Below are 144,179 nucleotides of genomic sequence, written 5' to 3'. Positions count from 1 at the left end.
AAGATGTGCAAGTTAGGTGAATTGGTCATGCTAAATTGCCCGTAGTGTTAGGTAAAGGGGTAAATGTAGGGGAATGGGTGGGTTGCGCTTCGGCGGGTCGGTGTGGACTTGTTGGGTTGAAGGGCCTGTTTCCACACTGTAAGTAATCTAATCTAAACATCCAACTGTGACACTGAGACAAGCTGCGATTCTCATCGCTCACAACACTCTCCACTTTCGTCAAATGTTTTCATATGCAGATTTCGTCAAAGATATTCAACTCAACAAATACCCTTCCTTCCAGGCCTCTCTGTACTCAGTGCACATTCCTCAGAAACCACCTCTGATGTGAGGGAAGATACAATCGTGGGGGAGCCTTGGAGTCACGGTGCATAGGTAATGAGGCAAGTTTCAGAAAATAGCATGAAAAGTCTCACGAGAGAAACCCTCTCTGAAAACTACCAAAACTGACACTTGTTCCAAAAAGGACAGGGCTCTTAACTACAGCACTGTAAGAGTTCCAAGATTGTGGGATCTATGCAAAAAGCTTTTATTTTTCTGAAATCATGTAGTTGTGTATGTTCTGTGGTAATCACCTTTATGTATTGCTCCCACCAAACCAGCTATCACCCAATTTGACAGATGGATGCTTGCAGTTATTAATGGTTTCACCATCTACATGATCCTTCATAGGAGCAATATCATTAAATGGCTTTTTTCCTAAAGTCTATACCTAGTTCTTTCATTTTGCTTTTGTTAAGTTTAAGGGAATTGGTATCATAACTATGTTACAATCTTCTCTACAGAGTTCCTCCAGATGACATTGTTATTACCAATCACACCACTCTGTTGTCCTGCTCTGACTGTCAGTCATTGGGATAGAGGACAAAAAGTATGGATGACCACACACAAACACCAATAATTAACATCTACATCAACTCAGAGTAGATGTACTATTGGTCCTGATGGACTCAGGACTGCTGTGCTCTTCCAGCACCACTAATCCAGAATCAGGTCTGAACAGCCTTATCCACTGATTGAGGAGGTTGATAGACAAACTGTTGCTGAACCACGTGTGGAACAAAGGGTCTAAAAGACATATTGACACAATCCACCAAAAAACATTCTTAACACCGCTGACCTTCATAAATCCTCTACCGATTCTGCAAGCTCAGTCGTCTCTCTTCTCAGTGACCCGGCTCCTCGTGTCATTGCTGTAAACCAGGTCTTTTTGCAGCTTTTTAGTTTTAGGTGCTCAATGATAATTTGACTCACTGATTCACTGTGTTAACCAGTGACATTTTATAATGTAAAAGAAGGGAAATGGGCTGCGATTTCAAATCATCTCAAAAGCCACTCAAAAGTTTGTCTTTAATGTTATTATTTACTTATGTGTAGTGTTTTCACAAGCAATCAATATACCTCAGAAATTCCTGAGGTCTGAGCACTGTCACAGTTTGTCTTACATCACCCAGCCAATATGTGTGGCACTAGTCCTAGCACCTGGAATCATTGGAATGTATGGGCAAACACTTTTGAGTAGAGTTACCAACTCTGGTTAAAGAAAAGAAAGTCTTTCATTTGTTTTCCAACCTGAGGACATCATAAAAAAATAAACATAAACTTCATAAAACTAAAGGATTTTCTTTTGTGCGGAACTCATTATTATAGGAAACTCAGCCATCAGTCTGTATAAGGCAACGGTGCACAAATTACGACATAGAGGCCCAACACTGAGGAAAGAAGCCATTTGATCCATTGAATTCGAAGAGATTCCCAGACCCACAGCATATCCTATTCCTGTAATTCTGCATTTCCCATGGCTAACTCACCTACCCAGTGCATCCCTGGACACAATGGGGAAATTTAACATGGCCAAACCACACTGTGGGAGGAAACCGGAGTACCCGGAGGAAACCCACACTGACTTATGGAGAATGTGCTAATTTCACACAGTTGCCTCAGGTTTGAATTAAACCCAGGTCCCTGGCGTTATGAGGCAGCAGTGCTAACCACTGAGCCACTGTGCTGCCCAAATGGCACCAAACAGATCATTGTGGGATAATAACTCCTTTTCACTTCTTTGTAATAGGGTCAAGAGAATGTTTATATTTGTGTTATTACTAGTGCCTCATGATATGTGCCAGCTCTACCAGCACATGGATCAGAGGAAATGGTGTTTGAGTTAGTTCACTACCACCAACCCTCTTAGAACATAGAACAATACAGCGCAGAACAGGCCCTTCGGCCCTCGATGTTGCGTGACCTGTGAACTATTCTCAGCTCGTCCCCCTACACTATCCCATCCTCATCCATGTGCTTATCCAAGGATTGTTTAAATCTCCCTAATGTGGCTGAGTTGACTACATTAGCAGGTAGGGCATTCCATGACCTTACCACTCTCTGTGTAAAATACCTGCCTCTGACATCTGTCTTAAATCTATCACCCCTCAATTTGCAGCTATGCCCCCTCGTACAAGCTGATGTCATCATCCTAGGAAAAAGACTTTCACTGTCTGCCTTATCTAATCCTCTGATCATCTTGTATGTCTCTATCAAATCCCCACTTAGACTTCTTCTTGCCAATGAGAACAGACCCAAGTCTCTCATCCTTTCCTCATAAGACCTTCCCTCCAGACCAGGCAACATCCTGGTAAATCTCCTCTGCACCTTTTCCAATGCTTCCACATCCTTCCCGAAATATGGTGGCCAGAACTGTACATAATATTCCAAGCCCGGCCGCACTAGTGTTTTGTATAGTTGCAATATGATATTGCGGCTCCGGAACTCAATCCCTCTACCAATGAAACCTAACACACCGTATGCCTTCTTAACAGCACTATCAACTTGGGTGGTAACTTACAGGGATCTATGTGCATGGACTTCCAGATCCCTCTGCACATCCACACTACCAAGAATCTTTCCATTGACCCTGTACACTACCTTCCTGTTATTCTTTCCAAGGTGCATCACCTCACATTTAGTTGCATTGAACTCCATTTGCCACCTCTCAGCCCAATTCTAAAGTTTATCCAACCTTATCAAAGGCTTTACTGAAGTCCATGTATACCACGCCAACTGCCCTACCCTCATCTACATGCTTGGTCACCTTCTCAAAAAACTCGATGAGGTTTGTGAGACACGACCTGCCCTTGATGAAACCATGTTGACTATCTGAAATTAAATTGTTGCTTGCTAGATGATTATAAATCTTATCTCTTATAATCCTTTCCAAAACCTTTCCTACAACAGAAGTAAGGCTCAATGGTCTATAATTACCTGGGTCTTCTCTACTGCCCTTCTTGAACAAGGGCACAACATTTGCAATCTTCCAGTCCACTGGTGCCAGACCTGTAGACAATGACGACTCAAATATCAAAGCCAAAGGCTCCACTATCTCCACCGTAGCTTCCCAGAGAATCCTTGGATTAATCCCATCCAGCCTAGCGGACTTGTCTACTTTCAATCCTTCAGAATTGATAACACCTGTTCGTCTTTTTAGTCAATACTAAGTCAATGCTGGACAAGACACCACTGTAGAGTTTACACAGAAGAGGCACAGTTCTTAGTTAACAAGATGGTTCATTGCATGAATGCAACAAGTACAACTTCAATACAAGTTAGACACGATAATGAGGACTCTGGGGAGCTTTAAAGGATGCATCTGCTCACTTCAAAGGGGAGTCCAGTTCTCACTGTCTCCACCCACAGACCTTGTTTAATACCAACAGAATGGTTGGAGCTCAATGTAGCAAAGAACATGAAATCCTTCAGAACCAATGAGCAGAATCCTTCTGGGTGCATAACAATGTGGATACTGGTGACAAAGTTGGGAGACTCACAAGATTTTAGTCAAAGTGTTGAACAGTGAGACGGGTTTCTCGCTAAGGAGTGCGGAGATGCCTATTTGCATACATTAACATCCTCATTATAATGTCACCTCAGCTCACTGATACACAGGTTCCCATTCTCCCACCTTCTTGAGAGAAACTAGATGATGACAATTCCCAACGTGAAAGTCAGAGCAGATACCTGCCGACTCCATCTCATTGTTATCTCATCCAGACATCCATCAGTCACAAACATCTCCGGGCACAGGGCCAGGGCACCAACAGCATGCAGTTCCCTTCCATCAGGGGAAAGTGAGGACTGCAGATGCTGGAGATCAGCATCGAGAATGTGGTGCTGGCAAAGCACAGTAGGTCAGGTATCATCCAAGGAGCAGGCGAATTGACACTTCATGCATAAGCCCTTCATCAGGAATGGATGCTGCCTGACCTGCTGTGCTTTTCCGACACCACACTCTCAACTAGTACCATTCCAGCAGGACCTCCAGGTTGACCATCAGCAAAGTGTGATGCCACTTACCCTCTGTCCAATGTGTCTGGGATAAAGAGAATGAGCTACGCAAGATAGCTGCAGACTGCCAGTATATACCGGGTACATTACTGGGCTTTAAAGATTGTGCCAGGAGGGCCCGGAGTGGCCAATAATTCTGACTGTGACGAGTGGGAGAGCACAGTGAGCAGGTGTATGATGCACAGGTAATAAGGTGAGCTTGGGAAGATAGCGTAAGAAAATTCACCAAGCCCGGTGAAAAGAAACTCTGCATAAAACTCGAGAAAAATGACAATTAGCCAGCTTCTATGAATATTCAACAATGCCCATTGTGAGAGTGAAGATTCCTTTCGTGCCTTATCTGAAAGACGGTTCCTCTCTGACAGTGCAATACTAGGGGACTACTGGAAAGCTCTGTCACATGGAGTCATAGAGATGTACAGCATGGAAACAGACCCTTCGGTCCAACCCGTCCATGCCGACCAGATATCCCAACCCAATCTAGTCCCACCTGCCGGCACCCGGCCCATATCCCTCCAAACCCTTCCTATTCTTATACCCATCCAAATGCCTCTTAAATGTTGTAATTGTACCAGCCTCCACCACATCTGCTGACAGCTCATTCCATACACATACCACCCTCTGCGTGAAAAAGTTGCCCCTTAGGTCTCTTTTATATCTTTCCCCTCTCACCCTAAACCTATGCCCTCTAGTTCTGGACTCCCCGACCCCAGGGAAAAGACTTTGACTATGCATCCTATCCATGTCCCTCATAATTTTGTAAACCTCTATAAGGTCGCCCTCCAACGCTCCAGAGAAAACAGCCCCAGCCTGTTCAGCCTCTCCCTGTAGCTCAGATCCTCCAACCCTGGCAACATTCTTGTAAATCTTTTCTGAACCTTTTCAAGTTTCACAACACCTTTCTGATAGGAAGGAGACCAGAATTGCATGCAATATTCCAACAGTGGCCTAAACAATGTTCTGTACAGCCGCAACACGACCTCCCAACTCCTGTACTCAGTACTCTGACCAATAAAGGAAAGCATACCAAACACCGCCTTCACTATCCTATCTACCTGCGACTCCACTTTTAAGGAGCTATGAACCTGTATTCCAAGGTCTCTTTGTTCAGCAACACTCCCTAGGACCTTACCATTAAATGTATAAGTCCTGCTAAGATTTGCTTTCCCAAAACTTGACTTCTTGCTGTTGGTTATATGATACTGCCTTCCCCCAACATAGGCATAGGCACTGGACTATTTTTTGCATAATTGAATGATTTGTGACTGTCAGTCCAATGCCCATTTTATCCCCTTGTTTCGCTATAACCAATATGAAAAAGTGTTCTAAGGATCTGTTTCCATGCTGTACATCTCTATGACTCTAAAATTGAATGAATAATCTATTTTTTTAAAAAAGGTAACGTAGAGTTTTGCCGGCTGCAGCTTTGCTCAGATGCTACCTGAGAAATTAGTCTCTAACACCCGAAACCTCCAGTTTCATCCTAGGATCGTGGCAATTCCAACTGGGAAGCATGTAATACGGTCCTTCTGGGATTGTACAAATGCCTGAAGAAGTTTAATGTAACCACATTAGGGAATTAGCAAAGTTTGACCCATTGAATGTAAACACTGAGGAAATCCCAATGGGCTACTCTCTCTGGATGCACTGAAGGGTCTGTTTCTGTCCTGTATGACTCTATGTAGGAGGCTGGACCTTTCAGTTTCCACTTATAACATGCAAGAGGAAAGGGATCCGACTATTCTCTTCGTACTGTCCCTCGGGAATTACAGATATGACTGAAAACGCAGAGATTTATTTCATTTGATCAGAAGTGACAATAGTTTTTTCCAGAGGAAAAAGAATTCACATTGATCACAAAACATGCATTTTTGCTTTGTGATAGATTGAGTCATTAAAAATACATTGCAATAGATATGGCTGCTTGCCAACAGGAAGCTTGTTACAAAAGGTATAGAACATCTCGAAAAAGATCGTGGATTAGATAAACTACAATACTTTGTAAGTAGGCCAATTAACTAAACAGCAAGCCATGCATAATCAAGTATGGTTTATTAACCTGCTAATCATTGTTCACTTAATGAAGACGATGTTGATGTCATCAAACTGAAAAGATGGTTGCAGCTCCATAACACCATATTATTTTGAAATTTTTCAAGTTGATTCACTTTGGTGTGCAAGCCAGTTTGGAATTTCTTGCAACAGATTAAACTTGTGCATAAAGCAAATCAGCAGTTTCCTAATGGATTAAGTCTCCCATGAATTAAGAGCCATATCCATTGAATGAATGAGATAATATGCTATGGAATTAAATATGGTTCACAATTCCAATAGAATTACACGAAAATATGGGATTTCCAACATATTATCTGGCATTCTCTGCCAGATTAGCCTCATGAATTCTGGCTAAAACTAACAGTCTGGTTTAGTTTCAAGTAGACGAATGACATTGATGCAGAAAGACAGCAAGAAATTAGGAGTAAAAATTTTCAATGACAGTTTCAATGACAAACAAAGACAGTGCAGAATTTATAGCAGATTTTCCTTTTCCAGTCAGTGGTACTGGAGTTATTAAAAAACAGAGAGCTGAAACCAGAAATCTGAGATGTTCTGAGCCACTCTTTGGAACAGGAGGAGGTCATTCAAGCCCTTGAGCCTGTTCCACCATTCAGTTGATGTGTATCTGTACTCTGTCTGTGGCCTTGGTTCCCTAACCCTTACAGCACTTACTTAAACAAAATCTATCAAAATTTTCAATAGCTGTTAAGGAGAGAGAGTTTCACATGTCCGTTTCTCTTTGTGTGAAAAGTTTATCTCAGTTAACACCTAGTTCTAATTTTAAGGGGTTTGCTCTCTTCTTCTGAACCCCAAAGCTAAAGGAAGTTGCTTTTTTCCTAGTTATCCAATCATCATAAACACCTCAATGAGAATATCCATTCACCTTCTATACTCAAGAGATTACAAACCTATACCATGCACATGCTGTGTTTGAAGTGAAAGTAAAATGGTGATTCTGATCTCTCTGCACCTTTTCTGTGGCTGTAACACTGTATTCTGCACTCTGTTCTGCTATCCTGATGCACTTTGTATTGTACGATCTGCCTGTGCAGCATGCAAAACAACACTATTCACAGTATCTCGGTACATGTGACAGCAATCAATCAATCAAGTAGCTTCTAAAAGAGGAGAGAACCCCCTGGTCCTCACCTTCCACCCCGCCAACCTCCGCATAAACTGCATCATCTACCGACATTTCTGCCACTGACAAACGGACCCTACCACCACGGATATATTTCCTTTCCCACCTCTATCCGCTTTTTGCAAAGACTGTTCCCTCTGTGACTACCTGGTCAGGTCTACGCCCCACAACAATCCACTGTCCCCTCCTGGCACCTTCCCGTGCCACCACAGGAATTGCAAAACCTGTGCCCACACCTCCCCCTTCACGTCCATCTAAGGCCCCATAGGAGCCTTCCACATCCAAATTTTCACCTGCACATCCACTAATGACATTTACTGTATCCGTTGCTCCCAATGCGGTCTCCTTTACACTGGGGAGACTGGATGTCTTCTCACAGTGCGGTTTAGGGAATATCTCCGGGGCACCCGCACCAATCAACCCCACTGCTCCGTGGCCGAACATTTCAACTCCCCCTCCCACTCTGCTGAGGACATGGAGGTCCTGGGCCTCCTCCACCGCCGCTCCCTCACCATCCGACGCCTGGAGGAAGAACGCCTCATCTTCCACCTCGGAACACTTCAACCCCAGGGCATCAATGTGGACTTTACCAGTTTCCTCATTTCCCCCCACCCCCCACGTTACCCCAGTTCCAACCTGCCAGCTCAGCACCATCGCCATGACCTGTCCTACCTGCCAATCTTCCTTCCCACCTATCCACTCCACCCTCCTCTCTGACCTATCACCTTCATCCCCACCTCCATCCACCTATTGCACTTTTAGCTACCTTCTCCCCAGCCCCACCCCCCTCCCATTTATCTCTCCACCCTGGAGGTTCCCAGCCTCATTCCTGATGAAGGACTCTTTCCTGAAATGTCGATTTTCCTGCTCCTCGGATGCTGCCCGACCTGCTGTGCTTTTCCAGCACCACTCTAATCTTGACTCTGATCTCCAGCATCTGCAGTCCTCACTTTCACCTAGCTTCTAAAAGCGCCTATTTATTGAGGGCACTTAATAATCTTGCCCAGTTCGGGCATACCTTTTAGCACTTTTGAACAATAGACCTATCTCTTAAGTTTGAATGAACAATTTTGCTGGTCCGGGCTTCCAGTAAATAGTGATAACTGCAGATGCTGGCGTTGAAAAAGACACGGCAACATATGAGGAGCAAGACTGTTGAAATTTTGAGCTTGACTCTTCATCAGGTACATCTGTCTACAAAGCTTGCAAGTGTTACAATGGAGAGTACTGCTAAGACTGAATGGCATGGAGTCAACACCTCAAATGGCTACTGTCTCTCGGAGAGCTGAGGCCCCCAACTGCTTTCGAGCATTTGACATCTATAGTGTGCCTTAACTGCTTGTATTTCTAGAATGTTGAGATCTGACCTTCATTGGCCAAGTGGAGACAATTTGGTGTAATACAAAGTGCAGAAGGTTTCCTTTGTTTGATGAGGGATTAAAAAGTTGCTTTTGTTACAGGGAAGGTCGCCTTGTGAGGTAAATTAACAGTTTGACATGGAATAATTCTTCTCTTCAGAGGAAAGGATAACAATAATCACTATCCTGGGCATAGTACATGTGGAATACACATTATAAAAAGATGTATTTGTGAAGACAGGTATATCAAATTTCATGAACCTACAATTGTCCAGGCTCCAATGATGGTGTTGATGAGGAAGGGATAGAATAGAATCACTAGTGAATGAGCAGGTCACTCAGCCCATCAAATTCACAACCACCCTACGATGAGCATCCCATCCATACCCTATCCCTGCATTTTCCATGGCTAATCCACTTAGCCTGCACATTCTTGGAAAGTATGGTCAACTTAGCATAGCCATTCCACCCTAACCGGCATATCCTTGGACTGTGGAAGGAGACCGAAGCACTCAGATGAAACCCACACAGACATGGGGAATGTGAAAACTCTATATGGTCGCCCGAGACTGGAATCAAATCCGGGTCCCTGGCACTGTGAGGCAGTAGTGCTAACCACTGAGCCACTGTGTCGGTGTTACATTGCCAATGGTGTGATTTCCAAGGATCAGACCAGCCCTCTTCTGCCCAGGACTTCCAAATCTCCAGGATTACTCTGGTGTCTCCACAAATAAGAACAGGATGTTTTGAGGCATAAGATGACTTTACCTCTGAGCCAGATTCAAATCCCACTTCTGGACTTGATGATCATGGAAGCTGGGTCCTAATAAGGATGATTATGAATCTCAAACACTTTTGGATAAGCCTGTAGCAGAGGCAGGAGAGGGTTCATAGGGCCACATGGTAGCTGCAGATCAATAATGCCTTCATGTTGCAAATGTCCATGTGTTGGGTCTTGCCTTGAACAACAATTATCCTTGGGCTGAGGGGTTACCACACACACTCATACATCAGCACCTAACGATCTGTCTCCAGGAGACTGCTACAAACAAATGCAGGAGAGAACAACGATACAAACATGAAACAAATTGTAGTGATTGTAACAAGGTCAGCCAGGTGAACCTCATAGAATACAAGTTCCCTGATTGGGGTGAGTAATCTGGTCCAATTAGGGAGCTCTGGCTGACAGACATAAACAGGAATGTCAGAGGTTCTGTTCACTCTGAGAGCTGGCTCTGAAAGAGTTGGAGCAGTCTCAAGTACATGTACATGTAAATAAAGGGTGACTTGGTGAGGGGCTTTGTGGGGGTACTTCAGAAATGGTTTATCGTTTTCACTTTCTTTGAACAGCTTAATTTATGGGAGTATTAGAGATGGGTAATGCTAGCTATGCAATGAATCGTTGAATCAGAAATGACTTTAAATTTGGTGTAGGCGACTGGGAGAATGATGAGGATGGGAGTTTCCGATGACCAATGGTGACAAAATCTCCAGAAATATCACCAGACGGAGTTGGAAACCCCATCTCATACTAGTACAAATTGTGCTGCACTCCCAACTTAAGATGGTGAGTAAACGTCCTGCTTAATTGAGGTACCCACCTCTCCTCAACGGAACATAACAGCCAATTCTGAAGGAATGCCCCGTCCTTAACACAAACCTATCTTTTGTTAAGTTGCTGAGCTATCACAGATTTTAAATGTCCATTCACATTTTTAGCAGTAGTCAGTTCCTTTCTTCAGCTTTTGTTTTCCAAACTGTATTGTTAGATGTTACTGTTGCATTTGGTGTTCACAGCGGTCAGGTAGGACTAGATCCAGTTTCGGGTTCAGTGCTGAAACCACCTACACAAAGCTTAGCCAAAGGAAATGAGGTCAGTCTGCAGGGAGCTGCCAAAATGTAGAAGAGGTGCAATCTAAAATGGAGCAGGTACACACAGAGTGGGAGGAAGGCGTACAAGCCAAAAACATTCTGAATTTTAAAAACAGATTATTAAAGGTTCCACACACATGACAGCAGAAGTCTTACATTAGCCAGCAATGGGATTGTAGAGACAATTGGCTTTCTAAATATAACATTGAACCCTTTGTCATCTCCTAACTACATCCACAACGGGAAAAGTCAAATGTGCTGACAGTGAGATTTCACGTGACATTATTGTACCACAAAGCAAGTCCATTGCATCGAGATATAGATCACCTCAATGGCCATTTGGACTTGGTTTAGTGACTTCAAATAATGAGTCTCCTTTTGAACCAAGGTGTAAAATAACTGACTAGTGAGAGAGAGAAAAAAAATAGGGAATTTAAATGTGGCAAAGGGTCTTCTAAGAATGCAGCGCTTAGCCAAAACCTTTTGAGATGCTCGGATGAGAAAGCAGAATTCGCCAAGAGTCTAGCTGAGTGCACATGCAGCCAACGGCCTTGTTAAATAACACCTCCAGCCAACAGCTCAAAAGAATAGAGTTGGCAGCAAGCTCCCTGGATACAGGGCCAGGCAAGAATGTACAGGCCATCTGCTAACATAAACGCGATGGCTCGGCCTGTCTCAGAAGTAGCTGCACTCTCTTACCAAGAGGATCTGTTGCTCTTTTCCAGTTGGGGTTGAGTGGGAGAGACTGAGGGGGAATCGGGGAACTTTAACCAAGCCAACTGCAATAACTCAGGAAGCCCTACTGGAGAGGAACATTGTTTATTGTTGAACTCCAGAATAGAGCCACTACTCATGGTGTCGACAGCCTGGTCCCAGACAGTCCCATTGACTCATCCTAAGGCCATTTCCAGTTACCAAGGGAACTTGGATGCAGTGGGTTCCACAGGAAGATTAACTAGTGAGTCCTTGTCGGCCTTAAAGGGGTTATTACCCAGAAACTAATGGAATCCACTGTCTCAATGGATTACATCACATTCATGAAGTCAGCCAGGAATGACAGTGAAAGAAAAACTGTGGATGTATCTACCACTCCCTACTGGAATGCAGTGGCTCAAAGATAACTCATCATTATCTTCCCGAGGGCAATTAGGGTTGGGCAATAAATGCTGGTTTGGATCAGTAATGCCCACATTCCACAAACCAGTCAATAAAATAAAAGTGACAGGATGCAAACCTTGTGGTCCTTTTATCCAGTGATCTGGGATGAAATTGCACCCTCTGTCATCCATCTTTGAAAGACCTAACGTTTGGGGAAAAGGATTTTCAGGTGGGTGGACTCTGTTCAGACTTCCTAGTGAGTCGTTATCAGCACTTCATATTTTCATGGTTTCACCCAATGGACATTATTAACAGGAAAATCAATGATTATCCATTGCACAGTTAACAGGCTGGATCTCAAACCCAGAACTGAGAGGTTGAATGGGAAGGGAAAAAGTGAGGACTGCAGATGCTGGAGATCAGAGCTGAAAATGTGTTGCTGGAAAAGCACAGCAGGTCAGGCAGCATCCAAGGAGCAGGAGAATCGACGTTTCCTGAAGAAGGGCTCATGCCAGAAACGTCGATTCTCCTGCTCCTTGGATGCTGCCTGACCTGCTGCGCTTTTCCAGCAACACGTTTTCAGGTTGAATGGGAACCCAAGTTACAATTGACCAACTCCATTCAGGCCAATGAAGAACAAAAGGTCAGGTGAATTGGCCATGCCTGTAGTGTTTGGTAAGGGGTAAATGTAGGGGTATGGGTGGGTTACGCTTCGGCGGGTCGGTGTGGACTTGTTGAACCGAAGGGCCTGTTTCCACACTGTAATGTAATGTAATCTAATCTAATCAAAAGCAGAACTCAGGCCCCTCTCCTCCCGTGAGAAAAAAAACTAGCAGAGGTTTGGTGCTGTACTGTCTGACCAATTTCCATTCTACGGAAGGCCCTTGGCTTTAAACGCTGACAAGTGAAACATGTCCCACTGCCCCTTTCGTGAAACACCATCACTAACAGTAGGCCTCGCGATGATACCTGCAATTCCTTCAGGCAAGGTCATGCCTCTCTTAAATGCACATTCATCCATTTGGCACTTTGTACACACAGCCAGCACTCCCTCCTTCTCCTCCTCACAGAGTGAGGAACAGCAGCAGGAGGTGGGGGATTGGAGTTGGCCCTCCCACCATCTCCAATCTGACAACTGCAGGAAGGAGAGCTGGGACTCTCACCACAACTGAGTAGCAGAGCTGGGGAGACAGTGGCCTTGCAGAGACACTTCTTCTGAAAGTATTCCACAGCACGTTACCACATAGACTGATATGTTCAAACCAGCGAAACATCTTCACAAAACAGAAACAGAAATTGATGGAAGAGCTCGGCAGGTCTGGCGGCACCAATGGAGAGAAATCAGAGTTAATGTTTCAGGTCAAGCGAAACACCTCCTCACACTGTTAAGACAGAGATGAGGAAGAATCTTTTCTCTCAGAGGTAGTGAATCTGTGGAATCCTTTACCACAGAGAGCTGTCCAGACTGTCCAGTATATACAAGGCTGAGACAGACAGATTTTATTTTTAAATGAGAGGATAAAGGGTTGTGGGGAAAAGACAGGAAAGTGGACTTGAGGATGATCAGATCAGTCATGATCGTGTTGAATGGTGAAACAGACCCGATGGGCTGAATGGTCTACTTCTGCATCTATGTCTGACCGTCTCGACAAGCATGAGGGTGAGGCATGATAACTGAGCTGGAAATGTCACTCATGACGTGATGGAAATTTTCCTCTTATCGGGTGGATGTATGAATAAAAAAGCACGACACAGCATTGGCACAATTCCCAATGCAGCACCTATTCTGATGTTTACTTCATTTAGAAAGAGTAAATGTGTAAACAGGGGGAGTTCAACCTGCTGGCAAGCGATAACTGACGTCTGCCTTTGCACTGTTGGTTCGAGAGATGCTCCAATTCTAAAATGGGATCATGGTTTAACGCTCATCAAAGCTTTGTTCAATCTCGAGACAATTAATGTATTCTTATCTGGTGGGTGGACAAAAATTTGAAAAATATTAAACAGCAGCTGCTGTGCAGAGCTCTAAACATTATTAAAGAGGTTCCTGTAAGAATCAGAGAGTAAATGGATTATTCTCAGGATGGCATGTTGTAACTAGTAGATACCACAAAGGTCAATACTACATCTATAGCTCTTCACAATCTGTAAAAGTCATGTGATTGTGGGAACAGAGCTCTCGTGGGCACGGTGGGCATTGTCCTTACCTTTGAGCTGGAGGCCTGGTTTCAATCCATCCTGCTCCAGAGCTACATATTAACATACCTAAGCAGGTAGGTTTGAAAACACTTGGATGTGGAGACTAAATGTAATGGTTACAAATTCTCCAGTTGCACCAAACTGGGTGAAACATAAGTCATCAAAGGAGTAAGGGGTCTTGAGGTGCAGCTGTTGTGTTCCTACCTCTGGACCAGGATGCCCAGGTTGAAGTCTCACCTGCTGCAGAGGTTGCCATAACAGGTCTATAAAGGAGGCTTCAAGAGGACTTGAGAACTTGATTAAAAATCACACAACACTAGGTTATAGTCCGAAAGATTTATTTGGAAGCACTAGCTTTCAGAGCGCTGCTTCTTCATCAGGTGGTTGTGGAGAATAAAATCGTAAGACACAGAATTTATAGCAAACGTTTATGTGATGTAACTGAAATTATATGTTGAAAAAGACCTGGATTGTTTGTTAACTCTCTCACCTTTTAGAATGAACATGTTGGTTTCAGTTCTTTCATATGTAAATCACAGTATATTGTAAAGTTACATTCTCAAGTGAACTTTAACAATTGGTGTCATGTCAGCTCAGATAATGCATTGAAGGTGTGAGGTGCCCTGTGTGAGGCTGTCTGTGTCCCAGTGGTCAGACTGATTCTCATCTAAAAAATGGATTTACTGAATCTTACATGGATTCATGCAGTTTTTGAGCAAAGTAAAATGTAATTCTGCAAGTACAAATTCACCCCACAAACGTTTAGGGGTCTGTGTGTGGGGGGTGGTGTGATGAGTGTCTATGAGAGAGTGTTTGTATGTGTGTGAGTGTAAAGGGGTAGAAGTCCGTGAGAGGGTGCATGTGTGGGAGTGTAAGTGTGAGTGTATGAGAGAGGGTCTGCAAGGGAGAGAGGGAGAGAGAGAGAGAGAGAGAGAGAGAGAAAGAAAAGAGAGAGAGAGAGAGAGAGATATTTGACCTTGGACCTTCGGGTGACCGTCCTCTAAGGCGGAATTTGGGACAGGCAACAATGAACTGTGGCCGAGCAGAGGCTGATAGCCAAGATTGGTTCCCATAGGGAGGGCCTCAACTGGGACCTTGGGTTTATATCACATTACAGGTGACCCCATTGCACTATACACCACACAATCACACACACACACACTCTCTCCTACAGACCCGTACACTCACACAGACTCTCTCATACACTCACGCACTCAGACATACACCCTCTCAAAGACTTATACCCCTTTACACTTACACACAAACACACACTCTCTCACGCCACTCACCACTGCTCCTACACTTCCCCACAGCCTCCCCCCACCTCCAATGCACCCACATGCATACATATACATATAAGTTTGTGGGGTGAATTTGTAACTTGTGGATTTACATTTTACTTTGCGCAAAAACTGCACAAATCCATGTAAGATTCTATATATCTGTTTTTTAGATGAGAATCAGTCTGACCATAGGGGCACAGACAGCCTCACACAGGGCACCTCACACCTTCAATGCATTATCTGGGCCGACATGGCACCTATTGTTAAAGTTCGCTTGAGAATGTAACTTTTAAAAAAAGTTTTACGATTTACATATGAAAGAACTGAAACCAACGTGCCCATTTTAAAAGGTGAGAGACTTAACAAACAATCCAGGTCCTTTTCAATATATAATTTCAGTTACATCACATTGTAAGCATTTGCTATAAATTCTGTGTCTTATGATCTTATTCTCCATATCCACCTGATGTAGGAGCAGTGCTCTGAAAGCTAGTGCTTCCAAATAAACCTGTTGGACTATAACCTGGTATTGTGTGATTTTTAACTCTGTTCACCCAAGTCCAACACTGGCATCTCCAAGTCTTGAGGACTTGAGATTCTGAGGAAGGGTCACCGGACCCGAAAGGTTAACTTTGATTTTTCTGCACAGGTGCTGCCAGACCTGCTGAGCTTTTCCAGCAACTCCTGTCTTTATTTTGAAGAGGACTTGGAGCAGTTGAGTGAATGGGCTAGATCATGGCAGATGGAACATAATGGGAATAGCTGTGAGGCTATTTGCTTTTGGACAGAGCTGTGTAATATTTCTTAAATGCTAAGTGGTTGGGAAGTGGTGGTGTCTTTGTTCACATTAAAACAAAGTGTTGCAAAGATAAAATAACAGAAGTGCTGGAGAATCTCAAAAGGTCTGGCAGCATCTGTTGTTCTAAAGAAAAGTCGTATCAAACTCGAAATGTTACTCTGTTTCTCTCTCCACAGATATTGCCAGAACTGCCGAGTTTCTATAGCATTCTCTGTCCTGGCTCATGAGCTGTTATTGTAAGCTAATGTTCAGATGCAACAAATAGTTAGGCAGACAAATGTTATATTGGCCTTCATGATAAGGGGATTTGAGGATAGCAGTAGAGATATCTTGCTCCAGTTTATAGACCATTAGTGAGGCCTCACCTGGAGGATTGTGCACAGTTTTGGTCTTATTATTCAAGGAAGGAACTACTTGCCAATAAAGACAGTACAACAGACATTTACCCGATGAATTTCTGGAATAGCCAGAATGTTCTTTGAAGAGACTGGGTCTGTGTTCTCGAGAGTTTTGAAGAATAAAGGGGTGACTTCATTGAAATTTACAAACTTCTTCCAGGATGCAAAAAGGTGAATGTAGATAAGAGATTCCCCTTAGCCCACTAGACTAAAACAATCACGGAATCACATCACTGTTTCGGTGCAGAAGCAGACCATTTGGCTCATCGTGTCTGCAATGATAGAGTCAATCTCCTGTCTTCACCTCATATCCCTGCAGACCAACATGGGCTCATAATCTTAGGAGAAGGGGCATGCCATTTAGGACTGGGAATGAGAAGGCTTTTCTTCAGTCAGTGGGAGGGCGAATCTTCGGAATTTGCTACCACAGAGTGCGAGAGAAGCTCAATCATTGAGTATGTTCGAGAGAGAGAGATCATTAGATTCCTTGAGACTATTGGCATCAAGAATATGAAGAAAGTGTGGGAAAGTTGTATTGTGTTAGTTGATCAGTCATGGTCTAACTGAATGGCAGACCAGGCTAAATAGGCTGAAGGGTCTAGTCCAGCTTTATGTTCCTGAGTTATTAACGGCCTCCTCAAAGAGCTTCTCCATCTTAGCCATTGTAAAGATGCATTCCTTTAGAACAGGTTTATGTTTTCATAAAATGACCCCTTTAGAAGCCCACTGAGGGTCACTTAAAAATGTTGACAGAGGAAGTTCCATTTCCATCTGCTCATGGGAAACTCACACACAGCTTCCAAAGTATTGAGGCAATACAAGATAGCCTACCAACAAGTTGAGAGAAAGTTTTCCCTAAATTGCTAGTTGTAAAATCTTCAAACATTGATTGTCATTAGCTGGAGTTAGAATGAGGAGATGCAGTGACAAACACCACAGAACACAGAGGCAACAGTAGCACAAATGCTTTACTTATCCTATAACACTGCTTAATATAGAAACACTCTAACACAATCTAAGGTGCACTTTCTCTTGATGGTATGTACGTTTACATGAATGTGAATTTATATGGCACCTTTCCCCATCTCAAGATGTCCCAAAACATCCGCAAAGCCGACAAAGTGCTTTTGTCACTGCTATAACCTCTAATTAAATGTGGCAATTGATGTGTGCACAGCAAGATCCCACAATAACATTGAGATCAATAACCATGCAATCTGCTTCAGGGACCTGGGTTGAGGGATAAGAGTTAACCAGAATACTAGCAGAAATGTGTTTCTCTTCCAAACATTGCCCAGGAATATTTATTTTACATTCTGAGAATGCAGGTGAGATCTAGGTTTACCATCACAATGCAAATATGGCACATCCAATGGAGCAACATTGCGGAGTTCCCCTTGATTACATATCCAAATCAACAATGGTCCAGTGATCTGCTCATATCTGGCTCAAAGGCAAGAGGAAAGCTTGATCCACTCGAAACTTATAACTGTAGAGGTCATAGATATATGTCTGTATATAAGGACTTTGTATACAAGGAGACTGTGCATATAGGAGGGGATATTCATGTACAAGGCAAGTGTTTCCACGCTAAATCTCTGCTCATATACAGGGCCATCTTTAAGTTTATTTAGAATTCATTGCTTGACAAGTCCAATGGGTTTCACTTCCATTAAATTGCAATTGTCGTGATCTTCTTCATCAGAAGTGAAAGGCTGAGTGTCTGCCAGGCTGTCAGTGATCTCACCCACTGGTTGGATAACTGATGGAGAGCTCCTGTCAATCACGACCAGCAATATTCAATTGCCGTCATCAGGTTTTAATACCTTCATAAACAATAATTATCTTCAAAGAAGACAAATACACAAAGTGGTCATCGGTATGACAGGTAGAGACAATTCAAGGGAGCCATGTGACGCACACTAAACTGGATGAATGAAACTACCATTTCATTCAAAGACAGTGAAACCAGACAACTAAGTCAGTGCCCAAACATTTGCAAGCTGCTTAATTGACATTTGCATGATAGATTCACCATACTAGATGACGAAAGGTTGCCTGCAGAATATTCAACTTGCTAAAACAATGAAGGCAGACTCGTGAATTCACTTTTGAGCAGCAATGGATTTTTAAGCAAGATCTGGAAGACAGCCTCTTTTTCTTGCCTGTTCCTCTTAACAGATCAAAAAACAGGGCCCTGGGAAAACAACCATTCCATGGGAATTAAGGATTGTACAATTTTCATTTTTAAGGAGCAACTAAAAGTTTTGAAGTTAGGTTTTACTCTTGCTACTCAAGGACTTCAAGAATTTTAAATTGCATTGGCTTTTATCTTCCTGTTTGTACTAAACACCCTGTACTTTTTCTTCTCAAACCTATTACCTGTGCTTGGGTGGGTGGTATTGATTTTTATATTCATTTCAGGATAATTGGTAATAAAATGACTCTTTCTTTCATTCAAGTAGTCACTGGAATTGGCTCGCTCATGTTGATCTAGTTTTTCTTTATTCTCTCATGCAATGTGGGCATTGCTGCCTGGGTCAGCGTTTATTGCCCATCCTTTGTTGCCCTTGAGAAGGTTTTGGTGAGTTTCCTACTTAAACGCTGCAGTCCATTTGGTGTGTGGACATCCATAATGCCACTCGAAAGGGAGATGCAGGATTTCATCGCAGAGTACTTAATTAACTAAGTGTTAATTAGAATGGGATAGCTATAGGCTAAAAAACATATACATTATGACTGAGTTATACATTGCCCTTGTCTCAAAAGACCACAGGCTGCTCTCTCTATAACGAGAGATGACTGGTGCTCACTTTGCCTTAAGGGTGATCATACCAGATGAGATTGAGAAATGGAACCTTCATGGTAATCTCAGCCAGTGTGGGAATTGAACCCACACTGTTGGCATCATCCTGCATCCCAAACCAGCTGCCCAGCTAACTGAGTGGGCCTTAAAAAGCGTGAGACCCAATTCCATCCCCTCACGCAGACATTACAAGTCACTTAAATGGCCACTGTTGGGCTTTCCCTGTGACTGAGATGGCTGGCAGCAGAGGATCCCTCACTGAGAGTAGCCAGCCACTCTTCATTGGCATGAGTGCCAGCGGGAGTGATGGTAACTGTTGGCACTGCACCCAAAGAGAGGCCCAGGATCATTGCTGAACCGCAGAGCAATGGTGGGGAGTGGGGCGGGTGGGCGGGGGGGGATGAGTAAGAGCAGGATGTGGATTGTGGGCAAGCTCAAGGTCATGGGACGGGGAGGTATCTGATGCAAAAGTAGGGGCGAGGGAGTTGCCTTTAGTGCCTGTATGCTCCCACATTCTTTCCCAATGTTGAGTGCTTACAATAAGCAGAGAGTGTGTGATTGTGAGGGATCTCCCCACCTCTGGAGACAACCTGATTTCCTGTGCACCCCCCTGACACCAAAGGAAATCCATACATAGATGTCTGAGGGACCACTCAATGGTGGTGGGCTCAGGGACAATGGGTGCTAATTGCCTTATTAATCAGTCTCACCAATATCCACACCAGGTCAGCAACCTCTGCGTCAGCCCCTTCCAGTTTAATCAAGGCCAGGGTGTTGCTGCCACTATAGTCCCTCCCACAACGGGCTGCATTAAATTCAGCCCAAAATTTCATGAGAACCTTGTTATTGATTTCATGCAACCACACCTTCAGATCCTTGGTATCTGCCTCACTGGGATCATTAATCTCTTTCCCAAACTCATTAGTTAGCCTCAGAAGTAGATCCCTCACAATCTCAGAGTCCTACAGCATAAAGGCCTTTCAGCCCAAACTGCTGCATGCCAATCAAAATGTCCTTCCACACTGACCCAATTTCCCTGCCCTTGGCCCATATCCTTTTAAACCTTTCCTATCCATGTATTTGTTTAAATGTCTTTTAAAAGTTGTTAATGTACCTGCCTCAACCACTTCCGCCGGCAGCTCATTCCGTAAGCGTACCAGCCTTTGTGCAAAAGGTTTGCCCTCGCACGTTCCCTTTTATTCTTTCCCCTCTCACCTTAAACCTGATGCCCTCGATTCCCCAACCCTGGGGAAAAAGACTGGGTGGATTCACCCTATCCATGTCTCTCATGATCTTATACACCTTTACAAGAACCTGCCCCCTCAGTCTCCTGCACTCGAAAGAAAAATCTTGTGACCCTTCCTGTTACAATCTCCGCTCCCATAACATCTCTCACAGGTTGCTGTTGGAAAGACCTTCATCTCAAAATGTATCAAGGTGTGTACGTTACTTTGCAAATTCAATGATTTGTTACCAAGGTCCAAGGCTGCAACTATTGATCACATAGCACTAACTCTTCAAACAGCAGTAAGACGAATGATCAATTACTCTGTTTATCTTATGTTGATCAAGAAATATTGGCAAGACTCTGGGAGAATTCCCTGCTTCTCTTTATATAGAGCTACATTATCTTTAACGTTGATGTAATGTACAGGAACAAGCAGCAAGTCCTCAGTTCCATATCAAAATGAAGAAAATTGGTTCTGCCTCAGTACTGAAGTATTAGATGAGACCACAACGTCCAATCATTCAGGGTAACAGAACAAAACCAGGACAAATGTTGTAACCTGGAGGTGTGTTGTGAATGGAGACACATATTGTGACCAGGGACATGTACTCTCAACGGGGATTTCTATTGTGAATAGAGATGTGTATTACGAATGGGATTGTGTGCAATTTAAACAGGGACATGTACTGCGGCTGGGATGAGTTATGTGAATGACGATGCGTATTCTGAAGACGCATGCGTATTTTGACTGGAAATATGCATTGTGAATGGACCGTGTTTTATAAATGGGTCATGTTTTTAAAAATTCATTCACGGGATGTGAGTACCGCTGGCTAGGCTGTCATTTATTGCTCATCCCTAATTGCCCAGAGACTAGCTAAGAGTCAACCACTTTCCTGTGGGTCCGGAATCGCATGTAGGCCAGACCAGGTAAGAATGACAGTTTCCTTTGCTAAAAGACATTAACGAACATGAATGGAGATATGTATAGTAATTGGGCTGTGCTTTGTGAATGGGGTCGTGCACTGTGAGTAGGGCCGTGCATTGTGAATGGAGCCATGCATTGTGAATGGGGAGGTGAATTGTGAATGGGCCATGCATTGTGAATGGGGAGGTGAATTGTGAATGGGGTCGTGCATTGTGCATTGTGAATGGGCTGTGCATTTTGAATGGGGCTGTGGCATTGTGAATGGGCCGTGGTATTTTGAGTGGGGGGTGCATTGTGAATGGGGCGGTGCGTTGTGAACAGGGAGGTGCGTTGTGAACGGGGAGGTGCGTAGTGAACAGGGAGGTGCGTAGTGAACAGGGAGGTGCGTAGTGAATGGGGAGGTGCGTTGTGAACGGGGAGGTGCGTAGTGAACAGGGAGGTGCGTAGTGAATGGGACGTGTGTTGTGAACGGGAGGTGTGTTGTGAACGGGGAGGTGCGTTGTGAACGGGAAGGTGCGTAGTGAACGGGGAGGTGCGTAGTGAACGGGGAGGTGCGTTGTGAATGGGGAGGTGCGTTGTGAACGGGGAGGTGCGTTGTGAACGGGGAGGTGCGTTGTGAATGGGACGTGTGTTGTGAACGGGGAGGTGCGTTGTGAACGGGGAGGTGCGTTGTGAATGGGACGTGTGTTGTGAACGGGGAGGTGTGTAGTGAACAGGGAGGTGCGTAGTGAATGGGACGTGTGTTGTGAACGGGGAGGTGTGTAGTGAACAGGGAGGTGCGTTGTGAACGGGGAGGTGCGTTGTGAACGGGGAGGTGTGTTGTGAACGGGGAGGTGCGTTGTGAATGGGGAGGTGTGTTGTGAATGGGGAGGTGTGTTGTGAACGGGGAGGTGCGTTGTGAACGGGGAGGTGCGTAGTGAACAGGGAGGTGCGTAGTGAATGGGGAGGTGCGTAGTGAACAGGGAGGTGCGTTGTGAACGGGGAGGTGCGTTGTGAACGGGGAGGTGCGTTGTGAATGGGGAGGTGTGTTGTGAACGGGGAGGTGCGTTGTGAACGGGGAGGTGCGTTGTGAACGGGGAGGTGCGTAGTGAATGGGGAGGTGCGTAGTGAACGGGGAGGTGCGTAGTGAACAGGGAGGTGCGTTGTGAACGGGGAGGTGCGTAGTGAATGGGACGTGTGTTGTGAACGGGAGGTGTGTTGTGAACGGGGAGGTGCGTTGTGAACGGGAAGGTGCGTAGTGAACGGGGAGGTGCGTAGTGAACGGGGAGGTGCGTTGTGAATGGGGAGGTGCGTTGTGAACGGGGAGGTGCGTTGTGAACGGGGAGGTGCGTAGTGAATGGGGAGGTGCGTTGTGAACGGGGAGGTGCGTAGTGAATGGGGAGGTGCGTTGTGAACGGGGAGGTGCGTTGTGAACGGGGAGGTGCGTAGTGAATGGGGAGGTGCGTTGTGAATGGGGAGGTGCGTTGTGAACGGGGAGGTGTGTTGTGAACGGGGAGGTGCGTTGTGAACGGGGAGGTGCGTTGTGAACGGGGAGGTGCGTAGTGAATGGGGAGGTGTGTAGTGAACAGGGAGGTGCGTTGTGAACGGGGAGGTGCGTAGTGAATGGGGAGGTGTGTAGTGAACGGGGAGGTGCGTTGTGAACGGGGAGGTGCGTTGTGAATGGGGAGGTGCGTTGTGAACGGGGAGGTGTGTAGTGAACAGGGAGGTGCGTAGTGAATGGGACGTGTGTTGTGAACGGGAGGTGTGTTGTGAACGGGGAGGTGCGTAGTGAACAGGGAGGTGCGTAGTGAATGGGACGTGTGTTGTGAACGGGAGGTGTGTTGTGAACGGGGAGGTGCGTTGTGAACGGGGAGGTGCGTAGTGAACAGGGAGGTGCGTAGTGAACAGGGAGGTGCGTAGTGAACGGGGAGGTGCGTAGTGAATGGGACGTGTGTTGTGAACGGGAGGTGTGTTGTGAACGGGGAGGTGCGTTGTGAACGGGAAGGTGCGTAGTGAACGGGGAGGTGCGTTGTGAATGGGGAGGTGCGTTGTGAACGGGGAGGTGCGTTGTGAACGGGGAGGTGCGTAGTGAACAGGGAGGTGCGTTGTGAACGGGGAGGTGCGTTGTGAACGGGGAGGTGCGTAGTGAACAGGGAGGTGCGTTGTGAACGGGGAGGTGCGTTGTGAATGGGGAGGTGCGTTGTGAACGGGGAGGTGTGTAGTGAACGGGGAGGTGCGTTGTGAATGGGGAGGTGTGTAGTGAACAGGGAGGTGCGTTGTGAACGGGGAGGTGCGTTGTGAATGGGGAGGTGCGTTGTGAACGGGGAGGTGTGTAGTGAACGGGGAGGTGTGTAGTGAATGGGGAGGTGTGTAGTGAATGGGGAGGTGTGTAGTGAACGGTGAGGTGTGTAGTGAACGGGGAGGTGTGTAGTGAATGGGGAGGTGTGTAGTGAATGGGGAGGTGTGTAGTGAACGGTGAGGTGTGTAGTGAATGGGGAGGTGTGTAGTGAACGGTGAGGTGTGTAGTGAATGGGGAGGTGTGTAGTGAATGGGGAGGTGTGTAGTGAACGGTGAGGTGTGTAGTGAATGGGGAGGTGTGTAGTGAACGGGGAGGTGTGTAGTGAATGGGGAGGTGCGTAGTGAATGGGGAGTTGTGTTGTCAGCAGGTTGACCATCAGCTGCCCCACGATGTGAGGATGACATCTACTCCAGGTGATAAGTTTCTGCTACAGGCCTTCATGTAACTGAACAGCCAATATGTAGATCTTTGGGCACACAGGGAAGGGAGTCCCAGGAGGCTAATGGAGCTCTGAGTCCAGGTTTCACTTCTAATTCTCTCCTTCTCTGCCACTGCCCTGTCTTATTGTTCAGACACTGGGACTCAATGGCACGATGCAACTTGATATACCGGTCACTATCATGTTGACCAGTTGGTGGCGAGTTCCTTCTCGTCATTAAAGTCAAGGCTGCCATGCTTCAGGTAGAGCCTCACACTGTCTTTCTTCATCCTCCCCAGAAACACTGACCATTTGAGATCTGAAGAAACAGAACTTGGCAGAGAGGTACTTTTTGTCCATCCAGACACAGATCCAGTCCATCAAAATTGATCTTATGGGCGTTTTGCCTGAATATTTGTGGATCTGACGTCAAGAAAGATACCAGTGTTTGCTCAATAGTTCTCCCATTGATTCTGGGTGAAGTGGCAGAGGTTTCACTGGTCGGATCTCTCCAGTGTTCTGAAGTGTCACTGAAACAATGGCCAGGTCTCACCGCAGGACAGAACAGTGGTGACCACAACTGCTATGTACATTAGGATCTGTATTAACTTGTGGAGGACTCACTGCTGCAGTTTGTAGAGGGCTGAGCTGGTGTAGCTGACCCTTGGATCTCCTACTCAGTGGTGGCCACTTGAGAGAGAAGGCTGCACAAGGTTTGGGAAATGCTCAAAATATTCCAGAGTCTCTATGTACGGGAGGTGGACTATTTGCCTGAGCAGGTCTGAGTTGATAAGTTTTGTTTTGGCAAGAGTGAAGGACAAGCTGGGGATCTTAGACAACTGAAGATACCAAGAATAGCTTATGGCTTAAATGGTGCAGAGTGGGCAATGACGTCTCAGTTGTTGTCACGTTGTGGGCCATGTTTATCTGTAGTGGTTGGTTTAATTTCAACATGGAAGGTAGTGAGGTTAAGAGGTTTCCACTTTGGATAGTATTTCATACTGACACCAGAGAATGTGACCTTTCAGGAAGTGAGCAATCAGTTGATCATACTATCTGCTGGAAAAAGCATGGACACCTACTCTGAACTGGACAAGGTATAACAATATTAAGATAATTGTGTATTCTGGAGCCCACAACAAGCATTTTAGGAAATCATGAGGTGAGAAGTCTTGTAGGCCTTCTACAATTCAGCTCTCTCTGAGATGACATTCAATCATTAGGGAAGGTAATTTGAATTTGCCTGGAATAGGAATCACTTCATTTGCATCATTATATTCTGGATTCGCTGTGGTTTCTTTTAATTATATTTTGTGCTGAGTAATACTTTTCAAAAGGATTTCACATGTAAATAACTTCCCGATGTCAATTAGGTGCCCGTGACTTAAAATGCTTCTTTCTTTCCAGGCGCTGTCTCTCCCAGTTTTGCCACATTCTCCTGAAACCCAGCGCCTTCGGAAGCAGCAGCACTCAGTCTCCAATGGTTTCTCACCAGCTCTCCTAAATGCTCAGATTCAAGACCCTGGTGCATCAGTGATAATCGCCTTTTGACAACTAATTCAAAGGCCAGTCAGGCTATTAGACCACGGCGTGCCTCTCTCTCCAGCCTGATCTTCCTGTTTGCACACAACCACATACATACTTTACATTGGAAACCAGTGAATGGCGTTTAGAAAGGGAACTGCTGGCTGGTTTTTCCATCTCCCAAAGCAGGGATTCTAGGATGATATGGGCAGAACCACCAAAGATCAAATGTGGACCTTTCTGCTCCACTGGATCATGGAGTTACCCATTGACTGTGGCTTGATTCTGTGGGTGTGATACAAACAGATGATGATTCTGTGGGTGTGATACACACAGACCATGATTTAATATTCTCCATCTTGAATGAAACCCTAATGCACCACACTCCTCATGCATTCCCCCACATGGTATTCCAATGGACCAGTTTTCATCCCAATCATTCCCATTTTCTGGAATTCCTATGTCACATGCTCCTTTCCAATTATTCAGCATTTCTATTGTTTTAGATTCTTTCCCATTCATTGTCTTTGCAAAAAAGTTCCAAAGCATCTTAAAGCTTCTTATTGATTTCCACTGCATAGAATCTTAAACTGGTGGAATTGTGGGCCATGTTTATCTGCAGTGGTCGGTCTAATTTCAACATGGAAGGTAGTGAGGTTAAGGAGATTTCCATCTAAGCGGTATTTCATACTGATACCAGAGAATGTGATCTGTCAGGCGGTGAGCAATCAGTAGATCACATTATCTGCTGGAAAAAGTAGGGGACACCTACTCTGAACTGAACAAGGTATAACAATGTTGAAATAATGGTGTATTCTGGAGCCCACAACAAGCATTTTAGGAACTCATGAGGTAAGACAAGTCTTGTGTGTCAGATGGGCAGATTTTTCCCATTTCTGAGAGGCAGGCTAAGAAGGCGCTGCGACTTATCGTCATTCATAAAAGGCACCAGGAGCAAGCTGAGAAGAATCTTTTACATTTGTTCTTGGGATGTGGGCATGGCCCATTGTGCTGGACAGGTCGGTCGTGAGCTCCCTTCTTAAATCCCTGTAGTCGGCTCATGGGCTGTAGGGACACGCACAGTGCTGTTTGGAAGGGAGGTTCAGGATTTTGACCCAGTGACAAATCTACATTGGTTTTTATGATCTGACGTCCTAAAAGGATGGTGGAAGCAGAATCAATAAAAACTGGATGTAAGCAAGGTTTGAGAAGATTTGTAGCTCAGGTTGAAGTTCTGGACGTAGGTTTGCTCGCTGAGCTGGAAGGTTCATTTTCAGTCATTTTGTCACCATACGAGGTAACATCTTCAGTGAGAGAACAAAATCAATAAAAACTTGCAAAATAGGTTATTAGTTGAGGCGTTAAAAGCTGCAGGGGAATGGATAAAGGATTTTCAAAGAGTTATGATAGGCTCCCTCTGAAATCCATGATCCTACAGTGACGTAAGAAAGCACGAGGATCATAATCCATTACATCTTCTGCCTATTCTAAGCAAAGGTTCCACTCCACTGAAATGTTCAGATAAGGAATACGTTCAAGATAGGATAGCTCCAACACCATGAAAAGACCTGTATGACCTCTCATTGTATGATACACATTAGCAACACTTAAATGTTACGTAGCAGTTGATCTCTCGATTAAATTTTAAAATCTAACAAGGTGTTTTTTTGAATTGAACCTTTACATTGGGAATTACCTTCAAATCACAATTTTCATTAAATATTGCATTGAACATGAATTTAACGACAGTTTTTGCACTTAGCAAAATCTTTCTTGAAAAACTCACTGATGTTGACAAGGCAAAGGTTAAAACAGGTTCAGGTCTTGCTGCCGCACTTTCCCAATAAGAGTCTTAAATCATTCATTACAGAGTGAGGGAATTCATGATAAAATTGGCAATATTCATAAATATGTAAATTAGCGTGTTTGAAATTCAGTGTCAAGAATTGACGAAGATGAAAGATAAGCTGGGAGGCTGTTTGGAAAAATCTACAAGATGTATCAGTGATATTTTAAATAGTCTGTCCATTAAAAAAAATACCATTAATTCAGAAGAAGTGAACAATTATGCTATTGTATACTGGATTAGTGGTGCTGGAAGAGCACAGCAGTTCAGGCAGCATCCAACGAGCAGCGAAATCAACGTTTTGGGCAAAAGCCCTTCCTGATGAAGGGCTTTTGCCCGAAACGTTGATTTCGCTGCTCGTTGGATGCTGCCTGAACTGCTGTGCTCTTCCAGCACCACTAATCCAGTATTTGATTTTCAGCATCTGCAGTCATTGTTTTTACCACAATTATGCTATTGTACTCAACTAAGGCCCTCTACCAAATTACAAAACCATTGATATCCTGTCCCCTAGCTTTCAAATATCCTGTTTGACTCCGTGGTGTTTAAATTATGCTCAGAAAACTCACAGTCCAGTGTGACAGCATGTCCTATAGCTGTCTCTTCTCTTACCGACTGTCAGAAACCCTGCTAGCCAGTGCCAAGCTTTCGGAGCCCAACACCCTGGAGCAATAATTGAAAAGGGGACTCAGTAAGAAGTTGCCAGATTTGCAAGTAATTCTCCATCTGTTTATGAATGCTGAAGCAATTCTTTCAGAGCCCGTGTGGCTAAAATGCAATAGAAAAAATTTTCTTTCACAGCCACTTGAGTGAACAATGTGATGTCTTTTTTTTATGGCTGATGTGCGCACAGTAACCTCCCAGAATGAGGATGACTTCCTCATGACAAGAACTTCCATGTGGAGGCATTTAACATGGGGAGTCTGTTGGCTGACCAAGAAACCTCCCACTGTTACTGCCTTGCTCTAGGTATATCGGGAACATTTACAGATCAATAATTAACCTGTTTGGCATCATTAGGGTGCATCTTCCATTGACATCAAGTCTTGTGCTGGACCTTGAACTCTGAGCTTCTAATCTAACACTCCTGACAAGACATACAGCAACAACTGTCACTTTACATTCGGGTAGCTAAGCCTGATACTCATTCTGTTGAAAATATGGCTGATTTGCCTTCTTCATAATTGCGTAAGGGCTATTGTTCCATGGTCTGTTCTGGATGAACACCGTTGCACAGGGGAGAGCTTTGCATTTGTGCATCCGCTGTCTGCACCCATTTCAATTTTGCTCATGAACTCTGCAAAGGATCAAAGCCAGGAGTCTTCTTCATGGGGTCTGCTGTTGTTCCACCATGAACACTGAAGCGTGTGTCTTTACAATGCTGATGTCGAAACACCGAGTCAGCCAATACGTGGATTCAAGTACATATATTCTGCAGCGCAGTACTGAGGGGATCCGGCACTGTTGGAGGTGTGATCTGTCAGATGAGAGTTTACACTGAACCTCATCTGCCCTCTCAGGCGAAGGTAAAGGTTTTGTGGCACCAATGTCGAAGAAAAGGAAAGAGTTCTCTCAAGTGTGCTGGCCTCAACCACTACCTAAACCTGGATAATCTGGTCATTATCAGGTAAAACTGAGGGAACTACATAGGAGCTGGGATAAAGAAGGGGACGGAGAAGGCATGTATGGAGCCTAATGATTGGTAAGGACTAGATGGGCTGAATAGCCTTTTCCTGGTGCAGAGTGACTCATTGACCCAATGAGGAAACAAGGGTCTTGCCTATTAGATACAGAGCTAGTGAGGGCCTGCATCTCCTCTTTGAAATAAGACCCACTCAGTAACAAGACAGGGCTATGTCTGTCTGTCTGTCTGTCTGTCAACCCCCATCCGCACTTTCTGATGGCAGGTACCTAAGGGAAAACCAGTGAAAAGAAACAATGGAATTTAGAATGGAATGGATTGGCCTTCCATTTTAAGTTATATCCTCTCAGGAGGGGCAGTAATGAGGCTTTTCAGTAAGCATTAGTTGCCTGTTTAAGTACCTCAGTTGGTGTCAGGGCCTGATGTATATCCACCAGCCTTTTGACCCTGGACGTAATCGAGGCAGGACCAGGCAGTAGGATCTCTATGATCAGATAACCCATTCCTGTCCTCCACTCTCTCTCTCTCTCTCTCGCTCACTCACTCACACACACACACACACACACATACAAATACCACAGGGATGGCATTCAATCTGCCCAATCCCTGAGCAAATTGCAATTCCTACATTACTCGATTGACTACACCACAAAAGAACTTCAATGGCAGTAAGCTATTACTTTGGAGCATTCTCAGGTTGCAAAAGGTTTTGTGAAAATGAAAGCCCATCTCATTTTATTTTCTTGTGATGGATGTCGATTCGCTCCCAAAGGAAGAGGCAATGTCCATCATTAATCAGCCCATTGCCCCAGTGCATTCTGTTCATCATTCTTCTAAAATTGCGCCCATGGCATGGGTTTGGCAAGATCACTTGGCTAGCTGACTAGTCTGTGGTATAGAATAATGCCAACTGCATGGGTTCAGTCTCTGTACAGGCCATGATAGCTCACGCAGGCCTCGCCTCCTCACTTTACCTCACTCTCAAATACTGTACGTTCCTACACATACCAAATTGTTTTTCTCTAATGGAGACAGAGATGGTGGCCTTTATGGAGTAGAGCTCCTTAACACAACTGGGGTAGGGTAGATTGAGAGGAAAAGTAGTTTTTGAGAGTTACTACAAGAGATGATTTTGTACACATGCCTGCAGTGTGATTGCCATTGATTTTTAAATCATCTATCAAACACTAACTTTATATTCTTTCAGTCTGCAATGTTTTACGTAGGGAGATCTCTTTAATCCCATTTTTATAGTAACTGGGGACTCTTTTAAACCTATCAATTATTTGGACAAAGGGGCTATTCCCCTGTTAAAGGTGGTCTTGTCCAAGATTTTTGGAACAAAAATGAAGAAGGGTGATAAAGGAATCTAAAAGACAGGGTAAAGAATTAAATAAAGCTGAACAGTGAATTGCCCTGCCTAAAGAAAAGTGGTGTTAGGTCAGTTGGTGAAATTTGGTGTTGTCAAAAAAAAATGGAGAAATATGCAGAAGGGCACTATCTAGTGGCCAGAATCTGTAAGTGCAGACAGTTCCAAAGCGATTGTTTTAAGTGTTCGAGCGTCCAATATGAATGGGAAAGTCCCATTGAAGACATTACATTCTCACGAAGAGCACACCAAATTTGTGTGGCCATTTAAAATGGGAGAGCCAATTGAAGAGTTTATGAAGGAGATTTCCAATCTGACAGGCCACTGATTTAAGACAATAGAACCAGAGGGTAGACGGAGAGTTGTTCTTTTCTTTCAGCACAGTGAGTTGTTATGATCTGGAATGTTCTGCCTGTCACGATACTGGAAGCTGATTCAAGTCACCAGGGACATGGATAATTACTTGCAAATGAAAAATGTGCAGAACTATGGAAAAGTATGGGTTTCAAAGAGACACAATAAGCTGAGAGATCCGACAGTTCCATGTACCAATAACAATATGCCGAATGGAGAGGCAGCTGAATTGGGCAGCTCGCTACAATTCTTTCAGCAACCTCTGAACCCTTATAAGCCGATGTGATGAGCGAGGAGGTGTTATGTATCTCAGGGCCTACAGAAATGTGCTTAACTTAACAGTAACTTAATAGTATCATTGTAGATAGGATCTTATCTGAGGCTATTGTGTCTCAGCCAACTACTTCCTCATTGGTTCTATTCACAACTGGCACTTAACAGAGTTCCTCTTTGTTCATTGGAGGCTAAGGAGGATTCCAGAATTTGAGAAACCAAAATTCATTTGAGCATTAAAAATGAAAAGTGTGGATGTGAAAAGGGAGGGTTGTTAAGAGTTATGGTTAGATGAGACTGCTTGAATTTGAAATCCTGAAAAGTGCATGAGTATAGGGGTGGGAGATGACATAGTGAGGGTCATAACATGATCACTTGTACAATATTGATGTTCTTAGAAAGAACAAGCAATTGAGATAACTCATTTAGTCTGTTTTAGTACTGTTGGGTTTGTAGAAAGTGTATGTTGAATAATAGATTTGGAGTTTGCAGAGGAATAAGAGAGGGAAGATTAACAAAATTGCTGCCATCCAATTGATGGAAAGGGAAAGGTCAAGAAAGATTGCGATTGGAGTGTGAGTGCGGAGGCTCCGAGTGACAGACCACACCTAACATTGTCTTACCTGCCACCCATGAGTACAAGTGATGTAGCAGAAGAACCTCCCCAGAGGTGGTTACAACATCCAAATTACAACTGCATTGAGGGTGTATATAGCGCTAAGTTGGAAGGAAATTAAACAGATGATTGAAACAAGATAGGAACTTGCTAAAGGCAATGAGAAATGAGACGATACAGGGACATGACACGATTGCAAGACGATGGGGAACTTAAAAGACGTCAAGAGATAAGGAAGGGGACAGATGAATTAAATCTTTGAAGAATTGAGAAGGAAACAAAACCTGTCTCTGCTGTATACTGTAGGATATCAAGGGGTGATAATCCAACTGGCAGAGTGAGGATGGACCTGGGGGTGTTGTGAATACTTCAAAGGACGTTGCACGAACAGTTGAATCAACTCCAATGTTCAGCAAAGCAGGGTTGGGAGTTTATAGTTTAGCTCCACAAACAACTCAATCTCAGAAACCAGGGCATCCCAGTTATTTTCTTGGCCAAGTAGTGGAATGAATTTGAAGTTAAATAGATGAATAGCACAACAAATATTATTGTTATTATTCAGTGGTTTGACATTTTGAGAGTAGATGAGGTTTCCAGCCTTGCCTGTTGACCTTTTCTATGTCTCCCAATGAGGTTAACCTCATCCCATAGGGAGTCCCATGCTTAATGAATCACAGAAGACCAGCCTTCGGTTTGTATCTCTGTGTGGTGTGTTGCTTTGTGAGTGTGCCCTGTCTCACTCTGCTAGCCGTTGACTCCAGCTCTTTAAGTCAGCGCTTCCTGATTTGACAGACTATGAAGATTCCCTGTGACAAGAATGTAAGCTTGGCAAACAGCATCAAGCCGCACATCAACAAAGTAGCTTCCTTTAATGTTAACTTCAATCACAGAAATTGTTCCAGCATTATCCCACTGCTTAAATCTGTTCTTGTTACAGGGTGTAAACAAATGGAAAGTTTGCTGAGTGTAGCTTTACATAACTCTGTCACAGATACACCGTGATGTTGCAGTGCAGGGGAATGTCATCTCTATTCATCCCAACAATTTTCCATTCAGCCCAATTTAAAAACCATCTCAGTTTCTTATACCCAGTTAACCTTGTAGCTTTTCTGAGTGAGGTTTAGTGTCAAGAAGTGTTTGTGGAGGGTGATGGATTCTGTTTTGTCCTTTAGGTTCAAGGTAACTAACTATTAACTGTACAGGACATTAGTGAAGCCACTTTTGGAGTACTGCATTCCATCCTGGTCTCCCTCCTATAGGAAAGATGTTGTGAAACTTGGAGGTTTCAGAAATGATTTACAAAGACGTTACTGGGTTTGGAGGGTTTGAACTATTGGGAGAGGCTGATTAGGCTGGGGCTTTTATCACTGGAGTATTGGAGGCTAAGGGGTGATCTTATAGGGGTTTATAAATTCGTGAGGGGCATGGATAGGGTGAATAGCTAAGGTCTTTTTTTCCAGGGTAGGGGAGTCCAGAACAATAGGGCATAGGTTTAAGGTGAGAGGGGAAAGATTCAAAAGGGGCCTGAGGGGCAACTTGTTCATGCAGAGGGTGGCGCATATATAGAATGAACTGCTAAAGGTGGTGGTGGAAGCAACATTTAAAAGGCATCTGGATGGATACATGAATAGGAAGAGTTTAGAGGGATACGAGCCAAATGCTGGTAAATGGGACTAAAATAATTTAGGATACCTGGTCTGCACAGACAAGTCAGACTGAAGAGTCTTTTCCAATGTTCTGCATCTCTATGACTCTCTCCTACATTGAGGCCAGCTCATTTTTACTAAGACCTTCACATCTCACGGGAAGCTTTCAACCTTCCCGTTATTCAGTATTCTGAGCATTCCCTCAATGGCTGAGGGTCCTGTCAAGTGCTGAGGGAATGCTGCACTGTAGAAGGTGCTGTTTGTTAGATGAGATGTTGAACTGAGAATCACCTGCCCTTCTCAGGCAGACATAAAAGATCCAACATTGTGGTTTAAAGGAAAACAATAATATTTTCCTCAATGTTTCAGTTAATATTAATTTTTCAACTAACATGAAGGAAAATAGAATTAGTATCAGGTCTTCATCTCACGGTTGTTTTAGGGAACTTGGTGTATGCAAATTGAGTGCTGTGATTCCTCAATTAGATTGTGTATGCTTACATGTCCATAATACGAAATCACTCACTATCTCCTTTCTCTGGTGTGCACAGACGCACACAAAAACAACACTTTATGCCACAAATGTTAAGTTTCACTTAGAAAAGGCAATAGTGGCAGCTATAGGAAATGGTGCCTTTGACTGTGCAGTGGAGGAGAGGCTCATGCGAGAAAAAGCCTTCCTGTCGGTTAGAGCACTCCCTTCAGAGCAGACACTAAAGGTTGCAGATGTTGGAAACCCGAAACAGAAATTGAAAGTGCTGGAAAGGACCGACACAGCACCTGTGGACTGTGAAAAAGACAATAAACTGTGGATTGCACCTCAGAATTGGGAAAGGTTTGAAATCAAAACATTTACAAGATTCCTGCATTCTCCTCAAAGACAGTTAGATTCTGCGCTACGGGTTCTGGCCAGCTGACTATGGGTTCCCATTGAAATATGAAAATAAAGCCAGTTCAATTCAGAAGATCAAGGGCATTGGTAAATGAAAGCATCAGCATCGCAACTTGGAGCCAGGTTGCTGCAGCTTCATCACTGCTGGGTTTGAATCCTGGAATTCCTCCCTAATATCTCCGTACTTTCAGCATGTGGTGTGCAGCAGTTCAATAAAGCAGCTCATCGCTGGGTTCTCAAGGGCAATTAGGGATGGGTGATAAAGGCCAGCCTTGCCGACATCCTGGGAATTGTTTTTGAGATAAAATGCATTGTGTGTGTGTGTGTGTGTGTGTGTAGCACTGTCATCATTTGCAGAAATTAAAACAGAACAAAAGCAATGATTGGGATTAGGAATGATTGAGTTAGTCAGCCTGAGGGCATCTCTGATTCAGTCTCACTCTTGGCTCATTTTTATTATAACTACTAGCCTGAATGCACATTCTGGACCCTAACTGTGATCTTATTTCACAGGAAGCTTTCAGTAATTTTATCAGAACTGCAAAAGCTGCATTGCAAACTATGTATCATGATACTGATATGAAATCCGAGCTAAGACAGAATAACATTTTGCATTGTAATGTTAACACAGTAAATAAGGTAACATGCGTTCTTGAGTACTGTTAGATTAACTAAAGGTGAAGTATGGTTAGCTCAGATGGATGGTTAGTTTGTGATGCAGGGTGATGCCCACAGGATGGGTTCAATTACTGCTGTATAGGTGTTGTTGTTGTTGTACATGTAATGGATGGTGAAAGCACAATGCTGTACAATTCTAACTCTTAGGGAATCACTGATGCATCCCATCAAAATCTTTCACAGCACAGAAACATGTCTTTCATTTTATATTGGTGTCTTGTTTGACACAAATTTCCTGCTCCTACTTCAGCTTTTCCTTCCATTGCTTGCTCCCTCATTCACTTGCCATTCAATCTAACGATGGTATTCAGCTCCCCGTGGGAGTCAACTCCAAATTTTACTCAGCATAGGATGCATGATAGCCTAGACTGTCACGATGCTACTCCATAATGACAGCTGTTGAAGTAAACACCAGTGTGGCCAGCAACCAGAGCAGATCCATCAAACTTCATGTCATTTTCCAACAGCATTGAAAGGGTTTTATTATCGATGTACCTCATTTGTGGTAGACTGCAGAGATTTAACAGCATCAATCACTGTTTTCCTGCTGCAAAGATTGGTGCACTTAAGTTGGAGGGAGGGTATGGATAGAACTCATGACTGATCTCACACAAACATCAAGGGCCTGATAATGGGTAGAATGTGTGACTTCTATTCCCTTTCCAATCGCAACTTCTCACATAAAATATAAATTACTGGTAGGAATTTGCTATCCCTTTCAATTTGCTTGATCTTTCTTGCCATCGCGACACTATTTTTTTGAATAATTGAAATTTAATTCATTGTGTCACTCGAGAAGGTCACTGTGGTGACGGAGTCTTTGGAGAGCTTTCTTTCTCAGCCCTATAGCGCTTCCTTCTCGTGAGTGTCACTTCCACTGCCTCTGAATCTTGTGTCCCTCCTGTCTGTCTCCATGCCTCCGGATGGCCTATTCAAGATGGTGCCAATATGTGGCGACTCTTTGCGTGCTCTCTACAGCAATCCTATTCTTGGATATCATACAGTCTTTAAACCTCAACTCTATGTCTGTTAGTCCTGTTGGGTTTGTTGAAAGTGTGTCAAGTCACCTCTCAGCTTTCTTCGCTCCAATGAGAAAAGCCCTTGCTCCCTCAACCTTTCTTCATAAGACATGCCCTCCAGTCCAGGCAGCATCCTGATAAATCTCCTCTGCACCTTCTCTAAAATTTCCACATCCTTCCTATAATGAGGCGGCCAGAACTGAACACAATATTCCAAGCATGGTCTAACCAGGGCTTTATAAAGCTGCAGCATAACCTCACAGCTCTTAAACTCCCTTCCCCTGTGAATGAAAGCCAACACACCATACACCTTCTTAATAAATGGAGGGGACTGAGTTTTCCCTTTAAGACCAAGATGACAGGAATTTTTTTTCCTCTCAGGGTGTTGTATGGCATTGGATCCTAGAAGGCAGTGGTGTCAGGGTTATTGGATATTTTTATGTTAGATAGATTCTGGTCAGGCAGGAGAATCGATCAGGGATAGGTGGGATTTGAAACACAAACACAGCAGCCATGATCTTACTGAATGGTGGAACAGGCTGGAGTGGCCAAATGGCCTACTTCTACTCTTAGATTGCACGTTTGCCATCCATTTGACAGCTTTTGTGCTTGCTTGGAAAAAGCAGCTCTCTCCTGGGATATCCATCTGGATGTTATGCTGGAGAGGGTCATAGCCCTGAACCTTCTGCCGAAGGTGTGACCAACCGGGCAAGAGCTGCTGCCACATTGGAAGGCTCTGGGGCTACACGCTGAAAGATGAGCTTGGAATAGTTAGGTGGTTGCATTTGGACCAGAATACATTTGTCAGGCTGAAGGGCTCTCCATGACTCTATGGCACTGCCCCTGAGCAATCTGAGGGGCAGCCTTCCATTTGGGAAGCTCCCAGCTCTTCGCAAGAGTGACGATGGGTCGTTCCTTCACCTCCACGTCCTAGGATGGCAAACCAAAGTCCAACTGTACTGCAAGAGTTCACTCAAAGGGCATGCTACAGAGGTTCTGAGAGAGAAAGGCCGCTTTCTGTATCTCGACCTAGATGTCAGCAAGCTTTCCTGATAAACTGGATTACTCCCAACACACCCTTTCTCTGACCAGCATCTTATTTTAGAAACTCCACGTCATCAGCTGGTGTTGCTTCAAGGGAGCGCAGACTGGAGTAAGGGTTCCAAATTGACTGCCTTTCAAATTGGAACAGAAATACTGAAATTCAGAAAAGGACAGTTCCTCCCATCTGGTAAAAAGCGACAATTCCCTCTGGATGAAGCTCAGGTGCACACTTTCATTCAGGGTTCTGGTACAATTGCCTCATTCAAAATAAAATACAGCTCCCTTGACCACTCAGTTAAAAAGAGATATCACTGGATATCGGTAAAGAAGGCTGAATGACGCCACTTTCTTGTGAAAAGTTTCACCTTGGCAATGTGAGGAGTCCAAGGTAGTCCAGGTGAACGTGTAGAGATAACTCCACTGGTGAGGGAGGAACAGCATTTCAAATCAGACTTCCGTATGCAGTTTATACCCTGTAGAGATGAACCATTCAAATGGCAGGTTCCTTCATCCAAAGACTGAACACTAATAGTTCTATTCCTGATATTTCCACCACGCTCCTTCCCTTTAAAAGACCGATCTCCTTACAAATGTGCACTGACAATAAAACAAAAGTAATAAGGTAAAGTTGCCATTGTCTTATCAGTCCATAGGGCCACTCTCTCAGTAGAGAGAGAGATGACTGATGGTGATTTAATCTGAGGGTCAGGCAAGGGGAGAGGTTAAGATGGACAAACTTTCATGGTAACTTCAGCCAGTGTGGGAATTGAACCCACACTGTTGGCTTCACAAACCAGCTACCCACTGACAGTAACATCCAACTGGAGCTTTGTTTTTAATCGGAAGGTTATGGGTTCAAATGGGCGTCCATGACTTGAGGGACAAAGTCAAAACTGATGTTAACCTGCAGTATTGAGGTGGTGCCTCACTGTCAGAGGTGCTGACTTTTGGAAGAGATGTTAAAGTGAGGCTTTCTCTTCCTGCTCAGGTGCATGTGGAAGAGCCTGAAGTACTGTTGTGAAGAAGAGCTAGGGGATTACCCCTGCTTGGTGTCTTGGTTAATATTCACCTCTCAATCAACAGCACAAAGACAGATGACTCTTGGGGTCAATATTGCATAGCTGTTTGTGTGGGAGCTTGCTGTGTGCAAATTGGTCGCTGCATTTTCTACATGACAACAGTTACTGCAACAGTGTGTCACATTGGGACATCCTGGCATCAGGAAAAACGTTCAATGACAGCAAATTTCTTTACTCTTGCTCTGTGCCAGGGAGGAGGAGGTTGGATTATTATTATTTTGAGCCTATCTGCACAGTAATTTCAAAATGGTGGACAAGCATCCTGCTCAATGCCCTGCGGCGCTCTCTTGTGGTGAGGTGCATTTTGTCTGGGAATAATTCAGGATCCAGAGCCTCATCTGAACTCATCATTGAGTCATAGAGCACGGAAACAGACCCTTCAGTCAAACCAGTCCATGTCGACCAAGTTCCCAAACTATACAAGCCTGCATTTGGCCTTTATCCCTCCAAACATTTCCTATTCATTAGCTTATCCAAATGTCTCTTAAATGTTGCAACTGTATCTGCATCTACTATTTCCTCTGGCAGTTCATTCCACACATGAATCACTCACTGTGTAAAAGTGTTGCCCCCATTATCTTTTTTAAAACTTACCCCATCCTATGCTCTCTAGTTTTTGAACTCACCCATTCGACAAAAAAAACCCTTGCCATTATCTATGCTCCTCATGATTTTATAAACCTCTATGAACTCAGTCCTCAACCTCCTACGCTCTAATGAAGCAAGTCCCAGCCTATCCAGCTTACTTTTATATCTTGAACCCTTCATTCCCGGCAACATCCTGGTAAGTCTCTTCTGAACCTTCTCCAATTTAATACTATCCTTCCTATAGCAGGGTGACCAGAACTACATGCAGTACTCCAGAAGAGGCCTCACCAAAGTCCAGTACAACCTCAACATGACCTCTCAACTCCTATAATCAAACATTGGAGCAACAAAGGCAAGGGTACTAAATGCCTTCTTAACCACCCTGTCTTCCTGTAACGTAAATTTCAAAGAATTTTGTACCTGAACCCCAAGGTCCCTCGGTTCTGCATCCCTACCCAGGGCTCTTATACGAATTATATCTGTCCCACCCTTGTTTGTTTTACTAAAATACAATACCTCACATTTATCCAAATTAAACTCCATCTGCCACTCCTCAGCCCATTTAGCCAACTGATCAAGATCTCTTTGTAATCTTAGATAACCTTCCTCACTGTTAACTATAGTAATAATTTTGGTGTCATCTGCAAATTTAATAGCCTTGCCTCCAATATTCTCATCCAAATTGTTAATACAAATGACAAACAAGAGCGGACCCAGTACCGATCCCTCTGGAACACCACTGGTTACAGGCCTCCAGTCTGAAAAACAACCCTCCACCATCAATCTGTCTCCTACAGTCAGACCTAATTTTGTATCGAATTGGCAAGCTGTCCCTGGATTCCATGTGATTTAACTTTACTAATTATGCTTTCTTGACTTTGAGTTTTCATGTATCTTGTTGAATTCTATTGGACCTCACCCACCTTCTGATGTGGGTCAGAGATACTTGCGCTGACTCTACACACCTCTCACCCCAGTGAGGAGGTTGCTGTGGTGAGCTGAGCTGAGCAAATAGACCTGCTGCCCTAGACCTGTGTCACTCTGTGTGTGCTGAGAGCCATATTGTTCCTGCTCAGGATTTGCCATTGTAAGCAATACCCCCCCACCATGGTCACTGCCTCTCCTGACACCCTCACTCCCTCCACCAACCCTGGAACCCTCTCGCTCCCTCCGGCTCACTGCTTCCCTCTCCAATCCTCTCACTCCCTCCTACACACAACCTCATTCTCTCCTACACACAACCTCACTCACCTCCTCATCCACCCATTCACTCACTTCATTCACCACATTACTCAATATGCCACTCACCCCTCCTCACTCACTGCCTCACACAATTCCTCCAATCATCCCCTCACTCAACACCTCCTTACTTACCCCCTCACTCATCTCCTCAATCAAGTCCTCCTCACTCACTTCCTCACACTATTCCTCAATCACCCTTCCACTCACCACCTCCCTCAAGCCTTCACTCACCCACCTCCTCACTCAGCGCCTCAGGAATGTAACTCAAATGTATTCTGTTTTTTAATGAGGAAGTTTTTTTTGTTATTCACATGTTTAGAACACTTTTTCAGAAACACATTGGGAATGCTAAATGAGGTATAGCTGGGCATGATTAATGGTGCACTTGATCAGCATGAGTGCAGTGCTGAGGGGCTGCTGCCCTATCGGAGTGGCCATCCTTTGGGTTGGAGATGATAACCGTAGGCCCCAGCTAACTCCCTGAGGAAAGCGTCTGGTCAGTCAACCCACAGGCTCTTAAATACCCTCTGGGCAATTCAAGACAGACATAAACGTTGGCCCGGCCAGTGACACCCATGTCCTGGGAACAGATGAAAAGATTAAAGATTCCCTGACTATCGAAAGAGGATCAGGTGAATTCTGGGTGCCGAACAGCTATTCTTCGAATGATAAAAACAGACCACTCCTCCCCCTCCATAGCTCTTTGTGGGATCTTGCTGTACGGACATTGCCTGCTCTTTCCTACATTACATTGTCAGAATCATTGGCGACCTTTAAGCGGCATTTGGATAGGTACATGGATGGGTGCTTAATCTAGGTTAGCAGTTCGGCACAACATTGTGGGCCGAAGGGCCTGTTCTGTGCTGTATTGTTCTATGTTCTATAAGCAACTGCACTCCTGAAAATAATCAGGAGAGACAACATAAAAATGTAAGGCCTTTCTTTTTCCCTTTGAAGTCAGGCGCTGAATTTGCCAACACAACATACACTGCACTTTAGTAGTAATTAGCACTGTGGGATGTTTCTGTGAGAGGATGATTTGAAGGTGGGTCTGCACTTTGTTTTCAACCCTATAATTTCCATCAACTTCATCCATTTACATTTTCAGAAGTATACACTTACGGGAAGTACACACAAAAAGTTAAATTATTTGGAAGGATACTATTTTATTAAGCAGTAGTAAGACAGCTCCTGACTGTCTGAAGAGTTTTGAGTGTGATATTTACACTGACAAGTCGAGTGGATCTATGAATGGTTAAGAAATTAGTATTTGGATTTGTGGATTTGAAGATGTGATTGGCGTTGAATGGAATGTCACCTCCTGTGTAGAAACTGTCTAAAACATACACTTTAGCAGAAGGGCCGTCTTTGGGAAGGAGAAGGTAAAAACTATTGTCAGAACGAGTAGGTGAACAGCGTCCGCTTTGCAAAAGGAATTGAATATCTCAAGGGTTAATCCCTCCTCCAGCCATGGGCTCTGGCATTCTGCAGAACACTTTCCCGTGTGACTGTACTTTAAACAGAGGTCTGCGATTACTCAGCCAGGCAGTCACCAAGTTTATGTTACCGCTGCTTGAAAAATAAAGCCTAACAGACTGAAAGGTTAGAGTCTTGGCACCAGCTCAGAAGTGGCGCTGTGCACAACCATGGACCCACTCTGCTCGTGTAATCCAGGGCTTTCTTCTGTTTGGGTGAAGGGCTAACCAATCTACTAGCCATAGAGCCTGGCCTCGCTCCACAGACAATAAAACAAGGATATCATATGCCCCGCCAAACCCGCACCAGGAGGAACATTCTTTCCTAATTATTCCATACCATGAGGAGGAGGATTGGGACATCCCAGTTAATGCATGACTGCTCCCCTAATAAAGAACAGCAAAAGCAGTTCAGTCATCGTCTGGCTAATGGATGTTTTACTGACAGTACCCTCTCACTCCCATTTTACGAGCAATTCCAACCATTTATTCAGCATTCTGACGAGTTTCCCAGACTCCCCTGGCCTCCAGATCTGCCAAATGTCCATTTTCCTTGCCTTTTCTTCACCTGGTGGAGTTGAGGGATGTCAAAGTTGAGAATGGGCCATTGTTTTGTCCTTGCTCAATGCCAGCACACATAGGTCAGGTACATTACCACACAGCAATGCAAGAATGTGTCAGACAGCTTATCTAGCCTGCTCTACCATTCAAAACAACAATGACTGGGATATTAACATCAACTTCTCCTCCCTCCCAACTCCTTCAGTCTTTGAATCTCTTTGTGCCCATCGCAAGGCATTGATATTTCACTCAATGACTGAGCAGCTGCAGCTCTCTGAAGTGTAGGCTTCCAAAGATTCACAATCCTCTGCCTGACCTCGCCTCAGTCCTTCCTATCATGAGATTGTGACCTCTTCACCAAGAGGTACCATCTCTTAGCATCTGCTCTGGTCGCCCAGTTGTAGGAAGGATATTATTAAGCTGGAAAGGGTTCAGAAGAGATTTACCAGCATGTTGCCAGGTAGAAAGGATGGATAGGCTGGGACTTTTTTCACTGGAGCGTTGGAGGTTGAGAGGTGACCTTATAGAGGTTTATAAAGTCATGCTGGATATAGATAAGGTTAATGCTGAGTGTCGTTTACCTAGGTTGGGGGATTTTAAGACTAGGGGACATATCTTTAAGATGAGAGGGGAGAGACTTTTAAAAGACATGAGAGGCAATTATTTTATACAGAGGGTGGAAATGAATGTCTTGAGAAAGTGGTGATATGGGTACAGTTACAACAATGAAAAGATACTTAGATAAGTGCATGAATAAGAAATGTTTGGAGGGATATCGAGCATAGGCAGAGGGACTAGTTTAGTTTGGGATTATGGTTGGCATGTACTGGTTGGACCGAAGGGTCTGTTTCCGTGCTGAGTGACTCTATCTGCCAATCCCTCACAGTTTCGATTAAGGCATAAATGGCGTGTTGCTCCTCATGTTGGGAATGACTCCGATCGGAGAGGAACAACTTGTACTCCATCTATTTAATAATTCCAATATCTTCGCAGCCACTGGCTACATGAGTAACTCGGGGACAAGTTGTTACTGAATTGAGGCAATATGTGTCTTGTGGGATCAGCTGGCTTGAGATCGCTCACATTCATTTCCCTCAGTTATTCTTGCACAAGGAAGGACAATTATCGCTCACGTATGAAATATTTCAAGGCACTTTACAAAGGGGAATGAACCAGATGAGGAGTCTTGACCCAAAGGCTGTGCTCGTTGAGCATGTGTTTTAAAGGAAGATTGAAGAGCAGGGAAGCCACATAGAGCTGAGCAACAAGTACTCAGTCATGGCCTGGAGTTGGGCAGCATGGTGGCTCAATGGTTAGCACTGCTGCCTTACAGCACTAGGGAGCCAGGTTCAATTCCAGCCCTTGGGTGACTATGTGTATGTGGAGTTTGTACAATCTCCCTGTGTCTGCTTGAGTTTCCTCCCACAATACAAAGGTGTGCAGATTAGGTGGATTGCCCATAGCCTTCAGATTAGGTGCATAAGTCAGGGATAAATGTAGAGTAATAGGGTATGGGAATGGGTCTGGGTAGGTTACTTTTTGGAGGGTCAGTATGGACTTGTTGGGCTAAAAGGGATTCTAATGACCTCTGAAAAGTGCTATCACACCAATCAGACTCAGTCGGCTTCATGATGGAGGTTCATACGAGAGATGGGTGGATTGAGGGAACAATCAATGCCTGGTTGGTCCTCCAACACAACGTGGTCCCCTCTACACAGGAGAGATCAAACACAGATGAAAATGAGGACTGCAGATGATGAAGATCAGAGTCAAGATTAGAGTAGTGCTGGAAAAGCACAGGAAGTCAGGCAGCATCTGAGGAGCAAGAAAATCGACGTTTCGGGCAAAAACCCTTCATCAGATTCATTTTGCCTGAAACGTTGATTTTCCTGCTCCTCGGATGCTGCCTGACCTGCTGTGCTTTTCCAGCACCACTCTAATCTTGACAGAGATCAAACACAGACTGGGCGCCTGCAGAACACACACACTCAGTCCACACTTGCCGTTTTAACTGCACACCTTACTCTTCATTCTCAATTTCTATCCTCAGTCTATGATAGTACCCCGGGGAACCCAATGCAAGCTGGACAAACAGCACCTCATCATCCAACTGAGTACTTTACCATCTTCTGGAATCAACGTTAAGTTCATGATCTCTGTCCTCGATTTCAATTCATCTTACTCTGCCAAGTGCCAGTCTATATCTAATATTAATACCTTTGTTTTCAGAGAGAGCTACATTTTACTCTGATATTAATATTCCCTCTACATCAATGCTTTGATTCTTTATAAAGTCTGTTTGCCTTTTGCTCTACAACATCTTTGTTATTTACTCTCTCTCGTCTTTTAATCTTCCTTTGACTTTCCTTTTCATTCTCATGACCTTTCACCCCCTTCTCAACAGTACAAAACCACTATATTTCTACCCATTTGACAGGATGTTGCCTGGCCTGGGGATTTTAGCTGTGAAGAAAGGTTGGTTAGACTGGGTTTGTTTTTAGATTAGATTACTTACAGTGTGGAAACAGGCCCTTTGGCCCAACAAGTCCACACCGCCCCGCCGAAGCGCAACCCACCCATACCCCTACATCTACCCCTTGCCTAACACTACGGGCAATTTAGCATGGCCAATTCACCTGACCTGCACATCTTTGGAGTGTGGGAGGAAACCGGAGCACCCAGAGGAAACCCACGCAGACACGGGGAGAATGTGCAAACTCAACACAGAGAGTCGCCTGAGGCGGGAATTGAACCCGGGTCTCTGGCGCTGTGAGGCAGCAGTGCTAACCACTGTGCCACCGTGCCACCCACTTTCACTGGAACACAAAAGGTTGGGAGGGTCCACCTGATACAAGTTTATAAGATTGTGAATGGCATGGATAGAGTGGAAAGGAAGAGGCTTTTTCCCCAGGATGGAATTACTAGTGGGCATAAGTTCAAGGTGCGGGGGGGGGCGGGGTTTAAAAGAGACGTGCAAGGTATGTTTTTCACACAAAGCGTGGTGATCGCCTGGAACGTGCTCCCAGAGGAGGTGATGGAAGCAGATACAATAGCAGCATTCAAGAAATAACTGGACACATACATGAATAAGAAGGGAATAGAGGGATATGGATCCTGCAAGTGAAGACAGTTTTAGTATGGTAGGGCGAACTGTGTCAGCATAGACTTGAGGGCCGAAGGGCCTGTTCCAGTGCTTTATTGTTCTGTGTTGTATTACAAAGAAGTCTCACATCAGACTCGAAATGTTGACTCTGTTCCCCTCTACACAGATACTGACCAACCTGCTGGGTTTCTCCACAGTTTCTTTGTTTTTTAAAATTTCCGATCTCTGAGGTGCACAGACGTTTACGTGCAAATAAAGATTGAAGATCCTCCTTTTGCAAAACTTAATTGAAATGAAATTTCAGAGGCCAATTATTGCGGTGAGATTTGTAGACCAGGGATTAGCTTTCTATTTGAGATTTGTTAACTGACATCAAATTTCATGCTGAGATTTGAACCCAGTTCCCCAGAACACTAACCTGAGATGCTGAATTAGATTAGATTACTTACAGTGTGGAAACAGGCCCTTCGGCCGAACAAGTCCACACCGACCCGCCGAAGCGCAACCCACCCAGACCCCTACATCTACCCCTTACCTAACACTACGGGCAATTTAGCATGGCCAATTCACCTGACCGGCACATCTTTGGACTGTGGGAGGAAACCGGAGCACCCGGAGAAAACCCACGCAGACACGGGGAGAATTGAACCCAGGTCTCTGGCACTGTGAGGCAGCAGTGCTAACCACTGTGCCACCGTGCCGCCCAAATTATTACCAGTGACATTACCACTACAGCACTGCCTCTCCTATTGATAACATACAAACTGTGTCTCTATCATAGAATCCCTACAGTGTGGAAGCAGGCCATTTGATCCATTGCATCTGCACCAACCTTCCAAAGAGCACCCAACTCAATCAAACCAATCCCTGCATGTCTCATAGCTAACCAATCTAGCCTGGCCACGCCTGGGTATTGCAGGCAATTTAGCATGGTCAGTCTACCTAACTGGCACATCACTGGATATTGGGAGGAGATGGAGCATCTGGAGGAAACCCACACAGACACGGGGAGAATGTGCGAACTTCACACTGACAGTCGCCCAAGGGTGGCATTGAACTTGGGTCCCTGGTGCTGTGAGGCAGCAGTGCTAACCACTGAGCCATCCTGCACCCATTCAGATTGACAGATTTGCCTGGGGTTAAGTTCATGACTGCAACTGTAGTGTAATAGAGTTCTGGTCACAATGTGTTTTATTATGGGTGAGAGATGGAGAATGAGAGTTCAGAGGGATGGTGAGGTGAATCCAAATATATTTGTCAGTGAAAACCAAACACAAGTATTTAAAGACTGCAGGTGGGAGGAGGCAGGGGTGACTGAATGAGGTGAGGAGTTCTGTAATTTTGAGAACAAAACAAGATTTAATTAAGTGAAGAGATGGCACAGTGAGGGTTGATTTGAACTTACAGGCAGATGTAGGGAGGAAGACAACGGCTTTTGAGGTAATTCCTGATGACACCATGCAAATCCTGCCACCACAAAACTACTGATCTATCTTATCGCCAGGGTAACTACTTGAAAAATATTGTAACGACCAGGACAGGTCAATGAGGTGCCTGTAATGTAGGGCTACTCACGCATCATCCATGGTATTAGCTGTCTTCTTAAAAGAAAGTCAATTTATCTCTGACAATTCGCTTTCACGGTTTTTGTGCTTTTATTGTTATTCCCAGCTACTTACTTGTCTTGTGTTGAAAAAGAATTCCAGAGTCAAATGGATTTTCAATGGAATCTTAGGACAAAGAATTAAAGTACAGTCTTTATTGTTTGTCTGTCAGTTCTCAGGTTTCCTACATATTCACTGAACTCAAGGTCTTGTCGAGGGGATGAATTGGGAGATGCATTCCTAACGTTGTATGGACTGTGATCAAGCACTGCACTCCCACTCAACAGCACATAGTCTAGGCTGGTGCAGTACTGGGGGAGGTGCTGCACAGTCAGCGATACGGTCTACTAGAAAACTGTGACTTGGGCTGCAGTCACTATTCGATACGCAAAGATATATCCCTCAGCTACAACACTGAAAAACAGATAATCTACTCATTAACACATTGCTGTCTGTGGGAGCTTACTTTGAGCAAAATGGTTGCTGCCTTCCTGACACTACAACAGCAACTACCCATTCAAAAGCACTGCAGTGGCTAAAAAATATTTCAGGATGCCCTGCGGTCATGCCAGGTGCTATATAAACATAGATTCTTCCTCTCTTTCATTCCAAGGCAATACAGATAAATGACACTCACAAAAGCGCAGTTTCTTCCAGTCCTGAATAAAGTGAGCTTCAAGCTATAACTCCATACATAGACATGATTAAATGCAGTCTAATAAAACTTGACAAGACAGGCCAGAGAGTATCTTGAGATACTGTTCCATTGTAAAAGGAATCATGTTTTTAAAACTAAATGTTGGCTTTGGAGACAGAAACATAAATCGTCCATTTTCAGGAAAGTGTTAGCTAAAGAGAGTAGGAAATATTTCGCACCAGTTAAGCAGACACATTGCCAGTAGGATCTGTCCATCAGTCAGATCTGAATGAAGAATGCCCCGAGAGTGTTGGACAGTGGGTTGCTCAGACCCATCGTTAATGGTATTTGCTGTCTTCTTAAAAGAAAGTCAATTTATCTCTGGCAATTTGCTTGCACGGTTTTTGTGCTTTTATTTTTATTCCCAGCTACTTGTCTTGTGTTGAAAAATAATTCCAGAGTCAAATGGATTTTCAATGGAATCTTAGGACAAAGAATTAAAGTACAGTCTTTATTGTTTGTTGGTCAGTTCTCAGGTTTCCTACATATTCACTGAACTCAAGGTTTTGCCGAGGGAACCAACTGGGCACAATCGCGGACAGTAAACTCCAGCTGCAATAACATAGAAACAGGAGCAGAACTAGGCCATTCAGCCCATCACATCTGCTCTGCCATTCAAGATCATGGCTGATCATCCAACTTTCTCCCATACCCTTTGATCACCTTAGCCCTAAGAATTATATCAGACTCCAATCTTGATAACATTCAATCGCAGAATCCCTACAGTGTGGAAGCAGGCCATTCGGCCCACTGAGTCCATACTAACCCACCAAACATCCCATCCAGACACACCCCCCCACCTTATCCCTGTAACCCTGAATTTCCCATGGCCAATCCATCTAGCATGTACATCTCTGGACAGTATTGGCAATTTAGCATCACCAATTCACCTGACCTGCACACCTTTGGACTGTGGGAGGAACCGGAGCACCTAGAGGCAACCCACACAGACACAGGGAGAATGTGCAAAACAAAAAGTCATCTGAGGGTGGAACTGAACCTGGCACTGGGAGGTAGCAGTGCTAATGACTGAGCCACCGCCTCTATCCTTTAGGGTTACTGGTCATTGAGAGTGGACACCTTTTCCTTATCACTAGCCTAGAGATGCTGAAACCAACTGTAGCTTCCAAATTGCTAGTACAAATTAGATCAACTAACCCAGCAGCTACAGCAGAGTCTGCAACAGTATTTATCCACTGAGTGTTCCCTGACTGCAAGAACAATCACACGTTCTTCTATGCACTAGGTATCTAGTTAATCTTGTTAATGTATTATAAAGTAAGTGAATAAACTTGGTTTATATTGGTACTCCCATTAGCAGACAAAATAAATCGGAATGCAATGATGCCTGGTCATTGAAAATTTGCTGTCAGGATTTGAGTGTTGCAGGAAAGGCTGGCGTTTATTGCTTTTCCTCATAGTCTTAAGAAGGTGGTGCATCTGTCTGGTGCCTTGCAAATTCCCACGATGTCTCAAAAGGTTTTACAGCCATTGAAGTACTTTGAAAAAGTAAAAAGTTAAAGATCATACAACACCAGGTTATAGTCCAACAGGTTTACTTAAAAATCATCACAACCACCTGATGAAGGAGCAGCGCTCCGAAAGCTAGTGCTTCCAAGTCAATCTGTTGGACCATAACCTGGTGTTGTGGGATTTTTAACTTTGTCCACCCCAGTCCAACTGTGGCTCCTCTGAATTTTGAAAAAGTAGTTACTGTATTATGTTGTGGAAAATAGGACACCAACCAGCTCAGCAAAAACCATCTAATGCAATATGATAATGTTTTAAATTGGACTGGTGGAGGGATTGAAAAAGGTCCCTGTGTTGCTTTGAAAGAATCTTGTAGGATTTTTCACTAATCCTAACCCTAACTGAAAGACACTACACTAGACACACCAGGCGGAAGTGGGTACTGCAGATGCTGGAGATTAGAGTCAAGATTAGAGTGGTGCTGGAAAAGCACAGCAGGTCAGGCAGCATTCGAGAAGCAGGAGAATCGATGTTTTGGGCAAAAGTCCCGATGAAAGGCTTTTGCCCGAAACGTTGATTTTCCTGCTCCTTGGATGCTGCCTGACCTGTCGTCTTTTCCAGCACCACTCTAATCTTGACACTACACTAGACACAGCCAGTACTTCAGACAGTGCAGCACCCCCTCAGCACTGCCCAGTGAGTGTCAGCCTATTGATATGTGCTTCTGATACTGGAGTGGGACTCGCATTTAAAATACTTGGTCTCAGAAGTGTTAGCTCAATGGGGCGAACCTGATGATAGTAAGACTGGTTGTAGGCAAGCTGACACCTTATGGAGAGAAATCGGAGTTAACATTTCAGATTGAATGACTCTTCCTTGGAACTCTGAAGGCAGCGGACGGGTTCTGAAAAAGGGTCTCTGGACCTGAAAGGTTAACTCGGATTTCTTTCCACAGATGCTGCCAGACCTGCTTAGCTTTTCCAGCAATTTCTGTTTTTGCTTCTGATTTCCAGCATCCACAGTTCTTTCAGCTTTTTCTTACAATTTCATAGATTCATAGAACCCCTACAGTGTAAAAGCAGGCCATTTGGCTCATCGAGTGCAGACCGCTCCTCCGAATACCATCCCACCCAGAGCCACCTCACCCTATCCCTTTAACATATGCACAGTGTGGCACGGTGACTCAGTGCTTAGCACTGCTGCCTCACAGCACCAAGGACCTGGGTTCCATTTCAGCCTCAGGCAACTGTCTGTGTGGAGTTTGCACATTCTCCTCTTGTCTGCGTGCGTTTCCTCTGGGTGCTCCGGTTTCCTCCCACAGTCCAAAAAATGTACAGTAAGGTGAATTGGGCATTCTAAATTGCCCATACTGTTCAGGGATGTGTAGGTTAGGTGCATTAGTTGTCGAGTGTAAGGGAAAGGATTTGGGTGGGTTACTCTTCGGAGGGTCGGTGTGGACCTATTGGGCTGAAAGGCCTGTTTCCACATGACAGGGATTCTACGATTTCTTTAAAAAAAACCCTGCATTTCCTATGGCTAATCCACCTAGCCTTGACATCCCGGAACACAAGTTATCATGGGCCAACCACCTGGCCTGCACATCTTTGGACTGTGGAAGGAAACCCACACAGACACAGGGAGAACGTGCAAACTCCTGTCGCCCGAGGGTGGAACTGAACCTGTGTCCCTGACGCTGTGAGGCACCATTTATGCTCATCATTTTCTTTAGGTCTCGAGAAGCCATCAAGCTCAGGCTGTTTCTCTCATTCCTGCTTTTCTTAGCCTCCCACGCATCACACAATGTTTTTGTTTCTTGAACATCTCTGGGTCAAAGCAGCTAAAGGGATGGAGTTAGGGACAAAACTGTTAACACCCCAGTCCCTCAGGGGATGGGCTAGGTAAGTGTCAGGCACACAGAATGCCAGCTCCCATTTCAGTCTTGATGGAGAGATCCCAGGGTAAACAGTCAAAAGCAGTTTCATTGTTCAAGCTTCAGCAAGGGAGTTACAGGTCTTCTCAAAACGCACTAAGGAAGTTAGGTCTTTCACTTTGGGTCTGTTGGCTGCCAAGTCTGTGGGGAAACATCATGTGTCTTCAATTGGAGTGGGAGAAAAAAGAACAACACGACAGAAAGCGCTGGAGCTATAAACTTCACAGGATGAAGACTTGGAGGAGCTACGCAAGAGCTTGTCATTAAAAACCAAACAAGCTCCCAAAACACAGAGGAAGGATGCTGGGATGGATCTCCAGCCACATGTTGCTAATATCCATTGGCACAGCACATACACACATGCACGGTCACAGACACGCACTGACATACACACACGTAAACTGACACATACACACAAACACTCACATATGGAGGCATATCCATGCACACATACACATGTACATACAGATACATCAATACACACATAAACATGCTTACATTGACACACACAGGCACACACATATATATAGACACATCCATACACATGAAGCATGCAAACACACTCATATTTAGACACATACACATTGATACACATAGAGACATATCCATACACACAGATACATATGCACACACACACAGACACACAAAGATACATATAGATGCACAGACACATATTTGCACATGTGCACATACATGTAACTACGGATACATGCAGAGGTATGCAAATATGCACACACAGACCCACATAGAGACACAGACACAAACACACTTACACAGAGAGACAGACTGACACTCATACACACCGAAAATACCACAGAGCATCCACCATTTTGGAATGGATTTCAATGTTTTCCCTGCATCGACAAATATCACTCTCAGGCAACTTCTTGATGAATTCTTACTTTCTTTAATATTTTTCACTGATTGCAAGCATCATAAATGCACTTCTAAAATATTTCATAAAATATTCAAAATAAGAGTTACTGCCAACAACTCTATAACTGAATCCAGACTCAGGCTAAGGGGGACACGATTGATCATGACGCAACCACAACTCTGTGATTCTGACGTTCCCTTGGTGTGTTTAGGAATGAAGGAACATAGGAACGGGATGAGGCCATTCTGCCTCTTGAGCCTGCTCCTCCATTCCGGATCATGTCCAATCATCTCCCTCAACACCACATTCCCATGTTATCCCTCTATCTCTTGATGTCAATATTAACTCGAAGTCTATCAATTTCCATCAGGAACATACTCAATGACTGAGCTTCCACAGACTCTGGGGAGAGAATTCCAAAGTTTCACTCCCCCCACTCCACCCTGGAGTGAAGAAGTTCCTCTTCATCTCAATCCAAAGTGGTTTACCCTTTGTTCTGAGATGATGCCCCTGGCTATAGGCTTCACAGTCAGAGAAAACATCCTTTCTGTGCCTACCTGGTCTATCCCTTTGAGAATGTCATAAGTTCGGGAGCAACTCTTATTTTGCTAAGCTCTGAAGGATACAGACCCAGTCTTCCCATGGGACAATCCTTCCATTCAGGAAATCCGTCTGGTGGAGCTCTGAATCACTGCCTCCTTCCTTGGTAAGGGAGCCAGACCTGCACACATTACTCCAGATGTGGTCTCACAAGTGTTATGCAATTGGTGTCTTTATTCCCGTAGTCAAACCCCCTTCCCACAAAGCCTAACAGACTATTTGCCTCTTTCTGTGCCTGCACTGTCAGTTACTTATGAACAAGGACATCTAAATCCCTGTGGATATCAAAACTTCCTAATCTCTCATCAGTTAAGTAAAACAGCAAACTTTGTTTAATTGGCACCCTATAACCTAGCACGCTCGACAAACCGGCAAAGATTATACACCTCAAATAACTATTATTCTGTCCAATTATTACAGCTTTTTAAAAATTTATTTGCTTCAATGCAACAAACTTGTGGTTCAATTGAATGGCCACATGAAATATTAACAATTGATTCAATTTCAAGTCAATTTCTCTTCAAATAGCACAATGTACGAGTAATCACTTGAGTGAGAGGCTCTCTGCCAATTAATTTTATTTAAGTGCTAATAGAGTCACAGAGTCATAGAGATGTACAACACGGAAACAGACCGTTCGGTCCAACCTGTCCATGCCGACCAGATCTCCCAACCCAATCTAGTCCCACCAGCCAGCACCCGGCCCACATCCCTCCAGACCCTTCCCATTCATATGCCCATCCGAGTGCCTCTTAAATGTTGCAATTGTACCAGCCTCCACCACTTCCTCTGCCAGCTTCATAACATCTTTCCGATAGGAAGGAGACCAGAATTGCACACAATATTCCAACCTTGGCCTAATCAATGTCCTGTACAGCCACAACAAGACCTCGCTTAATGCTGTAAACAGTGATGTGTATACTCCTGTTTTATGTTTCTGTTACTTAATGTGTGTTTTTACATTGATTGTGTTGACCACTTGATCAACTGGAATATTTAATCAATTGACATGCTCCTGGTCCCACAGGTGCTGGTAAATAAAAACTTTGCTGTCCTACGTACCTCTATTGTATCAAAGTGGATCACCTCACACTTATCAACGTTATATTCCATTTGCTGTGCTCCTGCCCATAGACACAGCCTGTTTAAATCTCCTTGAAGCCTCCCTTTCCCAATGAGGTTTATTTCTGCCAGTTTAACATCGATTGAGTTGTGGTGGTGTGATTGTTTAAATCACAGCTAATAAAAACAAAAGGCTTTTTAACTTCTACAACACACATTCCAAAAGACGTAACTGAATTTATTCAATTAATACACATATGTTTCACCAAAAATTAAACGTTTGCACTGACAAACAACAGGCTATAATGGCTAAAAGAAACTCTGGAAGAACTGTGGATGTTGTAAATCAGAAACAAAAACAGATAGTGCTGGAAAAGCTCAGCAGGTCTGGTAGCATTTGTGAGAGAAATCAGAGTTAAATCAGGGACCCTTCCTCAGAAAAGGCTGTAATGGCTCCTCAATTGTGTCAGCTCCTCTGATTTCAGGACTTATTTGGCTGGAGGAACTATCATTCACCATTCCAGGGGAAAGCAGTGAGAGGGGTTCTATTCTCTGGAAAGAGTGAGAGGGGTTCCTCCAGACAGACCGAGTGGGACTCAAAGAATAGTGCTATAGAATGTCTGCTGAATCCTTATGAAATGAAAAAGCCTTTACCTGTAGGCCCTGCATTTCCATAATGCAGTGTCAAAAGTCAAACCGCTCAGACAGAATGGACAGCTGGCCATTCTCCATGATCGAGACTGTCATATTGTCATACCTCATTCACAGTTGAAAACTTGCAGTAACCCTTCATTCGTGTAAAAGCCATAATTTATGATGCATTTTCCAGTTTTGTCTTACTTTGGTAGATTCCCACAGAGTTTTGTATCTTCTGCAAACATGGAAATATTACATTTGGCCCCGAATCCAAATCACGGCTCTAGGTTGTGAACAGCTCGGGCCTGAGAATGATCCTCGTGGTAGCTGACTATCCACAGTGGAGTTCTATTATCAGGCATTTAAGATAAGCCAGGCCAGTATGTGACATTTCCCGGTTATACTGTTATGTTTTTCCCTTTATTGTTGTGTAACCACAGATTTACATTTGATTAAGCCACAGTTCACTGAGGAAACCATTTTTCTGTCCATCTGTAGCACTGTTTCCCTCTCACCATGGGCCTCTCTCTAACAAAGATCCTTCCCCTGCTCAGTGTCCTCCCTCACTACTGCCACCTAGTACTGGACGGTCCATTAATAATGTTTGATTTGATTGATTTATTTATTGTCACGAACATTTTGTTATGAACTACAGTGAAAAGCGCTGTATAGTATCACCCTCCCAGCGCCATCTTAAAACGTCTTTCAGGTATTTGCAGCAAGGGTCACTGACCAAAGGTTATGATTGGAAGAAAGTAAGAAAGTCCAGGTTCAAGTCCCACCTGTCACCCCGCAAAAAAAATCCATGTCTGAACAGATTAGAGATATAGATATATACAGCACGGAAACAGACCCTTCACTCCAACTCATCCATGCAGAGCAGACATCCCAACCCAATCTAGTCCCACATGCCAGTATTTAGCCCACATCCCTTGAAACCCTTCCTATTCATATACCCATTCAGATGCCTCTTAAATGTTGCAATTGTACCAGCCTCCACTACTTCCTCTGGCAGCTCATTCCACCCTCTGCGTGAAAACGTTGCCCCTTAGCTTTCTTTTATATCTTTCCCCTCTCACCTTAAACCTATGCCCTCTAGTTCTGGATTCCCGCACCTCAGGGAAAAATAACTTATTTATTTATCCTATCCCTCATGATTTTATAAACCCCTATAAGGTCACCCCTCAGCCTCCGATGCTCCAGCCTCTTCAGTCTCTCCCTTTGGCTCAAATCCTCCAAACCTGGCAACATCTTGATTAAAAATATCACACAACTGGAGGATGAAGAAGGAACTTTGTTCCTGAAACACTTCACTGGAAAATGTCTTCACACATTCACCATAGGGAGGGGAGGAAGCATGTTTGCTGTTCTGTGCCACATATGAACTTTAGAAGAGGATTTATAATATCCTCGGTGGAGATAAAGTACCACTTGATTGTCAACAATCAATTGACGTTATACAAGACCACACCTAGAGTACTGGGTACAGATTTGGTCTCCCAATCTAAATAGGATACACTTGTCAGAGAGGGAGGTGTAATAGACTAATGCTGGGAATTGCAGGATTGTCCTGTGAGGGAAGATTAGTTCAACTGGGCCTGTATTTGCTCAAGTTTCAAAAAATGAAAAGGATCCGATTGAAAAGTATGAAATTCTACAGGACTGTACAGACTACATGTCGGGAGGATATTTTCCCTGATTGTGGAGTTGAGAAGCAGGGGTCACAGTCTCAGTATAGGCCTCATTTAGGAATGAGATGAGAGAAAAATATCTTTTCTCCAAGGTAGTGAACCTGTGGAATTCTCTACCACAGAAGGTTGTGGAGGTGATCACTGAATAATATTCAAGAAATATAGTATTCTTTTAGATTTTAAAGGTGGGAATATGGTAGTGAGGTCAAGGATCAGCCATGATCACTCCTGATCCTAGTTTCTCCTGTACCCAAGCAAAGCGATTCAAATCGCTGCCCTCATTATTCTTTGCCCTTTGGCCATCTGCCCTCTGCTAGCTAGATGCCAATAACAAGCAGTAACATTCGCTGGGTTGTGAGACAACAATGGAACCAAAATGATGGGTGGATGGAAAATGGAACAAATACCTGTCACACACTCCCGGTGACACAATGGGCAGGTTCCAGGGCACACTTTTAACAGTATTCCTTGAAGCCACATTGAAATTCTTTCTGCTAAGTTGCAGCTACGGCTTGAACAGAAGGCAAAGTAACATATACCATAAAAACTGACTGTAAATTCGGTGCACTAATTGCTGCTCACTGGAGAGGATATCAACCCACAAACCTCCTCTGGGGCTTCCTCCGAGTGCAATGATGTATGAGCTTTCACTTTTTTTTAGGATGCATCAACAACAAAACAACCTCCCTTTGTACAACATCGTTAATGGAGTAAAACTTCCTGATTCACTTCATAGGACCATTAATCAGTTAAAAACTGACACTGAGCCAATCAAGATACAAGTGATCAAAAGCTTTGTTTGGGAGTAGGTTTTAAAGAGTCTTTTCAAATCTTGCCATCTACTTGCGCTGAGTAAATCCAATGCCTATCATTCTTTTAAGCTTCCTCACAAGTCCAATGGCACTAGTTTTAAAAACTATGCATTAAAAATGCATATTTTAGTAAGAAACTGACTTCTAGACATCAGTGGAGCTAGCTCATGGTCCTGTATGGTTACTCATGCAGAGTGGTCTCGGCACTTTTATTTCAAATGATATATCTTGGGATAAACATATTTTCAGCTGTTCTAAAATAGAGCACAGCGTTACTGGAATGATATTTAATTGAAGGAGAGTAACACGACTACTCTCACAAAATGCTGGTTGAACGAATCCAAATTCACTTTATTGTCACATATACTCACATGAAAAGATTACAAGTCACTACCTACAGCGCCATCTTAGGTACAAAGGTACAGATTCTTCAGGACAAGTTCTCAGGAAATAAATTAGAAAAATAAAGAAATATAAAGCTCAGAATAACTATCCTTCCAAACCAGACAATGCCAGGCCTCACCTCGAGGCTGTGCAGGCCTGGAGACAGATCTGAGGCCGGGAGCCCACACTGAGGCTGGGAGTCCACACTGAGGCCGGGAGTCCACACTGAGGCTGGGAGTCCACACTGAGGCCGGGAGTCCACACTGAGGCTGGGAATCCACACTGAGGCTGGGAATCCACGCTGAGGCTGGGAGTCCACACTGAGGCCGGGAGTCCACACTGAGGCTGGGAGACCACACTGAGGCTGGGAGACCACACTGAGGCTGGGAGTCCACACTGAGGCTGGGAGTCCACACTGAGGCTGGGAATCCACACTGAGGCCGGGAATCCACGCTGAGGCTGGGAGTCCACACTGAGGCCGGGAGCCCACACTGAGGCTGGGAGCCCACACTGAGGCCGGGAGTCCACACTGAGGCTGGGAGTCCACACTGAGGCCGGGAGTCCACACTGAGGCTGGGAGACCACACTGAGGCCGGGAATCCACACTGAGGCTGGGAATCCACACTGAGGCTGGGAGACCACACTGAGGCCGGGAGTCCACACTGAGGCTGGGAGTCCACACTGAGGCCGGGAGTCCACACTGAGGCTGGGAGACCACACTGAGGCCGGGAGTCCACACTGAGGCTGGGAGACAACACTGAGGCTGGGAGTCCACACTGAGGCCGGGAGTCCACACTGAGGCTGGGAGACCACACTGAGGCCGGGAGTCCACACTGAGGTTGGGAGTCCACACTGAGGCCGGGAGTCCACACTGAGGCCGGGAATCCACACTGAGGCTGGGAATCCACACCGAGGCCGGGAATCCACACTGAGGCCGCGAGTCCACACTGAGGCTGAGAGTCCACACTGAGGCCGGGAATCCACACTGAGGCCGGGAATCCACGCTGAGGCTGGGAGTCCACACTGAGGCTGGGAGTCCACACTGAGGCCGCGAATCCACACTGAGGCTGGGAGACCACACTGAGGCCGGGAGTCCACACTGAGGCCGGGAGTCCACACTGAGGCTGGGAGACAACACTGAGGCTGGGAGTCCACACTGAGGCCGGGAGTCCACACTGAGGCTGGGAGTCCACACTGAGGCCGGGAGTCCACACTGAGGCCGGGAATCCACACTGAGGCTGGGAGTCCACACTGAGGCCGGGAGTCCACACTGAGGCTGGGAGACCACACTGAGGCCGGGAATCCACACTGAGGCTGGGAATCCACACTGAGGCTGGGAGACCACACTGAGGCCGGGAGTCCACACTGAGGCTGGGAGTCCACACTGAGGCCGGGAGTCCACACTGAGGCTGGGAGACCACACTGAGGCCGGGAGTCCACACTGAGGCTGGGAGACAACACTGAGGCTGGGAGTCCACACTGAGGCCGGGAGTCCACACTGAGGCTGGGAGACCACACTGAGGCCGGGAGTCCACACTGAGGCTGGGAGTCCACACTGAGGCCGGGAGTCCACACTGAGGCCGGGAATCCACACTGAGGCTGGGAGTCCACACTGAGGCTGGGAGTCCACACTGAGGCCGCGAGTCCACACTGAGGCTGGGAGCCCACACTGAGGCTGGGAGTCCACACTGATTCCGAGAATCCACACTGAAACTGGGAATCCACACTGAGGCTGAGAGACCACACTGAGGCTGGGAGTCCACACTGAGGCTGGGAGTCCACACTGAGGCCGGGAATCCACGCTGAGGCCGGGACTCCACACTGAGGCTGGGAATCCACACCGAGGCCGGAAATCCACACTGAGGCCGGGACTCCACACTGAGGCCGGGAATCCACACTGAGGCCGGGAATCCACACTGAGGCCGGGAATCCACACTGAGGCCGGGACTCCACACTGAAGCCAGGAATCCACACTGAGGCTGGGAGTCCACACTGAGGCCGGGACTCCACACTGAAGCCAGGAATCCACACTGAGGCTGGGAGTCCACACTGAGGCTGGGTATCCACACTGAGGCCGGGAGTCCACACTGAGGCTGGGTATCCACACTGAGGCCAGGAATCCACACTGAGGCTGGGAGTCTACACTGAGGCTGGGTATCCACACTGAGGCCAGGAATCCACACTGAGGCCGGGAGTTCACACTGAGGCTGGGTATCCACACTAAGGCCGGGACTCCACACTGAAGCCAGGAATCCACACTAAGGCCGGGAGTCCACACTGGGGCCGGGAATCCACACTGAGGCCGGGAGTCCACAGTGAGGCTGGGAGTCCACACTGAGGCTGGGAGACCACACTGAGGCCGGGAGTCCACACTGAGACTGGGAGTCCACACTGAGGCTGGGAGACCACACTGAGGCCGGGAGTCCACACTGAGGCTGGGAGTCCACACTGAGGCTGGGAATCCACGCTGAGGCCGGGACTCCACACTGAGGCTGGGAATCCACACCGAGGCCGGAAATCCACACTGAGGCCGGGACTCCACACTGAGGCCGGGAATCCACACTGAGGCCGGGACTCCACACTGAAGCCAGGAATCCACACTGAGGCTGGGAGTCCACACTGAGGCCGGGACTCCACACTGAAGCCAGGAATCCACACTGAGGCTGGGAGTCCACACTGAGGCTGGGTATCCACACTGAGGCCGGGAGTCCACACTGAGGCTGGGTATCCACACTGAGGCCAGGAATCCACACTGAGGCTGGGAGTCCACACTGAGGCTGGGTATCCACACTGAGGCCAGGAATCCACACTGAGGCCGGGAGTTCACACTGAGGCTGGGTATCCACACTAAGGCCGGGACTCCACACTGAAGCCAGGAATCCACACTAAGGCCGGGAGTCCACACTGGGGCCGGGAATCCACACTGAGGCCGGGAGTCCACAGTGAGGCTGGGAGTCCACACTGAGGCTGGGAGACCACACTGAGGCCGGGAGTCCACACTGAGACTGGGAGTCCACACTGAGGCTGGGAGACCACACTGAGGCCGGGAGTCCACACTGAGGCTGGGAGTCCACACTGAGGCTGGGAATCCACGCTGAGGCCGGGACTCCACACTGAGGCTGGGAATCCACACCGAGGCCGGAAATCCACACTGAGGCCGGGACTCCACACTGAGGCCGGGAATCCACACTGAGGCTGGGAGTCCACACTGAGGCTGGGTATCCAAGCTGAAGCCGGGAATCCATACTGAGGCCAAGAATTCACCTGAGGCCGCGAGTCCACACTGAGGCCGGGAGCCCAAACTGAGGCCGGGAATCCACACTGAGGCCGGGAATCCACACTGAGGCCAGGAATCCACACTGAGGCCGGGAGTTCACACTGAGGCTGGGTATCCACACTAAGGCCGGGACTCCACACTGAAGCCAGGAATCCACACTAAGGCCGGGAGTCCACACTGGGGCCGGGAATCCACACTGAGGCCGGGAGTCCACACTGAGGCTGGGAGTCCACACTGAGGCCGGGAATCCACACCGAGGCCGGGAATCCATACTGAGGCCGGGAGTTCACACTGAGGCCGGGAATCCACACCGAGGCCAGGAATCCACACTGAAGCCAGGAATCCACACTGAGGCTGGGAGTCCACACTGAGGCCGGGAATCCACACTGAGGCCGGGAGTTCACACTGAGGCCGGGAGTCCACACTGAAGTCGGGAGTTCACACTGAGGCCAGGAGTCCACACTGAGGCTGGGAGTCCACACTGAGGCTGGGTATCCAAGCTGAAGCCGGGAATCCATACTGAGGCCAAGAATTCACCTGAGGCCGCGAGTCCACACTGAGGCCGGGAGCCCAAACTGAGGCCGGGAATCCACACTGAGGCCGGGAATCCACACTGAGGCCGCGAGTCCACACTGAGGCCGGGAGCCCACACTGAGGCCGGGAATCCACACTGAGGCCGGGAATCCACACTGAGGCCGAGAGTCCACACTGAGGCTGGGAGTCCACACTGAGGCCGGGAGTCCACACTGAGGCTGGGAGCCCACACTGAGGCCGAGAGTCCACACTGAGGCCGGGAGTCCACACTGAGGCCGGGGGTCCACACTGAGGCCGGGAGTCCACACTGAGGCTGGGAGCCCACACTGAGGCCGGGAGTCCATACTGAGGCTGAGAGTCCATACTGAGGCCGGGAGTCCACACTGAGGCCGGGAGTCCACACTGAGGCCGGGGGTCCACACTGAGGCCGGGAGTCCACACTGAGGCTGGGAGCCCACACTGAGGCCGGGAGTCCATACTGAGGCTGAGAGTCCATACTGAGGCCGGGAGTCCACACTGAGGCCGGGAGTCCACACTGGTATCACCTCAAAGCTCCCCACACACTAGGCCTTGTAATCACATGGTCTGCTATTACACAATACCCATTGTTAGCCACTAACAGTGCCCATTAGTAGCCATTCATTCTCCTAGGCTGACTGTTACCCACTCCTTTGTCTGTCCAACCACTTGTCTCACTTTTTGGGCTCTATCTCTACCTATTTTTTACTCCTTAACCCCTCTCCCTGCCCTAGTTATTATCAGTTCTGAGGAAGGGTCACTGGAGCCAAAACATTAACTCTGATTTCTCTCCTTAAATGTTGCCAGACCTGCTGAGCTTTTCCAGCAATTTCTCTTTCGGTTTCTGATTTACAGCATCCATAGTTCTTTCAGTTTTCATTACAACAATGTCCGATCAATTTACCTTGAAGCAGGTATCATATGGTTGATTAGGTGACATGAAGATGGCAACAGCTGAGTAAGCTAAGACTGAGGTCAAAGTTTTTTTAAATCCAGGAGATAAGCCTCTTTCCAAGGTGGAGCAAACCAATCCGAATGGGTAATTGATCAAACCAGCCAAGGGGGCTGCAATGTTTGTAATCGTGATTCGCCATTCGTCAAATCAACCATTTCCCGGAGACTGGACAATGCCAGGCCTGAACACACAGCTTGCTAGTCTGGGAAAAGAATACAGTCAGTTCTGATATAGCGTGATAGTTCTGTTCCCATATGATCCCACATTATAAAAAAATTGTGTAATAGCCGCGCCATTTAAAACATTGAGACCAGAATAGCATTAGAGCCAACACAGGTAAGGAAAGTTTGTGTTCTACAAATAATGGTCTAAATTATTCAATCGCGTTGTAGCCAGTTTGCATCGACGAGACGTGCATTGTAGCAGAACCGACCATATAAGAAAGCCTGCCTGGGACAGTTTGGGTAGGCCTCAGTCGTTAATAGGGTGCCAGTTTGCCTGGATGGTCACCAATCAGCACCTTGTTACATTTCCCTCATCAAATTCAATGATGGGGAAGATCAGGGAGGGTGTAAAAGGACCATCGCCCATTTTGCAGTAAAGACCTAAGTCTAATTTCTGAGCCAAGGCAAAAGGGAAAACCAGTAAAACATGGGAGTAACTGGTGCTAGTCTTTGCAGTGTAAATGGCTCATAGATATGCTAATAGCTAGAGAGCATCATCCATGTTGTCAGATGATATTATCACATACAGCTAGCACTTGAAAGAAGGAGTTTCTAATGGAGTCCACGTACAGACATTTTGGGATTCCCACTGAAAGCAAGCTCATCGAAGGATACCTAGGACCAGAAAGAAGCCTGCCCTTCTGCTGTAACACACTATGGGTGAGGTACATTACCAAAATATGGGACGTCTGCCCTCACCATGGAGGACATGCCATCCTTGGGCATTGATCTGATTGGCTGGCTTCTCCAGCAGTAACAATGATGCCAAAAGCTGTATAGTGGGCCCTGCCGGTTCTGCAGACAGACACAAGCAGAGGCCCAGTGGAATCTGATCTCAGATGACACTGGGCAACTAGTTCTTCCCACTTGTTTGCAAACTTCCTTTTGCAAACTTTCAGAGCCCTCTGTAATCTGAGGGTGAGTTCAGGGTCAGTGGGAAGGTAGAGGGCTGGACATCCAGCCTATATTATACACTCACCCAATGAAAACATGCCTGGTGAGGCAATGGAATATCTATGCCTCAGTAGACTGTGAAAAAATGTTCATTGGTTTGTGCTGACATGGTTTCCAGACCTGCACTGTCAAAAGTACCCAGAATCTGGTCATCATATTTAAATGTCTTATATATTCTGAAACTGCAGTCCAGTCAGAACAGTGCTGGCTATTTCCTTTATGAAAGCAAAATACTGTGGATGCTGGAAATCTGAAATATTTTTTAAAAATGGAGATACTGCTGGAGAAACTCAGCAGGTCTGCCAGCATCTATGGAGTGTGTGTGTGTGTGAGAGAGAGAGCGAATGAGAGGTAGACATATTGAGCTCAGTGTAACTTTGAGAACTCCGATGAGAACTCTGATTTTCTCTCTTCACAGATGCTGCCAGACCTGCGAAGGTTCCCCAGCATTTTCTATTTTTGTTTTCATCCATTGCCTTGTTTTGCTAGTTCCCCTTCTGGGAATGGTTCCAATGTGTATCAAATCCTAAATGGATGCTGACATATATATATGTGTGTATTAGGCATTGTCCTCCAGTGACTCACAGTCATCCCCATCTCAGAGAAGATCTCTGATCCTTTCATTGTAAAACCTTGAAATGGTAAGAAAACAGCACAGCCTCAAAATCTTCATTCCTTGCTGCCCAGAACTTTAGCCCAGTGCTACAAGGTAGGCACCAGGCTGGTAATTTAAATCAAATTTTCATCTTTGCTAAAACAATTAACAAGACAGCCTTAAGGAATCATAACAGAATATCACAAAATGCTCTTTTCAGGCTTACATCTCCACTGCAAAATCTCTCATTAAATACAAGTCTAGTTCAAGCTATCGAGTGTCACAGTCCTACAGCAATATTATGATCCAGTATAGTCACATTTTATTGCTGCTTAAACAGTGTAAGAGTATAATATTTACACAGGCCAGGCCCATGAAGATGAAGTGATAAGCTACCGGGTGTTTGCAACAGTGAAAATGAGGGCAAAGTGGAATTCTACCTGCTTCAAGGAAAATTTATCAGACCCCTGATGTAATGAACACCTCATAGGTCACGGTTTCGTGCAGCTGGCTGTTTCAAAGGGCAGTGCACTCAATGACTTGAGGTGCCATCGCAGTGTAGGAGAGAATGTGAGGAATCACAGAAATATTATAACACAGGAAGAGGAGGCTCTGTGCTTGCACTTGTTTGTTGAAGGAACATAATTTCTCACAGCCAATCTTCTGCTTTATCTCCAATCCTTTGCGCATTATTTTTAACAAAGTTATCATCCAGTACGGAAACAGGAGGTGGAGTTAGGGGTATTAGCTACAAGAACCGCGGGTGTTGTAAATCAGAAACAAAGACAGAAATTGCTGGAAAAGTTCAGTAGGTCTGGCAGCATCTGTGTTCTGAGGAAGGTTCACTGGACCCGAAACTTGAACTCTGATTTCTCTCGGCAGATATTGCCAGACCTGCTAAGCTTTTCCAGCAATTTCTATTTTTGTTCGGGGTAATAACATTGTATTGGGAACAGGGGCGGAAGTGGAGTGAAGACAGTATGTGGGATGGGGGGGGGGGAAGGAGTGTGGGGACGCAGTGTGGGGCAGGGGAGGGAAGACAGTAGGTGGGTAGAAGATGGAGTGGGATGGGGGAGGTGTGTGTGGATAGAGTGTAATGGCGGGGGAGCAGTGGGAGGCCGGACAGATTGAGGCTGGGATGTAGTGAAGTGAACAAATGGGTGCAAGAGGTGATGTGTATTAGTAGGAGAAGATGGCATGGGGGTAAAGAGTTGGGCTCAGGGCAATGATGGGTTATGGGATTGGCATGTGGAGGGGACATGACTTGAGGATGGGATAGCGTGAGGGGCAATAGTGTGTAAGGAACCAGACAACATGGGAGAACATTGTGCGGCATACAAAGAGAGAGAAAAGGGTGTGAGGGGTGGCAGATGGATTGATCGTGGAGACCATGTGTGTGGCTTTTTCTAACTCAGTTGGCACTCCCTGTTTAGGGATGGAGTCACACATCAGTTGCAGTGAGCACACAATGGCAGTAGATAGTGGGTGATGAACGTGGATTGCTGCTATCTATTATTGAAGTCACTGTCATTAACGAGAGTGCAGCGTCAGCACCATTTGATTAATGGCTTTTTATTAATCCCTTATTGCTGAGGAAAAGTATTAACCGTCAAGAACAGCAGCTGTCACCTCAAGATGATCGCAGGAAAAGCTGCCTGATTAGACACTGCAGTTGGGCCCATTATTACGCCAAGGAAAATAAGCACATTGCAGGGAGCTGGATTATTAAAAAGAAATCATAGAATATTGCAGTCATTTATCTGGATGCGTGTAAAACCAAGTTAATTTAAAAACATCTTCTATCGAAGGTGACTCACATCTCACTCCGTGCTGTCGGTAAACAATTTACTGGAGCAGTTTGTTAGACACTGCTAATGACTTCTGTTATTCAGGATGGTCCCTGTCTCTCACAGAGGCAGATGGTGAAGTGCTGCAAAGAACAGAACAGACAATGTCATCCATTGATTGACCTTATCTGATCCGAGTCTGGCTTGTGGTCAAATGTCACAATTGCCCTCAGAGCCACTGAACTGGTCCAAACTGCTGTTTGAAGAGGAGTAGATGTGCATTTCCTTGCCGACTTGACCATTATTGATCCCTTGACAAATAACTAGAATTGATTAATTAGTGACTGTTGTTAGAATAGGGCTGGTTAGCTCGGCTGGATGGTGAGCTGGCGATGCCAACTGTGTGGGTTCAATTCCCTCACCAGCTGAGGTTACCATGAAAGATTCTCCTTCTCAATGTCTTCCCTTTGCCTGAGGCTTGGTATCTCTGCAATGACAGAGTAGCTCCATGGTTTTGGTAAGACTGTGGCTACTTTAACATTGCAAAACTATGGGCATGGGTTTCCTGCCCATAAATTGGGCTGCTGCATTTTCTACATTACAACATTGATCACACTTCAAAGGTACTTAATTGACAATAAATTTATTGAGCCATCCTGAGATGGTGAAAGTTGCTACATAAAATCATCGAAACATAGAAAGGATGTGCAGGAGTAGGCCATCCAGCCCTTCGTGCCTACACCACTATTCAATACAATCATGGCTGATCATGCAATCATCCCATTCCCACCCTCTCCCCTTGATCCCTATAGTCACAAGGGCCATGTCAGCTCCCTCTTGAAAATATCGAAGGAACTGGCCCCAACAGCTTCCTGTGGGAGAGAATTCCACAGGTTCACAACTCTCTGAATGAAGAAATTCTTCCTCATCTCAGTCCTGAATGGCTTAGCCCTTATCCTTAGACGGTGACCCCTGGACTTCCCCAACATTGGGAACATTCTTCCTGCATCTAGCCTGTTCAGTCCCATCAGGATTTTATATGTTTCTATGAGACTCCCCCCTCATTCTTCTAAATTCCAGTGAGTACAAGTCCACTTGATCTGATCTTTCCTCATATGTCAGTCTTACCATCCCTGGAATCAGTCTTGTGATCCTTCACTTGACTCCCTCAATGACAAGAATGTCCTTCCTCAGACCAGGAGACCAAAACTGCAGACGATACTCAAGGTGTGGCCTCACCAAGGCCCTGTATAACTGCAGCAAGACATCCCTACTCCGATACTCAAATCCTCTCGCTCTGAAGGCCAGCATGCCATTAACTTTCCTCATTGCCTGCTGTCATCTTCAGTGACTGTTCCAACATGGCACCTAGATCTCATTTGCACCTCACCTTTTCCTAAACTGTCACCATTCAGATAATAATCTGCCTTCCTGTTTTTGTGACCAAAGTGGATAACTGCACATTTATCTACATTATATTGCGTTTGCCAAGAGTTTGCCCACTCAGCCAGCCTGTTCAAGTCACCCTGCAGCCTCTTAGCATCTTCCTCAAAGCACACACTGCCCCCTCAGCTTGGTGTCATCTGCCAGTTTGGTGATATTGCATTCAATTCCATCATCCAAATCATTAATGTATATTGTGAACAGCTGGGGTTCCAGCACTGAGCCCTGCAGTACCACTCATCACTGCCTGTCACTCTGAAAAGGACCCATCTACTCCAACTCTCTGCTTCCTGTCTGCCAACCAATTCTCTATCCATATCAAGACATTACCTCCAATACCATGAGTTTTAATTTTCGTTATTAATCTCTTGTAAGTCTTTTGAAAGTCCAGATACACAATATAAGACCATAAGACATAGGAGTGGAAGTAAGGCCATTTGGCCCATCGAGTCCACTCCGCCATTCAATCATGGCTGATGGGCATTTCAACTCCACTTACCCGCATTCTCCCCGTGGCCCTTAATTCCCCGAGACAACAAGAATCTATCAATCTCTGCCTTGAAGACATTTAGCGTCCCGGCCTCCACTGCACTCTGCGCCAATGAATTCCACAGGCCCACCACTCGCTGGCTGAAGAAATGTCTCCGCATTTCTGTTCTGAATCTACCCCCTCTAATTCTAAGGCTGTGTCACGGGTATTCACCCTTGTACACGCTACTGGTTACATTCTAAACAAATTCCAGGTTTGTCAAGTATGATTTCCCTGTAGTGAATCCATGCTGACTTGGACCAATTCTGTCACAGCTTCCCAAATGCTCAGTTGTTACATCATCTTTAATTACATCAGCATTTTCCCTGCCACTGATATCAGGCTAAGCAGCCTGTAATTCCCCATTTTCTCTCTCCCTCCTTTTCTAAAGAATGGGGTGACATTAGTTACCCTCCAGTACATTGAAACTCAATCAGAGTCTATAGAATGCTGGAAAATGATCCCAAAGCATCCGTTATTTCTACAGCCACTTCCTTAAGTACTCTAGGATGTAGAGTATCAGGCCCTGGGGACTTATTGGGTTTTAATCCCATTAATTTCCCAAATACTATCCCCTAACAAATTTGTTAAAAATCACACAACACCAGGTTATAGTCCAACAGATTTATTTGGAAGCACTATTTAGAAGAATGAGTGGGATCTCACAGGTTAGTGCTTCCAAATAAACCTGTTGGACTATAAGCTAGTGTTGTGGGATTTTTAACTTTGTCCACCCCAGTCCAACACCGGCACCTCCAAATCCTGACTAATAAGATTTCCTTTCCTCAATGCATTCTGTAAGTAAGCAATTGCCATAGTCCAACTAATTGTAGGGCTGCTCTGTCATTACAGAGTGATGACTGGCTGTGGTCTAACGTGAGCATCACCACACCTCAGGCAAGTGGACAGGTTGAGAAGGAGAGTCCTTTATGGTAAGTTCAGTCAGTGCAAGAGTTGAACCCATCCTCTGCATTGCATATCAGCCATCCATCCAGCTGAACTAACCGACCTCCTATTCCTATTCTGTAAGGCGCACAATGGAAAAATGGCTTAGTGAGTTTGAGAGTGGTCATCAGAAAGAGGATAGGAGAAAAGTGGCACTGGTGGATTGGAAGAACAATGTGTAAACCATATCTTTGTACTGTAATGGGCCAGGGTGAGGATTTTCCCATCAGAGAGAATACCTGTCCTATCAAACTATAAATTAGTTGAATTATTTGATTAGATCACTCTTCAATATGCTAAGCTCAGGAAATACTAATCAAATTGACAAAACTGTTTTAATGTATAACTGTGGTGAATCCAACCAAAGATGACATATCTTCCCTGGTGTATAGTGCCTGGAACGGAATGTGACACATTTGCAGGATCTCTATGTAATAAAGGAAAAGATTCTGTCCAATTCCAGTTCCCTTCCAATAACAGTCAATTTTCCATTAGTCTTTTAGATCATTGTCTGTACCTAGTGCTTCAATGATTTATCTACACGGACACCTACATCCCTTCTGCTTCCCCATAGCTCTTAGCTTCTCACCATTAAAAGAAAATTCCAATTTGATTTTCTCACATACCAAGTGAATGATTTCACACTTGTAGCCTGTCTGTCATCATTGGTCCACTCTTTCCATCTTCCTTCATTAGCATCTCCTCTCCTCCACACAACTTAGTATGTCTTCTCACTCAAAGCCATTTGCAGATATTTTCAGTAAATCTCTTCAGACATGTTATATCCATGTCTGGGACAATTATGATTGAAGGTAGGAATGACAGCTGCACCTCAAGAACCTAAGAGCCCATCGTAAGATTTAGTAAACAATACTCTTCTCTATTCCAGTTATTGACAATGACAGGGAGATGCTGAAGGCTTAGCGCAGATCCCTGGGAAACAGTACAATCCAATTCCTGTTAATCAGAGATAAACTATTTATCTTAGCTTTCCGCCACCAACTTCCCAATTAATTACCAATCCACATTGCCGTGATTTAATGCAACTTTTTGAAGAATCGCTTCTGTAGAATCTTATCAAAGCACTCCATTTAGGCATCGTTGATAGACAGTTTTGCTATGGGTGTACAGGGCATTGGTGAAAATCCATTAAGAGTATAACGTACAGATTTGGTCTCCTTATTTAAGAAAACATATAATTAAATTAGAAGCAGTGCAGAGAGGTTTAATCAATTGATTCCTGGGATAAAGGGGTCGTTGTAGGAGGAACTGTTGGACAAGCTGGCCCTGTGCAAAAATTGGAGTTCAAAGCCATGAGGCTGGCCTAGAACCCAGATATCCACTACACATTTGAAACTGCTAAACCCCGGCAAAAACGTTGTTTGATTGACAGCTCTAACTCTCTCACATTTATTACTCGTTCTTGGTTAGAATCTATTGCCCATCCCTAATTACCTGACAAATGAATGGCTTTGTCAGCCATTTCAAAGTCACCTCCAAGTCAGAGTCACGTTATAAGGCAGACTTGGTAAGACTTTCTTTCATAAAGGGCATTAGTCAATCAGATTTTATTTTAGATGACATACGCTGAATGGTTGCCATTAAGGTGGCTTTTAATCCCAGATTCTATTGAGTTCAAATTTCGCCACCTGCTATATAGAATTCAGAGTCATGTCCCAAGAGTGCTATTATTTTAGGGTTGTGGATAACTAATTCAGGCTGTGCACTGCCCTGTCACAGATCAAAACTTTCAGGCTTTTGCAGTTTTTGCTACTGATATAAATGATTTGGATGCGAGCATAAGAGGTATAGTTAGTAAGTTTGCAGATGACACTAAAATTGGAGGTGTAGTGGACAGTGAAGAAGGTTACCTCAGATTACAACAGGATCTTGATCAGATGGGCCAATGGGCTGAGGAGTGACAGATGGAGTGTAATTCAGATAAATGCGAGGTGCTGCATTTTGGGAGAGCAAATCTTAGCAGGACTCATACACTTAATGGTATGGTCCAAGGGAGTGTTGCTGAACAAAGAGACCTTGGAGTGCAGGTTCATAGTTCCTTGAAAGTGAAGTCGCAGGTAGATAGGATAGTGAAGAAGGCGTTTGGTATGCTTTCCTTTATTGGTTAGAGCATTGAATACAGGAGTTAGGAGGTCTGTACAGGACATTGGTTAGGCCACTGCTGGAATATTCTGTGTAATTCTGGTCTCCTTCTTATCAGAAGGATGTTGTGAAACTTGAAAGGGTTCAGAAAAGATTTACAAGGATGTTGCCAGGGTTAGAGGATTTGAGCTACAGGGAGAGGCTGAATAGGACTGTTTTCCCTGGAGCATCGGACTGAGGCGTTACCTTATAGAAGTTTACAAAATCATGAGGGGCATGGATAGGATAAATAGACAAAGTCTTTTCTGTGGGGTGGGGGGAGTCCAGAACTAGAGTGCGTAGGTTTAGGGTGAGAGGGGAAAGATATAAAAGAGTCCTAAGGGACAACTTTATCATGCAGAGGGTGGTACGGATATGGAATGAGCTGCCAGAGGATGTGGTGGAGGCTGGTACAATTGCAATGTTTAAAAGGCATTTGGATGGTATATGAATAGGAAGGGTTTCGAGGGAAACAGGCCGGGTGCTGGCAGGTGGGACTAGATTGAGTTGGGATATCTGGTCGGCATGGACGGGTTAGACTGATGGGTCTGTTTCCATGCTGTGTATTGCTATGACACTGTTTGATATGGGGTGGAGAGGGGTCAGGATGGGAGTGGAATGGCTAGCCTGGTTGACAGGCATGAGGACGACAGGCTTAGGCAGGTGGGGAGTGGTGGGGGGAGGGGTGGAGACATAATGAGAAACCTTTGAACTTTTCTCATCGGTACTGTGGCTGATGATGACTCAGGGGCTATAAGACTTATTCCTGCAATGGGATTGTCCAGGTTCCAATTGCTGGGTATCAGCTCATGATCTGAACCAGCCCAGTCCCTGGTGAAAACTGGGAAGCCCAGGAATGGGGACAGTTACTCTAGATTTGAACCTTTTCTGACATTTTAACTCCATCTCCAATTCTAAAAGAAACCCAGGTTCTTGTTTCTGTGATGGAGACCATTGTAACCATCACTAATTGTTCACTAATGCCTTGTGGGAAGGAAATATGCTGTCCTTACTGAGTCTACAGTACATGGGATTCCAGACCTACAGCGATGTGGTTGGATTAGCCTCGCAAGCAATGCAGTTGTACCAAATCCCTAAAGCATAGACAGCAGCAGTTCAGGAAGTCAGCTCATCATGACCTTCTTCACAGCAACAAGGGATGGGGAGTAAATGCTGGCCACATCCTTTGAAAGACATTTTAAAAAAACTCGACATGATCTGGTTTTCGCAAACGCACGGTGACGCTTTCTGACCAACTGACATCTGAGTAAATGTACAGTAACTCTGTTCTTAATGACAGCTTTTGGTAATTTTATCAACTCTTGCTCTTAACATTCTGGGTGGAGATGATCAAAATTCTGGAAATGTCCATTTACTCTCCCAATTATTCCAGTGAGGTTAAAATCCAGTAAATTCCTCCTTCTGATTTTTCTTTTTAGTTCTCTTGAACAATTTACATGCTGTTCTCCACATTGGAAACTGATACAAAATACTCATTTAAATAGACTGTTATTTCTTTCACAGGATGTCACCATTTGTTGCCCATCAGTAATTGCCCTTAAATTGAGTGGCCTGTTCATCATTTCAGAAGGCAGTTAGGAGTCAAACCAATTGCAATTGGTCTGGAGTCACATGTAGGCCAGACCAGGGAAGGATGGTCGATTTCCCTTCCTAAAGGGCATGAGTGAGCCAGATGGCTTCGTAACAAAAAATGATGATAATTGTTAGAACAAATTACTGCAGATGCTGGAATCTGTACTGGAAACAATGAATGATGGAGATCACAGTGGGTCAGGCAGCATCTGTGGAGAGAGAGCAAGCTAACATTTTGAGTTGAGATGACTCTGATGAAGAGTCTTCTGGACTCGAAACGTTCGTTTGTTTTCTCTCCTTGATTGTAATTATGACAGTTATCATTATCATGACTAACTTCCAACTCCAGATTTTATGAAGTGAGTACACGTTCTACCAGTTACAGTAGGAGTTGAACTTATATTCCAGACTAAAAGGTTGCGAATCTTACCACTATGCGACCATCCTCTAGTTGGCACCTGTCTTTAATGAGTCTGAACTCCATCACATTTTTTTTCAATGTAATTATCAAAATGAATCTTATCTGCTCCAATTACGTTTTTAGGTACTTCTCATTTTCTCTTTCCGAACCTCATTATTCGCTTTATATAACATTCTTTCCCTTTGCAGATCTCCTCAAGTGCTGGATTTCCAGTCTCTGCATTTTAACTTGATACTGTCTCATCACTCACCTGAACTCGGGAGATGAACAGAACCTGCAGCGGGATGGAGCCATTTATTCCGAAATGTTTGCCCATGAAAACTCTGGCTCTCAGAGACGGCTCCATTCCAATTACCTTGGCATTCGCAATGAGGATGTCTTTGACTGAACCATCTGAGCGACTCAAATGGGTCTTTTAAGTGTGAGACAGCTGGTGGCAACCAGAGAGCTGAAGCATCTGGTCGGGGTGGAGCAGGTTGAACGTTTACCTCTGCTGATCTAAAATGCAAACTTTTAAAATGTGTGTTGGCAATAACGTGATTATATCGCCAACACTTTAAGTGCTATTTTTATATGGCGTGATTTTTATGTAGCGTGGGGTCACACAAGAATGCAACCACTGCATTAAAGAAGAAATGACTGTACTCTTTCTGGTCAAAGGGTGCTCACAATGCTCTGGAGACAGAACTTGAAGATGATAACTCGGTCTTGTTACTTTTACTCAATGGGGGTGTGTGCCGCTATCTAGATCAGTATTCATTGCACGTCCGCAACTACTGCAGAAAGGCTGGTGCTGGGCTGCTGTCTAAAACCACGCCAGCCCACTGTAGGTACACCCACAGTGCTGCTCGGGAGGAAAACTCCAGGAGTTTGACCCCACAAAAGTGAACAAACATCTATCAAGATGCTATCCTTTCCATGTCAGGGTGGTGCATGATTTGGAAGGGAACTTCCATGTATCTGCTGCCCTTGTACTTTTAGATGGTGGGAGGAGCAGGTTTGGAAGATGTTGTCTAAGAAGCTTTGGTTAGTTTCTGCACTGTATCTTGTAGATGGTACACACCGCTATCCCTGTGCATCTGAGGTGGAGGAAGTGAATGGCTGCAATGATGGATGGGATGCTAATGGAATTAGTTGCTATTTACTGAGTGTTTTTGGAACTGTACTTATCCCCGGCAAGTGGGGGTATTCAGTTGTACTCCCGACGCGTGCCTGCTAGATGGTGACAGGGCTTTGGAAAGTCAGGAGAGGGGTTATTCACCACAGGACTTCTAGCCTCTGACCTGCTCTTGTAGCCACTGTATTTATATGTCTAGTCCAGTTAAACTCTGATTAATGGTAACTCTCAGGATGTTGGTGGGGGGATTTGATGTGGTAAAGCCTTTGAATGTTATGGGTTGGTGGTTAGATTGTCTGATATTGGAGATGATCATTTACTGACATTTATGTGACGTGAATGTTACTCATCACTTCTCAGCCCAAGCCTGGATACTGACCAGATCTTGTTGCATTCGAACATGGACTGCTTCAGTAATGCCAATGGTGCTGAACATTGTGTAAGTATCAGTGAACATCCCACTTCTGACCTTTTGGATGGAAGATATTTAGGTCAAGTAACTGAAGATGGCTGGGCCCAGGACACCTCCCTGAGGAACTCCTGCAGAGATGTCCTAGAGCTGAGATGACATCAACTACCATGATCTTCCAAAGTGCCAGATATGACTCCACCCACCAGAGAGTTTGTCCCCTGATACCCAGTTTTGCGAGGGCTCCTTGATGCCACGTTTGGTTGAATATGCCTTGGTGTCAAGGGCAGTCACTCTCACCTTACCTCTGGAATTCAGCTGTTTTGTCCATGTTTGAACCAAGGCTGTAATGAAGTCAGGGGCTTTTGGACCTGGTGGAACACAAACTGGGTGCCAGTGAGCAGGTTCATGTTGGGTATGTATGACTTACGTGACACCTGCCATCACATTGCAGATGCTTGAGATGACACTAATGGTGGAGTAATTGGCTGGATTGGATTGGTTCTGCTTTGTATGAACAGGAATTTTTCACTTTGCTGGTTGGATGTCAGTGTTTAAGTTTCAACTTAGAAACTTGAACATAAACCTTGAGACTGGCATGCCAGGGTTATGGTGATGGAGGTCTGCCCTGTCAGACATGATGTCCTTCAGATGAGATAGTAAATTGAGGCACTGTCTCTCCTCTTAGTTAGAATCAATATAGCTTTTACTACAAATCAAAGAGAAGGTGATTATCCCTGGTGTCCCAACCAATATTTATCCCTCAATCAACATCAACAAAAATATCCTGATTATTTAACTATTACCCCATTGGTGGGAGCTAGCTGTGGGCAAAGGATTGCCACATTTCCTACTTTACAGTAATGACTAGACTTCAAAAGGATTTGTAAAATGCTTGGGCACGTCCTGAAGTTGTGAACAGTGCTATATAAATCCACAACATTTTGTTCTTTGGACACATAGTCTTGTTTACAGTCATGTGATGTCATATAAGGGAACTCACCAAACTCCATGTTGCCAACTGGCAACAGTGCCCCTCGGTGGTGGAGTATAGTACAGCACTGCACCATTTCATGTTGAAGTCACCAAAAGTGGGGACCTTTAGTGGGATCTCAAAACTCATTGCTATCCAGTTTGGGCCACTGCAGCTCTGTGACAGCCAGCCCTGAGCACCGGGTGTGAAAATGCAAGAGAAGTAAGAACAGGATGAATTGGCTACCTCTTTCAATGGGCTGGTGTGGGTAATATGGGCTGAAAGGCCTCATTACACACTCTGATATTTGCTGAATTCGAAACCCACTGTTCAAGGGGAACAGGGGAGTGTTCAACGCTGTGATACAGCAACATTTCCTTCTGCCTTGCTGCATGCCCTCTGCAACCCTGACTTCCAGATTTCCAAGATGTTGCTATTCCTGAGATTTGCTTACCCACCTAACCCCAAACCACATCAATTGTCAGTATTACATGTGGTAGGGGAAGGTGGAGTTAGATCACCTCTTGATTGAATTAGTGCCGAGAGTGTGGTGCTGGAAAAGCCCAGCAGGTCAGGCAGCATCTGAGGAGCAGGAGAATCGACGTTTCGGCATAAGCCCTTCATCAGGCATTAGTATGGAGGAGTGTTACTCTTACCCTTTCGCTGTTCTGTTTGTGTGATCATGAAAGAAGAGAGACAAAATAAGGACTAATCTTGCAGAGAAAGATAGATGTTTGTTCAACATCCCCCATACAGTCTGAGAACATGGAAGCTGAACCAATGAGTCAAGAAACATTCTGCTCTGTTAAAGTATAAATTGAAAAGCCCACTTGGGCCCACACTTCATTGTACATTAATCCAATAAGTCAACCAGATACAAGCGAGGGTGGCATGGTGGCACAGTGGTTAGCACTGCTGCCTCACAGCGCCAGGGACCTGGGTTTGATTCCCGCCTCGGGCAACTGTCCGTGTGGAATTTGCACGTTCTCTGCGTGGGTTTCCTCCCATGGATTTTTTTCTCATCTAAAGATGTGCAGGTTAGGTGAATTGGCCATGCTAAATTGCCCATAGTGTTAGGTGAAGGGGTAAATGTAGGGTTGCTCTTTGGAGAGTTGGTGTGGACTTGTTGGGCTGAAGGGCCTGTTTCCACACTGTAAGTAATCTAATCAATGTCAAGACCGTATTCAAGACAAAATTGAATTTGGTTTATTGTCACATGTACTCACTTGAATACAATGAAAAGTTTACAAGTCACCACTTACGGTGCCAACATAGGGACAAAGGTTCCTAGGTATAGATTCTAAGATACACCCTCAGAGGGGCTACAGTAGGGTGGAGACTGTCACACATCTCCTGCTGGAATGTGCCTTTATAAAGGACGTCTGGAGAGAAATGCAATGGTTTTTATTGAGGCTAATCCCAAGCAGCTCCATGACACAAGACTCTGAGCCCTATGGTCTGTTTCCTGGGACACACACCGAGACAAATATCAATAGCACTTGTAGGACGATCAACTCGGGGAAAGACGCTCTTTGGTCTGCCTGAAACCTATGGGTTTTCCAGAACAAGGAGTTGACCTCAATCGAATGTTGCAGACTGGCACATTCCAAGGTCCAGGACAATGCGCTGAAGAATGCACTAAAGCTTGGGCAGCTGCTACCAAAGGTGCAATGGGGAAAGACCACTGTCTGAGGTATTCCTGCTGAACTTATATTGGGGTCTGTTCAGTTATCGGACCCTCTTAGTGTCTCAAATACATGTAAATGTTGTCTGTTTCAAATAAGAAGTGCCTTTGCTTCATTTGGATAGAGCCCAACTCCAAGGTTGGCTTGTTTTCTTGATAGGCCATTGTATAGAACCGAACTGTGTTTGGGACAATGTGTATAAAGGTGCTTCTTATAAATAAAGAAAACCAAGCAGAAAAATAAAGAAAGTAAAGTTAAAAAGTTAAATATTACAGTTGTTCTTACTAAAAGGTAGAAAAATGAAGAAAGGCAGTTAAGAGTTCAACATCACCTGACCTCACACTCCTCACAAGGGCTCAACCTCCCCCACTTCATTAATCCTTATCAAGTAGGGTTAAAGACACAAGAGTAACTGTCAGTGAGAAGCGTAGAGTGAGAGAATAAATCCAGACCCTGATTCACATCAGAAATCAAATGGTATTAGCAGCTACTTGACATCAATTGTACGTTAAGCGTGGCCATTTCCTCCTGTCTGATTATTGCTGCTGTGTCACATTGCCTGCTTCTGAGCCTTGTCAGGAATTCAAAGTGAATGATAAGAGTTGTCCATTGCAGCACTGATAGCAATACGGCCATGATACTCGACATGCCTATTTCACAGTGGCACTTGAGAAAGAGAGAGCGAGAAAGAGAGAGAGAATGAATGTGTGCGTGGGAGTGAAAGAGCCAAGAGAAAGAGATTAAGGGAGAGAACATCTGAGAAAGCAAACAATGAGCCAGCCAGGAGAGAGAAAAAAACATTGAATAATAAGCAAAAAGTACAATGGGAATGATAGACAAAAGCCAACCTGCAGATCAAAACTGTTCAATTAGAATCCACACAGACTGGAGGCACTGGGGTGGGAGAGAAGTGACAGATTGAAAATCTGAGCAGTCACTTAGCTGTGCAACAATTAGGAAAAGTTATGACTTTGTTCAAAAAGCAGCAGCCACCACTGGAAATAAATGGAACTTGACGAATCTGTGATACTGAGTGTTGCTCTGTTGACTCCTACACCACATCACTACACTCCATGGATTATAGGCAACTTATTAACATCTCTGTGTGCCTCAATCTCAATACAGGTGTATGAATACAGCAGACTAGAACCACGATAGACCGTGAATGCTATAAAGCAGTGGATTGAAAGATGGAAGTCAGCAGAATTATCTGTCGCTGCTTTTAACTTGTGAAACGGGATTTCTCTGTCCTGAGCAGTTATTCAAAGTTGCCACTCTTTGTCGTGCATCGTAGCTGTGAAGGGAGATTTGCTTTTATGTAGGATCCTTCACAAACTCGCAAACACCCCAAAGTGCTTTCCAGCCAATGAAACAGTTTGTGTAGCGACCACTGTAACATAGGAAATGCTGCAATCAACTTGTGCACAGCAAGATCCCACAACGCCACTAGTAATGATGACCCAATCGGTTTCAGTGATGTGTGTTAAAGAATAAGTATTGGCCAGGACACATTGGAATAAAGGTACAGGTAAGAAACATTCAGCTCCTCACAACTGCATCGCCATTTTCGATCATGGTGGATCATCTGTTTGAAGATAGTTCACTTACTTTCCCTTGAAATAGTGACATGGGATCTTTTACACCTCTTGAAGGGGCAGACTGGGTCTGAATTTGCTACACTGAAATGTCAGCCTAGATATTGAGCTCATATCTCTGGAGTAGGCCTTGGGTTACCAATCCCCTGTCTCTGAGGTGGAAATGCTATCCATTGAGCTGTCAAGGTTCACACCTACCTAACCCACAGCAACATTGACACTGGAAATCTGAAATATAAGCAGAATGCACAAGAATTACTCAGTAGGTCTGGTAACATACTGGGAGAGAAAGTACAGTAAGTATTTAAAGTCCCTCTATAGATGGTGCATGATCTGTTGGGTGTTGCCAGCATTTTCAGATTTTATGTCCTAATATCTAACTCAGCTAGACTCTGAAAAAGTGAACAGAACCTGGTCCCCTAGATACTGTGTTCAGTGTTCTACTCATAGAGTTACACAGATGGAAACAGACCCTTCAGTCCAACTAGTCCACACCAACCATGTTGCCAAATTAAACAAGTCCCACTTGCCAGCATTTGGCCCATATCCCTCCAAACTTTTCTTATTCATGAACTTATCCAGATGTCTTTTAAACGTTTTAACCATACCCACATCCACCACTTCCTCGGGCAGTTCATTCCACACACCAACCACTCTCTGTGTAAGGAAAGTTCCCCCTCATGTCCTTTTTCAATCTTTCTCCTCTCACCTTAAGAATATGTCCCCTAGTTTTGAACTGCCGCACCCTGGAGAAAGAAAAACCCTTGTTATTCACCTCACCAAAAAACAGTACAGTGCAGGAACAGGCCATTCAGCCCACAAGACTGTGTCAACATACAGCATCCTTCCAAACGAATCACTGCCCCTGCTTTCACACAGTCTGCATCCCTCCATTCCAGCACCACTAATCCAGTATCCCTCCATTCACTGTCCATTCACATTTTGTCGAGCTGCCCCCAAAGTTTCACAGTCAATGCAATGATCTTCTTCTTAACCGATTTGTCTAACACTTCAAATCATCAGCATAAATCAGCCTCATTTTGGGGAGCACCTCACTGTTTATATGAAGACCCAGAAGTGTCATCATTGCAAAAAGGAATGCATTCAGTCCAAACCTTAGCTTGTGACAGTGACAGCATCAAGAGAGAGACTTTCACCCAATGCTAGTAGCATAAACCAAGAGTTGGCCTGGGGTTGAATTGTGGCCACCCAGTCTTGTCTCCTGGAAGTTGTTTATACTACAAGGGGCACTGGCTGGAGGAAAATCCTCTGCCATGCACTATACTGCTATAATTGTCTTTTGAATGTACTTGTACCATTCAATTCAGAGATCTTCCCCGTAATCTAGTCTGCCACTCTGTTACACTTGAGGGAGTATTGCGGGGGGGATTAGAGAAGGGGCTGCCTTTGACTGCCTGTTTAAGTCCTAACTGTTACATGTTTGCGAGAAGTTATTTCATGCCTCCAATATTGTGAACAACTTTCCGAGATCAATTTGGTCACTTTCCACAAAATAAGAAAGACTTGCATCTAAATAGCATTTCTCATGATTTCACAGTGTCCTAGAGCACTTTACAATGCGTGATGTTGAGACACAGAGCTTCAATGATGGTTTCAATGTCAAAAATGCAGTAGTTAATTTGTATAAGCAAGCTCCCACATGATATTAACCAGATAATTTTTCAAAATGTTGTTGGTTAAAGGATAAAGATGGGTCAGCATACTGACGAGAACTTCCCTGTTCATGTTCAAGAAGAATTTGTTATTTTTTAATGTTGACCTGCTAAGTCAGGCAAAACTGGAATTTAAGCATAAGACTTATAAGAAATATGAACAGGACAAGGCCATTCAGCCCCTCAATCCTGCTCTGCCATTCAATAGGATCATGGTTGTTCAGTCACTCCTCATGTTCACTTTCCTACCCTTTCCCCATAATCTTTGATTCTCTGACTGCTCAAGAATCTGTCTATCTCAGTCCTATATACACGCGGGACTCTGCTCCTATTGCTCCCTGTGGTAAGGAGTTCCAAAGACTCACAGCCCTCTGAGAGAACAAACTCCTGTCTTAAATTGGTGCCTCTTTATTCTGAGACTATGCTTTCTGATCCTAGACCCTCCTATGAGGGGAAACATTGTCTAAGCATTGACCCTGTCAAGCCCTTTACGAATGCTACATATTTCAATGGGATCACCTCTCATTCTTCCAAACACCACTGAGTACAGTCCCAGCCTTCTAACATTTGCTCATAAGACATTCCCTCCATACCAGGAATTCTCCTTTTCTGAACTGCCCCAGTGACACCTTTTCTTAATAAGGGGATTAAAACTGCTCAGAGCATGCCAGGTGTGGTCTCACATTGTACCATTGCAGGAAAACTTCGCTACTTTTCTACTCCAACCCCCTTGAAATAAGAGTCAATATTTTATTAGCCTTTCCGATTACCTGCTGCAGATGTGTGCTAGCTTTCTGTGTCGTGCGTACAAGTGTCCAAGCATCTTATCTGAATGACAGCACCTCTGACAATGCCTTGAATACTGCACTGTGGTTTGTGCCCAAATGCCTGGATTCCCATGAATCCACAGCCTTGCGATTCAGAGGGGAGAGTGTTACTACGAAACCATGTTGGACAACTGAGTGAATTTCCTTATTCAGGCTACAAAAACAACAATGAATATTATCACCTATGAGGGGCAGCATGGTGGCTGAGTGGTTAGCATTGCTGCCTCACGGTACCAAGGACCTGGGTTTGATTCTCCCTGTATCTATGTGGGATTCCTCCGGGTGCTCTGATTTCCTTCAACAATCCAAAGATGTGGGGTTAGGTGAATTGGCCATGCTAAATTGTCCATAGTGTTCAGGGAAGTATAGGTTAGGTGCATTATTCAGGGGTAAACATAGGATAGTAGGGGGGAGTGGGGGAGTGGGTCTGGGTGGGTTACTCATTTGAGGGTCAGTGTGAACTTGTTGGGCCAAAGGGCCTGTTTCCACATTGTAGGGAATCTATGAAGTTGCCATTAGTCCAGATTTTTTTAAACTCATTCACGGGATGAGGGTGTCACTGATATTTATTGCCCATCCCTAATTGCCCAGAGCTCAGTTCAGAGTCAACCACATTGCTATGAATCTAACCTCATAAGTAGCCAGACCAGGTCAGGATGATAGTTTCCTTCCTTAAAAGACATTAGTGAAGCAGATGGGGTTTTCCCAGCAGTTGACAATGATTCATGGGTCATCAACATTAGCCTCTTAAATCACCAACAAATAGAGGCCAAGCCATTTGAAGACATCCTCAACAAAGCAACTCATATTCCAACAGCCACAAAACTGATGAGTTTTTCCAACGCTGCCACCTGGTATAATATGTCAAAACACATTTGTATCAACACACTGTTGGGCACGGAATGGACACTGCGGGACGCAATAATATTAGATGGGACAAAGAATTCATACATTTTGACTGGCACGATCTAAGCCACCCCCTACATGGATATTCTTCTGGTAACTGGACCCATGTGGTGAAAAGCACCACATATGGCTCAACAGTCTAGAAACCAGTGGAACAAAGACAACCACGTTGTGCATATCTCCGTATGAACTTAAAACAAAGAGAAAGAAGATGAAAGTCAATACAGAAATTAAATTAATTGATGCAGAAAGCCTATAGTAATTTCTATAGATCCACACAATTAATCTTATTAAATTCCTTAAGTGTACTGTACAAAGAATATTCTTTTCCAAATGTTCATTTGAAATATGTACAAAATCAACAAAGACTTCAGGTAAATATTGGAACACTGTCAAATTTACTGAGCTTCTTTACACAATGGTATATTAAGAATATTTATGTTTCTTCGATTCATAGATGTTTCAAAAGGCTGTTAAAAAAAAAGCTTGGAAAGTCCATCACTCAAAAGGAGTCCTTTGTGAATTGCCTCGGTGAGGAACTGGGAAAAGTAGGAAGTGGAATTACTTGGAATTGGAGACAGCATTGGCAGACTGGCAAGAGGGTGAAAGGACTGAAGGAGAGATGAGGAGATTGTTCTGTTTGAGGGTTGGTACCGAATTACTACCGCCTTGTTACATGGAGAAGGACAGAACGCGATGAAACACTCAAGACAGCGGTCACACCTCAACAGTCCTGAAAAACACTACCCACCTTGTGTGACTCCATTGACATTACTTCTATCCCATGAATCCTTTTCAATATCTTTCAATTCCCTGAAACGTCAGCTTCAATTGTCACTTGGTAGAAAGCATTCCAATTCCTAATAAACCTTGATATGAAATTAATTCACTTCAATCTCCCTTTCCTCTTTTTTTCAGTGCTTCTGATAGTCTACCTCCTGGCTACCAATTCACTTCTGTTTATTCTCCTAATTTTTCATAATTTTGAACACATTCATTTTTCACTCCAATGAATATACCCCTAGTTTTTTTTGGTTATCATAATTATATCCTAATCACCTGATATCCTTGTGGTGGGTCTGTATTTTCATGACTGGTAGGGTTAGCCATAATCAGAAAAACTCGACAAAATATTCCTCTCCTTGTCTCAATGGGGATATATCTGACAATGGATAGGGTGAATAGTCAAGGTCTTTTCCACAGGGTAGGGGAGTCATAGCTCCTTGAAAGTGGAGTTGCAGGTAGATAGGATAGTGAAGAAAGTTTTTGGTTTGCTTTCCTTTATTGGGCAGAGTATTGAGTACAGGAGTTGGGAGGTCATGTTGTGGGTGCACAGGGCATTGGTTAGGCCACTTTTGGAATAGTGCGTGCAATTCTGGTCTCCTTCCTATTGGAAAGATGCTGTGAAACTTGAAAAGGTTCAGAAAAGATTTACAAGGATGTTGCCAGGGTTGGAGGATTTGAGTTATAGGGAGAGGCTGGGGCTGTTTTCCCTGGAGTGTCGGAGGCTGAGGGGTGACCTTATAGAGGTTTACAAAATCATGAGGGGCATGGATAGGATAAATTTCCCTGGGGTGGGGGAGTCCAGAACTAGAGAGCATAGGTTTAGGGTCAGAGAGGAAAGATATAAAAGGGACCTTAGGGGCAACTTTTTCACAGAGGGTGGTGCGTGAGCTGGCAGAGGAAGTGGTGGAGGCTGGTACAATTACAACATTTAAAAGGCATCTGGACGGGTATATGAATAGGAAGGGTTTAGAGGGATATGGGTCAAATGCTGGCAAATGGGACTAGATTAATTTAGGATATGTGGTTGGCATGGATGAGTTGGACCGAAGGGTCTGCTTCCATGCTGTACATCTCTGACTCTATGACTGTAAGTGTACTGAGACAAACAGAAGGGAAAAGATCAGAGGACAGGATAGAAAGAGTGAAAATGCATGGGGAGATTGATGGCAGAGAAAAAAATAGGCAGAGACGGTGGGGGAGCAGAGGGAAACAAAGAAGAACAAAATCTGTGAAAAAGTGAGAGAGGGTGGCATTAAAGAGTGCAAATTGTGCGAGGAAAGAGTGTGGGAATGTACAATGAAGAGACGATAGGAATTAGAAGTAAAGGAACAGAGGGCAACCTCAACAAGAGGAGAACAAAGAGATAGAGAGAGAGAGAGAGAAAGACAGAGAGAGAGAGAGAGAGATGTAACAGTGAGCATTAGAGAAGGCACTGGGTGTTAACTGTGTCATGGTCAGACACTTTCCCACCAATGTGATAAATTACTCAACTCACTGTGGAACATACAACTCATTAAGGATATGCTACCTACTGATTCTGAGCTTCTCGTTAGCGTCTTCCAAGCCAGTGTGATCTCTTGTTCTCACATCTGTCTACTCCTGCTTCCTGTCTCATCATTCCTCCTGTTCTATTAACAAATTCACACACCAAAGACTAAATATATTGTTTTTGCTGTCACTTTTAGTTAATGACCAGCCATCAACTTGCTATATATAATCAAGCTGAGAGGGGTGGCTGAAGGAAGTGAGATATGGTTCTGATTCACGTGATGGTCAAAATCTGACAGCACTGAGACAGTACAGGTAGAGCAGGCTGTCACCAGTATTTTATATGAATACTGACTATTTGCGGTTGTTAGGGGGCTTCATGAGGAAGGTCCAAGGACAGATCCTTCATGGATCAAGGGCAATACTTGTACCTGAGCTGTGTTCTGGAATGGGTGAAATGTTCTGTGGATCTGGTGATTATGAGGAAGGACAAAGCGAGAGCAGTCAGACAGTCACCCAGGGGTAAAGGTGGACTCAGGTCCCTAGTGCGTCCACCCTTGGGTGATTGTCTGTGAGGAGTTTGTAGGTTCTCCCTGTGTCTGCATGGGTTTCCTCCCACTGTCCAGAGATTGGCTGTGTTAAATTGTCCATCATGTTCAAACTAGGTGGATTAGCCATTGGAAATGGAGGGTTACAGGGAGGGCGGAAGGGCGGTGGGTGTGGGTGAGATGCTCTTTGGAGGAGGAATATGGACTCAATGGGCTGAATGGCCTGCTTCCACACTGTAGGGATTCTATAATCTCTAATCTGGTCGATAGTCTCATTAATGTGGGTGAAGAAAGACAAAAATGCAGAAATGATAAGAATGCTGTCTATCTCCCCATGTATTTTCATTCTTTCTATCCTTTTAACTAGTCTTTTCCCTTCTTTTTATCCCAGTGCAGTTGTCAGACATATTCCCAATGAGGTAAGGAGTGGAATATTTTGTAGTTTTCTTTTAATACCAAATTATGGCCCTGGCAGAGTCACGCAAATTCAGACCCACCTCAAAGATGAGGGGCTGGGGGATGAGATGGTACCAAGGATATAGCTCTTCGTGGCTACAATTAGGATTATTCCAGGGTGTGGTGTAACTATAACTGTGATGGTGTGAAAATGTGGTCAGAACGACTGAGACTGGCCGACGGAGGGATGGGCCTGATGAAGGGCATTCAACGGCTTGCCAGATAGAAGGGTCTTTTTTTTGTGAAGTGTGCAGGACTTTGGAAAGGAATTGGGAGGAAAGGGAATATCAGTTAGGAGGGAAAGCTGGCTGTTTGCATGGAATGGGGTTGAGGGAACGGTGAATAGATCTCGGTGAGGAAAGATGTGATATTGATGGCATGGGGGAGGGTAGGTTTTCAATCAGATTGAGCCTGGGAGGAGGCTTGGCTTGGTGGGAAAGAGGAAGAAAGGGGAACAGTAGAATAAATGAATGCAGTGAGAGTGTGGGGGTTGGGTGAGGGAAATTGCCTGGGGGGGGTTTAGCTGAAGTGATATGGACATTAGATTGGATGGTAGCAATCTGAATTCAAAAGATGCCCATCAGGTCCTCAGCTCCATTCAGCCCTTCATGGACAGAGAAGGCAAAATAGAAGGATTTGAGAATAAAGTAGATCTCGGAGAACAGAAGTCTGGCACTGCCTTTACTGTCTGAGAGTACAGAAGAGTTAAAGTAGCAATAAATACCCTCGAACCATGTTTCTCCAGCTAATCAGGAATAGCAAGCAAGTCCAAGTCTTTACATAAATGCGTACTTTGGTTGAACTGTTCCCTCCTCAACTGTTTGATGGCCAGTTTAATATCAATAACACGTCTTTGTGCTTTCATCATATGACAGACGGAGATACTTTCCATTTAAAAGGAATGTAATGTACCAATTTTATGGTCTACGATGGCAACATTTCAGATGCATTTATCAAGGATTTATCTTAAGAATGCTTCAACTCCATTTCAAACTACAACTTCAAGCTTCCAACTGCCCTGCAGAATGAGCTGTAAACTCAGACATTTTCCACTTCTCACATTATTCCAGGGTCTCCAATGACATCTCAAACTTCAAATTCGGGGAGGAGGACGTTGATTAAGGAGGACAATCTTGCAGCTCAAGTTCTTTATTCAAACTTCACCCCTCCCCACCATCACTTAACTCCCACCTCCCCCTGCACCCCTCACGATACTTAAATGTCAATTTCTTGATGGTGACACTGCACTGAAATGGCCTGGGTCCAATCTGGATCTGCTCCAGCCCTCAAACAAAATGTTGGCCAAACAGTTTTTTTTTCTTTCCATTTTAAAGTCACTGCATGCCAAGCTGTAGCCAAGATCATTCAGGAGGCAACTTGTGATCTGAACCAAACTTGCTCAAGCCTTGAGCCACCGGACTAATATGACGTGAGATCACTCCCTACAATTTGCATTCTCTTTAGACTTGGGAGGTGGAGGTACAGGCTGGTGTTGATGCCTCTTCACGCCTCCAGCCCTCTCAGTGAGATTTCCTCCCACCTTGCAATTCCTGCAGCTTTCTCTATTTCTCGGACTCTATCCTCTGGCTTATCCTTCACATCCTTTGCTCACTCTGTAGCCATACCTTCAGCCATCTGATCCTGACGTTCAATCCAAAATCCTTTCTAGGTCTTCACAACATCCTTGCTTTCTTAAAAATCTTATTAAAAACTGACTTCATCGCCATTCCTATCTTTGATTACCCTGCCTTTATTCAAAATGATTTGGAGACACCGGTATTGGACTGGGGTGTACAAAGTTAAAAATCACACAACACCAGGTTATAGTCCAACAGATTTAATCGGAAGCACTAGCTTTCTGAGCGACACTCCTTCACCTGATAAAGGAGCAGTGCTCCAAAAGTTAGTGCTTCCAAATAAACCAGTTTGACTATAACCTAGTGTTGTGTGATTTTTAACTTTATTCAATATGTATTCAATATCAGTGAACTGTCCCTCCACATTTTAATGGTGCAATATATTGTCAGGTGTTGGTATAGTCCTAACTGAACCTCGAAAGGTCTTCTATTGATATACCATTTTTACAACCTCCAGCTCCCCCCACAGCATTTTACAACCAATGAAACACTTTTGAAATGTAGTCACAAAGCGACTAGGTAGGGAATACCAGAATTTTACCCCAGTGACACTGGGGTGGCTCAGTGGTTAGCACTGCTGCCTCACAGCACCAGGGACCCAGGTTTGATTCCAACCAGGGCTGACTGTCTGTGTGAAGTTTGCATGTTCTCTCTGTTTCTGCGTGGGATTCCTCTGGGTCCTCTGGTTTCCTCCCACAGTCCAAAGATGTGCAGGTTAGATTGATTGGTCATAGTGTGTAGGAATGTGTAGGTTAGATGGATTAGCCAGGGGAAATGCAGAGCTAGGGGAAGGGGGTTGTGCCGCGGTGGCATGTTCTTCTGAGGGGTCAGGGTAGACTGAATGGCCTCCTTCCACACTGTACGGATTCTGTGAAAGGTAATAATGTCAGGAAAATTGAGCATAGTAAGCTCCCAAACATAACTACATGAAAACAACCTGGTAATGTGCTTTAGTGAAGTTGATTTAAAGCTGTACATAGGTCAGAACACCAGAGGCAACTCCCTTACTGCCATTTGAAGAGGCATCTTTTGCACCCATCTGAGAGAGCACAGAGGATCTCACCTAAACAACAATGCTGCACTCCCTCAGTACCATGCTGGGATTTGGAGATATTTTTTACGTGCTCAGATGGCTGGAGTGCAATCCGGGTCCACTGAATCAGAGAGGGGAGCACTGGCACTGAGTCACAACTGGCACTAACACCAACTTCCCAGGGCAGACTCGATGGCAACTTCTGGCTTGCATGGTCCTGTAGCGCACTGTTCACAGCACTGAGCTGACATGGGATAGAGAGAGCTCAGAACTGATTGTAACATGAACACTTCCTCTCCTGCCTCCAGCATGTTGTTGGCCTCCTTCTTGTTACTTGGCAATGCCGGGCATCCCAGGCACTGTTTATCTGCCTCCGACTCTAAGTGTATTTATAAAAACGAATAACAGGCTGCTAAAGACATCACTGTGATACGAGAGCTATGCCAGATGGAATTGCACCTTTGACGTGCTTGTAAAGTGCATTCCAGAATCTGACCACAACCTCAAAGGGACACACGGGGAAAAAATGTAAACTTTGCAGAAGCACTTCCTCACAAACAAGTCAAATATGGAGATTCATTTCGTAACTGGACTTTGTTCTGTTGGCTGATTTATGATGGGTGTGTCGAGGAAGGGAGGCAGTTATTAAAGGTTTGCTTTCAGTTTTTACCAATGGCCCAGGGGTATCATTTATTGTAGCAAAGCACATTGACACATGAGGGGCAAACTTTTTACACAAAGGGTGGCTTGAGTGTGGAATGAACTGCCTGAGGAAGTGGTGGGTATGGGCACATTTACAATGTTTAAAAGACACTTAGTTAAGTGCATGAATAGGAAATATTTGGAGGGATATGGGCCAGTAGCAGACAGGTGGGGCTAGTTTAGTTTGGGATTATGGTCGGCATGGACTGGTTGGACCGAAGGGTCTGTTTCAGTGCTGTATGACTCTATGACATAGGAAGACTGACAGCTCAGACAGATTCTCCTTCACGATCCATGCAGGCCATTCCAAAGAAGTGGCTGAATTGCCATCCTCCATCCTTTCCTGACATCTCCGATATTGCCCTCTCCTCTGTCAAAAGTATTGACTCATGCAATTCATAAGCCAATCCCTGGCTCACAATCCATTGGGCATTCTTCAAGAGTGATAACTTTTAATTTCATTCATTAGGTGTGGGTGTCGCTGGCTGATCAGCATTTATTACCCCTAATTACCCCTTGAGAAGGTGGTGGTAAGCTGTCTTCTTGAACTGCTGCAGTCCATGTGATGTAGGTAGACCCACAATGCCACTGGGCGGGGGTATCAGGATTCTGAGTCTGCAACATTGACTGGTAATATATTCCCAAGAGAGGGCAGTGAATGAATTGGAGAGGAACATGAAAGTTCTCATGTATCTGCTGCCCTTGTCTTTCTAGATGGATGTGGTCATGGGTTTGGAAGGTGCTGTCTGAGGAACTTTGATGGTTTTCTGCAGTGCATTTTGTAGGTTCAGGTACACAATCCTTTATCTGAAATTCCAAAATCCAAAAAGCTCTGAAATTGGAAGTGTCTTGTGAAGTTTTTTTTTCTGTATAACAAGGTGGATTTGCGTGCAAACAGGTGACCCAACTCCACATCGATTCAAATCACGCCACTCAGATGTGACATGGTGGCGTGGTGCAGAGCTGGCAGGTGTCAGTTATGTCTCAGCGCTCGTACTGGTCACTAGTTGGTCTGCTGTTTGATAATTTTGCTATTTCACTGTGAAAATGTCATATATTCTGAAATCCAAAAAATTCCAAAATCAGAAAAATAATTGACCTCAAGGATTTTAGATAAAGGATTGTGTGCCTGTAACATGCACTTTTGCTGCTGTGCTTCGGTGGTGGAGAGAATGGATGGCTTTGGATGCGGTGCCAACCCAGCGGGCTGCTGGATGGTGCCAAGGTTCTTGTTGGAGATGCATTCATCCAGGCAAGCAGGGCGCATTTCATCGCATGCCTGACTTGTGCTTTGTAGATGGTGGCTACGCTTTGGGAGAGTCAGGAGATGAGTGACTCAGTTCAGGATACCAAGCCTCTGACCTGCCCTTGTAGCCACTGTGTTTGTGTAGTGAATCCAGTTGAGTCATTGGTCAACAGTAACTCCAAGGATGTTGATAGTGAGGGACTCAGCAATGATAACACCATTGAATGTCAAGGGCTTGAGGTTAGATTGCTTCTTGTTGGAGATGTATATTTCCTGGCACTGGTGTGATGAATATTACTGACCCCTTTTCACTCCTTGCCTGGATATTGCCCATACCTCGTTGCATTTTGACAAGAATAGCTTCAGTATTTGAGGAGTTGCAAATGGTGCAATCATCAGTGAACATCCCCATTTTTGACCTTATGATAGAGGAAAAGATAATGATGAAGCAACTGAAGATGGTTGGGCTGGAACACAACCCTGAGAGACTCCTGCAGAGACGTCCTGGAGCTGAGATGACTTACCTCCAACAATCACAACCATCTTCCTATGATTCCAACCAGCAGAGAGTTTTCCCCTGATTAACATTAGTTTTCTTGGGCACCTTGCTGCCACACTGTGTCAAGTGTAACCCAGATGCTGAGGACATTCACTCTCAATTCATCGTTGGACTGCACAGGCTTTTGACCAGGCAGAGAAATCATAGGCAAAGCTGTCCGCACCCACTATGTGGAGGTGCTGGTTGGACTGGGGTGGACAAAGTTAAAAATCACACAACACCAGGCTATAGTCCAACAGATTTATTTGGAAGTCCAAACTTTCAGGCCGCACATAAATACTTTAATGTGTAGAGTGGGATTGCCACTGGATGATATTATGTTGAACATAGCGTGGATCACAGTAGCATCAGTACTGATTGAAACTCATGCGTGGCATTTCCCTCTGACCTATTTGGCTTATTAGAAGCTTGGTGCCTGTTGGAAGGTGCATTCAGTAAGGCACACAGGCTGAGCCGACTACAGCCTTTCTTCAAATATTCAGCTGGAGACACGATCGATTCAACTCAGCAATGCGTGTCAGCATTCATCCTCTTATCAACACTGTACAATTCCTCAGTTCACCTTGTGATCTGGGAGTGCATGGTCTTTGATACTGCACATGCTGAAAATGCAAAATTAAAACTGAACATGCTGGAGATACTTGGCAGGTCTGGCAGCATCTGTGGAGACTGAAACAGAGTTAACATTTGTTGATAATCTTCCACCAGAGCGAAAATAATGAAAGATCATCAACCTGAAATGAACCTCTCTCTCTCTCTCTCTCTCTCTCCATCTCCACAGATCTCCTGAGTATTTCCAGTATGATCTGTTTTTATTAACAAATTACTCTAATTGCAGTAGAACTGCAAACTGATTTTCTTTTATCTCCAAATCACTGGATGCATTACATGCCAGGTCAAATTTGCACAGTTAACATCATCAGCGTCTTTATTTACACGTTACAAAATTGGCAGCAGCATAACAGCCAGAGTATCTAACATGTAATCTTCCTCTGGGTCCTCAGAGTTATCTGTGGTTTGGCTAATGTCAGCTTTAGCAATATGGTTGACTTCCCTCCTGCGATTTAGTAGGAACCATTATTCAAGTGGTTTAAGAAAATCTTTGCCACATAGTGCACAGCGAACATGAGAACTAAATGGATTGTTTAGCAAGTGAATTCATAAATAATACTAAAATCCTTACAAGGATCTAACCTTTTTCCAACAGAAATCTCGAATTATACTTTCACCAATCTCTTAACAATAACATTTTACGAAAGCCCCACCACATCACTGAGGCAATCTTTCTTCCACATGTTTCCTCAATATAAAGGAAGCAAAATTCTCCAAATAATTGCTAAAAGCTATCAATCCTGACACCTCAAGTGATAAGCCCTTAACTTAGCTAAGCTTTGATTGAAGAATTTCCGACTTATCTGAGGAATGATGTCATTAATAATGAAGCAAAGGGGTGGAGATGGAATGAAAAGAAACTAAATTCTGCGCTCTGTATTGTAGGGCATCCTGCCCCCTATGCTGCAAGATCCGGTGTTCACCAATCAGACACAGGAAGACCCAAGGCAATATGCACATGGCTGAGTAAAAGTCATTCTCAAATCAAGGGACAATTGATAATTACACCATTTCCATTTTCCCACTAAGAGATGAATTCATTTTTAGCTTTAGTTGCCTCACAACATACATTGCAAGAGGAAATGTTTGTATTTTACCTCAGGTCCCAGGTGTAGAACAGAAGCAGATGGTATTATTCAGCTCTGGTAGTTCTCCACCCGTCCATGAACTCAAATTAAGGCAGCACCCTCTTTCCTTCCTGATATTCTGACAGACTTTTTTCTATGTTTTGTATAAACTCTGAGAAATCCTTCAAGTACCAAGTCCCATCTTTCCAAGGTAGATTGTCCATCAAATAAAAACCCAAAGAACTGCAGGTGCTGTTAATTTTGGAACTAAAACAGAAGTTGCTGGCAAATGTCAGCAGGTCTGGCAGCATCTGTGAAGAAAAATCAGAGTTAACGTTTTGAGTCTGGTGACCCTCCCTCAGAATTTCCTCAGTTCTGAGAAAGGGTCACTGCACCCGAAATGTTAAGTCTGAGTTTTCTTCACAGACCTGCTGAGCTTTTCCAGCAACCTCTGTTTTACTTCTTCCATTAACTCCAGCACAGCTCCTTGCTGGGTATGGCATCAGTTCAAATGTGCCTCATACACTCTTGGGTGTTTGCTGGGGTAGGGGTGTTGGTTAGCTGAGTTGACTGCTCAGGTGGTTTGTGACACAGAAATAACACCAAAAACCATAGGTTCAATACCTGCACTGCCTGAGGTTACCATGAAAAAATCTCTTCCTTAACCTCTTCTCCTCACCTGAGGCACAGTGACCCTCAAGTTAAACCATCACCAGTCATCAGTCTTTCATGAGATAGCAGTCCTTACTTACTTACTGCTATCACTTCTGTAAGTGGCCAGAACATCAGACATACAGCTTGCTTGCAATAGCAGAATGAAGGGGTGTACGATGCCTCGGTAGCTGAACCCCGTAGTCTTTGCATATACCCTTACATGAACTTAATTCTCCAGTCCTTCTAAGACAGACTACTAAGAGAGAAAAAGACCAGAGATGATTCACTGAGCTGTTTGATCATATGGATGTGATGCAAATATGCAATATAACAATCAAAGCAAGCACTCATCTTCTTCACCAAATTCTCTTCGAAAACAAAAGCTAGTTAAAACCACACCCTTTTCCTGAGTTGATTTGTCTATGCTCCTCATTGGATTATGGATGCAATTATGCATAGCATACTCCAGCAACCACCAGAGCATCTACCTTTTTATTCAAGGTCATTAAAACAGCAACTGCTGGCAGTATCTGCAGGGAGAGAAGCACAGTTAGCACTTTGAGTCTAATCCATTGAAATATAGTGTTAGAGTCATAGAGGTGTACAGCATGGAATCAGACCCTTCAGTGCAATTCGTCCATGCTGACCAGATATCCTAACCTAATCTAATCCCATTTGCCAGCACTTGGCCCATATCCCTCTAAGTCCTTCCTATCCAGGTACCATTCAGATGCCTTTTAAATGTACCAGCCTCCACTAGTTCCTCTGGCAAATCATTCCATACGTATAACACCCTCTGTGTGAAAAAGTTGCCCCTTAGGTCCCTTTTAAATGTTTCCCCTCTCATGTTAAACCTACGCCTTCTAATTCTGGACTGCCCCACCCCAGAGAAAAGACCTTGTCTATTTATCCTATCCATGCCTCTCATGATTTTATAAACCTCTACAAGGTCACCCCTCAGACTCTGACGCTCCAGGGAAAACAGTCCCAGCCTGTTCAGCCTCTCCCTGTAACATAAATTCTCTGGCAACAATCTTGTAAATCTTTTCTGAACCCTTGCAAGTTTCACAACATCCTTCCAATAGGAAGGAGACCAGAATTTCACACAGTATTCCTAAAGCGGCCTAACCAATGTCCTACACAGCCGCAACATGACCTCCCAACTCCGATACTCAATGTTCTGACCAATAAAGGAAAGCATACCAAACGCCTTCTTCACTATCCTAACCTACCTGCGAGTCTACTTTCAAGGAGCTGTGAACCTGCACTCCAAGGTCTCTTTGTTCAGCAACACCGTCCAGGACTTCACCATTAAGTGGATAATTCTTACTCTGATATGCCTTTCCAAATTACAATGTCAGATGTGTTTGTCGCTCTGCTGAATTTCTCCAGCATTTTCTGATTTGATTTCAGATATCCAAGTGTCCTCAGTACCTTCCTTCTACTCAAAGGTAGATTGACCACTCAAGCATTAGTTTAACTCTTGTCGAGAAGCAAAGGTTGGCTTAATGCACAGTTACAAGTATTCAAACTTATACAACATCTTTCACTTTGAAATATTCCTTCACGCAATCAACTGGTGCATTTACGGACAAATGCTGCAGCAATTACACAACATGATAGCCTAATGACTGAGGTGAATGATTGAGGCAAGATGTTGATTGGACAAAGTCACATGGTGGGACAGGTAATAAAGTCATTTGCCCAACAAAAGACATCTCTTAAACTGCTGCCCTCCCTTGGTGCTGTAAAGTAGCTACTCAGTGAGTCTCTCAATCTTCCCCTTTAACATTGAAGGCAAGAGTGCCCCTTACTTTTAAAAGCTGTTCCCTTGTTCTAGTCTCAAGTGGGAGCATCCCAGAAAGGGAACATCCCTTCAGTATTCACCTTTTCTAAGCCTGGATAGAGGAGAAAGTGAGGACTGCAGATGCTGGAGATCAGAGCTGAAAATGTGTTGCTGGAAAAGCGCAGCAGGTCAGGCAGCATCCAAGGAGCAGGAGAATCGACGTTTCGGGCATGAGCCCTTCTTCAGGAATGAGGGAAGAAGGGCTCATGCCCGAAATGTCGATTCTCCTGCTCCTTGGATGCTGCCTGACCTGCTGTGCTTTTCCAGCAACACATTTTGAGCTCTTAAGCCTGGATAGATACAGGCCCAGCCTATCCAAAGCTCCGTCATGTCCATACCAAGTATCAGTATCTTTGAACTATTTCTAATGTATTAGGGTGGCAAATGTTATTCTTTTGTTCAAGTAAGGGAATAGGGATAACCCTGGGAATTACAGACCAGTCAGTGTTACATCGGTGGTGGCCAAATTATTGGAGAGGTTTCTGAGACCCAGGAGTTATGATTATTTGGAAAAGCATAGCTTGCTAAGATAGTCAGCATGGCTTTACTAGGGGCAGGTCATACCTCACAAGCCTTACTAAATTCTGTGAGGAAGTGACAAAACACTTTGATGAAGGTAGAGCAGTGGATGTGTTGTATATGGATTTTACCAAAACATTTAGTAAGGTTCCCCATGGTAGGCTCATTCATAAACTATGGAGGTATGGGATACAGGGAAATCGAGCTGTCTGTATACAAAATTGGCTGGCCCATAGAAGACGGAGGGTTGTAATTGATGGAAAGTATTCAGCCTGGAACTCGGTGACCAGTGGTATTCTGCAGGGATTGGTTCTAGGATCGTTGATCTTTATGATTTTTATAAATGACTTGGATGAAGAAATGGAAGGGTGGGTTAGTAAGTTTGCCGATGACACAAAGGTTGGTGGAGTTGTGGATAGTGTGGAGGGCTCTAGGAGGTTGCAACGGGACATGGAAAGGATACAGAGCTGGGCTGAGAAGTGGCAGTTGGAGTTCAACCTGGAAAAATGTGAAGTGATTCATTATGGAAAGTCAAATTTGAATGCAGATTACAGGGTTAAAGACAGGATTCCTGGCAGTGTGGAGGAATAGCGGGGTCTTGGTGTGCAGGTACATAGATCCCTCAAAGTTGCCTCAAAGGTGATAATCAAAATGTGTGGTTCTGGAAAAGCAAAACAGGTCAGGTAGCATCTGAGGAGCAGGAGAATTGATGTTTCGGGCATGAGCCCTTCATCAGGAATGGCTACATATCCTACATTTTACTATCATCCATTGGCCTATCCAACAGTCACTTAAATGTCTGTAATTTATCTGACTTTACTATCATTACTAGCAGTGCATTCCACGCATCTACCACTCTCTGTGTAAAAAACAACACTCTCTGATATCTAAACCTTCTTCCAATCATCTTAAAATTATGCCCCCTCATGATTAATGCCCCAAGTTGATAGGGTTGTTAAGAAGGCATATGGTGTGTTGGCTTTCACTCGCAGGAGGATTGAGTTTAAGAGCTGTGAGATTATGCTGCAGCTCTATAGAGCCCTGGTTAGACTACACTTGGAATATTGTGTTTAGTTCTGGTCGCCTCACTAGAGGAAGAATGTGGAAGCTTCAGAGACGGTGCAGAGGAAATTTATCAGGATGCTGCCCGGACTGGAGGGCATGTTTTATGAAGAAAGGTTGAGGGAGCGAGGGCTTTTCTCATTGAAGTGAAGAAGGATGAGAGGTGGCGTGATAGAGGTGTATAAGATGATGAGAGGCATAGATAGAGTGGATAGCTAGAGACCTTTTCACAGTGTGGGAAATGGCTATCACAAGGGAGCATAATTTTAAGGTGATTGAAGGAAGGTTGAGGGGAGATATCAGAGAGTGGTGTTCTTTACACAGAGAGTGGCGGGTGTGTGTAATGCACTGCCAGCGATGGTAGTAGAGTCAGGTACATTAGGAACATTTAAGCCACTCTTGGATAGGCACGTGGATGATAGTAAAATGTAGGATACGTAGGTTAGTCTGATCTTGGAGTAGGATAAAAAGTCGGCACAACATTGAGGGCTGAAGGGCCCGTACTGTGCTGTACTGTTCTGTGTTCTATGTGCTACGTATTGACATTTTCTCTTACATAAGGAGACTGTAGACATTACTCCAGATGGAGTCTCACCAAAGCCTTGTACAACTCTTAGAAATACCCCTACTTACATATTACATTCCCCTTGCAATAAATTACAACATCCCATTTGCCATCCTCATCACTAAGGTGAGAGGAGAAAGATTTAAAAGGGACCTGAGAGGCAACTCTTTTACGTAAAGGGTGATGCATGTCTGGAATGAGCAGCTAGAGGAAAGAGTGGAGGCTGGGACAATTACAGCTTTTAAAAGGCACCTGGATGGGTACTTGAATCGGAGGGGTTTAGAGGGATATAGACCAAATGCTGGCAAATGGGACAAGGCTAGACTGGGATGCCTGGTCAGCATGGACAAATTGGACCAAAAGGTCTGTTTCCATGCTGCATGGCTATGAGTTGCCATGACTTTTGAAAAATCATGTTACACTCCACTTTCCATGGTGATAAGATTTTACCACTCAATGAGTAAAGACATTTCTCCTGAATGTGCAGTTTGATCAGTTGGTGGTTCTCCTTTATTGTTAGGCTTTGGTTTTGGTGTCGTCCACAAGTGGAAACATTTCTACATTTATCTTACAAGAAAATCTCTCTTTAGTTGGCAGTGCTCAATACCAACACAGAAAAGGAAGTGAAAACAGATGGAATGTGTTATGGCATGGGCGGCACAGTAGTTCAGTGGTTAATACTGCTGCCCCATGACGCCAGTGACCAGGCTTTGATTCCACCCTCAGGCAACTGCCTGTTTGCAGCTTACACATTCTCTGTGTCTGTGTGGGTTAGATCTGGCTTCTTCCCACAGTCCAACAGTGTGCAGGTTAGCTGGATTGGCCATGCTAAGTTGCCCATTGTGTCCATGGGCGTGGAGGCTAGATAGGTCAGCCCTGGAAAATGCAGGGTGACAGGGATAGGGTGGGGTCTGGATGGGATGCACTTTTTCGGATCTTGTTGGGCTGAATGGCCTGTGTCCACATTGAAGGAATTCAATGATTACATTCCTTGGACTCTTTGTGAATCTGTGTCCACAATTTTGTTGAACCTATTCTAAAGCGAATCTGAAGCCAGCCCTTCTGTTTTAAAAGGAGCTAAAGACAGCGCAAACTGATTATTCTGGCAATCTATCCCATGCACGTACTTGCAATCTGAGACTTGGAGAGGTTGATCTGTCTGGCCTCAATATTTAATACAAACAAGAGCTATTTCCTCATCCTGCTGCGAACTCTGGGCAAGATGAAACCTTCATGTACATCGCGTGCAGATGTGCTCCGAGGAGTAAAATAACAGATTGCAGGCTCACCCCTTGCCTGTGGAGATAAAGACCCCTTGCTGGGTTTGTGTGGAACTGAGCTATGACGATCACTGCAGTCCCACGGTCAATGCGGAACTTCAGTTATCAATCGGGAATGATTTCTCCTGAGAGTTGGGGGTGTAAACACTATCAGTGAGGTCACTAAGCAGAGGTCAACAAATTCAGTGCCAATTACCAGAGGCGGTATGAGGATAATTCATTTTTCGTTTGTATGCAATGAGTTGTATCGGGCTTGAATGTGCTGCCTGTCAGGGTGTAGTGTCAGAGGACTCAATAATAACTTTCAAAGGGGAATTGAATAATTGTTTGAAAAGGAAATATTGACAACTCCAGGGAGAAAAAAAGAAACAGCCCGAGACTAATTTGGTAGCTCTTTTCAAGACGCAGCACAGGCTCGATGGGCTGAACAGCCTCTTTCTCTGCTTTATCATTCCATGAGAAGCGGAATGTGAATCATAGAATCCCTTCAGGGTGGAAACAGGCCATTCAGCCCATACCGACCCTCTGGAGACCATTCCACCCAGACTCCCCCACCCACCCCCACCCCCCATGTTTCCCATGCTTCCTGCACATCCCTGAACACTATGGGCAATTTTAGTCTGGATATCTTTGGGCTGTGGGAGGAAACCAAAGGAAACCCACACAGACGTGGGGAGAACAGCACATTCCACACAGCCAATCAACCAAGCCTGTGAGCCGAACCTGGGTCTCTGGCGCTGTGAGGCAGCAGTGCCAACCACTAAGCCACTGTGCTACCCTAAATCAATCAGGATTACAACTGATAAAGTGGGAGGGGTGGGGGCTAGGTTTGCCTTTTATCCACCAAGGCTAGATAGTGGGAAATGGAAAGTGAGGTGCGTTGTACCCCACCTTTCTAATGACTATCCAAATCAGCCCCATTAAAAAAAAATGCACAATCCGCAAGGAGCTGCCATCTGGTGAAGGCATCCTGCCGATTGCTGGCAGTGTGAAAGGAAGGAACACCTGACTGAGACTAGGGGGATAAAAGAGAATGAGAAGGAAAATCAAATCAAGCTGCATATTGTAAAGTGGCAGCTTGCTGTGACTTCATCCTTGTTGACCAGATTACTTCAACAGCAACCACACATTCTCCTGCGGCTGCTCTGAGTTAGGTTCTGTTCACTTGATAGTGTGGGATGAAGGATCACAGAATTGGCATGTAATGCCATGTCAGTTGAGCTGGACCCCATAATGACACAGACTGAGTATAAATAGCAACGTCTAGGAGCTTTGTAACTCCATTTACATGAGAGATGTTCAAGTAATACAATTATATCCGTTGCTGTCATTCCCAGTGTAGGGGAAAGAATTGACTATATCAAATGTATTTTGGAAATGGAGTGATAGCAATGTTCAGCCAGGGTTTAGATATTATTATTTTAATGGTGATAACCTGTTTAATTTATTCATTCACTCATTCATTAATGGCTTGCCACTTCTGTTAACCCAAACTAACTGAAGAAAGGCTCAAATTTGGATGTGCTATCGAATTAAAATGATGATAGCTATGTCCCTGGGCATAACCACTGACTCACCAGCACAAAGGAGACCACTCAGCCTCCAATCTTGTACTAACACTTTGAAATGAGATAACCAATAGGGCATGGGAAACAAGGCCCTCTTGGACAAGAGGATGGTCAGAAATAGACTTGGGTTATGCATCAGGTCCAGGTCTTGCTGTGTAATCTCTTGTCCCTCATGTCATATTTAAAAATGTTGCCAGCAGGAAAAATGAAACCATAATGGGACAGAAGCTTGTTTTTGTGTGGGTAAATATCAACACTCTGTAGTGTCCTGGGCTGTGAGTCACATGGGCTAGCAATCCTATCCCACTTTCTATGTGAAGGGCCTGCCCTGTACTACTCCTCCCATGATGAATACACTCCTGCCTCAGGATTGGTCAAAGACAGCAACAAGGCACAATGAGAGGCTAAAGTTACTCAGAGTTCACCAGGTGGGCACAAACCATTTGGGAGATGCAAATCTGGTACCACACGAATATCAGAACTCCATCGCCCTTCATACTTTCTCTCAGCAGAGATTTTTCAAGGCCAAGCTAGCAGTGGCTTCAAATTGATCTCTCAACTAACTTGGATAATGTCTGGGAGCAACGTGTTTTGGAGGATGAATATTTTGAAGACTATGAAGCAGTCATGGTGTGAGTATGTGTCTGTCTGTATGTGTTTGTGTGTGTATGTGTCTGCCTGTATGTGTTTGTGTGTATATGTGTCGGTCGGTGTGTGTTTGTGTGTATATGTATATGTATGTATTTGTGTGTGTATGTGTCTGTCTGTATGTGTTTGTGTCTGTCTGTATGTGTTTGTGTATATATGTGTCGGTCAGTGTGTGTTTGTGTGTATATGTGTCTGTATGTATATGTGTGTATGTGTCTGTCTGTATGTGTTTTTGTGTGTGTATGTGTCTGTCTGTATGTGTTTGTATGTATATGTGTCTGTCTGTATGTGTTTGTGTGTGTGTATATGTGTCTGTATGTATTTGTGTGTGTATGTGTCTGTCTGTATGTGTTTGTGTGTGTATGTGTCTGTATGTGTTTGTGTGTATATGTGTCGTTCGGTGTGTGTTTGTGTGTATATTTGTCTGTATGTGTTTGTGTGTATATGTGTCTGTCTGTATGTATTTGTGTGTGTATATGTGTCTGTATGTATTTGTGTGTGTGTGTCTGTCTGTATGTGTTTGTGTGCGCATGTGCCTGTCTGTGTATGTTTGTGTGTATATGTGTCTGTCTGTATGTGTTTGTATGTATATGTGTCTGTCTGTATGTGTTTGTGTGTGTATATGTGTCTGTATGTATTTGTGTGTGTGTATGTCTGTCTGTATGTGTTTGTGTGTGTGCATGTGTCTGTCTGTATGTGTTTGTGGGTGTATGTGTCTGTATATGTTTGTGTGTGTATTTGTGTATGTATGTATTTGTGTGTGTATGTGTCTGTTTGTGTGTATATGTGTCTGTCTGCATGTATTTGTATGTATATGTGTCTGTCTGTGTGTGTATATGTGTCTGTATGTATTTGTGTGTGCATGTGTCTATCTGTATGTGTTTGTGTGTGTGTATGTGTCTGTATGTGTTTGTGTGTGTATATGTGTCTGTATGTATTTGTGTCTATGTGTCTGTCTGTATGTGTTTGTGTGTGTATGTGTGTCTGTCTGTATGTGATTGTGTGTGTTGTGTCTGTCTGTATGCGTTTGTGTGTGTATGTGTCGTGTATGTGTCTGTCTGTATGTGTTTGCATGTATATGTGTCTGTCTGTATGTGTTTGTGTGTGTATACATGTCAGTATGTATTTGTGTGTGCATGTGTCTGTCTGTATGTGTTTATGTGTGTATATATGTCTGTATGTATTTGTGTCTGTATGTGTTTGTGTATATATGTGTCTGTATGTGTGTGTGTGTATGTGTCTGTCTGTGTGTGTGTATATGTGTCTGTCTGTATGTGTTTGTGTGTATATGTGTCTGTATGTGTTTGTATGTGTATATGTGTCTATCTGTATGTGTGTGTGTGTATATATGTGTCTGTCTGTCTTTGTTTGTGTGTGTATATGTGTATGTATGTGTTTGTATGTGTATATGTGTCTATCTGTATGTGTGTGTGTGTATATGTGTCTGTCTGTATGTGTTTGTGTGTGTATATGTGTATGTATGTATTTGTATGTAAGTGTCTGTCTGTATGTGTTTGTATGTATATGTGTCAGTATGTGTTTGCATGTATATATGTCTGTCTGTATGTGTTTGTGTGAGTATATGTGTATGTATGTGTTTGTGCGTGTATGTGTCTGTCTGTATGTGTTTGTGTGTGTATGTGTCAGTGTGTGTTTGTGTGTATATGTGTCTGTCTGTATGTGTTTGTATGTATGTGTGTCTGTCGGTATGTGTTTATGTGTGTATATGTGTCTGTCTGTATGTGTGTGTATGTAACTGTCTGTATGTGTTTGTGTGTGTATGTGTGTCTGTCTGTATGATTTTGTGTGTATATGTGTATGTATATATTTGTGCGTGCATGTGTCTGTCTGTATGTGTTTGTGTGTGTATGTGTCTGTCTGTATGTGTTTGTATATATATGTGCCTGTCTGTATGTGTTTGTGTGTGTATATGTGTCTGTATGTATTTGTGTGTGTATGTGTCTGTCTGTATGTGTTTGTGTGTGTATGTGTCTGTCTGTATGTGTTTGTGTATGTATGTATTTGTGCATGTATGTGTCTGTCTGTATGTGTTTGTATGTATATGTGTCTGTCTGTATGTGTTTGTGTGTGTATCTGTGTATGTATGTATTTGTGCGTGTATGTGTCTGTCTGTATGTGTTTGTGTGTGTATGTGTCTGTCTGTATGTGTTTGTGTGTATATGTGTCTGCATGTATTTGTGTGTGTATGTGTCTGTCTGTGTATGTTTGTGTGTATATCTGTCTGTATGTGTTTGTATGTATATGTGTCTGTCTGTATGTGTTTGTCTATGCGTGTCTGTCTGTATGTGTTTGTGTGCATGTATATGTCTGTCTGTGTATGTTTGTGTGTATATGTGTCTGTCTGTATGTGTTTGTATGTATATGTGTCTGTCTGTATGTGTTTGTGTGTGTATATGTGTATGTATGTATTTGTGCGTGTATGTGTCTGTCTGTATGTGTTTGTGTGTGTGTATATGTATCTGTATGTGTTTGTGTGTGTATTTGTGTCTGTTTGTATTTGTGTGTGTATGTGTCTGTCTGTGTATGTTTGTGTGTATATGTGTCTGTCTGTATGTGTTTGTATGTATATGTGTCTGTCTGTATGTGTTTGTGTATGTATATGTGTCTGTATGTGTTTATGTGTGTATATGTGTCTGTATGTGTTTGTGCGTGTATGTGTCTGTCTGTATGTGTTTGTGTATGTATGTGTCTGTCTGTATGTGTATGTGTCTGTATGTATTTGTGTTTGTATATATATGTGTCTGTCGATGTGTGTTTGTGTGTGTATGTGTCTGTCTGTGTATGTTTGTGTGTACATGTGTCTGTCTGTATGTGTTTGTATGTATATGTGTCTGTCTGTATGTGTTTGTGTGTACATGTGTCTGTATGTGTTTGTGTGTATGTGTCTGTCTGTATGTGTTTGTGTGTGTATGTGTCTGTATGTATTTGTGTTTGTATGTATATGTGTGTGTTTGTGTGTGTATGTGTCTGTCTGTATGTGTTTGTGTGTATATGTGTCTGTGTGTGTTTGTGTGTATATGTGTCTGTTTGTGTTTGTGTGTATATGTGTCCGTCTGTATATGTGTGTGTATGTGTCTTTCTGTATGTGTTTGTGCGTACATGTGTCTGTATGTGTTTGTGTGTATGTGTCTGTCTGTATGTGTTTGTGTGTGTATGTTTCTGTATGTATTTGTGTTTGTATGTATATGTGTGTGTTTGTGTGTGTATGTGTCTGTCTGTATGTGTTTGTGTGTATATGTGTCTGTGTGTGTTTGTGTGTATATGTGTCTGTCTGTATATGTGTGTGTATGTGTCTTTCTGTATGTGTGTGTGTATGTGTCTTTCTGTATGTGTGTGTGTGTATATATATGTCTATCTGTATGCGTTTGTGTGTGTATGTGTCTATCTGTATGTGTGTGTCTGTCTGTATGTGTTTGTGTGTGTGTGTGTGTCTGTGTGTGTATGCCTGTTTGTTTGTGTGTGTGTGTGTGCATGTGTATTTGTGTGTCCATGTCCACGTGTGGGCATGACTATGTGTGTGTGCCCACGTCTGCATGTGTATGTGCGTCCCTGTTGATATATGGGTGCGTATATCCATGTCCGTGTGTGTGCATGTGTGTGCATATCCATATCTGCGTGTGTCCAAATCCATGTGTATATGTGTGTGCGCTTCCATGTCTGTGTGTCCATGCCCGCGTGTGTGTCTGTATGCGTGTTTGTGTGTAAACGTCCGTGTGTGTTTGTGTATATGTCCGTGTGTATGTGTTTGTGTTTATGTGTGTGTTTGTGTATATGATTGTGTGTGTGTTTGTGTATGTCAGGGCCTAACCATTTCTATATAACTTCTGCAATTAAATCACAAAACGAAAGAGCTTCCAGTTTGAAATCTACAAACGCAAAGCAGCTGAGGTGGAGGTAAGAGAAATGCCAATTTTACAGAAAATTCAGATCTTACCAACATGGAAATAGGCCACTATAATGGTGTCTTATTACTGTGAGAGAAAGAGACATCTTGTGTACACATTACTCACACTCCTTTCTGAGCCACAATTTGCTTATATAGAATAAAAGGCTCTTTGATTTGTGTTGGTGAATGCAAGGTTCAGTCAAGCTTAACAACCAACCATTTTGAGTACCTATCAATTCACATTAATGACTATTCAACCTACCACTGTAAGTAATGCTCCATACATCTCCAACTGACTTCCTGTAGAGATGGGTCTGCAACATGGGTAATTATCTTAGTCAAAATATGCTAAAAGACTCGGACCAATACCAATCATCTTTCCTAACGTGGTGTCCTGCAGGATTATTAAGATATTTTAGCTCTTCTTTGAATATCTTTGTCGAAGGCGCTGTGGGGTTGTGCTGCGATCACATGCTGCTTTGTTAGGACAGGAGTGATGTGCAAAACAACGTGTATTGCTGTGCTATTGAAGTGCACCAACATCTAACTTGGCTTGCCTTTTTAGATTTTCATTAGTATCTTCATCTTAACAAAAATGCAGCCCAAGACTTGAGGCATACCTGGCACAAAGGAAGATGGCCATGGCTGTTGGAGGTCAGTCATCTCAGCTCCAGGACATCTCTGCAGGAGTTCCTCAGGGTAGTGTCCAAGGCCCAACCATCTTCAGTTACTTCACCATTAACCTTCCCTCCAAGGTCAGGTAAAACCGAAGATAATATTTGCTGGCGACGGCAGAGTTCAGTACCCACAACTCCTTGGTTAGTGATCCAGTGCATTCTGCAAGCCCTGGACAACATTCAGACTTAGGTTGCTAAGGAACAGTTAAACTGCATGCTGCTCAAGTATCAGTCTGTGTCTAACAAGGGAATGCCTCACCACCTTCCCTAGACATGGCATTACTGTAGTGAATGGAACTAGATTGGCCTGGTGGATCTCAGTGCGTATGGGTTTCCTGATTGGGGCTGTTAACCTGGTCCAATCAGGGAACTCGGGTTGACGGATGTAAACAGGACTCTCAGGAATTCTCCTCACACTAGGAGCCAGCTCAGCTCATCAGCCGCCAGTTCTGATGTGCCACAGCGAGAAACCTTAGTACGTCCTCAGGAGACAGACTGGAACTGCAACCGACAAGGTATCTTGCGCTGTCCAGTTGTTGTGGGGTGAATTTGTACTTGCAGAACTACATTTTACTTTGCTCAAAAACCACATGAATCTACGTCAGATTCCGTAAATCCATTTTTTTAGATGAGAATCAGTCTGACCATTGGGGCACAGACAGCCTCACACAGGGCACCTCACACCTTCAATGTATTATCTGGGCCGACATGACACCAATTGTTAAAGTTCACTTGAGAATGTAACTTTTAAATGCTCTGCGATTTACATATGAAAGAACCGAAGCCAACATGCTCATTCTAAAAGGTGAGAGATTTAACAAACAATCCAGGTCTTTTTTAATATATAATTTCAGTTACATCACACTGTAAACTTTTGCTATAAATTCTGTGTCTTATGGTCTTATACTCTACAACCATCTGAGGAAGGAGCAGCGCTCCGAAAGCTAGTGCTCCCAATTAAACCTGTTGGACAATAACCTGGTGTTGTGTGATTTTTAACTTTGTCCACCCCAGTGCAACACCAACATTTCCACATCAGGTCTCTCAGGACAATGAGGGATGTGTAATAAATGCTGCATAGGCCAGTAAAACCCACATCCCATGAATGAATTAAACAAAGCTTTTGACAAATGTGATAGACAAAGGCTCATGAATTTCCAGTTCAGGTGAGAAAGAGCTTTCGTCTGGTCCTTGCTTATCCTTCATTTTTCTGATCATGGTAACTGAACTGTAATGGACTCATGATAAACTCAAAAACTCTACACGTATCGATGGATAAAAGGATGCCTTTGTGAGCCCAGTTTCACTCACGCTTATACATGTTTCATGTTGAAACTGCAGCTTCCCTGAAAAGTGATCCTGACGGACTCGATGAACTTCAACTTCTGACTAACAGTGTAAGATCAACTAAAGGAGAGGGATACATTGTGGCTTTTTGTTAACTATAATGGTGAGTCTCAGGAGAGGCATGTTGAAATTGTTGGGTGTGTTGATATCAAAAAGGAGGTGGGCTTTTTGAAAAGCAAGTTAGACTAGTCCCTGGGGGCCTGATGGGATCTATCCCAGAATGCCGAGGGAGGCAGGTGAGGAAATTGCTGGGACCTTCTACAAAATCTTTTGCTCCTCTTTAGTCACAGGAGAAGTCCCAGAGGACTGGAGAACAGCCAACATTGTTCCTTTGTTTAAGAACAAGGGATAATCTGGGAAATTTGAGGCCAATGAGCCTTATGTTGGCGGTAGGGAAATTATTAAAGAAGATTCTTAGGGATAGGATTTACTCACATTTGAGAAAAGAGAGACTTATTAGTGATACACAGCATGGCTTTGTGTGGCAAAGGTCATGTCTTAGACTTAATTGAAGAAGTGACAAAAATGATTGATGAAGGCAGGGTGGTAAATGCTGTCTGCATGTATTTTAGCAAAGTCTTTGACAAAGTCCCTCATGGCAGTCTGATACAAAAGATGAAGTCACATGGGATCCAGTTAGTCATAAAAGACAGAGTAGCGGTGGAGGGATGTTTTTCAGTCTGGAGATCTGCGACCGGTTGTGTTCTGCAGGGATCAGTGCTGGGAGCCCAGTTGCCTGTAATATGTACAAATGATTTGGAGGAAGAATACAGGTAGTCTGATTAGTGAGTTAGCGGATGACACAATGTTTAGGGGAGTGTTAGTGGATAGTGAGGAGGATTGCCATAGGGTACAGCAGAATATAGAGAGGCTGGAGACTTGCGCAGAGAAATGGCAGATGGAGTTTAATCTGGATAAATGCAAGGTGATGCATTTTGGAAGGTACAATGCGGGAGGAAAGTATACAAGAAATAGCAGTATGCTTAGTAGCATTTAATATACAGACAGTTCAAGGCGAGGAGGTCCAGAATTCCCTGAAAGTGGCAACACAAGCGGACAAAGTGATCACAAAGGCACATGGCATTCTTGCCTTCATCAGTTGGGGCATGGAGTATAAATATCGGCAAGTCATGTTGCAGCTGTAGAGACCGTTGGTGAGGCCACATCTGGAATGCTGCATCCAGTTCTGGCTACCACACTATCAGAAGGATCCTTTACAGAGGGTACAAAATTGATTTGTACCCAGATCTTGCCTGGTTTGGAGGGTATTGGACAAACTTGGCTTGTTTACACTTGAATGTCGAAGGGGTGACCTGTTGGATGTTTACCAAATTATGAGGGGCATGGATGGAATGGACAGTCAGAAACTTGCCCACAGGGTAGAAATGTCAATTACCATGGGACATAGGTTCAAGGTAAAAGGGAGTAATTTCAAAGGAGATACAGAATGTGAGAAGATCTTTATAAAGAGGGTGGTAAGTGATTGGAATGCACTGCCAGGGGAAGTGGTGAAAGCAATACAATAACAACGCTGGCATCTTGACAGATATATGAATAGGGAGGGAATAGAGGGCTATGCATTGAACCAAAAGGCATTTAGTTAGTATGGTGTCATGTGTTGGTGCAGTCTTAGTGGGCCGAAGGGCCTGTCCCTGTGCTGTACTGTTCTTTGCTCTTTGGTAATGAAAACATTAAAAAAACAAAAACGACTATTTTGTACAGAATGTTGTACCTATGTGCAGAGTTGTGATAAGCAATGTAGAACCTAAGGGCATTGTATTTGCACACATCACTCTGTAATATATAACAGAGACAGTATTCTGCTGTGACAGTCAGATATTATGTAATAGAATATGGACATCAATATGTTACATAAGGACAAAGACGTCTAGATGTCTTCTCTGATACTGTAATCCTATGCTTCATGGTGGTGTATACATAATATAGAGTTAACGCAACAGTGTGACAGCCCCATTCAACAACATATTATGCAATATGTAGAGTCATAGAGTCATAGAGATGTACAGCTCGGAAACAGACCCTTCGATCCAACTAGTTCATGCCGACCAAATATCCTAAATTAATTTAGTTCCATTTGCTAGCATTTAGCCCATTTCCCTCTAAACCCTTTCTATTCATATACCCATCCAGATGCCTTTTAAATGTTATAAATGTTCCAGCCTCCACCACTTCCTCTGGCAGCTCATTCCATTCACGTACCACCCTCTGTGTGAAAAACTTGCTCCTTTTATAGCTTTCCCCTCTTACCCTAAACCTATGTCCTCTAGTTCTGGACTCCCCCATCCCAGGGAAAGGACTTGTCTATTTACCCTATCCGTGCCCCTCATGATTTTATAAACCTCTATAAGTTCACCCCTCAGCCTCCGATGCTCCAGGGAAAACAGCCCCAGCCTGTTCAGGGTCTTAGTGTAAATTAATATTCCACAATGAGACAGAGCATGCCAAATTGTTCTGTGCATCGATCCCATCTTAACAGTGCACAAGACATACCTTGTTTTCATAAAATAAATTTAATTGGTTGCGTTTGGTGGGGTCCAGTAGGGCTCCTGAGCTGGAGCTCCTCTACTCCACCCATTTCTTTTCTTCCCTTTTCTTTGCTTTTCTCCCCCATTGCTACTTAATTCCTGTCCTTGCTGGCATTGGTGGTGGTGGCTTGAGTCAACACAGACTTGATGTGAGGCCCAGCATGCACTCTCAACCTAAGGCGAGGCCCAGTGCAGACTAACAACCTCAAGGCGAGGCCCAACACAGACCCCCAGCCTCAAGGTGAGGCCCAGCACAGACTCCCAGCCTCAAGGTGAGGCCCACACAGACTCCCAGCCTCAAGGTGAGGCCCAGCACAGACTCAAGGTGAGGCCCAGCGCAGACTCCCAGCCTCAAGGTGAGGCCCAGCGCAGACTCGCAACCTCAAGGTGAGGCCCAGCGCAGACACCCAGCCTCAAGGTGAGGCCCAGCACAGACTCCCAGCCTCAAGGTGAGGCCCAGCACAGACTCAAGGTGAGGCCCAGCGCAGACTCCCAGCCTCAAGGTGAGGCCCAGCACAGACTCACAACCTCAAGGTGAGGCCCAGCGCAGCCTCTACGTAAGGCCCAGCACAGACTTCCAGCCTCAAGGTGAGGCCCAGCACAGACTTCCAGCCTCAAGGTGAGGCCCAGCACAGACTCAAGGTGAGGCCCAGCACAGACTTCCAGCCTCAAGGTGAGGCCCAGCATGGACCCCAGACTCAAGGTGAGGCCCAACACAGACTCCCAGCCTTAAGGTAAGGCCCAGCGCAGACTTCCAGCCTCAAGGTGAGGCCCAGCATGGACTCCCAGCCTCAAGGTGAGGCCCAGCACACACTCCCAGTCTTAAGGTAAGGCCCAACACAGACTCCCAGCCTCGAGGTGAAGCCCAGCGCTGACTTCCAGCCTTGAGGTGAGGCCCAGCGCTGACTTCCAGCCTTGAGGTGAGGCCCAGCACGGACCTATCTACTCCATCTTCCTTTTTTCCCCTCTCTTTCTCTGCTTTTGAAGGATTATAAAATGTAACTTTAACTTTATTTCTTTATTTATCTAATTTATATGTAAAATGTTGTACTTAGGCACCTTAGTACCTAAGATGGTGACAGAAATGGTGACTTTATAAGCGTTTCACCATTCTCATGTATCCCTGTACTTGAGTACATGTGACAATAAATCTAATCCTGATTCTAAATGCAATCCAAATTCTATTGATCTTGCTACACCATGTGAGGACTGGCCTGTTCCCTGATACAGTAGATTCACCATTCCCGTTATTGAAATAAGTGCCATGACAGAACAAGTTTTAAAAATTTATTCATGGGATATAAGCATCCCTATTGGCTGAGTCAGCATTTATTGTCTGTCTCTAACTGCTTGTGTGACTAGCTAGAGCCATTTCAGAGGGCAGTGAAGAGTCTACCACATCATTATGTGTCTGGAGTCACATGTAGACCAGGTAGCATTGTTCCTGAATGAACAAAATGGGTGTTTACCAACCACAGACAATGGTATCCCCCTATTTCAGATTCTTTATCAAATCTGAATTAGAGCCCATGTACTCCAAAACATTCAACTGGGGTTTGTGGATTGCTAACAAAGTGACATTACCACTGCTTTCCCATGGTCACAAAGTGAAGGTAGAACTCCGAGGCAGTACTGAGGGAAGCTGAAGTCAGAGGTGCTGTTTTATGAATGGAAGGTCGAGCCAAGGCTACTATCGGCCCTGGAGGAGGTGGGCATAAATGATCCTGTGGCAGTGTTTTGAAGAAGAATGTGGGCTGCGCGGTGGCACAGTGGTTAGCAATGCTGCCTCACAGCGCCAGAGACCCGGGTTCAATTCCCAACTCAGGCGGCTGACTCTGTGGAGTTTATACATTCTCCCTGTGTCTGTGTGGGTTTCCTCTGGGTGCTCCGGTTTCCTCCCACAGTCCAAAAATGTGCAGGTTAGGTGAATTGGCCATGCTAAATTGCCTGTAGTGTTAGGTAAGGGGTAAATGTAGGGGGGTTGGTGTGGACTTGTTGGGCTGAAGGGCCTGTTTCCACACTGTACGTAATCTAAAGAACTGGGAAGCGAGATTAATTTAAATTCAGTATTTATCTCTCAAGCAATATTATAAAGTAGATTATCTGGTCATTGTCACATTGTTATTTGTGTCAGCCTGTTGTGTACTTGAATAGCTTTTAACATTTTCGATATCGCAATAATGGCCACATTTCAGGCCTCACTTTATTGGCTGTAAAGTGCTTTGGGATGTCCTGTGGTGATTAAAGGGGTTATAAAATCCAGATATATTTCAGCCTTGAAATAAAACTCTGGCAATAGAGGTGGTTTTCAAATGAATATTGCAACCTTCTCTATGACACACCCTGTATCCTGGAGCTACGCAGAGTGGAGAGTGGCAATGTCCTCATGGTATTATTGCTGGACTGTTAATTAGAAATGTTCTGGGGTCCAGGGTTCAAATCCTGCCACAGCAGATGTTGGAATTTGGATTCAATAAAAATCTGGAATTAAGGGTCTAATGGTGAAACCATTGTCAATTGTTGGACAAACCCATCTGGCTCATTAATATCCTTTAGGGAAAGATATCTGCCATCCTTACTTGATTTGGCTGACATGTGACTCTAGACCCACAGCAATGGGGTTGACTCTCAACTGCCCTGTGGGCAATTAGGGATGGGCAATAAATGCTGGCTCTAACCCAAGGCACCCACATTCCGTGAATGAATTGAATTGAACTAAGTGATGGCAGAGGTTCCAAATTTCTTCCCTTCATGTGGTTGGCCAGGAACGTCTCTGACTCTTACCACCTGCCATTGGTGTGTGAGAGGATTGGGAGGTTGATACACTTGGCCACGTTATGATCACATCGAGGAGAGGGATTTGGACACTGAACGTCTGGCACACTCAGTGCTACACGGCAAGCCCACCTCACATCTCCAGTGGACAAAAGCCACCATTCTCTGCAGGGCGAATCAGGTGACACAGCAGCGTCTCTGCACAGATTCCTTCGTTTGGCAAAGAAGGGCTTTTGCCCGAAACGTCGATTTCGCTGCTCGTTGGATGCTGCCTGAACTGCTATGCTCTTCCAGCACCACTAATCCAATGTAAAATCCTGCCAACCGTTAAACCCAGACAGCAGGACGTGAGGTAACGTTGCCACAAGAGGCCGGCGAGGGGAGCCGGGGGAAGAAATTCAGACGTGGTGGTCACAGATTACTACAACTGGAAAGAAACCTTTCCTGGTAATCTGGCTGACTGAGATTCACGTCGGCTCCTGAAGAACAAAGCTTAACCAAGGTCGATTAAATATTGGAGGCCTTGGTAAAGTAGACAGGAAGTCTGGATTTCCCTGTTGGAGGGCTCAGTTACCAGGGGGCACGGATTCTAAGGGGGTTAGTAGAAGGATTACAGAGAAGGCGTGAGAGGAAATCTTTACCCCAAGAAGGTGGGTGGTGCCTGGAATTCACTGCCTCAATATGTTGGTAGAGGTGGGCATTGTCGGAAAGGAATCTGGACCTGGTCCAGAAATGCTGGCTTCCAGACTAGGTGCTGGCAAATGGGATTGGAATGGGTGGCCAGTGTATTCAGCCAGGCAAGAGGGGCTAATGGCTACTCTCTGTGCTGTGATGTTGCCAGGGTTCTACAATTACCTCAGTACTAGCGGGAGGAACTGTATCTGTGTCCCAATAGGAGCCAGCAAAGTAGGAAGGAAGCCAAGGGCTGGATTTCTCTCCAAGTATATTTTACTGGTAGCAGCCATGATTTCGGAATCAAGAGAAACACAAGTTAGCCAAAGAAAACGCACAGCAGGACCATGAAGAGAGAGATGACAGACAATCTAATGGGTAAGACTTTTCTGTGGAAACTGTCAGTTGAAAGTCAGCTACTGTGCAATCAGAACTTGGTAAGTGCCAGCCCACCATCATCAGCGTCTTGCTGGTTAATCAACTCATGCGCGTTACATTTAAACATCTCCCCTGCAAGTTCATTTTAAAGATACAAAAGGATTATATACCCCCTCACTGAAGCTGCCACTATAATGTACAGAACGTCTGAAATGCCTTGGAGGTTCCATGCACTGAGAGACCAGATGATGGATATGGCTCTGGTTGCCATGCAGTGTTTAAGAGGTTGTCATGGTTACCTGAACCCAGTGCTGGGTTCTTTCATAAGACGCACATTTAAGGTGTTGAAAGATAAAAACAGCCTCAGCGTAATAACCTTAATCCTTCAATGCTTTCCAGTACTTCAAATTGTGATCAGAAGACATTATGGCTGTAAGAGTGACAGAAATTCAAACATTAACCTATTAGATCATCCCCCATTCAGTCATCAAGTGGAAATCATCAGGCACCTTTAACATAAAAAGGTTCTATTGGATTATCATTTAGAAACGTGTTTAAGAATGGAGTGATTCACAGGAATTAAACCAACTCTTTCTACACACAATACCAGGAGGTGAGTTGCAGATTAGGATCCAAATGTAACCCTAGGCTCTCTTAGGGAACCATAATCAAACAACTCAGCTCAGACAGTCAGGGTCACATTGTAGAGCTATAATTCGGATCCAAACGCCTCTCAAGTCTCTCCCTCATGTGTGATCAAAGAGTGGGATTTGTAAATTTGCCTCAGACACTGTTGGATAACTGGCAGTGAGTCGCAGACTGAAATCAGACCAGCTGCTGACAACATGGGAGACTTTCACACCTTCAGCTCCCTGCCCAGATACCATTCACACCCCCGGCAATAGGCGTGTACCACTCCCCGCCCCCCCCCCCCGAGAGGTGGGGGGAGTGAGGGTCAAAGAGGGGGAGGGCGAGGCACGCAGGGTGATGTCAGTAAGGGGGAGGGGAGACTAGGGCGGAGTGAAGGTCAGTGAGAGAGGGAGAGACTGGGGGAGTGAGGGTCAGTGAGAGAGGGAGAGACTGGGGGGAGTGAGGGTCAGTGAGAGAGGGAGAGATGGGCGAGTGAGGGTCAGTGAGAGAGGGAGAGATGGGGGAGTGAGGGTCAGTGAGAGAGGGAGAGATGAGGGAGTGAGGGTCAGTGAGGAGAGGGAGATACGGGGGAGTGAGGGTCAGTGAGAGAGGGAGAGACGGGGGGAGTGAGGGTCAGTGAGAGAGGGAGAGACTGGGGGAGTGAGGGTCAGTGAGAGAGGGAGAGACGGAGTGGGAGTGAGGGTCAGTGAGAGTGGGAGAGACTGGGGGAGTGAGGGTCAGTGAGAGAGGGAGAGATAGGGGAGACTGAGGGTCAGTGATAGAGGGATAGACTGGGGGAGTGAGGGTCACTGAGAGAGGGAGAGATGGGGGGAGTGAGGATCAGTGAGAGAGGGAGAGACTGCAGGAGTGAGGGTCACTGAGAGAGGGAGAGACGGGGGGAGTGAGGGTCACTGAGAGAGAGAGATAAGGGGAGTGAGGGTCAGTGAGAGAGGGAGAGATTGGGGGAGTGAGGGTCACTGAGAGAGGGAGAGATGGGGGGAGTGAGGGTCAGTGAGATAGGGAGAGACTGGGGGAGTGAGGGTCAGTGAGAGAGAGAGAGACGGGGAGTGAGGGTCAGAAAGAGAGGGAGAGACTGGGGGCAGTGAGGGTCAGTGAGAGAGGGAGAGACTGGGGGAGTGAGGGTCAGTGAGAGAGGGAGAGACTGGGGGAGTGAGGGTCAGTGAGAGAGGGAGAGACTGGGGAAGTGAAGCATTTTTCTTGCATTCATCAGGACATACCACAAGAATGCTAAATTTCAAAATGAACAACAATTTTGATGGCATGAGAAAGGGATACTTAATGGTTGGCAAGGCTCTGGTTTGTTAAAGTGTTGCCATTGAGAATACTACAGGCAACTATTTCCCCCCATGCTTTCATTTAGTTCAAGAAAGGGATGATATCTAGACATGTTCCTTTTCCCAGCAGGGGATCAATCCCGAGATATGCAGCTTCTGAGAATTGTAAGCGATATTCTTGTACCTGTGAGTGCAAGGCTAAAGACCTTTGCATCAGCTGTCAACTTCAGCAATGCTCAAATTCTGGTCTGGCAGCTAATTATCTCCATACTGTGGAGGAGCTGGTGTTTAACTGTGGTGCCAGGGAAGGCTTGGCTACTGCTGGTGGTGATACCAAGTTTCCCCAGCTTCTTGTTCTTGGTGTGCACGTACATGGTGTAGTTCTGTTACCTTGTCTGCTTAACTGTACTGCTGTGTCATGAGCACAAGTTGAGAGTGTGGACTCATACCTTGATTTCAAGGTTATGGCATCTGCCGTAGAGTTGGTGCATGAGATGATTGAGGAGTTTGTGATAGCGCAATGGCAAAGTCTCTCAGTGTAGTCTGTGTTGTAGGTCGACTTGAGTGAGTGCGTGATCCGTAATCATTTTGGGATCTTTCCTGCTTTCTTGCATTTCTGCAGAAACTTGATGTCTGTATCGATACACGCGATCTCCATCCTGTTAATTATCGGTGCAGTGACATTAATAATGTGATTTAGCCTTTATCACATGTACTATGATATAGTGAAAAGTATTGTTTTCCATGCTATACAAGCAGATCATACCTTACGTAAGTACATCGGGATAGTAGAACAGATGCAAAACATAGTGTTACAGCTACAGAGAAGCAGAGAAATATCAACGCTCAGTGGGAGTGGTTAGCACTGCTGTCTCACAGCGCCAGGGTCTCAGGTTCAATTCCCACCTCAGGCAACTGCCTGTGTGGAGTTTGCACATTCTCCCCATGTCTCCGTGGGTTTCCTTCCAGTGCTCTGGTTTCCTCCCACAGTCCAAAGATGTGCAGATTAGGTGAATTGGCCCGCAGTGTTAGGTGCATTAGTCAGGGGTAAATGTAAGGGAATGGTACTGGGTGGATTGCTCTTCAGAGGGTCGGTGTGGACTTGTTGGGCTGAAGGGCCTGTTTCCACACTGTAGGGAATCTAATCTAACTTAACATTTTAGAGGTTTGTTCAAAAGTCTCCTAACTGCAGGGAAGAAACTGTTCTTGAATCCCTTGGCACATGATTTCAAACTTTTGTAAGTTCTGTCCGACTGAAGGGGGTGGAAGGGTGTATAACGGGGTGGGAGGGGTCTTTGATGGTGTTGGTTGCTTTCCCAAGGCAGCAGAAAGTATAGACGGCATCAGGGGACAGGGGCTGGTTTTGCGTGATGGATAACTCTCCCCACCTTCATCACACCTTTCTGTCGGCTCACAGGGTTTCTGAGCTTCCTTCATAAGGAGCTGTCAGTGGAAAAGCACTGAACTAAACTACTCCGCAACACCGGTGACAAACACAACAAGAAAATGCCATGCCTCTAGCGGTGGACACCATTGTAATCTGATACCATGTGACCTGAGATCATGTGGTCAGAGTCGTGACATGACCAGACCTCCAGGAATGCCTCCAATCAGAGTTAAAAATGTGTTGCTGGAAAAGCGCAGCAGGTCAGAGTTACCAAGACTGAGGGAAGGCAACTGACATCTGTCAACTCCCCAGTGTTGGGTTATATGCAGCTCGGGCAGCGAATACAACTCAGCCTCGTATGTGAGCTCAGTACATATATTCCACCAATGAACATCATTGTAAAAACAAGTAATCTGCTTAACAGCAGCCTTAACCCAGGGTGCATCAACAATCTAACATGTTTGCTTGTTAGAAACTTAAACAGAAATGTAAAAAAAATCAAATATGTCACTTGGTACAAATCTGATGCTATTTTTAGGGCATGTTCACAAGCCAGGACACACAGCAACACTCAAGACCTTCGATCTGTTAACAAGCAGTAGAAATACTGAGGTCAATTCATTTCATTATCCTCGCTCGAAATGATGGGAGAAATTAATTGCTCCCTAATTCAACAACGCTGCATGACACCACGTCTGTTTCTCAACCTTTTCCTGAATTCCATGCAGAGAAATAACAAAATTGCATTTGTACCATATTGCAACATAAAACCTTCCAAAAATGATTTACATCTGGTGTGGTCACTGATTTAATGTGGGCAAAAACCAGACAGTAAGCTCTCAAAGCAGCAGTGTGATAGTGGGTTTCAGTGATGCTGGCTCAGGTATAAATCTTGGTTTCGGTCACATTAAAGAATTCACTTTCTCTTCCTCAATTAGCACTGTGACTTTCCTCTCATGGACCTGAGGGAGCAGTTGGGTCTGAACAAAGATAGATTTTCCATATGACCACACCAGAGTGTTAGCCGAGATGACAAACTGAATCATAGAACTCCTACAGTGTGGAAGCAGGACATTTGACCCATTGGATCCACACCAACCTTCCACAGAGCGTCCCACCCAAACCCACTCCCCTATCCCTGTAACCCTGCATGCCCCATGGCTAATCCACCTAGTCTGCACATCCCTGGACACTATGGGTAATTTCCTATGGAAAATCCACCTAACCTGAACATCTTGGGACTATGGGAGATAACCAGAGCGCCCAGTGAAAACCCATGCAGACACAGGGAGAACATGCAAACTTCACACAGTCACCTGAGGGTGCAATCAAACCTGGGTTCGCTGGTGCTGTGAGGTAGCAATGCTAACCACTGAGCCACCATCCCACCCAATCAGATTAAATACTTTAAAATCTAGTGTGGTTAATGATTTAAAATGGGGGAAAGTGCCAGCAAAAAATCAGACAGCAAATTCCAAAAGCAGCGGAAATGGAATCTCCGGATTGGGGCTCAAACGTACAAATTATGGGTTCAGAGTTGACAGCACCATCTACGGAGTTATGGCTGACACAGTTCCTGGAGCCAACTGTACATAACTGCACATGTATTGAAACTATTAAGGCTGAGCCACTATATGGTCCAAGTTCAGCATTGCTTCACTTCCTCGCTTTATACAAACTTGGAGATATTATCCACCATCACTGGTGCAGCTAGGCAACAATTGCATCACAAGAGACATTGTAATAAATTAATCCTGTCGATGAATGCCCTGCAGACTAGTTTTAATAAGGGCAACACTAGCACTTATGGTTAGAACAAAGCTGAGCATTATCAAAAGGATCAAAGAGATAACTGATCAAATTCTTCCTGAAATTAGGTTACTATAGAAATTACATCTCATTGTTTCATATGTGAAGAAAGTTGTGGTGATTTTCTCCAAAATGTTGCAGCCTTTTATACTGTATAGTTTCTTTGTGCTCTGCTCTGACACCAACTAGCTTCTTTTTAAAGATTAACTTGTTCAGACATGTTATAATACACCTTTGGAGCAGGTCTTTTTTGGCCTAGAGGTAGGGTCACTACCATTGCACCATAAATGCCCCAATGCCAGCTAGTTATTTTCTTTATTAAACTATTTTTCTTATCAACCTATTCAGAAATATTCTGGAGTAGGTGGGACTCGAACTTAGACCTCTTGGTCCAGGGCTCCCAATGCCAGCTATTATTCATTCAACAACATTGAATTCAGAAGTGGGGTGGCTCATCGATGTCTTGTGGTGAGCTGTCTGGTCCCAGTTTGTCTCCTTCTTGCTGAATTATCACCAACAATTCCACTTGTGACCATCATGAGCCAGATCTCTTTGTCGCAAGGCATCACCCACAGGGTATAATACTGACAGGCACAGTGTTTATACACCAGGACCTGCCAGTACAATGGAAACAAACTAGTCCCCAGCTGAATCATTACAGGAGTTTCCTGATAGGCACCAGCTGAGATCAGAGGAGATAATTACCTCCACAAACAGACTCCCTTGAACAGAAAGAATAAAGGGCGAGAGCTCAAAATGTCACATTCAGAAATGCGGGTTCAAATGCCTTCCTGCTCACCCTCAGTGTTCAACTTTCAGGAAGGTCACACAGAGGCTGACAACAGTCCCAGGGTCACACTGTCATCTGTGTTGCACAACTCAAGCCTGGGGAGCTGACTGAACCCCTGTCCTCCCCACCCCCTACAACTTTCACAGTTCCTTGGTCTTTTCTTTATTTACGAGATCAGGACATCGCTGCCTGGACCAACATGTATTGCACATCCCTAATTTCCCAGAGGGCAGTTAAGGGTTAACCATTTGCTGTGGGGCTGGAGTCACCTAAGTGTGGCAGATCTCCAGCCCTCCCCAAATGGGATTAGTAAAACTGACAGTTTATTAACTGACCCTGGTTTCATAGTTGCAATTAGACTAGCTTTTTACTTCAAGTTTTTACTGAATACAAATTTGAACTATCTGCCATGTTGGATTTGAACCAATGTCCCAAACATTGACTGGATTGTTGATCTAGTGACAATAGCACTACCTCGCTGCCTCCCTAACCAGCCTACATTCTGCAAGGGTACAGTGTGCCATTTCCTTAATAATTGTAGACTCTCCCTTGCCCAATGAGCCAAGCTCCATTTTCAAAAGTGGCTAATGCAAGACCCAGTAATAACGCTGTCACACCTTCATGAGGTCAATAGTGGTACTGTGATTCTAAACATCCATTATTGGTTTCTCTCCCATCACGGTTAATGTGCTGCCACTAATGTGTGTCTAAGTCAGATAACTGAGATAGGAAAGAGGATGGGAAATAGCAATGATCCTTGCTGCTATGTTCCCAGGCTGGTCTTGGGACAACATCCATGGGCCATATGTTGAGGCATTCTTATACTTTTCACTGCGCATCTAATTCTCAAAATCAGATAACGAGCTGTTTGGGCAACATGCCTGCTCTATAGGGATTAGTACCAGTTTACTGCAAAGGGAGAGCTCTGAAAGGCCAAGGTGAGGAAGGTGATCAGCTGTGATTATACTGAATAATGGAGCAGACTCCAGGGAACTGCATCAACTCAGAGTCCTGACATTCTGCAGATAGAATCCAAAATCAGCAGTGACCTAAATGGTGGGGAGGGTCATTTTACCAGCTAGGAAGCAATGATCATGCTGGTTTCAATCCTGCTCTCATTGTGTTCAATGCAGATGAGAATCGGGCAGGACAGAAAGTCCTGGTGGACAGGTTTAATTAAGGTGCCCCTGTGATGTTTACAGAGTGCTCAGTTGGCACATTGTGTTCCCCCGTGCTAACTTAAATTGCCTTGGGTGGATAACAAAGGCAGGATTGTGGAGGTCTGGAGAAGAGACACTTACCCCACAGAGGGGCCACAGGAAATGGGTAAATCAAAATAACATGAAATTCATTCTATTAACTTGTCTCCCTGGCATTTGTTATTTTAGTCACAAGAACAGTAACAATTCTGTTCTGCATCTGTACAACAATGCAATAACCACTGTTATTCAGTTCCCTGAAAATGGTGATTTATTAGGGCTGCTGTAAAAGTGGATCTGTGCAGAGAGGAAAATGCAAAGGGTAAACATTCCTGTAACCACTCGAATCAAATCTAGTCTGCATGGCTTCATTTGAAATTCATCTTTACCTGATGGGTGAGGAACATTCTTTGAGTCATAGAGATGTACAGCACAGAAACAGACCCTTCGGTCCAACCCGACCCAATATCCTAAATTAATCTCTTCCCATTTGTCAGCATTTGGCCCATATCGCTCCAAACCTTTCCTATTTATAAACCCCTCCAGGCGCTTTTTAAATGTTGGAATTGTACCAGCCTCCATTACTTCCTCTGGCAGCTCATTCCATATATGCACCACCCTCTGTGTGAAAAAGTTGTCCCTTAGGTCCCTTTTATATCTTTCCCCTCTCACCTTAAATCTATGCCCTCAAGTTTTGAACTCCCCTACTCTGGGGAAAAGGAACTATGAATCTGCACTCTGAGGTCTTTTTGTTTAGCAACACTTCCTAGGACCTCACCATTAACTTGCCTTGTGCAAAATAATGCAAGTGTGGCTTGCATGGTCAACAATCGATGGGGTACGCGAAGTCAGTGCTGCTTGGGAGGCCTACCCAGAGAGGCCATTCAGACCGTTGGTGTAGGAAGACCACAACAGAAGCAGGGGAGGGTTCCCTAACTCTGATTGTGGTTTGTTGACGTTCTGTTGCATGGTTTTTCCTCTCCAAGCTATCATGCTTCATCAACCCAAGAGGCCTATATGATGACCCAAGGAACTTAGACCAAATGCCTTTGATGACAAAGTCCAAATTTAGTTACTTTCGAATCCAAATTCAGTTCCATGTCTAGTCTTGCCTTGGTCATACCAATGAATCCAACTGCCTGCAAAATGCAAAGCAGCAGCTGAGATTAAAATCACCCTGCATTCTTTCAAATAAATGGGCGTCCATAAAAACCAAGGACGTCAGATTCCTTTTCTTCCTTCAGCCTTAGAATGTGGCTCAGCACAGAGAAGGTTCACTCGATTCCTGGGTGCACCTTACCCAGTGACGAATGATTGATAGACTGGACCTGTACTCATTGGAGTTCAGAAGAATGAGAGTGGATGGTACTGAAAGATCCTGAGGACACTGTCAGAGTCATAGAGTCATGCAGCACGGAAACAGACCCTTCGGTCCAACTTGTCCATGCCGACCAGATATCCCAAACTGAACTGAACATGATGGATAACTGAAGCATGGTTCCTTTTGTAAGGGAGATGAGAATTACAGGATATAGTTTTAAGAACATGTTCACCCCTTTTAAGAAGGAGCTTGGATTTGCTTTCTCTCAGAGAATCGATGGCAGAATTCTCTTCCCCATAAAGCAGTGGAGGCTGTTTCATGGACTTCCTCAGGGTAGAGTTCGATGGATTTTGACAGACAATGGAGTCAAGGGTCATGGACAGCTGACAGGAAAATGAGACTTGAAGGCACAACCAATCAGCCAAGATCTTACTGAATGGTGTAACATGCTTGAAGTCTTGAAGTGCCTACCTCCTGCTCCTCTATGCTCCTTTCATATTGAACATAACTTGTTAGTGAGTGGCTTGCTGAGTCAGGTGAGTGTAGGATTAAAACCACCGTTATGTCTCTATAAGGATATTTGAGAACTAGCTGGGTTTTTACAAAAGCCAACATGTTCACTTAAATTGAATCCACAGAATCTCTACAGTGCAGAAACAGGCCCTTTGCCTCAACAAGTCCACACTGACCCTCCAAACAGTAACCTACCCAGACCTATTCCCCTACATTTAGCCCTGACTAACGCACCTAACCTACACATTCCTGAACACTATGGGCAATTTAACACGGCCAATTCACCCTAACCTGCACATCTTTGGATTGTGGGAGGAAACCAGAGCACCCGGAGGAAACCCATGCAGACACAGGAAGAATGTACAAACTCCACAAAGGCAGTACGCCTGAGGCTGGATTCGAACCCCGGTCCCTAGCGCTCTGAGGCAGCAGTGTTAACCACTGAATCACTGTGCCGCCCCAGTTTCCAACTGATACCACTTTCTGATTTTTAGATATTTTAAATTCCCAAATGACCATGATGGAAGTCGAATACGCGTTCTGCTGTATCAACAATCCAAGGACACATAACCAATACACTGCACTGCCCTAAAGTGGCATAACCCAGCTAGTTCTCAAATATCCTTATAGAGACATAACGGTGGTTTTAATCCTACACTCACCTGACTCAGCAAGCCACTCACTAACAAGTTATTCTGTTAATCCAGTTCCTCCACATAAATCTTAGCTGTGCTGGACTCACAGTCTGAGTTATATTGTGAACTAATCTCAGAGATCATTTCTTCACCACTTGGACATTAACATTAGAAGATTAGATTACTTACAGTGTGGAAACAGGCCCTTCAGCCCAACAAGTCCACACCGACGTGCAACCCACCCGGACCCATTCCCCTACATTTACCCCTTCACCGAACACTACGGTCAATTTAACTTGGCCAATTCACCCTAACTTGCACATTTTTGGACTGTGGGAGGAAACCGGAGCACCCAGAGGAAACCCACGCAGGCACGGGGAGAATGTGCAAACTCCACACAGAGAGTCACTTGAGGCGGGAATTGAACCCGGGTCTCTGGCGCTGTGAGGCAGCAGTGCTAACCACTGTACCACTGTGCCACCATGCCCCCCCCCCACTAAAGATAGGAAATAGGAGGCCATTCAGCCCTTAAAATGAGCTCCTCCATTCAATTAGATTTTGTCTGACTTTCTACTTTACTAGTATTTGCCTACATGTGCCCCTTATCTATGGGTTTTTTGTTTACATGTCGAATTCTGTTGAACTCAGTCTTAAATATACTCAACAACTGAGCTTCCTCTCTGAGGCTGGCAAATTTCAAAGACCGCCATTACTTGAGTGAAAAATTTCCTTCATATTTCAATACCAAATGGTCTACCTCTCATTCTGAGACTCTTTCCCATAATTCTAGACAGTGTCCCTCCACCCCCCCACCCCCCGTTGCCTGACCTGCTGTGCTTTTCCAGCACCACTCTGATGCAAATGTGCCAAACAGCTTGAGTGCCGGGCTTGGACATGTTTGCCGAGTTCTCCAAGACATCAGAATGACATACACGACCTCAAGATATTCCGAAGCCAACTTCTGAACGATAGTCGTGGCTGGAATGTAGGAGATGCTGCAAGATCCCACAAACACAAAGGTGATCAAAAACCAGTGCTGAGTTCAGAGGTAAATACTTGTCAGAACACTGGGGATAACTTTTTTAAGTAGCATCAGAGGATCTTACACGTTGACCTGAGAGGGCAACCAATATCTTGAAAGGCAGCATTGAATTAGTACATGTTGTCTCAGGTCTGGCCTACAGTGTCAGTTGGGACTTCATACTTATATCTCCAGAGTGAGACTTGAACCTACAACCTTGTAATGCAAGATGCTGACAGCTGAGCTCCAGCTGATACTGAAAGAAAGTGCGACATTGCATTACATAGATTACATTACTTACAGTGTGGAAACAGGCCCTTTGGCCCAACAAGTCCACACCGACCCACCGAAGGGCGACATCGGATCGGTCAAATGGTTGCTGTGATTACACTTCAGGAGTGATTCACTGATTGGAAAGCACTTTCTCCAATATGCTGATGCTTGGATGATATGGGGCTGTGAAAATGCAAGATCCCATATGACTTGGGCAGATCTGAACAATGACTTTCCCTCAATGTGATGAGAGCCTGCACACAGATATATCTGTAGTGGACCACAAGTGTGTAAGCAACAATAACAATAACAACAGCCTGTACTTATATAGCATTGTGAACATAATAAAACCACCTAAGGTGTCTCACGGGACTGTTCATAAAATGAAAACATATTCCTCAAACAGGAACTGTGTCTCCTATACATTTAATCCATACGTTACCCATATGGAAAATATGTCATTATGAGTTCGCAGTTTGTAGTCAAAATCTTGGATGTTCTCCCATCGCTTTTGCTCAGTTGGTAAATAGCGCCCCCTGTCCTATTTTGCCTGCAACGCTCCCTCTGGTTTATGGTGGCACCTGTCCACAGGTAAGATCGTGGCGAATGGTGTCAGTGGAGAACTGGAGCGAGCAACTGAATCATTCGCCAGTCCTTCAGCCACCACTCCCTGAAGAACATGCTAAAGGGAGCTGTCAGCCACGGACAGAAGGAGTCCTACAGGATCCCAACACCGCTCACCAGCCATCCTGTGAGAAATACTGAGCAGAGTACAGATAGGTGGAACTGAAGTGGTGCTAAGGTAACAGCTGTAACATAACAGGAATGGAAGTTATACATTCAAGACAACCTCCACCTGTTCAGAATTTCACCCACAAAACCACTCTTCCTCCCAAATTGTAGCACTAAACGCATTGGTAAACTGAGTCCATCCTGTACCAGGTTGTCCATCAGGGACACAAGAGAGGTCAGGAAAAGCCAATCTTTTGGCCACAGTCGTTTAATCCTACAATGATGCAATCTGCCATATATTTACTCCCTTTGGATCAATGAATCTCAGGATACAATGGCTTATGGCTGACACAGCTTGCAATGTATGGAGCTGCAGATTATCCTGTTTTCAATGATAGATGAATTCAAAGAGACTGGAGGATGACTGGTGTGTAAAAGAAAGGGAAACACTGTCATTGCATAGGCCCACGTCAAGTCAAACCAGAAAAGTGCATGACAGAGAAAAGAGTAGAAGGACAGATTAACGGGAATGAAAAGAGATAAGAGGAGGAGGTAATTGCCAGATCTGTAAATTCCACGTAATTCACATAATAAAATGCTGAACACATCGTGGACTTCCTTTGGAGGATATTTTAAGGGAGAGTCATGTCAAATAAAGAAATTAACACTGAGATAAAAACAGGAAATATTGGAGAAACTCAGACAGCAGCTTTGGAGAGAGAAAACAGAATTAATGTTTCGAGTCTAACATGACCTTTCTCTACTAACAAAAGTGTTCCAAATCATGGCAGGGATCTGGACCAAGCAGTTCTGGAGAAACTGCTCTCATTCATAAAAAAAAAGAGACAGCACGCAATTTAATTTAAATGCTGGCAAATGGGATTAGGTTAATTTAGAATATCTGGTTGGCATGGATTTTGGACCGAAGGGTGTGTTTCTGTGCTGTACAAATCTATGAATCTGATGTCATTAGCAAAAGAAGCCGACGTGGAAAAATGTTTTCGAAGAGCCAGTGATCAGCATTGCCTGAGAGTGTGGTGGAGCCCATTCAATCAAGGCTTTCTGAAGGACTTGGACTGCTACTTCAAAAGGAAGAATGTACAGTAATGTGAGGAAGGGGCAGTTTGGCATGAGGTGGGATGTTCACTGGGAAAGCTGTCACTGACTCGATGGGCTGAGGGACTCCTTCTTTGCTGCAGTCATCCTGTAATTCTGTGAGATGTGTGGTTATTCTTAAAGGTCAAACAAAGCTCACACTTTCCACAAAGTTTGCTCCATGAGCCCACGATCGGAATTTCAGGCCATGGTTCTCTCTTTTTTGAGATGAAGTGTGGGGGTGAGGGTATTAGATGTTGACTGAACCTCAGAGCTGACTGGTGAGATTCAACGTGCATCTCATAGGCTTCACAGTGGCCTCCTGGCTCCCCAGAAGCTGCTGTCCAATCAGAAGCTAGCAGCCTCTGGGCCCTAAGGGCTTCCTCCTCAGGGGGATCCAAAATGGGAAGAGGGTTGCTGACTTCCTGTTATTTTTCTTTGAGTGGGTGAGGTAATGATCAAAAGAGAGGAATTTAGGGCTGTCAGAGGCAAAGTCTTGGGATACTGGGCTTTTGGAAGCCAGCCCTGTGACCTGTCAATCCCTTATCCATGACTCTAATTGCCCCTAGAGGGCAAAACAGTAGGCAGGTTACCTTGGTTACCCAGGTGGGAAAGGGCAATCAGGGAGATGGTGTGTTAAGGCCCATAATGGTCATTAATTGACTACTTAAAGGCATTAACTGGTACATATGAACATAGGAATTAGGAGTGGGAGTAGACAATTCAGTCCTTTGAGCCCTCTATACATTTAATATCTCAGCTGATCTTATCCAGGTCTCAAATTCACTTCCCCACCTGCTCCCCTTTGCCCTGCATTTCGTCAGAAATATACCTATTTCTTTATTAAATGTGTTGACTGATTTTGCCTCCTCTGCACTCTGGGACAGTGAGTTCTCCAACTGTGCGGGCAGGCCATATAGTTCTCCAGTGGGTCTTCTCACCCAGAGGTTAGGAGTTGAGAAGAGTTGGGGAGCAATTGTTCGGGGTGAACTCTCTCAATTACCTCCCTTTCTTGCTATCTCTAATGCCATGTCCACAGAGCAGAACATTCCTCCTTTGATGTCTTCCTGTGTTTTCATCCACCTGGCTGCTGTTACCTTCTTGTCTCAGGAATCTATATCTTCCCCTACCTTGTAGCTGATCCCCTTACAGATTTGTATTCATTCTTCTCTCGAATAAAATTGAAGGAAGATTACTGTCATCTATTCAGTGGAAGCCTTGCTGTCTGAATCCACTTTTGAGCTGACAGTGTAGAGCACGGTCGATTTTAATATAGAAAATTAGGCCCAATTACTAGCAATAGGCCACAGCTGCTGAGGCCCAGATTGAGTTACATTACAGTCAGTTCTGACTTGTACATTGCCTGCCAAGAGTGTCTGGAGGCAGAACGCTCCACATCCAGTGGTAAAACTCATTTATCACCTGAACATATTACAGAGGAAAAGGGGCAAGTGGGACTTTTACCATTGGAGGAGGCCACGAGATTTGGAGGAGGTAATCTTTATCTCTTCACATCTTGACCTCATATGAAGCCATCGTGTTGGACATATATTTCCCAAAGGATGGTGCTGCTGTTGAACTTTTTTGAGTGCCATTGATCAATGAAGTTTTCATAAAAGAGTCCAGAAATAAAAAATGAAATAAAACTTGCGAATGATACTCCCAGTCTTATCGTACACTTGGAAATGGAGTGTACAGTTCTGGCCACTGGAAGGATGTGGACACTTTGGAGAGGGTACAGACAAGGTTTACCAGGATGTTGCCTGGTATGGGGGATTTTAGCTAGGAAGAAAGGTCGGTTAGACTGGGTTTGTTTTCACTGGAATATAGGAGGTTGAGGGATGACCTAATAGGAGTTAATTCATGTAAATGGCATGGATAGAGTGGAATGTATAGGGCTTTTTCCCAGGATGGATGGGTCAATTACTATGGGACACAGATTCAAGGTGTGAGGGGGAGATGTTTAAAAGAGTTATGCAAAACAGGTTTTTCATACAAAAAGGTGGTGAATGCCTGGAACATGCTGCCAGAAGAGGTGGTAGACGCAGACACAATAACAGCATTCAAGAAACACCTGGATGAATACATGAATAGGAAAGGAATAGAGGGACATGGATCCTGTAAGTGAAGACAGTTTTAATATGGAAGGGCAAAATATGTCGGCACAGGCTTGGAGGGCAGAAGAGCCAGTTGTGTTGTTGTTTTGTTCTTTGTTCTCATACATCCATTTTCAAGTCTTACTGTTTCCTTTTTCTCCCCTCTCTGAGACAATGTTTCTGTAGGCCACTCAACACCTTGACTCCTGTCAATCACCGACAGAGGAACCAGGAGGTGGTGGTGGAGTGGTCCAGCTAAACCAGAAAACCCAGACGGATGTTCTCAGGACATGGGTTGAAATCCCACCCTGACCACTGGTGACATTTAAATCCAAATAAAAATCTGGAGATTTAAAACAAAAACTCAGCAAAAGGCAGTCAATGGTTGCTACCAACCCATCTGGTCTAGCTATCATGTGATTGCAGACCCACAACAGTCTGGTTGATTCTTACCTACCTTCTGGGCAATTAGGGATTGACAATAGAACAGTACAGCACAAGAATGGGCTCTTTACCCAAATTAAATTAATCTTTTCTGCCTGCCCTTGCTCGATATCCCTCCACTCCTTGCATATTTATGTGTTTATTTAGAAGTCCCTTAAACGCCCTTATCGTATATGCCTCCATCACCACCCCTAGCAGAGTGTTCCAGACTCCTACTATTCTCTGTGTAAAATCTTTGCCCCTCACATCTCATTTGAACGTTCCCCCTCTCACCTTATATGCATGCTCCCTAGTATTAGACATTTCAACTCTGGGATAAAGATTCTGACTGTCAACTCTATCTATTGACCTCAAAATTTTATAGACTGCTATCAAATCTCCCCTCAGTCCCCATCGCTCCAGCGAAAGCAACCTGAGTTTTTCTAGCCTCTCCTTATAGCTCATACTCTTTAATCCAGGTAACGTCCTGGTCAACCTCTTCTGCACCCTCTCCAAAGCCTCCCCATCCTTCCTGTAATGTGGCGACCAGAATTGAATGCAATACTCTAAGTGTGGCCTAAACAAAGTCTTATACAGCTCAAGAGGCTGTGAAGAGAGAGAGTTATAATCAGCGACACAGAATAAGTGAGAGTGTTCCAGCATTCTCTGGCCTAGGGAAGACAAGATCACAAAACCTCTCCTGATTTGAGATCACACTTCAATGACATCCCCATGTTTGTCGGCCTCAAACTGGCTTCTTAACACTCCCTGGCGGGTTCAATAATTTTCTGACTGTCTCATCCGAAGCCTGGTGTTGCTGGATCGTCACTTGAAGCTCACTAGGCCGGAGTCTTACCTCAGAGGCAGGAGGCGACGACCCTACTCCAGGGACTGAGGACAAAATCAAAGCTGGCATCCAGCATGGTGCCGAGGGAGTGCTGCTCTGCCAGAGGTGCCCCATTTGTCTGGTCTCCGAGACAAAAGATCTAAGGGTCTCGTACGATTAAATGGAGGGGAGCTCAACTGGTATCGTCACCAAGTTTCAGCCTGCAACTGTTCTTGCTTAAAAAAAACGAATGACTTCTCCCACTTGCCTGTGGGATCTTGTCTCGATAACAGCAGCAACTACACTTCATTAGCTGTCCAACACTTTTGGATCCTCTTAAGGCACATAAGTTGCTGTATAAATGCCAGGGTTTCCTTCTTCCAAATGATACAAACAGCGCAAATTCACTGTAAAAACAAAACTGCAAGAGAATTGAAGGCAACACAGAGTCTGGTTCAATGAGTAACAGAAGAGTAGGTTCAGAGAATGTGACTCAGTAACTGAAGTAAGTACTAACAGAGGTCTGTCCAAAAAAAACATGCAATAAAAGTACAATGTGACATTGTCCCAGGACAACAGTTTGTAGCTGTTTCTATTTTGTAGACTAAAGAGAACACGGAGTTGAAGGAAACAAATTTAAGACTGTCTACCCAATGCCAATACAATGAAGGCTTGAGACAGGTCATTGCCACACTGAGCACACTGCGATTTGCAAGTTGGAGATATCATGGCAAAATTATGATGGTAGTCTTTCTTAAAAGAAGGGTCTTTTGTTGCATCTTTATCTGCGACATAACTCTAAAAAACTTACATTCATCTAAAACCTCACAAGCATCAACATGTTGGCCAACTACTGGAGTTTCTCTTGGTCCCCTGGTGATATGGTAACTCCTACACTGCCCAGACCCAATAGCTCATCCTTCAGTGCCAGGTCCAGCTGTGCCTCTCACGGTTTCTCTACAACATATACGCGGAACCATCTCTCCAGACAGAACTGTATCCTCACAAACAGAATAGGGCACATTTGTCTTTGCAGTACATTCTGAGCAGCATCTGATGCCACTCAATACTTAAATAACTCGATGGAAAATCAGATTCTGTGCTGTAATTAACACAATGCCACATCAGTATCATTGCAAGGGTAACCTACACCCCTGAAGGCAGCATTTGCATAAACACTTAGTGCAAGCCACAGATGAGTAATGCCGTGTCGGGTGAAATGCAATCACATTTAATGCAAGTGGACTTTCAGAATCCTGCAATTTTTGTGCCATTTATGCCACCTTTCCCATCAATGCAAGACAGTGACAGATAATGGAGAATAATGGCAGAGTCCATTAAGCAGCCAGACTCCCATCTGCATTAACAGTCAGGTTCAAAGGCAAGTTCCATTGGGCCATTCATGAGCTAAATGTGATCGGAGAGCTGAATCTTCCCGTTAAGTCTTCACAAATCACAGCTAAACTGTATAAGTCCCTCACATGCACAGGGAGCTGACAGGAATATTCAGGTCTCCTGGCTATGTGTCACATTCCCCCAGTATTGGCTGGTTCCTCCATCTGCGAATTGTTAAATATTATTCTTCCAGGGGATGTAGATAATGGTAGCTGGGCTAGCACTTGACTGGACTAATTGCCCACAGGGCAGTTATGAGTCAACCACATTATGTAAAGAACATTAGTTAACCAGATGGGTTTTCATAACAATCAATAATAGTTTCACAGACATTATTATAAAGATTATCTTTAAATTCAAGATATACATAAATGTTTAATTTCTGAGCCTGACCCTCTGGATTATAACTCTGTGACGTTACTGCTCTTCCTCACCATCCCTTCCTCACAGCCAACAGATGCTTTAGAGGCATTAAGTTGCACTGGGAAGCTGGTATCTTCAACTTCTCAACCACCCCAACCTCCCCCATTCAAAACCTGGAAAGCCACAATTACAAACATTGCACTTGTTCATTTTCCATAATTAACTGACAAAGTATGGATTACCTGAGGTTGCAATGATTGACCTCCGACCACCACAAACAGGCATGACACCAACCAGTAGTTCCCTCCTAATTCCCAAAGATCCCCCAAACGCTCATAAATATCCTGAACTCCCAAATAACGAGACCAATTCAGTCACTTCCGTGCACTGCCTTGGCTCCAAAGCTAATTAGTGTCAATGGATGGATTTGAATGGGCTCATTCTTGAGCACCTTAATTCAAAGCTGCTTCTCAGTTGCAAACTGCATGTCAAAGTATCAGATTCATTTCAAGCCACGCTAAGGTTTTACGAGGCACAGGCTCAAGTTTCCTCGGAATGCCTCCATACCTCTGGACTTCAGGAAAAGATTGTGAACAATCTCCCTGTGTCGGTGTGGGTTTCCTCCGGGTGCACTGCTTTCCTCCCACAGTTCAAAGATGTGCAGGTTAGGTCGATTGGCGGCGGGAAATTGCTTCGTAGGGTCCAAGGATGTGCAGGCTAGGTTAGCCATGGGAATTGCAAGGTTACAGGGATAGGGTAGGGGGTACTGTTGTGGGTAGGATGATCTTTGGATGGTCGGTGTGGACTTGATGGGCTGAATGGTCTCTTTCTGCACTGTCCAGATTCTATTCTATTGTAAGAGGGAAGAAAACAGCAGAAGGGAACAAGCTTCTGGAAACAAGGAAAATCATTTAATTGAACCGTATTGTTCTTAGGAGACAACTTCAAGAGGGGCTGTTGCCAAGACAGCAGAGCGGGAGAAAGGGGGGGGGGGGGTGGGGGGGGGAAATTAAAATTAACAAACAGCAATCTGGGATGACTTGCTTCCACAAGGCAGTCCTGGCAAAAAAAAAGCTTGATCGGTTGTTTTCCTGATAACCAAGGCAGCTTCAGTGAGACATCTGTTCCAAAGAGTTAATAAAGAATTTGTATTGATGCTTGGGACATCTTCAGTCCCTGATTTCCACAGAGTTACCAATGTAACAGGATCAGGAAGCGATCTTCAGTTCCCCTCAATCTAAATGCCTCCACTTTTGAAAAGTCAAACCCTTTGCTGAGTGTGAGTCCATAAGGCACTAAGTGGTTTTCAGCTGCAAGGAAGACAGCGAGATTAGTATGGGGACACTGATGAACAAACACATAGATAGTGGTCTGGAAAAGGAATCTGGGACCATGTGCCTAATTGCAAAGAGCCTTACTTTTGTCCAAGCAGAGATTAGCTTCTACCGTCCCGACAGAGCTTGGAGCCACAACTCTCCTGATCACAGCAATGGAACCCTGCTAAGTGTTACCCTCATTTCAGGCCAATCTTAACAGAAAAGGTTTCAAACGGGGATGCTTTAGAAAGAACAAATTTCTTGAGTTGTCAAATCTGGCTGGATTGTTGCTGAATAGCATGCCTCTTTGTTTTTTTAGATTCACTATAGTGTGGAAACAGCCCTTTAGCCTATCAACCCTACAAAGAGTAACCTACCCAGACCCAACACTGCAGGCAATTTAGAATGGCCAATTCACCTAACCTGCACATCTTTGGACTGTGGGAGGAAAACCACGCAGACACAGGGAGAATGTGTAAACTCCACACAGACAGTTGCCCAAGGCTGGAATTGAAACTGGGTCCCTGGTGCTGGGGGGCAGCAGTGCTAACCACCAAGCTACCATGCCACCCTACAACATTCAATAATTTAATAACTGCTAAACTGTGTTCAATGAAAAATCAAACATGCGTACATGATTTATCTTGAGTTAATGGTTTTCCTCACTGATTTGTCGCTTGGATTTAGTATTTTGTTTTCTCATTTCTGAGACAATCCTGAAGTGTAGAAGCTGAATTTGGACAGGGAGTGAGGAAAGGTTGGCAGTTGTCTCCTTCATGGTGAACAAACATAACATCATCAAAGCTTTATCTCCAGAAGAGACTGACATTCTGAGGGTGGAACAGTGCTGAAGTTAATTTACTTTACCTTTGAATTTTTTACTCACTTGTGGGACATGGGGATCGCTGGCTGGGCCCAGCATTTATTACCCATCCCTAGTTGTCCGTGAGATGGCGGTGGTGAGCTGCCTTTTTGAACTCTGACAGTCCATGTACTGGAGGTTGACCCACAATGCCCTTGAAGAAGGGAAATCCAGAATTTGACCCAGCAACAGTGAAGGAACAGCGGTATACTTCCAAGTCAGGATGGTGAGTGGCTAGGAGGGGAACTTGCAGGTGGTGATGTTCCCATGTAACTGCTGCTTTTGTCCTTTTAGATGGAAGTGTTCATGCGTTTGGAAGTTGATGTCTAAGGATATTCAATGAATTTCTGCAGTGCGTCTTGGAAATGGTACTGAGCGTTGGTGGTGGAGGGAGCGGATTTTGGAGATGTCGTCCCATGTAAGCATGTCTTGGATGGTGTTGAGCTTCCTGAGTGCTGCTAGAGATGCACCCATCCACGCAAGTGGGAAGTATTCCATTATACTCCTGACTTGTACCCTGTAGATGACGGACAGGCTTTGGGGTGTCAGGAGGTGAGTTACCTGCCACAGCATCCCTAGCCTCTGACTTGCTATTACAGCCACTTTGTTTATGTGATGAGGCAAGTTGAATTTCTGGTCAATGGTAGTGCCCATAGTGGGGGATTCAGTGATGGTAACACCATCAAATGTCAAGAGATGGTGCTTAGATTCTCTCTTATTTGAACTGGCCATTGTCTGAAATTGCTCAGAAATAAAAGATAAAGACATCTCAGCTATTTCTAGATAGTTAAAAACAAAATCTACAATTTGTGACATTAAAGTAATGTCATCAATGTTGTGTCATGAATTGACCTTTCCAAATCAATATTTGCATTCTGCCCAGATAATGTGATTCAATAGACTGTCATTGGGACAGCATGGTGGCTCACTGGTTAGCACTGCTGCCTCACAGCACCAAGGACCTGGGTTTGTTTCTAACCCTGGGTGACTGTCAATGTGGAGTCTGCACATTCTCCCTGTGTCTGCATGAGTTTGCTCCGGTTTCCTCCCACAGTCCAAAGATGTGCAGGTTTGGTGGGTTGGCCAAGCTAAATTATCCGGTGGTGTGCAGGCTGGGTGCATTGGCTATGGGAAATGCAGGATGATGGGAAGGGGGTGGGTCTAGGTGGGATGCTCTTCAGAGGGTGGGTGTAGATTTGATGGGCTGAATGGCCTACTTCCACATTGTATGGATTCAATGATTTCATACACAACAGATCCACTGCTTCACAAACCTCAACCCCTGACAGGAATATGCTTTTGTACCAGAGTGGAGGAAGTGGCAGAGGGAGAACACAGGACTGATTCAAAGGGTTCTCTATCATGTTACTCTTTGAGCACAAAATCTTCAAGATTGATTCACAGGGGCTTCTCTCAACTTCTCCATTTCAACATGAGAGACCTGCTCAATAAGGAGGTTCAGGAACTTCAGCAGGTTCATGCTGAGGAGATAGGAACATTTGATTGGGTAAGTGCTCATTCTTTTGACAACTTCAATTGTTTACTATTAGGTGCTGAGCTTTCAGTTAGATGTGTTTGCACTGCAGTAATTAATCAAAGTCCCATAAAGCTAAGATGGTTGTTACTCATTCACAGGATGAGGGCATCACTGGCTAGGCAAGCATTTATTGCCTGTCCCTAATTGCTCAATAGGGAGTTAAGAGTCAACCCCATTGCTGTTGGTCTGGAGTCACATGTAGGCCAGACCAGGTAAGGATGGCAGTTTCCTTCCCTAAAGGACATTAGTGAACCAGATGGGTTTTTCCAACAATCAGCAATAGATTCTTGACTATCATTAGACTCTTAATTCCAGGTTTTCATTGAATTCAAGTTCCACCATTTGCTGTGTCAGCCTACCACTAGACCATCGCTTCCCTGTCATTTTCTGTTGGGAAAATTGCCACTGTGCATTCAGAGCAATTGAAAACCATGCTGATGAACTCTCGTGTCATGAACTGAAGTGATTTAAATTATTACTCCAGAGTCTTAGAGTCATAGTGAGTTACAGCATGGAAACAGACCCTTTGGTCCAACTTGCGCATGTTGACAGATATCCTAAATTAATCTAGTTCTATTTGCCAACACTTGACCTATACCCCTCTAAACCCTTCCTATTCATTTACCAATCCAATGCCTTTTAAATGCTGTAATTGTACCAGACTCCACCACTTCTTTTGAAAGCTCATTCTATATATGCACCACCCTCTGCGTGAAATAATTGCCCCTTAGGTTTCTTTTAAATCTTTCCCCTCTCAACTTAAACCAATGCCCTCTAGCTTTGGACTCCCTTACCCTGGAGAAAAGATCTTGGCTATTCACCCTATCCACGTCCCTCATGATAAGGTCACCCTGCAGCTGAATGGTGCTGACCACTGTGCAATCATCACTGAGCATCTCCACATCTGAGAGAGAAGGTCATTGATGAAGCAACTGAAGATGGTTGGGTCTAGGACACTGGCCTGAGGGTAAGGATGTCAAATATCCTTCCCCAAAAGACATCAGTGAACCAGACTGGTTTTTTAGACAATGCATGATCGTCATTACTGAGATTAGTTTTTAATTTCCGATTTACTAATTAAGTTTAAAATTCCGCCAGATTCTCTGGTGGGATAAGCAATGCTGTCCCCATATCAGTTCGGCCGTTCTGTGATGTGGGTAGTAATAAGGGGGAATGAGGGAGAATGGAGAGATGGGGAGGAAAATGGCAAATGAGGGAATGGTGGGATTGGAGTGAATTGCAATGGGGCGGACAGGTAATGAGACAGAAAGGGGTAGTCAGAATGGGACAAGGGTACAGAGGAGGGGTGGAGAAATGGGGGCAAGAGGGGGTAGAGAGCAATAATGGAGGGCGGGGGAGAGGAGCATAGAGATAACAGGAAATGGACACAAGCAGACACACACATACACATACTCAAACATATAAACGCACATGCATATAGACATACACATAAAGAAACGTGCATACACATACACAGAGACAGAGACACGGACTCTCACACATACACATGTTTGCAGATGCATACATACACACACACGCAAGTACATATCATAAGCATTACATAGAGAGGCAGCTGTAGGATGAGGTGGAAAAACAATAGATGAGAAAGGGGAAGAGGTCCTGAAAATACACTCAAATCTACAAGAGGAAAGGACAAAATGGTCAAGTGATATGAGGGAGATATGAAGCTGAATAGAGGCAAGCGCGAGATAAACAATGAGACACATTTAGAGAGAAAGACGTCAAGCAAGACACATGGAGTGTGACCAACAAAAACAATAACAAGCTGGAGTTTAACATACTGAAATGTCCCAAGGTAGTTCACAGGAGTATTGTCAAATGAAACTTAACACTGAGTTACATAACGAGGGCTTTGCGGAAGATGACAAATTGCTAAAGGGCTGGTTTGAGACAGGTTCAGGTTTAGGGAGCACATTCTAGAGTTTGGCTGGAGGTTGTTGAAGGCACAGCTCTGGTTAAAATTGAGGATGCTCGAGAGGTTAAGGTTGGGGGCAGGAAGACATTCCTGAGGTGGAGAGGAGTAAGACCATGCAGGGATCTGAAATTTTAAAAATTGAGGCAGTGCTTAACGAGGAGTCAACTTAAAACAGTGAGCACAATGGGATCTTGTGGCGCAGTGGTAATGTCCCTGCCTCAGGGACAGAGGTTTCTGTTTCAAGTCCCACCTACCATCTTGTCATAAGATGTCCAAACAGGTTGATTAGAAGTAAATTTGTTTGAACAGTGAGCAGAGAGTTGATGGGTGAATGGGACGTAAATGAGAGTTAGGCTCTACTCAGCAGAATTTAGATGTGCTCAGGCCTATACAGGTGTGGGCCAACCAAGAATGGGTTGACAATAGTCAAGTCTACAGGTAACAATATCTCCAATGAGGGTCTCAGCAGCACATGAGCAGAGCCAGAGGAGGAGTCAGTCACAGTGGAGATAGAAATAAGCCAGTCTCAATGACGGTGTGCCTGAAAACTCAGCTCTGAGTCAAATAAGACATCGTGGTTATCTCCAGTTTGATTCTGAACATCACCAGGAACAGCAATGGAGTCAGTTGACAGACACAGAATCGGTGGCAGGAACAGAGGCACTGGCTTCGGCTTATCAAATGTTTGTCGCTATGACAGCGGAGGAGTCAAGAAAGTCTCAGTGAGGTGGGCTCTGCCTGTCATCAGCGTGAAAGTCTGACATCAGCTGGTGACACCTGGGGTAGGATGCTGATGGAAAATGGGAAGGAGAGGGGGTGGGTGTACGTGAACAATCCAGTGCTAGAGAGAAAGGGACAGGGGTTAGAAGAAAATAGAGGGCACACAATTCTCAGTGGTCGCAACTTAGTAGAAAATGAGGAGAGTGAAATCCCATCAGAGGCTTGGTATTGTCAAGGTTGTAGACTCATTGAGAATGGTTTTGGACAATTGTTTAGCATCATCCTAGTCACGCGGAGATGTTACTTGTGACTTTGGTAAGAGGCTGTGACTGGGGCAGTGGGTGGAGGCCCTGAACCCTGGTCAGAGGTTTTGGATTTGAATTTGGAATTATGGGGCCCAATAGGTTGCTAGTCAGCCTATAAATCCTCTCAATCTACCTGCTGGCAGGCAGTGGGAGTAGGAGAATCAGTAGAAGAAGGTGACAAACCATTGAAGTTCCATAAGGAGGGAATCCAACAGGGATTCTCGGCCCAATCCTTGAAGACAAAGGTGGGAGATGGAAAGAAGACTGGGGGATTCAGGGGGTGAGATGTAGGAATGTTAGGAGGATGCAGGGAGCTGAGCAAACACAGATATATGAATGCACGGGAAGAAAGACAGTCACGAAACAGCTAGCAATTCCAATCCACCTTAAAACGCTGGGTAGGGAATGCTGGAATGATAAAACAAAAGCCACATGGTAAAGAGCATTTCCATAGCAACAGTTAATAATGTTACACTGAGCTTCCAAATTCGGATATCTAAACATGTGTAAAGCTTTTGTATTAAGTGTGGAAACCGTGTTAAAAACATATGGAATGATATCACAGCACACAAAGGGAAAATAATCAAAACATGCAACTCCCCAGCATTCCAACTCAATCTGAAAACGAACAGAAAATTGAAATATTTGGTGATTGTTTTAATTACAAGAATGTGCATGAAGAGCTGGCTGCGGCCCAGAGACTGATGACAAGTTATAGGAAATCATTGCTAAATACCATTCGGCAAACTGACTTCAAAACACGCAATCACTGGCTATAAACAGCAACTCGAATCACACACTCATTCTGGAGAGACAGGGAGTGCTTTTCAATAAAACTTTGTCTCCCTTATGCACAGGTAACTGGCTATTCTCATTGGAATCCTCATCCCCCCAATTCTCCTTCACTCGGCCTATCCTCCCTCCCTTCCCCTATCCTCCCTCCCTTCCCCTATCCTCCCTCCCTTCCCCTATCTCCCTCCCTTCCCCTATCCTCCCTCCCTTCCCCTGTACTCTCTCCCTTCCCCTACCCTCCATCCCATCCCCTATCCTCCCTCCCTTCCCCGATCCTCTCTCCCTTCCCCTACCCTCCATCCCATCCCCTATCCTCCCTCCCTTCCCCGATCCTCTCTCCCTTCCCCTACCCTCCATCCCATCCCCTATCCTCCCTCCCTTCCCCTACCCACCATCCCTTCCCCTATCCTCCATCCCTTGCCTTATCTCCCTCCCTTCCCCTACCCTCCATCCCATTCCCTACCCTCCATCCCTTCCCCTACCCTCCATCCCATCCCCTATCCTCCCTCCCTTCCCCTATCCTCCATCCCTTGCCTTATCTCCCTCCCTTCCCCTACCCTCCATCCCTTCCCCTATCCTCCATCCCATCCCCTATCCTCCCTCCCTTCCCCTACCCACCATCCCTTCCCTTATCTTCCTCCGTCCCTTACCCTACCCTCCCTCCCTTCCTCATCTCCCTCCCTTACCATATCCTCGCCCCATTCCCCTACCCTCCCTCCCCTATCTCCCTCCCTTCCCCTACCCTCCTTCCCCCTATCCTCCCTCCCTTACCATATCCTCCCTCCCTTCCCCTATCCTCCCTCCCCTCCCCTATCTCCCTCCCTTCCCCTACCCTCCTTCCCCCTATCCACCCTCCCTTCCCTTATCCTCCTTCCCTTCCCCTATCTTCCTCCCTTACCCTATCCTCCTTCCCTTACCATACCCTCCCTCCCCCATCCTACCTCCCTTCCCCTACCCTCCTTCCCCCTATCCACCCTCCCTTCCCTTATCCTCCTTCCCTTCCCCTATCTTCCTCCCTTACCCTATCCTCCTTCCCTTACCATACCCTCCCTCCCCCATCCTACCTCCCATCCCCTACCCTCCCTCCCCTATCCTCCCTCCCTTTCCCTACCCTCCCTCCCCCTATCCTCCCTCCCTTCCCCTATCCTCCCTCCCTTCCCCTACCCACCCTCCCTCCCTTCCCCTACCCTCCCTCCCTTCCCCTATCCTCCCTCCCTTACCATATCCTCCCTCCCCTCCCCTATCCTCCCACCCTTCCCCTATCCTCCCTCCCTTACCATATCCTCCCTCCCTTCCCCTATCCTCTCTCCCTTCCCCTACCCTCCCTCCCTTACCATATCCTCCCTACCCTCCCTTTCCCTATCCTCCCTCCCTTCCCCAAGTCCGTCCCTTTCCCTATCCTCCCTCCTTTACCCTACCCTCCCTCCCTTCCTCATCTCCCTCCCTTCCCCTACCCTCCCTCCCTTCCCCTATCCTCCCTCCCTTACCATATCCTCCCTCCCCTCCCCTATCCTCCCACCCTTCCCCTATCCTCCCTCCCTTACCATATCCTCCCTCCCTTCCCCTATCCTCTCTCCCTTCCCCTACCCTCCCTCCCTTACCATATCCTCCCTACCCTCCCTTTCCCTATCCTCCCTCCCTTCCCCAAGTCCGTCCCTTTCCCTATCCTCCCTCCTTTACCCTACCCTCCCTCCCTTCCTCATCTCCCTCCCTTCCCCTACCCTCCCTCCCTTCCTCATCTCCCTCCCTTACCATATCCTCCCTCCCTCCCCCTATCCTCCCTCCCTTCCCAAGTCCCTCCCTTTCCCTATCCTCCCTCCCTTCCCCTATCCTCCCTCCCTTCCTCATCTCCCTCCCTTTCCCTATCCTCCCTCCCTTCCCCAAGTCCGTCCCTTTCCCTATCCTCCCTCCTTTACCCTACCCTCCCTCCCTTCCTCATCTCCCTCCCTTTCCCTATCCTCCCTCCCTTCCCCTATCCTCCCTCCCTTCCTCATCTCCCTCCCTTTCCCTATCCTCCCTCCCTTACCCTACCCATCATCCCTTCCCTTATTTCTGTCCCTTCCCCTGTTCCCCTTCTTTCCCTTATCCTCCCTCCCTTCCCCATCCCTTTCCCTTCCCCATTCTCCTCCCTTCCCCTGTTCTCCCCCCCATTCCCCTCCCTTCCCCATCCTTCCTTCCTATCCCTATCCCTCTTCCTTCCCTATCCTCCCTCCCTTCCCTGTCCATCCTTTCCTCCCCCAGCCTCCCTCAGTCCTGCGCTCGCACTCACCCCCTTACCATCCCTCACTCCCCTGTGTTTGCTGAGCCTCCTTCTTGCCAATTACCCCATCTGCCCCTAGCACACTTGCACCATTCTCTCTCAGTCCCTGAACCAGCCCCTGCCTGGCCCACTTGCCCTGCCTTTAAGGTGAATTGGAGGGTCAGCCCAAGCAGGAGAGCCGACGCTGTGTCAGGGCTACTAATGGCCTTAAAAAATGAGCAAGTTCCTTTGACTGGAACGGTTGGGGGGGGGAGCAGTGTTTGATTGAGGAGAGTGCGGTGAGAGTGTGTGAGGTAAGTCAGCCCCTCACTGCCTGTTTCCCGGCACACAGGCAGGTGAACCCAGTGAAGTTGTCCCCCCTCCTCGTGATCCACACACTGGAGTTCAGCTCCTCTGGGCCAAGAGTTTGGAAAGCCCAGGAATTAATTAGCCCCAGCTCTGAATAAAAAAAAAACACAGGAATGACTCCAGGAGCTAGGCTTCAGGGTGAAGCCAGAAACTTTGAGCAGAGTGACTGAAATGTGGTTCTCTGTTATTTTATTTTTGAAAATGCAGATCTGAAAAAAAAACCCATCCTGGCTCGCAGTCAGCAGCTTGAACGAATTGTTCTGTTGCAGAAATGTGCTTACCCATAAAACCCTCTGCCTGAACCACACCCATATACAATCCAGATAGCCAGGCCTTTAGCTCGTTATTTGAATAACGCTGCTGTGTAACAACTGTAGGATTTTTAACAAAAGTGCTGACCTATTCACTGTACTAAAAGAAAGGCATTTAATATGAGTGGAATACAAGATGTTTGACTACCACAAGAGTAACATTCTTTTTAGATACTTTTTTTACTGGAAATCCTCAAGGTGTGAGCATAATTATTCCAATCTTTCAGCATTTGTTGCCATCATCTTCTTTGCCTATATGTATCGATGTGAGAACTACTGGCTTAATAATGTTCGTCTGACATAGAACAGCTCAGAATTCAGGGCCATTCCTCCCTGTTCAATGCCACATTGTTGTCCCATGGTTACCTGTGGTCTGGATGCAGACAGCCCAATGTTCACAATCATACACACTGCTCCCTGGTTGCTGTTAGTGATGTTCACCCAGTGCTGAGCTCTAAGTGCTGCTTGCAGTTTAACATTTGACTTGTACCTGATATAAAGTCCAATGGAATCTTCTGTGTTATAAACACGACATGTTTCACTGTATCCTCCATCTCTGGGCTCCCATCCTGTGGAAGAACGCTGATCTCCAGAAACTATTAGGTTCGCCCTACACACTGGCCACTCAGTGAATGTTTCCAAGGGGCACATGGTCCCTCGTTGCTTCAACAAGAGGTGCTAGCAAATGCCCCACGCAAAACCTAATTGTAGAATTTCCTCTTCTCCATGGCCTCTGATGTACACAATGCCCTGTGCATTGGAAGGTGAAGCAATTTCTCATGTTTACATATTCATTGCACTCTCTGACACACACACACCACACATGCCCTCTCTGACACATGCATGCACGCTCTGACACACACATGCACTCTCTGACACACACACACATGCTCTCTCTGACACACACACACACACACACACACTCTGACACACACACACACATGCACTCTCTGACGCCCACACACACATACACTCTCTGACACACACATGCACACATGCCCTCTCTGACACCCACACACAACACACTGACACACACACACATGCATTCTGTGACACACGAACATGCACACATACACTCTCTGACACACAAACACGCACACATACACTCTCTGACACACACACACTCTCTGACACACAAACATACACATGCACTCTCTGACACCCACACACATGCACTCTCCGACACACACACACATATGCACGCTCTGACACACACACACATGCACACTCTGACGCACAAACATGCACTCTCTGACACCCACACACACATGTACACTCTGACACACACACACACATGCACTCTCTGACACACACGCATGCATTCTCTGACACACACACACATGCAGTCTCTGACACACACATGCACTGTCTGACACACACATACATTCTCTGACACACACACATGCATTCTCTGACACACACACATGCACTCTCTGACGCCCACACACACATGCACTCTCTGACACACACACATGCACTCTCTGACACATACACACACTCTCTGACACACACACACACACACACACATGGACTCTCTGACACACACACACATGCACTCTCTGACACACACACACTCTCTGACACACACACAAACTCTCTGACACACACACACATGCACTCTCTGACACACACACACACACGCACTCTCTGACACACACACACTCTCTGACAGACACACACACATGCACTCTCTGACACACACACACACACATGCACTCTCTGACACACACACACACACATGCACTCTCTGACACACACATGCACACGTGTACTGTCTGACACACACAAACACACATGCACTCTCTGACACACCCACATGCACGGTCTGACACACACACATGCATTCTCTGACACACACACATGCACTCTCTGACACCCACACACACATGCACTCTCTGACATACACACATACATGCACTCTCTGACACAGACACACACTCTCTGACACACACACACACACACATGCACTCTGGCACATACACACACACACACACATGCACTCTCTGACACACACACATTCTCTGACAGACACACATATGCACTCTCTGACACACACACACACACATGCACTCTCTGACACACACACACACACATGCACTCTCTGACACACACACACACATGCACTCTCTGACACACACATGCGCACGTGTACTGTCTGACACACACAAACACACATGCACTCTCTGACACACCCACATGCACTGTCTGACACACACACATGCATTCTCTGACACACACACATGCACTCTCTGACACCCACACACACATGCACTCTCTGACATACACACATACATGCACTCTCTGACACAGACACACACTCTCTGACACACACTCTCTGACACACACACACACACACACTCTCTGACACACACACACATGCACTCTCTGGCACACACACACACACACATGCACTCTCTGATACACACACACGCACACATGTACTCTCTGACACACACATGCACACGTGCACTGTCTGACACACACAAACACACATGCACTCACTGACACACACATGCACACGTGCACTGTCTGACACACACAAACACACATGCACTCTCTGACACACACACACTCTCTGACACACACATGCATTCTCTGACACCCACACACACATGCACTCTCTGACACACGCATGCACACATGCACTCACTGACACACACGTACACATGCATTCTCTGACACACACTTGCACTTTCTGGCTCACACAAACATGTGTACTCTCTGACACACAGACACATACACATGCACCATCTGACACACACACATGCACTCTGACGCACACACATCAAACCCCCACACATGCACTCTCTGATACATACACACATTTGCACTCTCTGACGCACACACATTCACATATGTAGTCCCTGATACACACACACATGCACTCTCTGACACAAACATATACACTCTCTAATACACACACACTCAAACACACACATAAGCATATACACATATCTATACACAAACACTCACATTTTCACATACACACTCACTATCTGCGACACATAACCCCACTCACTGCCACACATACACAACACTCACACACATACACTCTGATGCACCCAGAAACACACACACACTCTGACACACACACACACACACACAAACAAACACACACTCTGACACACACAGAATTCCACTCCCTCTCACACACACCTGTGCACCTTTCTCCCACACACGTTACACGACAGGACTGAAGCATTCATCAGTAAGGTTAGACCATGTATTTTAATTTTACTTTTCGAGAGGCTGGAATGTAGTGTGTGGATGAAAAGCCAAGAAAAATAAAATCTGGCGAGTGTAATTTCAGTGTTCGTGTGGTTTGCTCGGTCCCTCTTATTGTGCGTCCTCAGTGACTCCTACTCAGTGCTTGTCAGACAGCCAGGCAGAGGGGAAAGCCAAGGGTTCTACACCCTGTCAAAAAGGGAGGTCCCTGGACTGTCTGCAAATGAGACCCAGACACTGAAGCTTGGATCCAGTTCATATCAACATGTTAAAGGAAATCCTCGCATGAGATGAACGTCAGGCCCTCGCCGCCATGCTGTCACATGGGCTTTACTGTAACAGCCGTGGCTGATTAGTACCTTGTGGATGAATCATGAACCAACAAATGCAGCACGCTCTTTCTTGCCTCCAGCTAACAGCCATCTAGCTGCCAGCAATCTCCCTGTGGGTTACCCTGGACAATGAGTGCTTGCAGTTTATTCAGTCGCTGGGGCATCATTACCAAATCCTATTCTTTTCCTTCCCGCTTCTCACACGCATGGAGACCAGGGTGAGCCTTGTGAATGGGGCACAGGTAATCTCAGCTGATGGCAGCGCACAGGGAATGCTGCGATGCCAGAGGTGCCACCTTTCAGATCATGCGCCTGTCTGTGCAGTCGGAAATGAAT

Source organism: Chiloscyllium punctatum, chromosome 39 (assembly GCF_047496795.1).
Source record: "Chiloscyllium punctatum isolate Juve2018m chromosome 39, sChiPun1.3, whole genome shotgun sequence".
Classification (NCBI taxonomy): domain Eukaryota; kingdom Metazoa; phylum Chordata; class Chondrichthyes; order Orectolobiformes; family Hemiscylliidae; genus Chiloscyllium; species Chiloscyllium punctatum.
Note: the sequence above shows the minus strand (reverse complement) of the source record.